Source organism: Pogona vitticeps, chromosome 1 (assembly GCF_051106095.1).
Source record: "Pogona vitticeps strain Pit_001003342236 chromosome 1, PviZW2.1, whole genome shotgun sequence".
NCBI lineage: Eukaryota > Metazoa > Chordata > Lepidosauria > Squamata > Agamidae > Pogona > Pogona vitticeps.
The window spans coordinates 106780800-106924978 of NC_135783.1; the positions used below are offsets into that span (position 1 = coordinate 106780800).

Genomic DNA, 144179 nt, shown 5'->3' on the forward strand with positions numbered 1-144179 from the left:
AGTGAATAATTTGCCAACATCCTAAAGTGAGTTGCTTATTAAAACACTTCACGATGCTGGCAAATTGCAAGAGGAAAGATTGCTTTGGATCGGCTCCAGCAATCACGTCTGCTGGAACCGATCCAAATCAGAGTGATCCTACCCACACCCAAAAAAGTGGAAGCCCCTTGATAGGGTCCAGAAAGGTGTGGGTGTGAATATTCTGGCTGGTGTGCAAAGGTTTCTGATTGCCATCTTTAAGAGTTCACCAGCTTGTCCCTCAGTGCTCCAAACACTCCAAACGCTAAAAAACCCATGTAGCCAGGCTCTCGGGTACTGCTGTATGCTACTAAAAGGCCCTCCTTCCTCCTGTAGCAAAGGAAATGCCACCCTTCTCCCTTGATTGTTATTTACCTATGTAGAATATTGTTTATTCCCCCTGTATAGAGGGGGAGAAATGAGGCATGAGTGCAGCTTTTGTGCACAGTAAAAGTTGCCTTCTCATTTATTACACTCTTATTTTGATAGATTTTTGCACACATGCTTGGACAATTTTTAGAAGCGTCATCAATCTAAGATTGCATCGCAGTTGCTCCCTCACCCCCTGTTCAGCCTATAACTGAAGATCTGCTGGTAATAAATGAGCGATACGGCTGAGTGTCACCAACCTGCTGTAACATTTAATAGATATTCATAACATGTATTAATCATACAGCATTCTGAAGGGCGGCCGTCCGGCAAGGTACTCGGTGCCTTCAGCTGCCCACTCTTGTCAGTGGGATTTGAGGTTTGAAGGACTAGTTGATTTGGGTTCCAGGTGTGGTACAATGGATAGAGTAATGGACTAGGACTCTGGAAAACAGTCAAAATCCCCAGTTGGTCATGGAAACTCACTGGAGGAGTGGAACTGGTGAAAACACTCCTTAAATATCCCACTTACCTTAAAAACCCTAATAGGGTCACTATAAGTTGGTTCCAACTTGACAGCATAGGACAGATACACACCCCAATGGATTCACACAGGAGTATTTTTGTTAAAGTTTTCTTAGCAACTTCATGTGCCTGAGCAGGATTTCTGCCAAGAGAAACTCCGTACTGTATTCACCTCAGTTCCACACAAGCTTTGGGGAAAGTTTGATGGAGTAACAGCACCTGCTTCAAACCTATATTAACTCTGTGTACTCTTTGCCCTTTCTAAAACATGAAGAGTACGAATTGGGGACAGTTTTAGACTATTGTACTCGGCTAAGACCTCAATGTAACCCTGAACAAGGCTACTTGGAGCTAAAAGTGCCTGAACATCTAAACCAACTCATAAAATTGCTGTCATTGTTTTCTGCATTCATCATATCGGTCCTCCACTGTGTCTGGTACCTTAAGGGGCTTTCTGGTGGTATAGTACATTGTTGCCCTCTTAGGAACAGTATTGCACATTTCAGTTCAGTACAGCATCCAACATGAATGTAATAACAATGCAGGCTAAAGCTGCAGAAAGTCACCAGCAAGAAGCCCGAAGGATGGAAATGGAAAACACAGGTGCCACAGGACACAAAGTCCTACTAATAGAAAAACTAGTAGCCAAATGAGTTTTATTATGAGAGAAGGTAGTATGTAAATTTAATAAGAGAACAATATGAAACTTATTTATTATATTAAAATAGTATTTAAGATTGATGGGGAAAGGCAAGAGTGAACTGCCAACATTCCATGTTGCAGATAAAATGGGCACTTGTCACTATTAAGATAAATTATAAGTTCTGATGTAATTAATACAATTTTTATTCCCCCATATCTGCTTGAAAACAAAGCATAAATACTAAGCCAAAGATTTTAAGGCAGTAGTCAATTGTGAGTGAGTTCAGCTTGTAGAAATGACTTTTGAAGCAGCTGGTTAGAACAGGCCATGCTGTTTCCCCACCCCAAACTTTCGCATCAGACTCCAGCCCTTGAGCTATGAGACACAACCTATTATCTCCCGGTTCCTGCTCCTGTCTCTCACACTCTGTGCTTCAGGAAACCTGCCTATCTGTTTCCAGCTAAAGAACACCAATTTCAATGTATATATAATATATATTACAAATATATGTTATAGACACTATATACACTATATATTATATATACTGTTATGGTTGCTGTTGTTGCTGCTGCCGCCACCGCCATTGCTAGTATTGTGGTTGTTGTGTGCCAACATGTCACTTCCAACTTACAGTAAACCTGGTAGCGTTTTCAAGAATGTTAGTGGATTGAACTGTCAGCTGATTGGTTGGTATGATTCCTGGCTGGATAGATTATGTTTGTATTAGAGATGGGGGTATTTGTATTCATATAAAAATATGAATATCCCCGCACAGGTGCCGTTAATGAGGATCCAGCCCCATGGGGCCAGACGGTCCACTCACCAATCCAATGTGGATGTGGACAGTGCGATTCTGCCAATGACTCCATAGTGCGCAATCTGCTCACCACTCTTCAACCTTGCAGCGAGACTTATCCTCCCACCTCCTGTGAGGAGTGGCGAGTGGATCGTGCACAGCGGAGCCATTGGTAGAATCCTGCCATCCAAGTCTGCATTGGATCAGTGAGTGGACCGTCTGGCCCCATGGGGCTGGACCCTCATTAACGACACCTGTGCAGAGATATTCATATATGAATACTCCCATCTCTAGTTTGTACAGTATATAAGGGGAGGTGCTGTAAGTGTAGGAGGTTGGCTGGATGACTCCATTACCTGGGTGCCTAGATATAAAGCCAAGGGTGAGGAATCTGATTCCCCATTATGCATCTTGAGAGAAAACCCAACATGTGTAACCTTAGGCAAACTGCACAGTCCCAGAGCACTCCCAGAAGAAGGAATGGTAAGGCACTTTGAAGCACAATGTACCTAGGAAACCTTTGAGGACATTACCATATGTTGTAATTGTAATATCAATTACTGCTAGTCTCAGCTCAGTGTGGACTGTTTTTGTGAAGAAGATACGAATAATAGTGTGCTCTTGTTGGAAGCTATGTCATCATAAGTATCCATCTATATATGTTTATATATAATGAAATGGATGGATTTTAATTTTTTTTTAAAAAAAGGAAAGTAAAAAAGCTTATGGCCGTATGTTAGAACTTAGATGTTCTTAAAATGTACTTTTAGCTGTTAACTGAACCTTTTAATTGTGTCTTTTAATAAACTTATTTTTGGTTTAGGAATCCTGTTTATTATTTTTAGAGACAGCAGTCAAGTGACATTACAGCCATGCATACCACTGATCAAGACAGAACATAGTTTATATAGGGTCACCAAGTAACTATGGCTGTGTCTTTCACTGGAAGCATTATTACTCTCTTTAAAAGGCAGTGTGAACTCAGCCATTAGTTGTGAAATGTAACACTGGCTGTTTGCCTGGATTACTCATAAACATTCTTCAGGAGGAGGAATCACTATTTGCAGTTTCAGTCCCAAGCTTAGCCATCGGGGTTTGGAGTGGTTATCATCTGAATGGCGACAACGTGGGTAGGGAAGCCATCTCAGCCAGTGAGTTTCTGTGGCTGAATGGGGATTTGAATGCAGGCCTCCTGAGTCCCAGTCTGATACCCTATCCCATATATCACACCGACTCTCAATATAGACTGTAGGTTAAATAAATAATGAAGATGAAAATAACAAGCATACATTTTCCTCCAACTCCCAAATCTGAAGTCTTCTCCTCTAGGATCTGGCCTGGTATATGAAATTCTGGTAGGCTTTCTGGGCCGATGCACACATTCAGTGCAAACTGTTTCTAGAAGTGAAAGAAGGAAAGATGCGTTTCTCCAGATGCGAGTTTTAACAGGACTTGCTTTAGCAGAAGGAGTTGTTTTTTATATTTACAAAGCAGTTAATACAGAATTAGATCTGGGGCAATTCCATTTAGATAGCAAATGTTCCTCCTGTGTTATTTCTGGCCCTTGGGCTCTTCAAATGTTTTCTGACTGGTACCTTATAACATGAGAATCAGCAGATAAAGCAGCTGGGATGACATGTGTGTAATTCATTCCTGTAGGCCAAATAGGCCAATTTGGACTGAATGGCATTCATGGAGACTGAGCAAAACCTATTTGGTACAGTAGTCAGTACCAAGAAACAAGCATAGAGAAACTTCTGGGGCAGAGATTTAGTAGTGGTGTTAATATGGACAAGACAGGATAAAAGAAAAACAATAGCAAGTGTAGCCTGTACAAGGGACTTCTGGCATATGTACATTGTGAGAGTACACACTGACCTCCCATAAACCTAAGGGGGTTTGCATTGTCTTCAGCTTCACATCTGCATTTCCATTGAAAGGCAGGGGGCGTGCCATAGTGTTTTGGTTCTGAAACGTTGGCGTGAATCTTTATGTTTGTTAAGTGGTCAGTAAATTCCTTTTAGTTACTGTAAATTCACCAATGAGCAAAATATTCAATGCACCTTAAATGAAATTTAAAAACCTGATTAAGCTTGTATCATTATTGTAGTCAAAGTTATCAATGAGATCAGCTTTAAGTCAGATTTTTAAATATTCCTGATGATTTCTCAGCTTCAGCTGTATTCTGAACTACATATATTATTAATAGCCAATGCATACTGATACTTTTGCTCTCTATCGTTAGTCCATGATAAAAAGTCTTATCTGATTTCACCATGAGCTCCACATCAGCTAAGCCTTGGATTCTAAGCAACCAAAAGGAAATGATTTCATCTCTGCAACTTTTTAATATAGGTAAATATCTTTTTCCACATAATGAGAGATACCTTGATGTTTTCTCTCCTTTTTTTTTAACTTTTAGAACTGCTTTACAATTTCATTATGCAAATTCTCAGTATGACTCATTGGTAAAAAGCGCATAACAATATTAGAAAATGAGAGATCCAAACTGCTTATAGCAAAAAAGAAGAAGAGAGGTGGTGGGGGGGGAAGCTATAGTAACAAGAGAAAGAAGGGGAAAGATTTATATGGATGAGCTGGCTCTGATGTTCAAATTGTATGATTTTCCACACAGAAGAAAAATATTTCCAATTACCAGTCATTTTCCCCCTGAATTCCCATATGCTTATAAGTGCCTGCTATCTTCATAAGGCAATAGAACTAATTCCATTCCTTAAAACAAAAAAAGAGGAGAAATGGACTTTGCATGCATATTTAAAATATGTGAAGCTGTTCTTCAGCTACATGGATGTCACATGCATGAACTTTTCCATGGAATACACAGGCTCAACATGGGGAAACCATCTAAAGAAAACATGTAGCTGGGAGTGAGAATCATGGAATTGGGATTGTTCCTCATGTGTGAAGCCTACATGACAACAGGAAGTAGTGACAGAGGGGAGTCCATGGTAGGTGGAGGAAGGTGACCTTACCTGCAGAAGGACAGAGGGGATGCAGCCAATAAAGGTGAAGAGTGCATTGAGGCACCAGATTGCCTGAATCTGGAACTAGTGAAGGGAGAACTCTATGTGGTTGTCAATCAGTCCTGGGACACTTTGACTCAACAGGGACATCTTTTCCACTCATCTGCCAACCCGACCTACCCCATTCCCACTCAATGATGACACTGGGGCAAAAGAAGCTGCTTAATGTGCTTCTCAGGTTGGCCAATGAAACCCACTGATCTTGAGCCCTGAAACTCCCCCCCCCTCCCTGAACTACCAAGGATCCTACCCCACGATCATTCTGGTGAGCCAAGGCACTTGAGCGTTATTTGGAGAGGATGACATAAACCATTCCCCGCTGGAACAAAAGGACCGTGGGAAGAGACAGGGAAGTCTTCTTTTGTTAGCTGTTCACCAGTTGTTAGACAAAAGATTGTTTTGTTCTGAACCCTACTCAATCCAACCTCAGTCTAGTCCCTTGGGTCCCCTCGGCGCTCCTTTACTAATGGAGGATTTGGGGACATGCACCCATATTCATAAGTAAATGTGCAAAAGTGTGTGGTCCCCAATTATTATTAACAGCAATGATAGAAAAAGGTAACCTATGATTCAGGATGCTTACAATCTTTTTCTCTCTGTTTTCCCTTTCTTGGAATGTCTCATCTACTTCCCAGCAAAAGTTTAGGCATGGTGACTTGATGGCAGTTGTTAAAAGAGTTCTGAGCACAGAAGAAAACGTCCCCGTGTCATATGCCAAAGATAGGTCTCAGAAGGGAGCAGAAGTCTCTTTCTATTCATCATGTCAGAAAATACCAGAAAGGTCAAGAACAAAACCAAAAGGCATTAGTAAATTCCTCACTCAGTGATGAGATTGTGCCTTGTGAAATTACCCATTCAGTTATGCCTACATGATATATGATCAAATGGCACATGTAGGCTGCTCTGCAAGGTCCTTTGGCTGAACATAATCACTGTGAGCTCTATTAATTTATTCAGCTTCCAGCAGGTTGGGAAGGACTGGTGGGCTCCTCTCTCTTCCCCCCCTCCTGCTCCTCCACCACCACCTTTTCTTTTTCTTCTTCTGCCTCCTTGAACTGGTCTTTCCTCATATCTTTTTCCTTCACTTTGCCCTTTCTCTGAACAAGGGCATTTCATGTGAGCTCAAAGACAAACAAAGACGTTGTTGTTTGTTCAGGCATGCATATAATGGAAAGAAAAGATACAAAAGTTTTAACATAGCATTCTCCGTTTAATACCTTCTCTGCTTTCAGCTGTCAGATAGATGTCTTCGGTGTGGTGAAATTAACTCATTATATCGCAAATCTTATTATGAATGAGAGATTTAAAACCTTGAAGAGTTTGAAGGGGTGGGGCGTTCCTTCACAGTTCAGGGCATAACATTCGGAACTGAGGAATCGACTCTTGTTTCATCTCAATATTTGTAGGGGGCCTCCTATCAAATTCCACTCACCTTTGGATGACCCCTTTCTCTTGTGCCAAGTTCCAGCAAATCCCAATGACTTATCCTTTTGCTCTTACAGCAACATTTAGGGTCAGTTATAACTGCAATTAAAACTATTTTAATTGTATTTTAATTGTTTTATCTTTTTTTACTGTATTTTGATGGTTGGAAGCCGCCCAGAGACCTTTGGGTAGTGTGGGCGGCATATAAGTTAAATAAATAAATAAATAAATACGGCAGCATCTAAGATGCCCTGTTTCTTGGAGGCAATTTTAAGCAATCAGAAGAATTAAATGGCTTTTAAAGCTGGCTCTTTCATACTAATTATTCCAAAGAAAATCTTCCATGTTTATGTTATTAGCAGTAGCCAGCATTATTAGAAGTGATTTAAAAAAAGGAAAGAAAAAGTCTTGACAAATTCACTGAGAGATTGAAAACCCATTAAGCAGTGGTGCCCTCATCCACTGGGGAAATGAAACATCTCAGACGGGGTCTATATCCAACCATCCCACTCCTATCTGTTTTCTTATCAGCAGTGTAAGGATCCTGCCTCTGTTCTCTGCTTGTTGTGCACATGTGTGAATCCTTGCCTGCTTTCATATGGTGTTTCTAGGGCGTTCAATATTCACTTGTGTCCCTGTTTTGTCACTCCTACCTCTGCCTACTAGCACTGTACCAAGACAATAGGCACTAGGCACCACTGCCATTCATGGGACAACGGATAATTGAAATAAGGACCAACATTTTGTTGCACAGCTCTCCACCCATAACCCAAGGTTCTGCCTGCTGTAGTTCCACTAGTATCAAAGTGGCAATTGCATAATCAGTTGTGCAATTGGTTGTGCTGGGAACCATGACCAATTGCACAATTGCATAGCATACATCCTTTACAGCAGTGGTCCCCAACCTTGGCCCTCCAGATGTTCTTGCACTTCAACTCCCAGAAATCCTGGCCAGCAGAGGTGGTGGTGAAAGCTTCTGGGAGCTGTAGTCTAAGAACATCTGGAGGCCCAAGGTTGGAGACCACTGCTTTACAGTACATTGGCATGAACAGGATTTAGCCCAATGTATGAGTGCATCGGCTTATGGATGCATTTGTTGTACTAGAGAGTAACACAGTTAGGTATTATGCTTGAAAGTGCAGAGGGCTCTAAATTAGGTGAGGCAATCCACCATTCCAGTATTGGCCCTAGTAAAATTTCCATACTCTCAGTCCTAAAATTTTGTAGCACCAATAATTTTTTTTGGACTACAACTGCCAAGTGGTATCTTCTAATCCTCATGGCTACGGGCTGTGCTAAATGGGGAAATCTGTGAATCGTAGTCCAAAGAGTCATTTGTCGGAGCTCTGCTCAATCTGAATTGGCTCTTGTGTGTTTTATTCCCAGACGTCCGCAGAGTATGAAGGGAATGCTTCCGTTTTGTTTGCATCCAGATCTAGATGAACTATTTCTGTACCAAGACCACTGCTAAGAAAAAGACCCTTCTCCTTCATGAGCAAAACATTCCGCAATTTGAATATAAGAACTTAGGGAAAGAGAGGGAAACCCTAAATAATTAATTGAAAAAGGAGCTACGTAATTTCTCTGATCATAGTTTTTAAGTATTAAATGGCACCATATTGTGTATTATAATATTGATTGCTTTTATAACTTTGTTTTGCACAATAAAATGTATTTTAAAACAACAATAGAGCATTCTATGAAGACTAGCTTTTTAAAAAGTCATGACACATAAGATTGTGGCTACCACTTTATAGTTTAAAGTCTGTAATTTATTTTTAACTTGTTCATAAACAAATACATTATAATCTTAGAACTGCAGAGCTGGAAGGGATGCTCTAGATCATCAAGTACAACCCTGGCCAAGGAGACACAGTGGGGAATCTAATTCCCAACCTCTGGATCTGCAACCAGAGCCACTGAGCTAGCCAGCAGTTCTTAAGATACAAATACCAGGAAACAATGATAAATGGTACAAAGCAATACAACTGCCTTTGAAGGGAAAGTGTATGTAAAAAAATGGAACATACATAGAGTTATTTCTTTATTTATTTATTTATTTACTTATTTGTTTTGTACCCCTGTTTCTCCTTAAAAAGGGCCCAAGATGGTTTATGTCATTAAAAGATAATATTTGAAGCTTAAAACAGTAAGCTTAAACATACTAAAAAGAATCAAATACAAGTACTGTACTATATTAAAAAAACAATAAACAAAAGCAACACCAAAATATATTCAAAGTAGTAAAGTACAACAATCCATTTCAAAACCCCACTCAGACAACTAAGGGAAAGCTTGTTTGAAGAGAAAAAGTTTTGCCTTCGTGTGGAAGGACAGCAAAGATGGGGCCAGTCTGGCCTCCTTGTTGAAGGGAGTTCCAAAGTTTGGGAACAACAATAGAGAAGGACCTTTCCTGTGTCCCCATCAGACAGACTGATGAAGATAGTGGGACCAAGAGAAAGGCCTCTCCTGATGATCTTAACACCCGAGCCAGCTCATACTGGGAGGCACGGTCCTTGAGATAGCTTGGATCCAAGTTGTTTATGTTGATATACTGTAGGCAAGTCATTCTGTAAAGTACACATTACAGACATTATTTGGGGATCCACTTGCAATGAGAAGTCCTGTAGATGAAACTGAAGATTCTTTTGTTGTCAAAAAAGACATTTCTGAGCAGATTAGCTATTTTATTCAGGATTATATGGTGTGGGAAACTTCTGCATTCTTTTCCAGTGACGTGCATACACTCCTGGCAGGAAGCGGCAGCTGCCAGCAGGCGGAGCAGCCCTTTATTCTGCCCTTTCGCTTAGAGATAGAGCATAAGATCAAAGGGTTATTTCAGCCAATCCTGGTTATGATTAGGTAACTAGTATCCTATCAGAATTCTAACAACATAATATGTAATCATGCTAAGTAAAGAAAAGAGCTCTCGGGGTGTTGCCTGTAGGCTCTGCTGGCTCGGACATCTGCTGTTCACTCCTTTGTTGTCTCTCTAAGGCAATTAGCCTTCCTTTGTTCCATGATCACCCACAATATGGGGCATATAAGTGCCTACTAAACAGTAAACAAAAAGGGAATAGATAAACAGACACACATTACATTGAACTGTGCAGGTTTCATAATGTTGTCCACAGTGGGGACAAAACTCTTCATCTGCTTGTTTTCTTTTATCATCAGGACTGACATCTAGCATTGGCTGTCATGACAATCTGCCGAAACCAAAAATTACTATGATCAAATCAGACTGCAGGACACATTGTCCACATCAATATTTGGAACATTTTTAAAAACGAAGAAGAAGAAGGCTGAAGGAATAGTATAGCAATAATTTAATTTTAAAATATATGGTCACAGGCAATCTAACAAGGCATGTCTGTTTTGCAATGTCATTACATTTAGCTATCTCAACCATCAGCCCTTTTTCTGCAACTATTCTTTTTTCAGATACTGTTTTCACTCAAAAATATTTTTTATAATTTCATAGTTTAGGACTCTGGCTTTGTAAGGATCAAATGGAATTCATTGCTCATTGTGGAGATGGCCACTAGTTTTTTTTTAAATCATATCATTATTTTTCTATAGCTCCTGTTTGCATATATTTTCTATGTTTTTCTTTCTGTTCAAATAAACCAGACTGATAACATTGGGATAATACTTTTTTTAAAAGCTCGGTTCTGCATAATCAAGGCGTAAGGTTCATACTTCTGGGACTGAAGCATTGTGTTGTCAGCTAAATAAAGCTATGGCAACCTCAAAAAGCAAACAAAGCTGTGTGGCCTTTATGCAATATAAAAGCAAAGGCAAGTGATACTTTTATTAGACCACTAAAAATGTAAAATAAAATAAATTGCTAGCTTTCAACCTATACCAGTGTTCTTCAGGTGGGAGGCAGCAAAAAAGGCCAGTGTGGCTTTGTTCTAATCACACCTAGGCATTCGTTCTCTCAGTGGAGTTGGAGCAGAACAACGAAACAGAGAGTGAGATAGACGAAGCTACTTATTCCACATGGACATGCACTTGGTACAAAGACCAAGATGCACAATAACGGGGGGGGGGGGGGGGTTTCATGCAGGTTTTATAGTATCTTTGGACAGGAGGGAGGAGGGTAGAAATGAATCCCACCAATCAGTAAGCTACAGGCATTTATCTCTTCGCCAATAAGCAAGATGCATTTAAACACTCATTTTGTAAGGCAAGTAAGTCCTGTTATTTTTTTTTTATTATTATTTTATTTATATCCCGCCTATCTGGTCGGGTGAGGACCACTCTAGGCGGCTAACAGTCATAAAAATACAACAATAAAAGATATAAACAATTCTAACTAACAAAACAGTGGAAACACAAAACATTACATTGCATTAAGTGTTAGACAGGAGAGAAACAATTAGAGGGGAAGAAAGGACGTCAGGAGTTATCTGATGGGAAGGCCTGCCGAAACATCCATGTCTTTAGTAGGTTCTTAAAAATACCCAGCGAGGGAGCTCCGCGAATCTCAGGAAGAAGCATAAGCATTGAATATTAAATTTCCCCCAACATGAATAAAAAGTTTCCTCTGGCCCTGGGGCAGAGGTCTACAGTGAAGGGCCAGAACATGACTTCCATTTGAAGCAGAACAGCCCTGTGATGAGGCAAATGTAGGCAACCACTTTTGGGGCCAAAGCTGCTGTTTAGGAGGAAACTACTCAAGTAGTGAAAAAAATATAACTGTGAAAGGCCGTTAAAATAGGGAAGCATGTATGTTGTTTGAATGATCTCTGGAATGGAAACAGCTCCCGTTGCCTGTCTAGTTCCAATGCCACGCCTAACAAAAGAGGTCACTTCACTAGGGAGGAAATGTGTTTACTTGGACATGTGTCTCAGTTCTCAGACAATAAAAGCTAAGGTGGGGTGACAACAAGGTTTTGGATAGCAGAAGTATTCCATTATCAGTGAGGACGCAACTATCTTTCTTCTTCATGCCCACATGTGGAAAGCAGCAACAAAATGACTTGGGAGGATCTTGATTTTCAATTGCTCAGGTTAATGTATGTAGGTTCAGCAGTTCAACAATTACAACAGTACAGTACTCCTACATTCAAACATATTATAGTATTATTACATCAAGTACCAAGATACATACCTGAGAAACCCCTCTGTTAAAGACGGAATATATCAGGTTTTTTTAAATTGTCCTTCTTATATATGTCACAGTGCTTTTACACCTCCCAGTTATTTCACGCAATAGCCAAGATGTATACAAGACAAAGAAGACATTGTGGCTATTTCTTATGCAGTACCCAAGATTCCCACAGTGCATGCTAATTATGAGCAAATATTTGAATACAACAAAGAAAGATTACTTTACAACAATTCCAAATGGAAATTATAATAGTAGAACATTAAAGCTCCACTGAAAGTCAGAAGCTGCATACTTAAAAGTTGCAACAAGAAACTGATAAGACGTCTTAGTCAAGGAGATGCCGTGGGTGGACCTAGTCATGGTGAAAATATTTCTTATTCAGGCCAGAGGCCATAACAAAATGAAATAAACAGGAGGCCTTCTAGGCAACCAGGTCTTAATTTTTCATAACAATCTACCATAGTGCTAAGAATGTACAACTAATGAGAGAAATACGCTGTCAACATGTGTACTGTTAATTTGCTAACAGATTTGTTTCTCAGGTTGGCTGGATGAACAGCCCTTTTGATGTGTGGTTTTTAAAATGTAATGATGCAATCCTGTACATGTCTATTCAGAAATAATCCCTACTGAATTCTTTGGTAACTATGCACAGAATCTTCTATATCTTTACACAAGGCATTATGACAAATATAGGGACAGGTCATTGATGGATCCTTGATTAAATATGCAACACCTATGATGAGACAGTGTTTTCCTTTAATGGTGATTCCAGATTATGGAGTACATAAATGGAAATAAGAAAACTCTCTTGACTTTTAATATGTAAGGACACTGAAACCATGAGTGAATGTGGTCACAGAATTTCAAGAAAACTAATTTACCTTTGCTGCAACTGAAAGCATGCAAATGTATTTCAATCTGCTACATATGATTTAAGAGACCTCAGTTCTCACAAGCATGAAAGATGAAGGTTAATGGCTTAATCCCAACTCCTCTGTGTTACAGCATCTAGGCATCATGCACAACATATTTCTTGCCTCCACCACCACCCCCAAAGTTAATTCAAATGAACTCAATTCAAAGTGCAGGCTATTATTTATAAAGCCCTGTATGGCTTGCATCCAGACTTTGAAGGTCACCTCATATGAGCTGACTTGGCTTTAAAGATCATCTGGGGAGGCCCTTCTCTCAGCTCCACCACCTTCCCAAGCTCATTTGGTGAGGACACGAGAGAAGAGAGGGCCTTCTCAGTGGCTGCTCAAGCTTTGGAATGCACTGCCTCAAGAAGCCAGACTGGCCCCCTCCCTCTTGTCCTTCCATTATAAAGCAAAAACCATTTTTTCCAGGAAAGCTTTTAAGCAGTATGTGGGGGGTCTACACAACACTTCATTTATGAAATTTAGATATTTTTAAATCTTTTACAAATTATTTTAAATCTTGATCAATGTTTTAAATAGTCTTGTAACCTGTTATTATTGTAGAGTTTTAATTAATTGTTAGCCAATTTGGGTCCCTTATGGGGAGAAAGGTAGCATATGGTATAATATAATATAATATAATATAATATAATATAATATAATATAATATAATATAATATAATATAATATAATATAATATAACCTCACAGAAGAAACATGGAAGGGTTCTGAACATCTATTCTCCCATGCAAAATGTACCCCTTTCCACATTATTCCTCCCCTCCCATCACTACTTACCAAAAGGATTTGGAAATTTTTCACAATGGGATATATGTGTGGAAAAGACGTGTGTGTGTGTGTGTGTGTGTGTGTGTGTGTGTGTGTGTGTGTGTGTGTGTGTGTGTGTGTGTGTGTGTGTGTGTGTGTGTGTGTGTGTGTTGCCAAGATATCCCAGCCAATACTTCTACCATGACATACATTGACTTATGCTTTCAGCTGCACATTCAGATTCATATCCTATTCATTTTCATCATTTAACTAGTCATTCTTAGTTATGGTTAAAAACCTGAGATTGGGGCTGGATGCAGCCCAAAGTGTGACCACAATGGGTGGGCCCATTGATAATACTTTGTGGCAAGACATGGAATAGGCAATGGGAATGGACTCCTGCTTTAACACACACACCCAACATTGTCACTGCACTGGCAGTTGTCCTCAGTGCAGTTGTCATATGTGCAAACTCTGACCATCCACATAGTGTCACTGATTCGCTAGGATGACCTGATCGTATTGGATGACCATGGCAGCAGAAAGAGCAGACTGATTTACGATGAGTGGAAGCAGTATCTGACAAATCTGCAAAAGAATAGATGGAGGTTCTTTACCCTATTTACTATCCAAAATGGAAACAGATTTAACCTACAGAAAGCTGTTTATGTCAAACTATAGTAAAAGCTTAATAACTACTAACTATGAAAGCAGTTGTGCATTGGAGAAGGCTGCCTGGAAGCTTACAGTATTTTATCACAATCCTAACTATTTATGTGCTATTATGTATTCTTTTACCATATTAAATACCATCCAATGACCAAGGTTATCTGTGCTGGTTCTTGTAAATATACCATTAATATTAATATAGCACTGTCAGTGCTATATAAATAATACCTTCTTTTTACATTATTAGAGTTTTTAATTTAACTTGGTGAATAAAGTATCCTGGATATTTTCAGGAAAAGAGCAGAAAGCAACTTGCCAGGGATTCAAATGTGCAACATCCTGTATCACAACAAATCTGTTGTACACAATTTGAATAAGAGGTGGTGATTTTAAAAAAAAAAAATTCTTTTTTACATTGTGTTTTGCAACATATGGCATTTTGAATGTCAAGTTTTTATGTCAATAATTGATCATGAAAAACTTCATTCAAACTTTATTTATTTATTTATTTATTTATTTATTTATTTATTTATTTATTTATTTGATTTGTATCCCACCCATCTGATCTAATAGACCACTCTGAACTTTGCTAAATTTGAAAAGCACCCATTTTGTGTGGTTAAAATTACCAATACTTTAAAAGCTATTTAATTCTGTTGCCACGACTATGGACAGCTACTGAAATAGTGATTGTTAAACAGTATATTTAACGCTGGCTAGTGTCAACACTTGTCAGATACTGACCACCGTTACAGTTAATCGTTGGTAATACTGGTCCAATAAACACTGAAGAGAGCTGAAAAGTCACATACTAACCTCACTTTCTCCAATTTTTCAACTGGTATATCATTGGTTTCATGTACGTTTTGTCAAAAACTACAGATGTACATTATTCAGCCTTATGCAAGGAAGGTGACTTTGACTGGTTACTTTACAATTTCTTCCACTAGGTTCTAAAAGTCTTGGGAAATTACCTTACTTTTACCCTTTAACATCAAACTCTGTAACTAGTGGAGTAGACTATGACAGTGGAGATGGTGCAGTGTATGCCCTTGGGAAGAGCTCATGTGCAGCTCTAACATGAGAGGTTTATGAAATCTTCGATCCAGGCAATAAAAGCACATTGTGGCAATGATTCATCAACCTGAAAACAAAACAGAAACAAGAGGAAGGAAAAATTCAGTACAATGTCACTATACCAAATACATTGCTGAAAGCAACAGCCCTCTGCCAATATCCATGCCATAGTTTCATGTGAGCACTGCACGAATGATGATTGCCAATATAGATAATGGAGCTCCGATGTTTATATTCAGTTGGCCTTTGCATACTTCTGAGTCTACAGAACTACACAGCTAGTTCAGTTCATCCAAGTGGGTGTTAAGACTTATGCTCATCAGAATGTAGAGATTTTTTTAAATCCCATACTGCATATCTCATCTGAATCTAAAAGGAATTCACTCGCACACATGGACTATTTTGTTTTTAAAAGAAATATTTAAAAATCATGCTGCACATGCAGAATCATTGTGGTGTTCCTAATATGTCATTCAGAATCTTTGGAGTCTTGACCACAATCTTTATTTATTTATTTATTCATATCAGAGCATTGCAAGATGTAAACATTGCTCTTCTTTTTAATTTCCTACTATTATGTACTTCCTCATCTAAATCATTCTGACCAAACTGAAGGTTATGTGGCGTGGGGTTTTTAAAGAGCTATCAATGTATTGATCATTTCCCCTATGCAGTGTGTTCTTCTTACCTATTCCTTGAACATTAATTTAGTTGAATTGATAGCAAGAACACACTGACATTGTTAAAGTTAATGAGCCAGTGGTTTACAAGACAAGACACACATCAAGTCAAATTGATTGTATTAACTGTTTTATTGAGTAACATCAACAAGAGTTGCTAGTTCACAATGTCCTCAAGCAAAGCCTGCATGATTATATTAATGGTGAAAAGTGTGTCCAAATTCATTAGGTAAGTGGCACTTTTTGTTTATGAAATCTGCAGCTCTAGGTAGCTACAAATTCAAGCTTCAGGACAATAAATATATCATTTTACTCATCTTGTACCTCACCTAGCACTGAAAGGCTCATATAAATTCTGCATGCAAATTTACTTGTTGTGAAGAATGTGTTCAGTCTTCTACAACAGAAAAATAAAAACAAGTAAACAATAACTTCTTCAAATAGACCAAATATTATACATATTCCTCAAAGTTTATATGGAAAATTAGGGTTGCAGTTATAACACAAGAGTACTTCGTTAACACAAAAATAAGAGAAAATGCATATCTAAAAACAAAAGATGGAAAAGCCTTTCCCCATTGAGTCCTGTATCATATAGGCATTGTTCACCGCGTCACCATTTTCATTGTGAAATCCAGCAGATTTCCTTCCCTGGTCAGTCATAATGAGCTGAAACCATCAGCATAAGTATGAAAACAGGACTTTAAAAATCACCATTTTTAAAGTCCTGGGGGATGTGGTTGCGCTGCGGGTTAAACCGCAGAAGCCTCTGTGCTGTAAGGTCTGTAGATCTTCAGCTGTAAGATCAAATCCATGTGACGGAGTGATCTCCTGTAGCTTGTCCCAGCTCCTTCCAACCTAGCGGTTCGAAAGCATGCAAATGTGAGTAGATAAATAGGGACCACCTTGGTGGGAAGGTAACAGTGTTCTGTGTCTAAGTCACACTGGCCATGTAACCACGGAAGATTGTCTTCGGACAAAAACGCTGGCTCTATGGCTTGGAAATGGGTATGAGCACCGCATGGAAAAGAGTCGAACACGACTAGACAAAAATTGTCAAGGGGAACCTTTACTTTTACCTTTACCAAATTTATATTGGATACATGTTCTGTTTGCATGCACCTATGAAATAGTCCTAACTAATCTTATGTACAGTTTCGTAGTCATAGGCCAACAGCAGACTTGTGGAGATGAAGGCATGAAGCCAGAATTGTAATAGCAGTCAACTGCATTGAAGTATAATGCAAGAAGGGAAAGACAGGATAGAAATAACATACACTAAAATATCTGCAAAAGATTATTACAAGGCAAACAGGAAAATCAGTAGCTCCAAGCACACAACAACCACCACCACAACAGTGTGTCATCAAGTCAGTTCTGAATTATGGTGACCCTTTCAGTCTTTCCTAGGTAGAAAATACTCAGAAGTGATTTACCATTCCCTTCTTCTGAGGGTTTTTCGGGTCTGTACAACTTGCCCAATACTGCACAGACTGGCTCATCTCCCAGGAGGCACAATGGGTGATTGAACTCCCAACCTCTGCCAGATACCACTGAGCTATCCAGCCAGCCCCCGGTATAATGACGACCAAGCAAAGCCCCTAAGAGAGCTTTCCCATTCCTTTCAATGTTCAGCACACTTAATTCTTTTCACATATGGAGTTTCCATTCCTTCTAAGAAAGTGGAGAAAGCCATAGATATAAAATCTCTATTAACTGGGCAGCAGAACTTTGAAACGGGTTGAAAATGGCAGCCCACCAACCATAAATTATGCCCTGCCATGTAGTTGACAGCCTTCCTGTTTGTAGCCAATCCCAGACAGACCAGGTTTATTAACTCCCTTGTGGGCTATCAGGCATTATTGCCAATCTTATAGCCTGTTGTAAGTTGTATCAGTCCTATATAAATACTAAAGAGTCAATAAAGGCACATGCATAATGATACATGCTGCCATTTCCCCTGTGAACGCTATGGTGCCATGCCCCCTGTGGTGGCCAACCCCTCTCCCACATGGATATCCATGGGCTCCACACTGGAAGGTTGAGACAGCTCTAATTTTATTGGGAGACAGTCAGGAGTTACAGCCAAAGTTCTTTCAATAGCAACCTCCTTCCCCTGCATCCCATCTCTGAGGGACCAATTTCTTCACTGGTTCATTAAGTGTTGGCCTGGGGTCCAACAGCTTCCCTGTCCAGCAGGCCTTCTAGAAGGCACCAGGCAAAATTTGATAGCCCACTCAGTGTGTCAGCAGCAGCAGCCCCCTCACTCACCCTCGTGGCTTCCTGTTTCTCCTTCTTACTCAAGCAGAAATGCATTCCTACACCTGTAATTTTAAGGACAGAGACAAAGAAAGCCTAGCCAGCTTTTGATGATGCAACAGACATCAGAAAAATTCCAAAACAACGGATCCCTCAAAAAAGACAGAGCATTTCCAAAAGGACCACATACAGGAAGGTGCTGGCTGAATAGCAAGCTTCAGTCTGTGAACTAAAAATCTATCTCAGATAATTGACATTTATTTGATTGAAACAGCAGGGTGCCTGCCATCACCATGGGAGGGGACCATATGGAAGAACAGTATGAGTGGAGATAATGTCTGTCTGCTGAGTGTGACAATGTGTTTAGAGATTATTCACAGGGCTCTAGGGACCCCTGTATGGTAATGTTTCAGCTAAATTAGAATCAGATTAATTGCTCTAATCTAATTGAAAGACAATGTTTATCAAATTATTGCTCATTCACCACATGATATTGCAGAGTCATTATTCTCTAAATTGAAATTAAAAAATAATAATAATGAAAAGAAACTCTTGTAACACATCTGCTCAAGAGCTGAGCCCTACGCATGAGCATTAATGAAGTTTATGGCTCTACGAGGTAACAAATAAATTAGAGCCAAAAGGTTTGTGGATGATAAATCTGCTGCCTTTCTGTGAAAGTACTTCTTATTGCATAATCCAACCCTAAGTTGATTAAAATGTTTTTGCAGAGCTCTGTTTCATCTCATTTAAAGCAAAGAATATTTCTTCTCTTAAAACGAAATCTTATTTTGCAGGAAGTAGCATTTTTTTAAAAAAACTAAATTAAAAAGGCACGTTTTAGTTCTGCTACATTTAGTTTTATCCTGGTTTAATTTTCCCCCACCAAATGATACTTTGAATTTATTCTGTAGATTACATTTGCAATTTTGCAACAGATAAATAGCTTGCCTGGAATCCTTCATCCAAGCCCTCTGTCAGGTAGCTTAGAAGGAAACAATGTATTTGGCTACTGTCAGTTCAGAGCAAAGCACCAAGAACCTTAACATCTGGGCTTATGCAAAACTGATTTGGAAAAGAGACAAAAAGCACCTTTGTAAAACAACAGAAAGAGCTTTCCTAGAATGCAAAGAGCAGCTTGAGAGAGGAACTCTTGGGCTAGAAGCCAACCGTAATTCATAACTAAAGTAGGACCATTCAACCAGTGGATATAGTTACAGTTACAGTTACAGTTACAGTTACAGTTACAGTTACAGTTACAGTTACAGTTACAGTTATATATAGTTATAGTTATAGTTATAGTTATATATATATATATAGTTATATATAGTTATTTATTTATTTATTTATTTTATATCCTGCCTATCTGGTCGGTTAAGACCACTCTAGGCGGCTAACAGCATAAAATAGTATAAAATTTTTTAAATAGAAGAAACCTTAGGAGAGGGAGGAAACAATAGGAGAAGGAGAGGAGAGGGCATCAGGAATTGTCTGGAGGGAAGGTCTGCCGAAACATCCATGTTTTTAGTTGATTTTTAAAGATACCCAGCGAGGGTGCCATGCGAATCTCAGGAGGTAGGTTGTTCCAAAGGCGAGGAGCCACCGCCGAGAAGGCCCGATTTCTTGTCTTTACCTTCCGGGCCTCCCTTGGCGTTAGGCTCCTCAGCCTCACCTCCTGGCTCGCACGAGTGACACGGGTAGATCTTGGTGGGAGTAGGTGTTCCCTATATAATAAAAATATAGAATTTGCCTTACTGTCCCCACTCCTTGACCCTGAAGTTGCTCGGGCATCACCATGGCTGCTATATTATGAATAACAAAAAAGTGCACATTAATGGCATTCATAGAACTAACACCGTCCCTACCTAGCTATCCAAACTGTGACAGTGAGATAGCAAAAATCAGGGCAGTAATCATCCCAACCTTTGCATAGGTGGAATGTGCAGGCTTTTCTTAGATTATGGACAACAGGAAAACAATTGTTTGCTTGGTTTTAAAATATATATATATATTAATAATTGTGTTTCACACTTTTCTACTGAAAAGCTGCTCACAAGATTAAAAATGGATACAGATAAAAACACAAAAAGCTATATAAAAATTTAAATATAATAAAACTAATCAGAATATTAAAATTACAAAGCAACATAAGCACACACTAATGAAAAGTATAGCGCCCAGTCATTAAAAGTGGGTTTCTTTCTTAATAGCTGGCAAGCTACCAATTGCTCACCTGAATACAAAAGTTCTTTGCCTGGCAAACAGCAATAGAAAAGGAGCCAGCCCTTGGAAAGAGGTTTCACAACCTTATTTTTTATTATCTTTTTTCCCCTGATATCTCCTGATCTCTCAACTTCAAGGAGGTGTGCCTTCTGCTATCATTTTTAGGCAAGCCTCGCTTCCGGATGGGGTGTTTTCTTGCAGGAAGATGCAATGATGGGAGAATAGAAGAAGAATTCAGGACAGGAAAATGTCTTCTGCATCCACACCAGAAACTAGCTTCTCAGGGGTGTGGCCAGCATTCAACAGCACAGCTCTGAAACTGCCAAAGGCAGCTGGACCCTCTGAACTGTAGCAGAACTCACATTCTTAGAAACGCAAACAGCCTGTACAATAGAGCAATTTGGGCAAAGCTGCATAAATAAAGCTGTTAAATGTAAGGAATTCAGTTAATAAATAATGGGTGGCTGGTGCAAAAATAAGCGGTAGCAGAATAAATGATTGTCTACCCATAAAATTTCATTTAAATCTTATTTCTAATATTTAAATCAACTTCAGGAACAAACACATTCTCTGGAAAGAGGAGCAACTCTTAAGATGTTAAAATCTGATGTCCTCATTCTTCTGATGTATCGCAGTGTTTCATGGCTTCTGAAACTTTCAACATTTTTCTCCTGGTTCTGGGGAGGGGCGGGGGAGAGTTTCTTTCTTTGAGCTGTAGCTTACAACAATAGCAAAAGACACACTGGATGCATTCTGGATAGGTTGCGCTTCCCAAGAGGAAACAGGGACTAGGTGGAAACTGCACCTACTGCTTCAATCCTAGGAGATAAAGACCACACTCAAAGAGAGCTCTGTTTAAATAAATGTATTTTTTAAAAAAAAAAACAGAACTTGCATGATTCTTCAAGGGGTGGTGGTGTGACATGAGCAGGTGCCCCACCCCAGGCATGAACCAGAAACCAAACAGCAAACCAGTCTGGTTTACCAGTTGGTTCATGGTTCATAGTGTGTGGTTAACCACAAACCATCACTAACCACAATTTTTCAGCTTCATGCCCATTTCTAACTAGAAACCATCCTTTCTCAGTTATGGCCCTCAGCCTCTGGAATAAGCTTCCTACACAGCTTTGCCAGCACCATCCTTCTCATTTGATTAAAACTGAAATATATAAAGCTGCCGTTTATCATTATTTTAACTCATTTACCTGGGATGTTCACATTTGTTTTAAATCTGTTTAATTCATTTAAATGGAGGTTTTATCGTTTTAGCTAGAGACAGGGTTTTTATTAAGTTTGGTGGGTTTTTTTATTATTTTATTTTGTTTTCTTTGTATTTTGTATTGGATGGCTTGTAACTATGTTTTGATTCATTGTGAACTGTCCAGAGGGTGTTCACATTGATGGGATGGTATAGAAGTAAAGTAAAGTAAAGTAAAGTAAAGTAAAGTAAAGTAAAGTAAAGTAAAGTAAAGTAAAGTACATACATACATACATACATACATACATACATACATACATACATACATACATACATACATACATACATACATACATACATACATACATTCAGCCTCTGGACTCAGAACGATGGACACTTTGAACCCCTGTTGAATCTGAGCCTACAGGCTCCACCTCCAATGAAGTGTGTTCCAATTGGTTTGTTCAGTATCAGCTGACATCAGTTCCGTAAGACTCGTGATTGGAGGAAGCTAAGCTTCATGACCGAAGGAAGCCTGTTTACAGAGGCAAGGTATGGACAGTTTTGTTCTCTCCTCAGCTATCTCAGCTTACTTCTGTGTATAAGATGCACCTCAATTTTTAATGTAATGATTTTAGGAAAAAGCAGCATCATATACATGGAAAAATACAGTACACACAGAGAGAGAGAGAGAGAGAGAGATTTTTTTTTACCTACAACCAAGCAGTAGGGAATGGCATCAAAATACTGTAGCCATTTGGAGATTTTAGCTTGTTACATGTTATCAAGTCAGAACTGACTTATAGTGACCCTAAGTGAGGTATTTAAAGAGTGGTTTTACTAGCTCCATATCCACAGTGAGTTTCCATGGCTTAGCAGGGATTTGAACCCAGGCCTCCGGAGTCTTAGTCCATCATCCTATCCACTATTACCACACTGTGTATCTTCAAAGATGTTAGCAGGCAGCTGCCGTTTTAGACAGACCACAGACTCATTGATAAGGGATTAGACAGTGTGTGGAATCTAGGACACCCATGTAAGAGAGAGATGGTTAAGCAAAGCAAACCACTCTCTGGGTGGTTTACAATTTAATTATGCAGGCTACACATTGCCAGCCCAGGGAGCTGGATATTCATTTCATGAGCCTTGGAAGGATGGAAGGCTGAGTTAACTCGAGCCAGCTGTCAGATAATGAACGCTAACTGTGAGCAGAGTTTGGGCTGCAATGCTACAGTTTAACCATTGCACCACGAAGCTCCAAGGGAAACTGAGTTTAATTTAGAGAGAAGCCAGGAGATTTGCAGGGCATCTGAATTCTTCAAAAGTAGCATTAGAGGCCAGGAAAAACCAAAAAAGAGGGAGCCCCAATCCATCCTATAAAGAAGACAAGGAGAAACTAGACACAACTGTGAACACCATCCATCCGTTCAAGCGCTATGAGAAAGAATAGGCAAGACAAGGAGCAGGTGCCCAGCCTAATAGGAGAAACATGATCAATTTAGTCAATTTCCATCCCAAGTGCCAATCAAAACAAAACACGCTTCTAACTAGAGTGTGCCTTTCAAATCTGGGAAGTGACTGTCAATGTGAACATAGGTTGTGGGTAATGACTGAAATAGTAAATATGTTGCAGAAAAAGTCTATAGTGCATCAGAAACAACTGTATTTAACCATGTGGCTGAGGGATAAAGCGTGCCATTCCAATTAGACAGTGGTGCCCTTTGCAACATTTTCTCCACTTGAAAATTATTCCACTTGAAAGGAACTAATCAGGTTTGAAGACTGTATCACCACACCAGCTAAATTTTTGTTGTTTAATTACACATGCAGAAGTCATACAGCATACTATTCAGTCACTTCAAGCTGGCAATTAACAAGACACCCATAGGATTCTTGGGGCATGCCGTGCACCCTCTCTGACTTAGTGACTGCTCAGGAATGCTCATGAGCAAAGATGATTTCACTGGTCATTTTTCAGATCCAAGGAGTCTGCAGGTATGTATATCACGCAGTGATTCAAACACGAACAAGCGTACACCAAGAGACTACGGAGAAAAGCCTTAAGAAATGGCTCCTGCCGTTAAAGCAGAAGGTACAGTGGCAGGATTTGTACAGGAAGGATTCATAGTGGAGTTTAATTTGCATTTATCAGTTTTATGATGCACTCTGCTAACTTAAATATCTCATTTAAAAACATTTTATTATTCACATTCTTTACCGTCTTTGCTGCAGTTATTTGGAAATGATTCAGAGCAGCTGTGGCAATATCTAGAGAATCATAACTGATGGCAGCATAGGGAAAACACATAGGAAGCCCATTTGTAGGCGGAATATATAACTTAATCTATTGTCAACACAGAGACAGAAAGCATTCTGCTGTGTAGGTGACTTTGTCAGGCATCAAATTAAAAGATTTGCAAACTAACATCAGAAGTGGCCTTTCTGACGGAAGGGATTACTTGAATCTTATTACTTATTTTAAATTACTTTTACTGTTAGAAATGCACAGCGAGCTTTTCAGACCTGTGAAGTTGTAAAGGGTAGTCCCTGATGCAAGAAGCATTAAGCTGCATTCTGATCTCAGATAATGTAAGCCCCTCGCCACATGGGAGAGGGCAACCACCTTTGGGAAGAACCCTTGAAATGCCAGCAGTGGGGCTGAACGCTGCTCTTATCCTGCTCTTGGAGAAAGGTCAGTTGTCATTGCTAACTCCTGTCAGTGTTTCTGAATTTAGCCTTTGAGAAAGACTGTGGTTGTCCCGTTCACCTTGGGCGGTTTTATGTTGTGGGCCTTGCCAAATCATGTTGCCCAGAGGAGCAGACATAGAATGACGGAACTTAGAGGAGGGAAGGAATGTGATGCAGTCATCCTACCACATGGTTTCCTGAGAGAAAGAGCTGCCAATCACAGTGGGTCTGACTTCTGAAGAAATACATAATAGATTGCACTGTTAGTTCATCAGCTATCTTTCTACAGAGATAGAAGCCACTCCAGTATCTTTACCAAGAAAACCCCATGAACAGAAACAAAAGGCTAAAAGATATGACGCTGGAAGATGAGCCCCTCAGGTCGGAAGGCATCCAACATTCTACTGAGGAAGAGCAGAGGACAAACACAAGGAACTTCAGACCTAATGAAGTGATTGGGCCAAAGCCAAAAGGACACTCAGCTGCGGACGCGCCTGGAAGTGAAAGGAAAGTCCGATGCCGCAAATATAAATACTGCATAGGAACCTGGAATGTAAGATCTATGAACCTTGGGAAGCTGGAGGTGGTCAAACAGGAGATGGCAAGAATAAACATTGACATCCTGGGCATCAGTGAACTTAAATGGAAGGGAATAGGCGAATTCAGACAATTATCATAACTACTATTGTGGGCAAGAATCCCGTAGAAGAAATGGACTGGACCTGATAGTCATCAAAAGAGTGGGAAAAGCTGTACTGGGATACAGTCTCAAAAATTATAGAATGATTTCACTACAAATCCAAGGCAGATATCACATTAATACAAGTTTGGGCACCAAACACCATGCTGAAGAAGCTGAAATTGACCAATTCTATGAAGACTTACAACACCTTCTAGAACTGGCACCAAGGGGATTGGAATGCTAAAGCAGGGAGTCAAGAGATAAAAGGAACAACAGATAAGTTTGGCCTTTGAGTTCAAGATGAAGCAGGGCAAAGGCTAATAGAGTTTTGTCAAGAGAACAAGCTGGTCATCACAAACAATCTTTTCCAACAACACAAGAGGTGACTCTACACATGGACATCACCAGATGGACAATACCGAAATCAGGTTGATTATATTCCCTGCAGCCAAAGATGGAGAAGATCTATACGGTCAGCAAAAACAAGACCTGGAGCTGATTGTGGCTCTGATCATCAGCTTCTTTTAGCAAAACTCAAGCTTGAACTGAAAAAAGTAGGAAAAACCACTGGGCTAGTCAGGTATAATCTAAACCAAATCCCTTATGAATACACAGTGTGTTCAAGAAAATTGGAGATATTAAAGGAACATTTTGTGCAAAGATGGACATGATAAAGGGCAATAATGGTAAGGACCTTACAGAAGCAGAAGACATCAAGAAGAGGTGGCAAGAATACACAAAGGAATTATACCAGAAAGATCTGGATGTTCCGGACAACCCAGACAATGTAGTTGCTGACCTTGAGCCAGACATCCTGGAGAGAGAAATCAAGTGGGCCTTAGAAAGCCTGGCTAACAACAAGGCCAGTGGAGGTGATGGCATTCCAGTTGAACTATGTAAAATATTAAAAGATGACGCTGTTAAGGTGCTACACTCAACATGCCAGCGAGTCTGGAAAACTCAGCAGTGGCCAGAGGACTGGAAAAGATCAATCTACATCCCTATCCCAAAGAAGAGTAGTACCAAATAATGCTCCAACTATTTACAATTGCACTCATTTCACACACTAGCAAGGTTATGCTCAAAATCCTACAAGGAGGTTTCAGCAGTATGTGGACCGAGAACTCCCAGAAGTACAAGCTGGATTTCGAAGGGGCCGAGGAACTAGAGACCAAATTGCTAACATGCGCTGGATTATGGAGAAAGTCAGAGAGTACCAGAAAAACATCTACTTCTGCTTCATTGACTACACAAAAGCCTTTGACTGTGTGGACCACAGCAAACTATGGCAAGTCTTAAAGAAATGAGAATGCCTGACCTCCTTATCTATCTCCTGAGAAATCTCTATGTGGGACAGGAAGCAGCAGTTAAAACTGGATATGGAACAACTGATTGGTTCAAAATTGGGAGATGAGTACCACAAGGCTGTATATTGTCTTTGTGCTTATTTAACTTATATGCAGAATGCATCATGCGAAAGGCTGGACTGGATGAATCCCAACCCAGAATTAAGATTGCCGGAAGAAATATCAACAACCTCAGATATGCAGATGATACCGCTCTGATGGCAGAAAGTGAGGAGGACTTAAAGAACCTTTTAATGAGGGTGAAAGAGGAGAGTGCAAAACATGGTCTGAAGCTCAACATCAAAAAAACTAAGATCATGGCCACCGGTCCCATCACCTCCTGGGAAATAGAAGGGGAAGATATGGAGGCAGTGACAGATTTTGCTTTCTTGGGCTCCGTGATCACTGCAGATGTTGACAGCAGCCACAAAATTAAAAGACTCATGCTTCTTGGGAGAAAAGCGATGACAAACACGACAGCATCGTAAAAAGCAGAGATATCACCTTGCCGACAAAGGTCCGCCTAGTTAAAGCTATGTTTTTTCCACTAGTGATGTATGGAAGTGAGAGCTGGACCATAAAGAAGGCTGACTGCCAAAGAATTGATGCTTTTAAATTGTGGTGCTGGAGGAGACTCTTGAGAGTCCCCTGGACTGCAAGGAGAACAAACCTATCCATTCTGAAGGAAATCAACTCTGAGTGCACACTGGAAGGACAGCTCCAATATTTTGGCCATCTCATGAGAAGAGAAGACTCCCTGGAAAAGACCTTGATGTTGGGAAAGTGCGAAGGCAAGAGGAGAAGGGGACGACAGAGGACGAGATGGTTGGACAGTGTCATCGAAGCTACCAACATGAATTTGACCAAACTCCAGGAGGTAGTAGAAGACGGGGGGCCTGGCATGCTCTGGTCCATGGGGTCATGAAGAGTCGGACACAACTTAACAACTGAACAACAATGTATTGAGTGAAATCCTCTTGTGCAGCTCCATATGCTGACATCATCAGAAAATCCATTAAAGGCTTCCTTTGGGGATTTTGTGGTGTGCATTACTTTGTTGCATTATGTACAGTCAACCCTCGACTTACAAACTTAATCCGTTCTGGAAGGAAGTTTGTAAGTTGAAAAGTTTGTAAGTCAAATCAGCATTTCCCATAGGAATGTATTGAAAACCAATTAATCCATTCCAGCTGGCTTTGGTTCTTAGGTCCAGAGGCAGTTTGTAACTCGAATCATTAGTTTCCATAGGAACTAATGCAAAGCCGATTAATCCGTTCCTACCATTAGGGCAGAATTTTTTTCTTTTTTTCCTTTTAACCTAAGGGGACTTACGTTTAAAAAAAAGGAAAGAAAAGAGGGAGGGAAGGAGGGAACAGACACCTTTTCAATAGAACATCTTGAAAGAGCACCTTTTCAGCCAAGACAAGCACCTTCTGGGAAAAAACAAGCACCTTTCAGATAAAAGATTGCCTTGAAAGGCACCTTTTCAATCAAGACAAGCCAATACAAGCACCTTTTGGGGGGAAAGGGGGCAGCAAAGGAAGGAGGGAACACTTTTAAAAAATCCAAAAATAAAAAATAAAAAAAGCTAAAAAAATAAAAATACAGTCCGTACAGCACTGTACCAGGCAATACCAGGCAGTCTGAAGACTGTCTCCAAATCCACTCTCAAAACACTGGGAAGAGTGAGGAAGCAGACAGGCACCCTCTTCACTGGCCAATGGTTAACTGAAAGTTCAAATTTCGCGCTTTCCCCGCCTCCCGCATGTTTTTTTTCGGTTCATAACTCGAATCTAAGTTTGCAAGTTGAGTCAATATTTTTCTATCAGAGTGGTTTGTAAGTCGAAATGTTTGTAACTAGGGCCATTTGTAAGTCGAGGGTTGACTGTATGAGTCATGTGCACCTCAATTTCACCTTAAATCAGCAGTGGTTTGCTTTTAATCATCAGGAATTTGTCACTGATGACGACACCGTCACTAATTCTTGGTTAGTTAATTCTCAGTTTAAGCTTGATTTTTATAGCTGCATTAACTTCCTCCCCCAAAAATAGTTTTTTGGTGGAGCATGCAGAACATGAACCAAGAATTCATGGTTCAGTCCTAATAATAATAATTCTGACTTATGGCAGCCGTTTCCAGAGTTTTCAAGGTAGAGAATACTCAGAAGTGGTTTACCATTCCCTTCTGGGAGCACGCTCAGACTATACAGCTTGCCCAAGGCTACACAGGCTGGCTTCTCTCAGGAGGCAGTGGGGAACCCAAGCTCCCAACCTCTGACTCCACAGCCAGATACCTAAACCACTGAGCTATCCAGCCAGCTGCTTTCATCCTGGCAGAAGAAAATTGTATAATTAACATCCGCTGAACTATCCTATTTGGAAAAAAATCAGTTTGGACCCTCTGAGAGTTTGTTAAATATATCATTAAACGTGAGGGACTCAGGCTAAAGAAAACACCTGGGTATTCTGCATCTGAGTCTCTTGTGTGGAATAAAAGAAAAACAACAACAACAAAACTGTTCTTGAATTGATTTGCCCTTTGCCACTGCCACAGATATGTTTTCCCTGTTATGACAGGTAGTTGTAATTCTATTAGTAGCTCATCAACTTTCCCTGTGAAATCGATCCAGGTTGGACTAGCTGGGTCCTCTTAAAGGGACTGATTTATAGCTGCTGGTGGTGTTTTTAAAAAGAAATGTGGAGAAACAAGTGCTTTGCCTCGCCTATGATCAAAGCACCCAAACAATGTCTGAAAATTAGTAACTTTTAGCCTGACTGCTGATTGCCTTAGTGGCAGATGAGCTGTGACCTTTGGCTGTCAGTTCTGCTGAGAGGCCTGCTGATGCTGGCATCTATAAATGATTGTCAATTTCCTTTATTAATTTACTTTGCCATCTCATGTATAAACTAGAAGATTTCATTCTCCCCCACACCTCCCGTCTTAAATGTCTCCGGCATGAATCTACCATGTTTGCCTGATTTGCAATTTTGCACCATGCTGCACAAGCAGTCAGATATGGAGAAGTGCAGAAAATGTATTTCGAGGCCTGTCCTTTCATGCATATTATAAATGGGGGCGCACAGGTGAATTTTCAGTTGACAGCATTTTAGCTAAGGTCACGGAAAGAGGTTATCATAATACTTCTATTTATTGAGTGACATCAAGAAGAGGGTAATGAATCACTGTGGTGCCAAAGCTGTCCCTGAATTTTAAAAGGTAACAGTTTGTGTTGCATTCATTAATTATCTTTCAGCCAAATCAACACCAAGCAAATTATTTAGTGGTTTCTTTTGGAACATCTTGTTTATAAATATGTCTTTATTGGTAATACCGGCACAGCATTGGACATAGCCTTGGTAGCAAAGTTATAAAAGCACAGTTAACATAAAAATACTCTCCTAACCACAATTTGGTCTTAATAACTCCTTGTTCAAAAATAATGTTACTATTTATGTAGTTATTTGTTCCATTTACTGTATATCCCATGTTTTATCCAGTGAAGTCAGTGTGGTGTATGCAGTCTTACATATTTTTCATTTATTACTATCATTTACTATTCAAAAATACAAGACAGAGTCAATTAAAATTATAAAAACAATGATTGGCATTATATAATGGATACAAATTTTAACCAAAAACCTAAGTATCTGTTAAATATCAGCATAGTATCTATGCTGTTCCTAATATTGCTGGTTTTTATAGCTCTGATGGTATTATTCCTGAGAACTGCAACTGCTTATAATGCTGCGTGAAATTTCCTGATATTGTTCCCAAAGCCCCAATGAACACTCAAGTATGTTTCATGCACAAGCAAGATGTTTCAATTGCCAGGTCTCTGTATTTTGTAAGTTTTTCAAATTCCCTGAAATTGTAGAGTTGAAAAATAAAGTGTTGTTATTATAATTTCATATCAACCCTGTGAGAGAAGTCTGGGTGACAGATAGTCATAGTCCCAAGGTTACCAAGCAAGATTTCTGAATCTGAATGCCCCCCCAAACCCCAAAACACAGCACCACACTGAGTCGTAAGAATGTAACAAAGGGGGAAATTTGCACTTTGCAAAATGATGGCCAAAATTCTGTTGCATAGCTCCACCAGTGAAACAGGAGTGTCATCACCATTAGCAGTAGATTGCTGCTAATTAGAATTCCTGCTTCAATACTGAGCTGCACAGAATTTTGTGTCATTATGTAGTTGTTGGGCCCAAAGTGAAATCAAAGCAAGAACACTTTAAGTAGTTGCACTCTGACATCGCCACTAACATGCACGGACAAAGCTATGGAGCAGGATACTGGCCTGTGTATTCACAAATAATATCATGGGCCATTTCTAATTTTTAGTTTACATCCCACTAACTTAAATATTGTCATACTGGGTCAAAATATTTTCAACAATTCTTCAGATACAAACCATGGATGTGAGAAGTGCTGAGAATGAGAAAGTCAGAGTTGGGGAAGCAGTGACAGGTCTTGTGGGGAAGTATTATATGGGTGTTTATTCAAAACCACAACCCCATGAATTTAGAAATGATGTCAGTATTGTATGCCTTACCAAATCAGCAAAATGTGATATATTTATACTCAGATGTGATTTTGGAAAAAAAATCTTTTTGGACAGCAGAATTTGACATGGGTACTTATGGACATGGACAATTTTTTCAACATCTGGATCAAGCTCAGCATCCTATTTCCAAAGATATGCCACCCAGATATGTGCAAGAAGGACATAAAGCCTCAGTTTGCCTCTGCTTTGTCTCTCTGCCAGTGGAATTCAGAAGCATAACACCTTCAGAAGCATAACACCTTTTTTTTTTATGGAAGCTGCTCAGAGTGGTCAATCTGACCAGATGAGCGGGATATAAATCAAATTAATAATAATAATAATAATAATAATAATAATAATAATAATAATAATAATAATAATAATAATAATAATAATAATAATAATAATAATAATAATAATAATAATAATAATAATAATTCGAACATCAAGGGTCTAGGTATCTATCATGATACCTAACAGCTACAAGACTGGATCCAGTTTTGGGCACATGCAACAGAACTAATGGAAACAGAGTTCCCCACTTCCTTCCCTATATGGTCTCCTTCAGCCCCTTGCATGCACTGCAGGGCTGGCGAGATACATTGTGTTTTGGAAGGGAAGGGGGTACCCAAAATCAGACAACAGTATCTTCATTGTGGAATAACTGTCAATTGGTAGAAGAGGAATATGGAATCCAGGCCAAAAACTAGACCTGGGTATAAAAGATCACATGCCACATCATTTCTATACCATGTATCAGTCATATAGTAATTATACCTTGTTGATCTGTTCTGAACATGGTATATGGCCATGTTCTTGCTCAGTAGGTGCAACAGACTCCATATGATCCAGCTACTTTGATCGTATGAAAAGAGAGTGAATTCTGCTTTCATATTTGAATCTTTTCCCATTCGTAAAGACTTTATGCTGGTAATGTTTCCTGGATTGGAATAGAAAGGTCAGAAACCCAGAAATATCACCCATGGGAGGAAAGAAGTTGATAGGCTACTCTTAGTCTGCTGCACTTTTTTCACTAGATAGCCCTGCTGGCTCGAGACAAGGAGAATTTTACTTTAAATTTTGCTGCAGAACCTCAGTTTGGGAAGGCTGACAAGAAATGGCCATATGCAGATCCTCTCTGCCCCCTCACACACACAAATACACCAGCACCACCCACTGGCTGCTATGCCAGAGTTTGGGAGTCTGTGACTCTCCAGATGGTGCTGAACCATACATCCCATAATACCTCAACATTAGACATGCTGATCTGGGTGAATAAACATTAGAGGACTGCAATATCTAATGAGTTGCAGGTTCCCTATTCATTAGCTAGGCACAAGGAGCTATTCCCAGGCTACAGAGCCTAGAGTACTGTACTGTATATCTTTAGTTGGTAAGCAGAAGGAAAAAGGGATCAACAATATGGAAAAAGAAACAAAGAAGGGAAAATACCTTTCTATTCTAATTTAGGGGTGATGACAGCTTTACAGAGTTGGTAGTAAAGCCTAAAATGGCTGCCAAGCTAAGAGCTCATGTTAATCACACATTTGCAGTTAATATGACACATCATAAGCTTTCCCAATATGGTGGCCTCCAGATGACCTAGACTGGCCATATCAGCCAGGGAAGCAATTCATCATATCTGGAGAGCACCAAGTGGTGGAGCCATTGCAAGCAAAGTCCTCTGGACCAATACCACTTTTGGAAGTACACCTTTGAGACTAGCATCTTTGGATTCAACCAATGGAAAAATGGGCTCTGAAGTGATCTTGGCTAATGGATCTCACACACACACACACACACACACACACACACACACACACACACACACACACACACACACACACACACACACACACACACACACACACACGAGAGCACACGAGAGCACAGTATATGCTTGTCTCTGCATTATTAGCCCCATCATGGCTTGATGAAAAGCCTCTCAAGTCTGTCTGGTGGTCCCTGCCTAGTTTAAGGAGAACATGTGTCAGCATTAAGCACACAAATGGTGCACTTTAGCAATAACCCCTTTGTATATTGCAGTGGAACAAATAGGCCATTATACCAGCTTAATCAGCCAACAGACAATTTACCCAGCCTGGGGAAATCCCCAAATTACATTAGGGCAATGTGGGATTTGACTATTTAACCCAAATTTGTGGTCCATTTTCACTGACTTAAACAAGGGCACACATTCTGACCATTTGTGCTATGGTAGCGTAAAAGTACTGTATATCATATTCATGCCCATAAAAATTACAGAATAATCATCTTCTAAATAGCACGTAGACCAGAAAAGATTTATAGAGGTTATTAAGGTGAAATGAAATGTCCTCTAACATGAAGAAGAACAGGAAAGTCTTTAAACAGCTACCCATAGGAAATCAGTTCAAACTCCTAATTAAAAGAACTACTAATCCTCTTTCCTAATAGAGCTTTTATCACAGGAGCAATGCTTTTTCCCTCTTGTTTGAGCAAAAGGGACAAGATCAAAAATGAAAGGAGGTAGTATCATAATGCCATTATATAAACATACAGTTCAGACAAATCTGTGGAGTTCTCAGTGTTGAGTTAGGCAGTATCAAATTCTAGACGTAAGGATCCAGGAGAGAGGATGCTTTTAAGAAAGTTATGTGTGTTACTGTGCATGCCAGCTCTGTTGCATCTGTAGCCCATCCTGGTCATTCTGCTGAGCCAGGGGGTCCTGGGGAACTTCCCCCAAATTAGGGTTGTTGTTACCTTACATCTGGAAAATACTGCATATAGTTCTGGTTGCACATCTCAAAAAGAACAACAACAAATACATTGTAGAGCAGGAAAAATCATTCAAAATGGTCAAGGAGCTGATCATAAGGAAAGATTATAAGTGTTAAATAGTTTTCAGAATTTAGAGAAAATGTGAGAGTATGGTGGTGGGTGTGGGTGTGTCCATGTGTATTCCTATAGGTATGTATTGGTGTCCTGGTGAGTGACTGGATTTTGACTGATAATGGTAATTCGGATGTGTGCCAAGAGAGTCAGTTGTAACAGTTGGGAGAGGGGACAGAATGTGTGTGAATGGAACTCTATTGGCCCTGACAAGAGGGTTTTAAAGAAGCCAATCAGAGGGAATCCAGTTGTTAATAAATCCCTGATTCCTTCTGACATGTTATTGGCTCTTTGAGCCAAATTCTCATATTTAGAAGCCAATGGCAATATATCACTGGGACCGAATTAAACTATCAGTTGTTATTAATTTTGTAACTGCAAGATGTATCTGCAAGATGCACCTACACAAATATCATGCTGTGCCATTAGCTTGTGAGCAAAACAATGTAATTAAGGTGTATAAAATTGAAAGTAAATATTTTCTTTTAAATTATATTATTACCTGGTTTTATGGTGCAAATTACTGGAATTTTTCATATAATTGACTCAGCAAGAGACACAAATTACTGTACGAATCCAGCCAGTAATGCTTCAAAGCAGCGTGTGCATGGTAATAGATTCTGGTAAGGTTAATCTAACCACCAGTGGGTCTGTGTACAATTCAGTATACTTACAAGTTTAGTTTTATATCGCATTCAAATTAAATATTAAATTGACATAACTTTTTTGGGCGACTTCTACTGGAAAAAAATAAAATAGGTCTCAGTAGATTCTGAGAGACTACCCAAACATATCATCAGTGATCTACATTCTGCCCTAAACAATAATGTTTTCATCTCCCAGGCTATGGGTAGCCAGCATTTACTGGCTGAAATCCTGGTGTGCAGTTACACCAGTGGTGCACATTTTGGAAATGCATTGTCATAAGTTAAGAAATGTCTATACACATTATATATTGCATACTGAGTTATGAGATTCAACATGCAGCAAATAAAGCCTACATATATTTCTCTGTTATTATAGTATCTGCCTTCAAGTTGGAACTGATTTATAGCTATCCTAATGGAGGTCTTAACACGGGATATTTAAGGACTGGCTTTACCAGTCCCACACCCCTGTGAGTTTCCATGGCTTAGCAGGAATTTGAACCCAGATCTTGATTTTTTTTCCCCTGTTTGTTCTTCTCAGCTAGACAGTCTGGATTAAGAAATGTGGCATATGGGCCAAGAAGAAATAATCCAGGTTGCAGTGAGCAAGCTGTCCAAATTTAAGCAGTCATATCACAGAAGGAGTGCTATTGGTAATATTTGCATTGCCATTTGCTACTGCTTTCGAATCAGAAAAGTCCCCCAGGTTAGGGAATAAAGTGGTAGAGCCACATGGGACAGAAGACAACAACATATGTTCAATCTGGGACCAAGGGAAGTAGAATTCTTTCCACAAAGCACAACCACAGGAGAACTTTTACAAGAGCCGCAGCACCAACAGCGCCATCCCACCAAGGAAGATAAGGTATGAGCCCAATGGAGTCTTCCTGTATTGGAAGTGGAGTTCTGCAACCTTTGGACAACAGACAATCTGTCCATATCTTAAGAAGACATAAATACATAAACAATGTGACGGCCCCCTGTGAGCCTACTCTGTGATCAGGTCTTTGTCTTTATCAGGACTGAGAAGCACTTTACCAGTTTCAAGCAGATACGTAGAAAAACTGTCTGGTAAGAGAAGTCACCTCTTGAGCTTCCATGGAAGAATAGCATCCAGGCTAGTAGGATCCTGCCCACTGCCTATTGCTTACAGTGAACCCTCGACTTACGGAATTAATCCATATTGGAACGGTAGCTGCAGGTCGAAAAGTCTGTAGGTCGAGTATGCATTGACTTACAATGCATTGAAAACCAATTAATCCTGTAACCGTCCGTTTTTGTTCCGTTTTTGTTCCATTTTGTTTTTGTTTGTTTTTTTGGTCTGTAGGTCAATTCTCAGGCTGCAAGTCGAACCTAAATTTTGCGGCCAGAGAAGTCAGTAACTCGAAAAGTCTGTAAGTCGAGCCGCCTGTAAGTCGAGGGTCCACTGTATATGCTTCTAGCTTCACATATTAATGCATTGAGTTCGCAGTGCACTAAAGGATGGGAACAGTCCTTGTCTTATGTTCAGCCCCGATATTCCTGCAGTAGTTTGCTGTAGATCCATCCAAATGCTCAGTTTTCCATTAATATCTAAGGAAGTGGTTCCCATTGCTTGGGTGACCCAGGTTTTTCTGGACTGCAGTTCCCAGAAGCTTTCAACACCAACTGTACTGGCCAAGGTTTCTAGGAGTTGCAGTCTAAGAGCACCTGGAATACCTAAGGTTGGGAACTACTGATGTCAGGGATACAGTATAACGACTAGGGTTCATGTGCCTTGTCAACATAGAGATTGGTTGCTGCCATCACTTCATTGTTGTTGTTGTTGTTTAGTTGTTATGTCCAACTCTTTGTGACCCCATGAACCAGACCACACCAGGCCCTCCTGTCTTCCACTGCCCCCCGGAATTGGGGCAAATTCATGTTGGTAGCTTCAATTACACTGTCCAACCATCTCGTCCTCTGTCATCTCCTTCTCCTCTTGCCTTCACACTTTCCCAATATCAGGGGCTTCTCCAGAGAGTCTTCTCTTCTCATGAGATGGCCCAAGTATTGGAGCCTCAGCTTCAGGATCTGTCCATCCAGTGAGCACTCAGGGTTGATTTCCTTTAGAATGGATAGGTTTGCTCTCCTTGAAGTCCACAGTTCAAAAGCATCAATTCTTTGGTGGTCAGCCTTCTTTATGGTCCAGCTCTCACTTCCATACATCACTACAGGAAAAACCATAGCTTTGACTATGCGAACCTTTGTCAGCAAGGTGATATCTCTGCTTTTTAAGATGCTATCTAGGTTTGTCATTGCTTTCCTCCCCAGAAGCAGGTGTCTTTTAATTTCATGGCTGCTGTCACCATCTGCAGTGATCATGGAGCCCAAGAAAGTAAAATCTGTCACTGCCTCCATATCTTCCCCTTCTATTTGCCAGAAGATGATGGCCATGATCTTAGTTTTTTGATGTTTAATCACTTCATTAGTTTTTTATAATTAAAACAAAGTGATTACCCTGCTGTATAGAATGCTATCTACTTGGATCTTGAACTATTTGTTAATTTAGAAACTAAGTCAGTCCTAGAATTAAATGATCACCAGTTGTTTTCTAGTACAATATTTAGGCCAAGTTTTGTTTTTAACCAAGGTGGGACATTTCAAACCTCCAGAGTATGGTTTGTTGGAGAACCCAAACAGAACTACAAGCAAAGCAAAAGCTCAAAGCACTCTCTGGGTGGTTTACAATTGAATCATGTGAGCTACACATTGCCCCACCCCCACCTCCAGTGAGCTACATACTCAATGTAGTGATTTCAGGAGGATGGAAGGCTGAGTGAATCTCAAGCCGGCTACATGGGGACTTAATGCAAGTTGTGAGCAGAGTTTTGGCTGTAGTACTGCAGTTTAACCACTGCACCACAAGGCTTAAATTAAATGTACAATGCAGGCATTTTATGATGCTGTTGCTTTGAACAATGTCAGGGTTCAGACGCTTGCTGTGTATAGTTTCCTCTCTCTTTTTTTTAAGAGAAAAGGGAGCTTAAAATGGTGTTTTAACCTGTCAGTCGCCACATTCTACAGTCAAAAACTTCCTGAACAAAAGTTCCCTTTGTCATTTCAAGACAAAATTGGATTGTGTCCTCCCTATCCTCTTTTTCTTGAGATATGACATGGCGTGGTCACTGTGTGAGACATAAATCATTTTTCAAGTTGTCATATTTCATATTTGCCTTGCATGATTACACCTAAGCTCTCAAACTAATTGATCCTCGGGGAGGGGAAAGCAATACTCCACAAATGCAGTTAGAGGCATATTCCTTGTAGCTAACTAAAAAGTGTGCTAATATATTACAGCTTACAGAAAGAAGCAAAAGCCCATTCATACTTAATACAAGCAGTCCTGATTATTGTGGAAAATCTCCCTGTTCACATGGGCAAAACGACTACCTGAGCCAGTCACAAACCTAGTCAGAAAGAACTCCCGTAATATTGGTGGTCAAGAAAAAGAGTTCCTTTGTGACCACTGCGATCAAGGAGACAAAGAGGAGAGTCTCCTTGTTGGTGTGCCATTCCCCCTCTCATCTGAGAAGGCAGAAAGAGGAAAGCCCAACTCCCAAGCAGAAGAAAGGGAAAGAAGGTTGAGCCTCCTTGGAGAGGAACAACAACAACAAAACCAGGAAGAGAGCAGTGGTCAAAGGGGGAGAGCTTTGTAGATATCCTAGACTGCCAAAAAGACAAACAAATGGGTTCTAGATTAAATCAAGCCTGAACTATCTCTGGGTGGGGAAAAATGAGTATGAGCCCATACCACTTTGGGCACACCATGAGAAGGCAGGTTTTTCTGGAAAAGATAATAATGCTGGGAAAGGTTGAAGGCAGTAGGAAAAGAAGAAGACCAAAACAGGAGATGGATTGGCTCCCTAAAGGAAGCCACAGGCTTAAATGTTCATGTAGGGCTGTTGAGTACAGGACATTTTGCAGATTACCTATTCATAGGGTTGTCATAAGTCGGAGGCAACTTGATAACAACACAAGACTAACTGCTGTATTTTAATGTGAGGTTTTGTGGCTCAAGTGCACTTCCTCAGACATACTGTAAGAGTTTTTATTTGATGATTGATCATTGGGAGATTAACACAAGCAATCTTGACTATGCAGAAATCTCAGCTTTGAAGGATCCCATCAGTGACAAAAAGGAAACTTTTTCCTACAACCATTTCTTTACTGTTTGAGCTTTGTGAAGAACAATAAGCCACTGATACTCTTCAATTAATTGATAACAATCACATAACTATCTCGGGATAGGCACACGTACACAGCAAGGGGTGCACATAACTAAGATTTGGTATCAAGCATATGGCGTAAGACAAAGAAACAGCAGAGTTGGCATGACATTAAACTTACCTGCAGATTTACCTCTGGGGAGTAATAATGAGCACATACAGGACTTCTGTCATTAATATAAAAGCATGTGAATTGTTAAACAGAGTGTGCCTCATCTATGGACATTTAGGAACCTGAACAATTCAAAGCTGCTGAAGCATATTATTTCAAATAATATACGGTGCACAAAATGTATATGAGCAAAACAGTTGACCTAAGAACATAAACAAATCAAATAGTTTCTGAGAGTGACCTGCATTCAGAAATTATACACATGAAGTTAATTTGATCGATAGTAGTTCACTGAGCCTATTCAATGAACTCTAACTGCAGATTTATATTGGAACCTTACCTTGTTTTTCACATAATTAATGTGATGTTATAAAGGTCATGTTTCTGCAAATATCTCATTGCTGCTGTTGAAAGTATCTTCAAGTAAAGCCATTCAAATGAGTGCAGCTATTCACTAAATATAAAGAAGAATAAGATGGCTTTTAAATGCATAACCATGACCTTGCCTCTCATGACACATATGTGTTTCTATTCACACTGAGCCCATGCTTGTATCCTATTAGGTTGCTGGATGTTTTTAGACTATCTTTTCATTCTTTTTCTGATCATGGAATCATAGAATAATTGAGTTGGAAAGGGCCTAACCACCTGCTCAATGCAGGAACCCAAATCAAAGCAAATCAGACAGATGGCTGTCCATCAATGAGATGACACAGCCTTATTGGCCATTCCTTTCCATTATGTATAGCCGTCGCTGCAAGATATAATGTAGTTGACCATGTTTCAGAAGTTCTCTTTTGAAGCAAATCATGCAAATGTAAAACTTTTAAATTATGTGGGATTATTTGTTTACTTAAATATCTATTGATGAATCTTGCAAACACAATTTCACAAAATGAGTCTCTTCTTATATAACAAGAGACAACAATTATAACAACAAAATCCTACAATTTATGCACCCAAGTCCTTGCCAATAGTAGCAATACAAAAAAAATTGCTTGTAAAATTGCATTCATATTCAAGACATCTTCCTCAACTGGGTTGGGTATCCATAACATAGAAAAATCAGCTCCATGTTCAGAGTTTTCAGAAGCCTTGAATAAAATATCAATTCAATTGCATATACATGAATTCTGGTGAATCCAATTCTAGTGTGGATTCACCCCTTGAACACTAACATATAGGAATTATACCTAGACAAGTTGGCAAGGACCTTAGCAGAACCTCTCCCACTCTCTCTCTCATTCAAATCTCTACTCTTCAAAAATCAATTGAAGACATGGATGTTTCGGCAGGCCTTCCCATCAGACAACTCCTGATGTTCTTTTCCTCTCCTTTCTACTGATTTTCTATCTTTCCTAAGTTTTTGTTATTTTATTGCTTTGTATATGTATATTTTTATTATTCTTTGTCTGTTAGCCACCTAGAGTGGTCCTTAGTTGACCAGATAGGCAGGATATAAATAAAATATATTAAATAGATAGATAGATAGATAGATAGATAGATAGATAGATAGATAGATAGATAGATAGATAGATAGATAGATAGATAGATAGATAGATAGATAGATAGATAGATAGATAGATAGATAGATAGATACTCACAGCCCTGCTCTTCTTTAGTCCCATTCCCCTCCATAGTGACCACCTGTAGCTCAGAAGACTCAATAACAGGCACACAGGTCACCTGCTCACCGGGTTTCCTGCTTCAGTGCAGTACTGTATAATTCTGTTCAAATTATAAAAATAATTTCTCCTTCTGCATATTCAAAAATTGTGACCTGTGCCCCCTTTTTGGGGGGGGGTATGTGTAAGTAGCTACCATTGCAATCAAGCACCCACAAACTACCTTCCCCCCACCCCAATCCTTTCAAAAGGCAGAAACTGGCACACAGCAACCCACAAGATCACTGTCTTTTGTTGACATATTGCCCCTTTTCTCTAAAATGATCAAAAACAGCACAGAGAAGAGTCTTAGGGATTGTGTTAACAGCAAATGGCACACACAAATGCCTCTGCTGCAAAATGCCTTTGCTGCAAAAGCAGCACGCTTTGCTTTGCTTTGCTTTTGCAGCATTCTTTGCTGCCAGAGTAAGTTTTCAGATTTTTAGGATGCCTAGGCATCTTTCCTTTTAAACTCTGTATATGTGTGTGTGTGTGTGTGTGTGTGTGTGTGTGTGAGAGAGAGAGAGAGAGAGAGAGAGAGAGATGGGGGGGGGTGGGATCCTTTAAGTCCTTGTAGGTCAAAGCACAATATTTATAACTAGCACCTATCCCCCAAATACCAGGTTCTGTGGAACAACTGCTCTAAATATACTGATTATTCCCAACTGGAATAAGCCCATTAAATCGTTCGGACTTCTTTTAGCATTAATTTAACAGGTCCTATCCATTCACTGTAGTTAGAGAGTGAAATTGAATTTAGTTCTACGATTCCCAAAAACATTGCAATATCAAGTTGCTCTTCTCTCACAAAAGCTAGACTTCCTTTCAAAGAATTCCAGGAAATCACACAACATGTTCAATACTCATGCCAGGAATTCACATACAGACTTTACTCCTTCTGTAAGAATGCATATTCAATATGTTAATTCTCCACAGGAACCCAATGCACATGGTGTTGCTTGCTATGAAGGAAGAGAAGAAACACCCTTCTGAAATACACAAATACTATGGTAGGCAAATGCATTATATTAGTCAATAGTTCGCCCTCTTTTAAAAGACAGATTGATCCCTTTACTCTTAGTGGCAATGAAGACTTTAAAAAATCTTCATTTACAGGAGCTAAAAGAAGTTTTAAAAAACTCTAGGTGAATATCTTCTATGTTTTATGACAAGGCTTATTTAGCTGACAGATTTTAGGTCTAAACAGCAGATGTTCATGTGTGTGTGTGCGTGCGCACATGCCATTATGTTTATGATTCCTTTAGCTGTGGATCTTGGAGACTTATTTATTGTCGGCCTCTTCGTTAACAAGAAAATATAATAAGTTTCATTTGAAAAGGGCTTTTTAATAAACGTGACTCTTGGCAAATATGATATCAATTTAATTGGATGTATTTGAAGATAAGTGGGTTTTGTATTTTGCGAACTATGATTCATAGCTATAGTAATGGAAAACCCTATGTGTTTGTGGCGGTTAATGGTGTTTTTATTTCGAACTTCAGCAGACCTGAAAGAAAAGCATCTGGCAGAGATTTTCTTTTATACATGATTCCCACTGGAAAGGGGAAAGCCTTCTGAGATTTATGAAAGGGAAACAAGTTACATTATGCAGTACCAGTAAATTCAGCTTGCTTCCCCATGTTCCTGGATGCTACTGAAAATTGATTCTTCCCTGCCCTCCAAGTTGATTCAGAGGGAAATGGAGTTTCCGCATCCAATTCTATCCTGGGTTTTTCAGGGTTGCCATCCATTAGAGGAGGTGGGGAATATTGTTCCTGTTAAAGATTGTGTTACTTTGATCAAAAAACCTGTTTGAGTTCAGGTTCCAGTAACATGCATGGCCAGAGTCAAACCTGGGCAAAGTTGTACAGTAGGTGTGACTCTTACCTTCATTCAGGATACCAAGAGTGAGCAACTGTGGCCTTCCAGATATTTTGGCCTGTACCTTCCATCAACCCAGGCTAGCACAACCTTTATCATTCCGATATTTCCGATATTTATGGAATTTACAAATAATTATAACTACTGTACTTTTGAGAAGTGAGAATTGGAAAATGTTCTTTTTAAGCTCTGTAACTGTGATGGTAACTACATTTTAAGGGTTTTACTAGTTTTGCTAATTAAGAAAGATAGAAAAAAATGTTACTTTTAACAATAAATCATGGTAACTAATTACTTTGGTGGTTTGGAACTATGACAGTAACCTAATATTTTATAAAAGTAGCTTTGCACACCCTGAGTACTGCAAAGGGCTTTCTTAAAGTAATAGTGGTAATGCTCGAAAAAGAACATTTATTTCTACATAGAGATGGGTACACAACAGATTATTTGTGGTTCGTGGCAATCCACAATCCACAAAACACCCCTGAACTCCGAGAAAAATGAACTGGTTCATGGTTCATTTTTCCATTCATGCCTGGGGGGAAGGGAATCTACCACCTCCCAAAGAGCATAAGTTCACATTTAAAAGATATGGCCTTGTTAAGGGCTGGGGTCCACAACACAGGCTTTAAAATAACTAAATAAACAAGCCGCTCCACTCCTGCAAAAACAGGAAAGGCTCCGGTAGAAAAGGGATGCCATTGAAAAGACTGTGCTGCAAGTGCTGCTAGAAATAAAACCAAATAAATACTTCATGTTGGGGGGAAATTCTTCAGAGAACCATTTTGTGGACCATTTGAATCTGCCGGCAGTTTTTTAAAAATAGCCTGCACAAAGCCTTTTTTTGCTCTGCTGTGAAAATTTCTGTTATGATTTATTTAGTGCATTCCTAGCCCATTTGTCCTCCCAGGGCCTCCTCTCTCTCTCTCTCTCTCTCTTTATTTATTTATTTATTTTTTAAAAAATCACAATGAGGAGAAAAAGAGAGATGAAGCCTTTGCAGGAAAGGGGAGAAGGTAGGAGGAGAGAACACCGGCAGAGTAAACTAGGGCGTAGGAAGCATGAGGGAGAAAGCAGAGATAGAGAGGGCTGGGTGATGAGCAGAGAAGAGACTATGCTAGGAGTGCAACAACAGGAGAAGAATTTGGGGCTGGAGAAATGGGAGAGTCTCTGGAGCACCTAGGCATGTAAGGGTGGAGAGCATCATTTTCATCAGGGCCACGTACTATACTACTTTAGATTTTGGGAAAAGAAAGAACCTAATGCAGTAAGGTAGTCATTAGAAGCTTTTCTTTGGGTGTCCACCAGTGAAGGGCACCTGGTGTCAACCACGACACAGCCTTCTGACTTACATATGGAATGCTCCGTCCCAATGGGTTTATCTGTCATCCTTCTGTTTATCATCTCGGTGCCAGGAACAGACCTCGGAATTTTATCAGGACTGGTATCCAAAGTTTCCTCCTCTTCTTTTGAAGAAATCTGCTTTCTCATTAAAAAAAAAAATCTTTGAGAAATGTTTAAGAAATCTACTTCCCTGCAGGATTTTTCCTGCACGTTTTTTTTCTCCCCAGTTTTTTTAGCGTGCTGACCAAAAGCTTCCAATCATAGACATCCATTGCAAATGAACAGCCAATAAATGTACAGTCACAGAAATTGAGTGGAAATAAATAAGCATCAAATTCTGATCCGGTACAAAACATTTTATTTTTTTTAAAAAAATGGTGCTCGCAGGAGAAACAAAAAGGAGTGGAACGTTATGAGCAAATGTATTGTGCAAAGCAAGAAATAAAATGAAAGGTGTTCTATGCTCTTACTGCAACTGAATTATGTAGGCTGCCCTGCCAAAAATATATGAAGGACAGGAGATACCTGTGGGGGAAAAAATATAAGATCAAGTGATTACATCCAACCTTTTATTTTGGTTGCTCATGAATGATGAACTAGACAGAGATATTGTTATCAAGACAGTGGTGTAAAATGTTCAAGGCATGAAAGTTAAGGTTCCCAGGACAACAGTAACTTTGCCAGATGGAACAACATTTCTAACAGATGTTTCACTTTGGATTACCCTCTCTGGTTGTGATAATAAGCACATTTATTACGCGATCCCAGTGGTCTCAGTGGAATGCGTTCATGAGTAATGGTGTTTAGGTCTGTGGCTGCACTTATAACACAGTCATCCTTTGAAAAAGAGGCATGTTACAATGCAGAAGCACCTGCACACATCAGAGAAGAGTTAGCATATCAGAGCACTGAAATACTACTTCATCTCCACTGCAAGGATGAGAGCGTGCCAAATCTGTTCCTGCTTCCACTTCTAATTGCTTCAATGCTCAACCACTAAAAAGCAAAACGTATGCCACTAGCCAGTCCGAGAAAAGGCTAAGTGAAAGCCCTTCTCAAGAAGACCATTGTTTTCTATTCACAGGGACTTTCTACAGTAGGGGAAGATGGCAGGCCTGTGGAGGCAGGGAGCCATTTGCCCAAGGATTTCCGCAAATCCAGTTCTGAAGGAGGAACCACACTTGGTGTGTGGGTGGGTGTGCGCACAACCGTTTATTTCCATTTAAAATGCCCAACATGTTGCGGCCTAAATGTTATCACCTTTCTCAGGGGTGTGGATTTCAATTCAGATATTTTGTTCAGTCTGTAAACAGCTCCATCATGACACCCAGGTGATTAAAAAAAAATCTACCATAAAATCCACGCCCTGGAAAAAGGCCATAAATTTTAGTCTGAAACATGTCGGTCATTTTAAATTAAAATAAAGGGTAAGATATATATAAAATCCTGAGACTGTGGTTTCTCCTTCAGAATCCGATTCACTGGATGTACCACTTCCTTTTGTTCCTTTCCAGAAATCCAGTCTGAAAGGCCACTGGTTAGCCTCAACCTCCTTTTCATCCTTGGCTGTCCATCTGCTTGGAAAGCTTTAAACCTTAGTGACAAGCACCCCTCTTTCCAGCTCATTCCTGGGAACTAATAAAAACAAAGTGTTTTGAGTTTACTTTTCCAGAGTCCAGATGATGCGAAATTTTAAAAAAATCTTATGAACAGTGCAGTTGTGACACATGGAGAATATTTCACCTAAAAATTTCTGAAAAAATAACTTTTAGAAACAAGGAAGCTGGAGTTTTTGTGTGTGTGTTTGTGTGTGTGTGTGTGTGTGCACATGCGTGCGTGCCTGTATGCATGTGTCTGCATGCAAATTCATCTGAGAAAATAGGGGAAGGGAGGGCAAAAGTGAAGACAACAATGACAAACACAGGCTAGCAAATAAAACCAATAAAGTTAATCTAACTGAACTACTATAGTTGCATGTCACTCCTACAGCAGAGTCTTGAGTTTCAACATTTACAAAGTGTTATTTGAGAGCATCTTTTGTCACCTTCCTAGATGGTTCCTAGAAACAAAATACTGACATGATCCATTACCTATATATGGGAATCCAAAAATAGTAAAAGCCAGCACCTTAACAGAAATGGAAGGTTGTTTGGACCAACTATGAGAGAAACCCAATTTCTAAAACAAATGATCTCATTATGAAATCAGAAATTTAGAGGATGGGTCCATTACTTTAGTGGTTCCTAACCTTTTCTCACTTGTGTGCCCCTCGGCAGTCAATTTCCATAAATTGTACCCTTCGTATTAATGAGGTAGGGCTAGTCTTCAGGTGGCTTCCTTGTCGCCTCTGGTAGCATACACAAGCCCACCAGCAAAGTGGTTAATATCTATAAGGAATTTTGTCCCATTCAAACTGCCATCAATAGGAAAGGAGCAGGTTAGTGACAGAGAAACAAGCACTACCTTGGAGTGAAAGTCAATTGGCTGGGCTCGCACATGGTGGGTGGGGAGAGAAAAAAGAAGCAGAGGGGTTTCTCACTGCTCAAGGTATAAATAAGTGACTTAAATTGTTGTTGACCCTTTTCTCATCATTATTCAGTTTTTTTCCAAGTACCCCTAAATGTCCTGGTTTGTACCCATGAGGGTACAGGTACCCTAGGCTGGGAATCACGGCACTACTTTAATTATTTTAATTTACATTACAAAAGAAATGGTCCAAATCAATGAGCTGAGGTATTGTTTACACACAAGAGAAAGAGAGAGACAAAGAGAAAGAGATTAACATCACAAATGTTTATAAGGGATTAAAATACAGGATATTAACTTCTAGAGGAGTCGTCTGCACATGGACACTCCAAGAGCCACTGCTGGTCTGTTCAGAATATAGTGTTCCTCACAGTAGCATTACTTCATGTGCTTCCCAATCTGTGGACATGTCTGGGTGTGTGCTTTGGGAATATTTTGTCACTGCTCAAGCAGGTGACAAAATACCTTGGAAATGTACCAACCCAGCTGTTTGTTGTCCCAAATATTCTGCAGACTTAGTAGAATGTGTTTTTGTTGCTGTTGCTGTTAGTAGACCAAAAAAAAAACCCTTACTGTTAGTAGACAATAACAGTCTTGGAAGTTACACTTCGTGGAGGAGTCCATATTTATGTGACCAAAAGTATTAGTATTTCCTTGATAAAGATTTTTGTTCAAAAATCTTGGAAACTCAGTTCTATCTGAGCAACTGTCTATTATAGCTGTTGTTGTTCTTTATCCCTGCAACTGTTTTTGGTTGTCCATACTATGTGGGAGGAGTCCACTCCTAACTCTAGCCCATTTTGTAACAGTACTACAGAATTGTGCACCATGCCCTAAACGAGGGATGGACAATTAATTTCTATAGGGGGGCCACATGAAAAATCTGAACTGTGTTCGGGGGCTGAACCATCTTTACTTAAAAATAATATGAAACAGTGATGTTATGATTATTTTTATTTTAAACTTGTTAATCTTCACGAATACTAAAGAGGTTTTTTGAGGTATGTTAAAGATGAGCAACTTATCAACTCTAGACAAAAAGCTATACATGGTTTTGTTGTTCAAAACTGTCTGCGGGCCGGACAGGAGCGGCTCGTGGGCCGTATGTGGCTCTCTCGGGCCGCACTTTGCCCAGGTCTGCCCTAAACCCTGACCATGGAATTGTCCTTACTAGTAGAAGTTTACAAAGCATATTTTCAACAAATGATTGTTAGTACAGCTGTTTATTTATAAATGAGTGCTGCACAGTGATAGGCAAGATCTGTGGCCTCCAAAGATTTTATATTCAAATAACCTGAGAGATGTAAGATTAAACACAAAGCACTGCTGTAGCAGAGGGAAACTGAAGGATTATCACTGGTGAAAAACAAAGGAAAGTATTGAAGGTGACTGGTAGAGAACAAGAACAGGATTAATCCAAGCATAGTAATGTGAGAAACAAGACACAGGTCAAAACACAGAAAAATAGAACAGTGGAAGCGTAATGAAGCATAGTCTTGAAAGAGGCTTGAATGGACTTTAGAAAAGTGATAGGATCTCATGTTCAATCAAGGAAACATTGTTCTCATTAGAAGCCCCACAGAAATATTAATAAATATATCACATAATTTTCACCCAATAACGGACAACACCAAGAGCATTTGGGGCAGCTAGCCTCAGACCTTTCGAGTGCATAGCTGAGGGTTACAGAATACAATAACACAAGTGTGATGTTGCCTATTCTTCATTGCACTCAGAAAGAGCTGTGGAAGATAAAGCAAGGTGATGGAGAAGGAGGCCATTAACCATAGAAAAGAAGACTTAGTATGGCTTCATATTAGGCTGCAAATTTTAGTTATCTAAATTGGTAGAGCCATCCATAGTTCACAAATCAGCATTGAGCAATATTAGATGGCAAAGGTGCATTTGCAATGAACTGGGCCACGTTAATAGCCTGTTTGATTTTTATTTCTTATCCAATTTTGCTCCAGGTGAAAAAAATGAAATATTAAGCATGCTCTTTCCCTTTAACAATGAATTTTCTTACACTTCTATCAATATCTCGAAGAGCACACATATGCCATGGGTTAGTAATACATTGATTTGAACAACTGATTAACTTATTAAAAGAACAGATTCGCAACCAACTACACATTCATTGACTGGCAACCTTGTTTTAGGTAGTAGGACAGGATTTTATACAATAAAGGCTAGAGAAAGCTGAAGAATATATCTGTGAGATATAAGGTACACAGATCTTAAGCTTTAGTACTGATCATTCATTCTTCATTCATCTTTGAAAGGCCTCTGCTTCCCACTGGTAAATATAAAAAACAGAAGTTCAAGGCAAAAAAATAGCAGTCAATCTGTCTAACTGACCCTGCTCAGCTAGCCACTGGAAGGGACATTCTCAGCTAGATTGTGACTTAAGGACTGGAACTATGAATTATAGATAACCCACAGTAAACTTTTTTACTGCAGGTTGTCTGCAATCAAGAGCAAAACCACTCCTTTCACATGCATGTTTTAAGGTGGCAGGAAAGAACAAAGCCAGATGCCCAGCATCGCCCATCAAGCAACATTGCTTTTGCTCAGGGAGGCAGATAGTACCGAAGTGCAGTCCAAGAACACCTAGATCGCCCAAGGTTGAGAAACGCTGAACTAAACGAATCTATCACTTCTGTTGCTTCTGTGTTAATCCAGAACAGGCCCCTCTGCTTCAAAATCGCAAACATGTGAACTTCAGAAGCCACTGAAATATTTTAAAATAATTTATTTAAAAGACTGAAAAGAAATGTATTTTAAAACATCTGTATCTGTTATCTGTACAATTATTATGAAATAATTGTAATCAAACAAACACTGGAAAGGCAAGAAAATGTTCTACTTTCCCAAGGGGCATAAAATATGGCATTTACTTCTAAAACACTGCTTTTTGTTTAAAATTTACATTTTCTCAGACACATGAATATTTTAATTTGTGGTCCTCCAAACAAAGAGAAATGTGTGCCCTGACTAAAGCCATACACAATATCCAAACAATGATTTCTGCTCCAAAGTGGTATTTGTATACTTGCTGTAAATAGTGCTTCTGAACCTTGGAAAGAGAGGAAATTTACTTTTCTTCTAGAGTGCACATGTGAAGAAATGGTGATAAAGTAGGACAGCTTTCCTCCACTGTAAAAATAATGTTCTATGCATGTGACATTTGTAAGCCAAGTTTTTTTAAATGAAGATTTGTCAAATGTGCAATATTTTGCTAGCTATAAACTATCAGTGTCCTAAAATACCTGAACAAGTCATGACTACAGGGACCAGATGCTTAAAAAGCAACAGAATAATGGGTCCTGAACTTCTGGAAGTAAATATAATAATAATCTTAGAAGTGCAAACTGGAAGGGACCCTATGGATCTTCCAGTACCTGTCAAGGAGGCACAGTGGGGAGTTGAGCGCCCGACATCTGGCTCAAACCACTGAGCTATCCACTTTGCTATCTAGCAGATCATGCATGATCTTGAGCTTTCAGGACTTAAACCTAGAAATCATAAAAGCATCTTCACATATACATAAGCATTCATAATCCATCTGGATTCAAGATTCAGAGTGCTACACTAGGCACCAAGTCATAATACAGCCAATTGTCAATGTCAGTATCCTGATAGGAGACTTTTCCCAGAAGAATAGCTGCCCCAATAGATTATGGACCAAGCAGGTTCATTACCAGGTTCTTACAGAAGCTGTATATAAATATCGGCACATCCCAGCCCACCACAATTACAAAATTATAATCAGATTAATTTTCAGAAAAGTATAGTCATGTGGAAAAAAAATACACTCTCTTTGAATTTTATGGTTTTACATATCAGGACATAATAAAAATCATATGTTCCATAGCAGGTCTGGATATTCTGTAAATACAGTAGACAAACAAGAAGATTATTCATGAATGGAAAACATTCAAGGCAGTTGCCAATCTTCCCCGGAGTGGAAACAAGCAAATTCATCCCAAGGTCAGACTGCAAAGCTCAGAGAAATTGCAAAAACCCCAAGAGCTACATCTCAGATTCTACAGGCCTCAGTTGGCATGTTAAATGTTAACGTTCCTGACAGTACAATTAGAAAAACAATGAACAAGTATGGTTGGTTTGGAAGGGTTGCCAGGAAAGATTCTTCTCTCTAAAAAGAACATAGCAGCATAGCTTAGATATGCAAAGCTGTATGTGGACAAACCATGATATTTCTGGAACAATATCCTTTGGACAGATGAGACTAAAGTGGAGATATTTGGCCATAATGCACAGTGCCATGTTTGGTAAAAACCAAACACAACATATCAGCACAAACACCTCATACCAATTCTCAAGCAGGGTGGTGGAGGGGTGATTATTTGGGCTTGTTCTGAAGCCAAGGAACCTGGGCACCTTTCATTCACTGAGTTGACCATGAACTCCTCTGTAAACCAAAGTATTCTAGAGTCCAATGTGAGAGCTAAAGCTTGGCCAAAATTGGGTCATGCTACAGGACAATGATGCCGAATACACCATCAAATCTATAACAGAATGGCTGAAAAACAAAAAAAGTTAAAAGATTTATTTATTTATTTATTTATTTATTTATTTATTTATTTATTTATTTATTTATTTATTTATTTCCCGCCCATCTGGTATATTCTACCACTCTGGGCAGCTTCCAACATAACTTATATACATTAGGTTAACACAAAAACATTGTGACATAATCAATAACAGATACAGTGCCAAAAATATAGAAAATAATAAATAGCGAGAAAGAAAAGAGAATCAAGTGCTGATAGGAGGGAAGGCCTGGATGTACATCCATGTTTTCAGTTGGTTTTTTAAAGTACCCAGCGTAGGGGCCTTACGAATCTCCGGTGGGAGGTTATTCCAGAGGCGAGGAGCCACCGGCGAGAAGGCCCGGTTTCATGTCTTTTCCCTCCAGGCCTCCCTCGGCATCAGGCTCCTCAATCTCACCTCCTGGCTTGCATGAGTGACACGGGTAGATCTTGGTGGGAGCAGGCATTCTGCCAGGTATCGAGATCCTAAACCGTTTAGGGCCTTATAATTAAGCATTAAAACTTTGAAGTCAAAGTCAATAAAAATAATTACTTCAAGTTATTACTGTTAACGGTGGTTCTACAAGTTATTGAATCATGTTGCACTTTTTCACACATGGCTTCTCCATTTTGACTTTATTTTTGTAAAATAAATCATGATGCGGTGTAATATGCCATGTGTTGTTCATCTGAGGTTGTATATACGTAATTTTCAGAACTGTTCAGGACCAGATGATTTTTACTATGTCCTGATACGTGAAACTACAGAATTCAAAGAAGGTGTACTTTCTTTTTCACATGACTGTAACTGTGCTAGTCTGTTTCCACAAAAACAAAAGTATTGTGGCAACTTGAAGACTAACATATTTCAGAATTAGCTTTCATTATGATCCTGTTTCAGACACACTTCTTCACACACGTCTGAAGAAATGGATTGTAATGCACAAAAGTTCACAAGGACTTACATTTACAGCATTTGTAAAGTTTATTAGTATCACAATATTTTTGTTTCTGTTTTTAATCAAAGTAAACTGCTCAAGCAACTGAAAAAATATAGTATAGTCAATGAAGCAAGGTTGGATTCAGAATATGAGGGGTACTGGCTAACTTTGCCCATACATAATTACACTTGGGAAATCTAACTTAACTCAAGGAAACCTCTCTCACTCTTTCTCCCCCTTGTATTGCTACCTTACAACAGGCATAGAACGCAACAGTTATGTCCCTTCCCTGCTTGGTCCTAGAGTAGCACAAAAACGATTACAACAAGGATTAATTATATAAGATTAGGAAATTCTGAGTAGGATTGGGATCAATTTATGGACGAGATCCATGAATGCATGTTGATAGAGACACCAGGCATATTTCCCTGGAATGGTGCTCCCATTCCATTGCACCAGTGGCATCGGCAGCAATGAAGCCACAGCCACAAGTCCTGAGACGGGACTTGAAGACAGACGTGCATCCTACAGACAAAAGTTGTATTCCCTTTTTGTGACTGTTCTGAGGCGTCACCCAAGGAAAGGAAGAAGAGCTAAGGCAACAGAACATCCACAGAGCTTCTTGGAGTTGCAGAGAATGTGTGTGGCTGTCTCTAGGACAGAAACTTAGGGCCCACCAAATAACAGAAAGATTCTTTTGCCAAGCAACCAAAGGAAGGACAGGCAATAAATGGCAAAGTTGGGAGAAGCATACATACATCAAAGAGTGGGGAGGGGGGGAGAGATGGGATAAAAAGGTAGCTAGCTGATCAGTGGCCTGGAGCAACTCCCACATGAAGACTAGTGGCAGTGTCTGAGCTATTTGAGTTTGGAAGGGAAAAAAAGAGGGAGATCATGGTAGAGATGTACACAATTGTATAAAACTAGGGGTTATCATTGAACTTGAATAGTGGGACATCCAAGACAGAAAAAGAAAACTCTTCTTCATACAACACTTTGTTAAACCATTCACTTTCACAAGATATAATGATGGTCTTGGCCACTAACTTGTAGAACTTATAAAATGGATTGAACAAACTCATGGATGATGGGGCTAGCAATGAGCATAAGTCATGATGGCTATGTTCTATCCCCGATAGCAAAGCAATACACCTTGAAAAGCAGTGGCGGAAAACCTCGGCAGTTTCTAGCATGGGCTTCCTGGACATATCTAGTTGGCCACTATGAGAAGAGAGTTCTGGATTAAAGACGTTTTTGGCCTGATCCTGTATACCTCTTCTGAAGTTGCTGCAAGAGACCTGATGTATCAATTATACTGTGTATATCCATGATTCTTACATGGGTTTTCATATAGTTTTGGACTGACGCTCTCACCTGACCACTGCCTCCGCTGCCTGGGGATTCTCAGACTTTTAGTCCTTGGTGGACCCATATTTGCGAACCACTGATGAAACTGCAATGAGATCTAGATAGAGAAGTGTACTCAACATACTTAAATTCCTATGATTTTTGTGAAGACAAGCTGTTCTGGGCTAAAGTGCCCTTTCTCCCTGTTTCACCATTGTGAGCTCACTCTTGTTGAGCAGGCTGAATATAGAACTTCTTGCCACATGTCTAGCAAGAGTGTCTATAGGAATTTATCAGGTGGCATGGTCCAAAGCTTCAAGGTAGTATATTCACCTAACTTGTGCACACAGTATGTGCCACTACAGCACAGTGTGTCTGTCCGTATCAATTAAAATAAGAATTTTAAGATTCAGAGGACCCCTCCCTTGCCTCCTTACATTCATCCATGATGCCCATTCAATTGAGTCATGATGCCTCTGTGTGGAAACTGGTGGTAGTATATAATGATTGGTGGATGCAATACGAGCAAGGCAATCATTGCGGCCATGCTACTTTATTATTCTCCCCACCATTGGACTCACTGAGGAAAGGATTTCCTCGAACCAGTTCAAGGTCTAGCATAAAAATGCACTGCTAGAGGGTTATGGTCTGAGTATAAGCTATGACATAAGTGTGCTCCTCACCTATGTTGCACCTCTTCCACCAAGGAGTCTGACCTGCTCCAGCCATTCTACTGGCATATTTGCAGCAGCAGCAGCAAATTGTTCCAATGAGATATCTGAGCTATTACCCTAGAATGCCTGTTGTGTATATCAGGTATTGTGCTGGTACAGAGGCTCTTCCACCATATCCTAGAGTCTCTCTATCAAGTACAAGTACAGGACTGATCCCTGCATGGCCCTAGGTACCCAGTAGTGAATGCTCATATTGATAACCTTTTGTGACAGGTAATTGTTGAGAGATAAAAGAGATATTATCCCAAGTTTGGATCTTGCGGACACGGAAATTGGCCTTTGAAATTTATTTATTTATTTTATTTGTACCCTGCCCATCTGGTCTTAAGACCACTCTAGGCAGCTTCCAATACAACATTACAGCAAATAAAAAAAAAACACAAAGATCTGAAAGAGTACCTATAGCCTTGGGTTAGCTGACCCTATGCAACGTCTAATTCAAGAGTTCCACAGAACAGAATAAATTGGACCACTGCCCAGGTCACAGTTTGAACATTTTCAGCCTATTTCCAAGAAAAGATTTTTACACTTAAAAAACAAGATGCATTTTTTTCTCAAATTGTCTGGCTGAAGACACTTCACCAAATAAAACTTTTCAAAATGAGAAATAAGTAAGAAAATTGTTGCAAGGAGTTAACCTTGTAATAAAATCTCTGAATAACTATAAAAACTAAGGAAAAACTGAGAGATTACATGTGACTGTATGCAACTTGCAAACTTAATGAGCCATTTTTAAAATCCTGTAATTTGAAGATCTGGAAGTCAATTTTAGAAATAAGTGCCACTTAAAGCCAGATTTTGTGCAGCAGTGGTACCACAGTACCACCTTGTGGGACTAAATATAATTGTTATTTCCTGTTTAGTAAGCTTTAGAAAGGAGTTTAGCTGATCACTCTTTTATGTTTTATCACTCTTTTCCATGTTTTATTTATATACTGATGTTATGGAGTATCTGGAAAACTTTCAATAAAATCCAAGTTCAAGAGAAAGAAGAAAAGAAAGAGTACCCTGTTTTCCCTAAAATAGACTTAACCTGAAAATAAGCCCTACTGCGTTCTTTGGAGCAAAAATTAATATAAGACCCTGTCTTATTTTTTGGGTATTAAATCTACCACATAAACATGTCTTTTAGTAAACACGTAATGCAGTTGCATATCTCTATCTACAGTACATCTAATATCTTTTTAAGAAGTCCATATTTTTAGGATGTAATGTCCAAGTTTAATTCAAGCATTGCAGTTTATTTCTTACAGACTTACAAATGATTGTTCTGGCAATTTGGAAACCAGAAATGTATCTTGTGATAGCTTAGATAGAGTGCAACAGTGTACTGAAGATGTGGAAACTGAGAAGGGTTCATGCAGACTGACAAAGTCCACAATGCCAGCTGAATCCCAGATAAACAGGCAGAAGGCTTTGGCTGCATTAGCAGAATGGTTGAAATGGAGTGGAGTCTTAGATGGGATGCACACCTGGGGTGTGACTAGACAAGGAGGTTGTCCCAGGCTGATTCTATTTCCTATGGCAATTAAATTGCTGTTGTTATTCACACAAAATGTTACATTGTCCCAGGCAATTTTCAAGGCAAGAATCTAGACTGCACTTCAAACTGCTACAATTCTAACCAGGATCACAAGTTGTACACCCTCCTCTGTTATTAACACCATGCTCTTCCCTGCCTCCATAAAAAGTAAGAATTTGGCAAGTGACATAGTACTGAATCAATACATCAGTTTGAGGAACTGCAGTGTGCTTAGCTGACTTAGCAGCAAAGTGGAAAAGCATAAATAAACTTTTTTTTTCCAAAGAGAAAAAAGGCACTCACTTGATGGAGATGTCCCCACTTTATTGGAATACTCTTTAGTGTGGCAAAGTATGCCAGTACAGCAGGAACATCCCCCTCAAGTGAGTGCCTCTTGTCTCGCCTTTGAAGAAAATATTTTAATTATGTTTTTCCTCTTTACTGCTATGTCAGTCAAGCACTACAGTTTCACAAGTTGTTGTCTCAATTAAGAGCTATGTTACTTGCAAAAAAAACTTTTTAAAAAACAGACACACACCCCTCCACTATCAATATTATCCTAGAAAAGAGCAATGCAAGCAAAATTCATACAACAACAACACTAATACCTGCTGGCTGAACAAAACACAACCAATGCCCATGGGGGGAAAAATGGGCTTATTCATGATTAGCTGTATTTTGCGTTGTTGACCAAAAAGACATCTAATTTAACTGTGCCAACTTCAACACAAACAGCATGGTAAACTGCAGTATAGGCACACTCTTACACATGCACATTTGGTGAACCTAAAATAAACAACAAGCAAAAAGAATTGATAATCTGACACACACACCCAGACTTGTACAAATCTAGCAGTCATTGCTGCTTTTTTTTTTCTGTCAGTTTCTACCCATTTAGAGAGCAGTAATAATTTAGAGTTGCTATCTACTAGCAGAATGCTGTATTTCCCTAAGGCAGGGAATGGCTATACAAGACCGAAGGATCTACAGAGAAAGCTGTAGCAGCTATGGAGCATGCAAAAGAGGACGACGACAAGGTGATGATTGCCCCAATCAGTACCCCAGTTCAAGTAGCATGGATAAGTTTGGCATCAGGCCCCTTGAATTGAAAATTCTGCTACTCATCCCCAGGTCAGTCAATGGGAAAAACAATAATCATCCTAGACTTTTGTTGATCTGTCCTCTACGAGGGGGTGCTGATAAGTATTGAGCCTTTCCCAGAAAAAAATTGAGCTGGGAAGCTGTAACTGCCACACTATTCTACATATTCCCCCAGGAAGTCAATGCACTTGTGGCATCTGTCCTGCAGCTTCTTACGTCCCTGCAAATAAAATTCTTCCAACTGCTGGTGTAACCACTCATTTGCATTAGTTGCCTCCAGAACACTCCCAAACTGTTGTTCCTTTAGGTGTTTTTTGAGTTTGGGGAACAGATAATAGTCAGAAGGAGCCAGGTCGGGAGAATAGCGTGGATGGGGCATCACTTGAAAGTCTAAGGATGTCAGTTTTGCCATTGTTTCACCTGCAGTGTGTGACGAGGCGTTGTCATGCAACAGGATGACACCTTTGGAGAGCTTTCCTCAATGTTTTTCCTTGATGTTTTGCCTCAACTTCATCAATAAAGCACAGTAATATTTTGCATTGATGGTTGAACCCTGTTGGAGGTAGTCCACCAGCAGAAATCCCTTCTTATCCCCAAAAAACTGTTACCATTTGCTTCTGCACCGACCTTTGCACTTGGAACTTCTTTGACCTGGGGGAACCACTGTGCCTCCATTCCTTAGACTGTTCCTTTGTCTCAGGATCATAACTGTAGATCCATGTCTCATCACCAGTCACCAGTTTGCCCAGGAAATCTGACTCATTTCTTGCAAAATGTTCCAAAACAGCCACCGATGACCACACGTTTCCTCTTTTGTTCTGTTGTCAAAAGTTTGGGGATCCAATGGTTGTTGTGGGTTTTTCGGGCTCTTTGGCTGTGTTCTGAAGGTTGTTCTTCCTAACGTTCCACCAGTCTCTGTGGCCGGCATCTTCAGAGGACAGGAATAGCACTCTGTGCTCTGCTGGAATTTGTTTGGGAGCACAGCGTGCTACTCCTGTCCTCTGAAGATGCCGGCCACAGAGACTGGTGGAACGTTAGGAAGAACAACCTTCAGAATGCAGCCAAAGAGCCCATAAAACCCACAACAACCATTAGATCCCGACCATGAAAGCCTTTGTGAATACATTTTGCTGCCAGCTTTCTCATTTCCAAGCCGTTGTGGATAATGGCACCAACTCTCTCATGTGATATTCTCAGATATATAGCAATACTTTTGGCTGATATTCGGCAGTCCTCCATGATCATGTAATCAATGGCTTTCACATTTGCAGGCACAAAGACAGAAACAGGCCTTCCACTGGGTTTTTCACTTTCAACACCGAAATGGCCAGTTGTAAAATTGGCAACCCAACGTTTAACTGTTGCATATGAAGGGCCATTGCCACCTATGGTTTGTGACATTTCATCATGGATCTGCAATGTATAGCTTCCTAGCTCAATTTTTTCTGGGAAAGGCTCAATACTTACCATCACCCCCTCGTATTACAGAGACCTGTCTGGATGCTGGATGAAACGGGGGGTGGGGGAGCTTATCTAACCTATAAAGCCCTAAATGGTTATGGTCCAAGTTATTTCAAGAATGGTGTCTCCCTTGCTGAGCCTGCCTAGGTATTAAGATCATCAGGAGAGGCCTTTCTCTCTCAATCATAACCTTCACAGTTACGCTTGATGGGGACACAGGAGAGGTCTGCTGCTGCTACCAAACTTTGGAAATCCCTCCCACAAGGAGGCCAGACTGGTCCCATCTTTGATGTCCTTTCATAGGCAGGCAAAGACCGTTCTCTTCAAGCAAGCTTTCCCTTAGTGTCTGAGTGGTTTTTTTTAATGGATTGTGGTACTTTACTGCTTTAAATGTATTTTGGTGTTGCTTTTGATTACCATTTATTTAGTGTAGTATTTGTTTGATACTTTTAGTACTATATTTAATACTTACTGTTGTTAGTTTTATACACAGTCTTTTAATGTTGTAAGCCACCTTGAGTCCCTTTTAAGGAGAAAGGCAGGGTTAATTTTTTAAAAATAAATAAATAAATGCTTAAATTATCTCTTTCAGATTTGCCTACCAGCGTTCTCTGTGTAGCTCTAGGCAAGACATCAGGGAAGGGAGGGGAAGGTGCAATGGTTTGTCTTCATTCCATCTCTCTTCATCAGATGCCACATCCCAAATTTGTGGGATTTCAATGTTTTTCTGAAGGGAGTGCCAGAATGTAATAGGGATTCTGTTGGGTGTACCACTTACCCTGTTGCACAGCAATCTCCCTGCCTTGGCTAACCTTTTAAGGAGAAAGGTGGGATAAAAATAAGTAAATAAGTAAATAATAATACATTTAAAATTCTTGGTGTACTTGTTTTCACTGGGTGGCATGTTGCTAATGCCAAGGTAGACAAATTCTCTGTAATTCTGCTGTCATGGACAGATCATTACTTAGTAAGATTCAGACTCAATGGAATTCTGCAAGGTTGGCAGCTGATTAAGATGGTCTGTTAGAGATTAAACAAACTGAGTTTATGGGGTGCAAAAGTTCTGCCCTAAAAATGAAAACAGCCTTTTAAAAGATGCCTCAGAGAGGTGCATTAAAAGCAAAAGTACAAGCGGAAAAGGCTCTGTAATGATTGTTCACATTATAAAACAAAAACAACTTGCCTGTTTTGGTACAAATGGAACTGACAAGATAAGATGGCAGAAGGAGTTCATTGAGTTTCGTGCCAGTTTTCGCGATGAAAAAAGTAAACAATATAATGCTTACATTATGTGAACAGAAACAACAGAAAAAAATGGGAATGCATTTTGCATTGCTGCTTTAGTTATATTTACCTAAAATGTCAATTAACAAAGAAATATCACAAAATAGATGTGGAAACTTGTGTTGAACAAATGAGAACGGTTTCCTAATGGCGCTTAAATAATTTCAGCTGATTCTGTTAAAGCCCTTGTTGACTTCTTGAATGGGGAAATGGCCAGGCCATGGGTACAATTACTCCTGACTTTCCCCTGCCATAGAGTGGTGTCAACTACCTCCCTGGGAACTGGTAGTAGTGAAAGAGGCAGGATGAGGACTAGAGTGATAATAGAGGAAAAATTGGAGTGAGTATGGCTGAACACAGGTTACGGTCCACGGCAATTTTGGCTTGGGAGAAATCATTTTCTGCTACCATTGCCTCTCATCAGAGTTGTCTAGTGGTGCTGTCTTGAGTGGTCAAGAGGCTATCATGCTCTGGCCCACAAGAAGAGAATACAGAAGATAGCCTTCCGTGAAGAATCCACATGAAGTTTTGCATGCAAAATTGTATGTATCATCTCTGACTTGAGTGCTCCAGTTGACACATATCTTGTGGTTGTAGCTTTGGCCTTGGTTTATCCTGTGATGATTAATACATTTCAGTTTCTGCAGTTTGTATAATTGAACAAAAGTCGTAGAACAGCTGGGGGGGTTACATGGGTACAGGGTGTGTCAAATGTGTCTTTTCAGCAAAGCAGCATTTCAGCGTGCTAAAAGCAGTAAGTAGTAAGACCACTATAGAAAAAGTTCTCATGTATCTAGAGTTGCAAGGAGGGCATAGAAAGACCAAAAAAAGGACAGAGGAGGACGTATTGAATGTTTCATTTGAATCATTCCAGATTAAACCCGCAATCAATACAATTTTATTATAATAGCTGCTGACAGAGTTGCAGTATTACCAGGAGGCACTAGGTGGCACTAACCAGTAGAATTCCCCAGAGAGATTTATTTATTTATTTATTTATTTATTTTATTTCTATCCCGCCTATCTGGACATATTAGCCCACTCTAGGCGGCATACAATAAAAGAAACAATATAATTTTAAAACATTGCATCTAAACTAAGATAGAAATCAAAGAAAGATATAAGAAAAGAAAAATCGTCAGGAGATGACGACACCAAGCAATAAGACAGGGTTGATAGCAGAAAAGTTGTATTAACTCAATTTATTTGTAGAATATATACATACACATACAGCTTTGTCCTTGTTTCCAGTCCCATAGTCATACACAGCAGTTCCAACAGAGTTCATGCATAAATCAGAGCCAAAGTCCTTGTAAATCAATTCAGCAGTCATATACCATATATTCAGTTCAGCAGTCAGAGTCCTTCTCCAGTATTCTCCATGACGACATAGTACCTTCCACAACCATTCCATCACAGCACCACAAAGTATGTGTGCTGGGTCTGCTTGCTTTATCCCAGGGTTAGCCAATCCTGGGATTTCTCTCTCAGCTGATAAGAGTCTTTCTATTAGCCCAGCTGCATAAATTCTTGTTTTACTTATTTTCTTAGCAATTATCCTTACAATTACTTAGTCTTTGACTGCTTTATACAAAACTGGATTTAACCATTTCTCCAGGTTTATCTCAGACTTGTCAGCTGCCAATAAATGTTTCTTAGTGAACCGACCAAGAAACAGTCATATTAAAAAATAAAAATAAATTCAATTGAGGCTTTTTTTCAAAATACAAAAAACATTATTTAAACAGCCAATTGTACGCAAACCCACCCCAGCCCAGCTGCGGGATCCCCCGGCCACTCTCACTCTGCACAGGCTCAGAGGTGACCCTGCTAATCTGGATGCCCAAACAAGGCTCTGGCGCAGGCATGGGGAAAGCAGCTCAGGCAAAACCAAATGAGGCAGCCTCCCCTTCCCTGAGGGTCATAAGTTCAAGGCTGAGGAGTGTGGGAGTTGGAATCCCTGAAAGGGACTTTGAACACACACAGTCTGGGTGTTCACCTTTCCATCAATGCGCTCGGGCACTGCTTGCTCCTGCCTGGCTCGGCAGGCGGCGCTCCACTTGAGCTGCCTTTCTGGGCTCCACATGGGCTGAGTGGGAATGGCGAATCACTGAGCAGCTGCTGCCATGGTGGGAGGGGTGAGGGCTGCACTCGAGAGACGGCGGCAGGTAATGGGGGGCAGGCAGCCAGGAGGAGCCAGGGAAAGACAGGGGGAGGGGGTCTCCCCCTCCCATCCAAAATTATAACATAAAATATACAAAAGCCTGTCATTTTAAAGGTTTTTATCTTTGCATGCCGGACAGAGGACACTAGACTAAAACGTCTGGCAACACTACATGTAGCCACTGCACTATACAACGTCTGGATAATCTCAAGTGTTCCATTCCTGTGGGGTGGGTTCTTAGCTGCAAGATTAAAGATAGAATAATAAAGTTGAAAGTGGCCTATAAGGCCATCAAGTCCAACCCCCTGCTCAATGCAGGATTACAGATCAAAGGATATAAGCCAGTCGATTGTCTAAATTTCTCTTGAATGCCTCCAGTGTTGGAGCACTCACCACCTCTCAAAGTAATTGATTCAATTGCCATATTGCTCTAACAGATAAGAAGTTTTTCCTGGTATTCAGCCTAAATCTGGCTTCCTGTAACTTGAGCCCATTGTTGCGTGTCCTGCACCTGGGGATGATCGAGAACAGATCCTGCCCCTCCTCTGAATTGCAGTGTTTCAAGTATCTGAAAAGTGCTATAATTTCTCCCCTCAGTCTTCTTTCCTCAAGGCTAAACATGCCCAGTTCTTTCAGTTTTTCCTCATAGGGCTTGGTTGCCAGCCCTCTGAACATCCTTGTTGCCCTCCTCTGAACTTGTTCCAATTTGTCAGCATCCTTCTTGAAGTGCAGTGTCCACAACTGGACACAGCACTCAAGTTGAGGCCTAATCAGTGCTGAATAGAGGGGAACTAGTCCCTCACTGTTTTTGGAGACTATACTTATGTTAATGCAGCCTTGGTGGCTTTCAGTATCATCAATCATAGTATCTTTCTGGGTCATTTAGAGGATAGGTCTTAGAGGGTCTCCAGTCCTTTCAGAGAGGTAAATTCAGAATGTGGTGCTGGGGAATTTCTGTCTGATATCCTGACCATTAGACTATGGGGCCCCTCTAGGTTCCATTCCCCCCCCCCCGTTATTTAATGTAAACATGACACTGCTATGAGTTTTTGTCTAGACTATGGTGTGAGGGTTCAACTTTAGGCTCCTTCCTTCGGTCAAATAAACCAGGGGATTTTTGTAATTTTGAAACAGAGGTGAGGCTTATTGGAATATTCAACAAACAACTGGTATCAACAAAGTCGTGGCTTCTCTTCTGCCAACAACAGGCCAGTCAGGGGTTTACATTTCTCAACTAGGAACAGGTTCCCGTCACCCGCATTCCACGGACCTGGCCAGTCCATGGATGTGTTCAGGGCACTGCCTGTCCTGCTTTTCCATCCAGTAGGGGAACAGTGTCATCATCCCGGTCATCCATCCAGCTGAAGTGTTCGACCGGTGTTGGGGTCACCCAGGGTCCTCCCTGTATCCCTTCCTCCTCATTTCACTCACCCTCCATTCCATTCTCTCTCTTATTTCTCTTTCAACTTTCTCCTTTTCCTCTCTTGGTTCCCTCCGCCACTCCCTGGCTTCAGCCTCTCCCCAATAAGAGGGTCTTGGGGGGATTTCTCTTCTCCGCCTGTAACCTGCTTCTTCCTTCAGGACTCTCAATCTTTCCCACTCGCCAGTCCAGCGGTCCTCCATCCAGACCCACTCCCAGCCTGGTGGTAAACCTTCCTCCTTTCTTTTTATATCTGCTGTCCCCGCCTCTATCTCCACCCTCTTCTTCTGCTCTATTCCCGCCGTTTTCTCCCGAGCCCCCTCAACCATTAGCTTTCATAATTCTCCCTCTAATTCTCAGGTATCTGTCCCCCGCTGTTCAGTTTTCTTGGGAGCTGAGACAGGCAGAATCTGAGTCTCTCTCTCTCTCTCTCTCTCTCTCTCTCTCTCTCTCTCTCTCTCTCTCTCTCTCTCTCTCTCTCAGTTGTCATGGGGAGTGATGGCACTCCAGCGAGAGGGCTACTACTCTCACCCCTCATCTCACATATGCCAACTGTATGCTGATAACCCCAACCTTATCTTTTTCTTTGCCATCTAACTTTAAAGAAGTTATTTTGGTCCTGGACCAGTATCTGATGTTTGTAATGGACTGGATCAGAATCAACTAATTGAAACCTAGCCCAGTCAAGAAGGAAATGCTCCTGATATAGGCAGATTGGGTATATGGATTCATTCTGGGCTGGACGGGGTTTCACTCCCCCTGCCTGAACTGGATTCTTCTTCAAACTTGAATGTTCAGGTCCCAAAAGCTATCAGAGTTGTACCAGCGATGCCCATTCCAGGAAATATCTGATCTGACCACAGTGACACATGCCTTAATTGCAAACCACTGCAAAATGACCTACATGCTACTGCCTTTGGGAAGTGTTTGGAAACTTCAACTCATCCAAGAAGATGTGGCCAAACACAAGGGAAGGTATTTTGAGTAGTTGCCAGGCTGTCAATCTCTCTCCCTAGGGAAGTCAGGCTGGCCACCTTTTTCCCCTTCTTTGCTATCCTTCTACCAGCAGGAAAAAAAATTTCTGTTCAGGTAGACTTTTGGCAAATAAATGCTTGCCAAAGTAGGGGGATGGTGTATTTATAACCTTTTTAATGCTGAAATTATTTTAAACGGATTTATTGGCTTTTTAAAAACATATACTGTATAGTATGTTGTACTTCTTTTTGTTGTGATTTTAAAGGGTTTTTCATTGTGTTAAGTCAGTGTTGATTCAATGTAATGTCATTTAATAGTATTTTGCTACCATTTATTATGTGGTTTTGGCTGCTTTTTTTAGCAAAATTATGTCTATATTGTTGCTGCTTTTTAATTCATGTTGTGATCCTCTTTGCATCCTGCAAAAGACAAAAGCGAGAGGGAGAGAATAACATCTCTTGCATGCAGGAGAATGAACCCCTGAGGATGTGCGATCTAGGCCCCCATACGCACCAAGATTTCAGGACTAGAACCTGAGACCCAGAAAATGGACTTTAAAACCAAAGTCTTAGACATGGCAACTCTCTGCTCAGTGGCTTGGGGTAGAGGTTCTCCAGAAAGTCAGATTCGGTCTGTCCTTCCATTCCTTGATGATATCCTGCTCCAGCTACAGAGCAGCAGGTCCCAAAAGAGCTAGCCCCCTTTCCAGGGTGTTTGGGAGGGGGGCTTCACGGCTCACACAGAGAAGGCTGGCAAGCCAAACCTAGCTTGTAGGCCAGAGGTTCTCCATTCCTTGCTTTGATTAGGTTGCTGTCCTCTGAAGATACCAGCCACAGAGACTGGCAAAACGTCAGGAAGAACCTTCAGAACACGGCCAAAGAGCCCAAAAAACCCAGAACAACCATTAGATCCCGGCCGTGAAAGCCTTCGTGAATATTCTGAATTCTCAGCTGTAATACTAAGTTCAATATTAAAATGGGAATAGAAAAGGTACAATTCTATTTTAGCATACACACTAGATGATTCCAACTTATCCATTCAAACATAACAACTAGAAACACACCATTATTCGACTTCTCTTGAGAATTACACAGAGTTAATGTGACAAGGCTGCTAGTTTCTATGGCTTTATTATGGAGTCCCGCAGTGTTAGAACATAAAATGCCATCCAGCTGATGAATTCAGAATACGTATCCAACTTCAGAAACAAAACTGGAACAAAATGCAGTATTGCAGAGGAGACTTGGTAACATACAAGTATGTATACATGAATTGCTTGGGCCTAAATTACAACTCATGGCACGGCAATTGTTTTGGTTCAATGCAATTATCTGTTTCCCAGCATGAAGCAAATTGTTGAAACTTCTGTGCAATCTCCAAAGCAGATTTTCTACTCACAAACTCTACAAAGAACACATTTCTAAGTAGTTGGTAATCCCACCAGAGGCTATTTTTAAAGGACTCAGCACCTTGTAGTTTTTACTGACAGGTTGCCCTCTCACCCATTTGAACATAAATTTTTATTTGAAATCCCTCTGCTGCTGCATTATAGCCCTGGCACTGTGGTTCGCAATATTTAAAAATAAGTTGGTGATAACATGTAGAACTAATTGAGAACCAGGCATAAAGCAATGAGTTTGAATCAACCTGACAAATTATTCCACAAAAACTACTATTCGACACAAAAGTTGCCCAATTTGTCCTTTTTTTTTCTCTAGTTGCTATATAATTATGGTTGACATAGTTTCTATCTTGTCTCTCCCACAAAAAATGAATAGTGGTTTTCAGCAGCTTTTCTGTCATGTCTACTCTTCAGTGATGCTGAAATTCTAACCTCTCAATCCTGATGAAAGCTCAGACTCTCTGCCTTTTATGCAAGGGGATGCTGTAAACCAGCAATCATGGGGTGAAAATGTAATTCTCTATCTCTCTCCTTTGATATGACTAGATTTTACTCAAAGACTCTGGAATCTCTGGATGGAGGGAGATTTTAGCATCACACCTATTCTGTATGGGGGCAGATTTATAAATAACTCCTAGTAATATATAGGACCTGACTCTTCAAGAGAAAGGTTTGAATGGCAATTCCCTCACCTTTGGGGGGTGAGGTTTCCCTAGAGATCCATTTAAAACTCCTAGAGAAAACTGGTTTCTTGGTGATCAGCTAGAATTCGTTGAGACATTGCTTTGCTTTGTAAAGTTACACTGCCACTTGTTTTATGTATTTTAAAATGTTTCATCCATTCCGTAAAGACAGACTTTCTTTTGCAGACATTACTGTTTATATAGTCTTGCTTTTCAAAACACAGGGAAATTATCAAAGAAGGGGAAACCCACTCAATTTTAAAGCAAAAAGTTACAGTATGTCTGAAGTTATAAGCATAACCCACACTCAAACAAGAAAATTCAGACGACCCTGTTCTCACTCACAGTCATATATCCTTTTTGCACCTTAAAACCCTGTTATTGTTAGGCATCCTTCAGTCTCGAAAGACTATGGTAGCGTGCTCTGTATGGAGGGCTTGGAACAGCACCTAGTGTGGCTGAGAAGGCCAATTCGAGAGTGACAGTCCCTTCCACACTGAAGACAAACCCAGTCTGTCCCCTGTCCGGCTCCCTGGTTTTGCTGCTTATGTGACTTCCTCTTTGCCTCGGCCTGCTGGGCAAGAGTCTCTTCAAATTGGGAGAGGCCGTGATGCACTGCCTGCCTCCAGGCTGAACGGTCAGATGTCAAGGTTTCCCATCTGTTGAGGTCTATTCCTAAGGCCTTCAGATCTCGCTTGCAGATGTCCTTGTATCGCAGTTGTGGTCTCCCTCTGGGGCGCTTTCCCTGCACTAATTCTCCATAGAGGAGATCCTTTGGAATCCGACCATCAGCCATTCTCACGATGTGCCCAAGCCAACGTAGGCGTCGCTGTTTCAGTAATGTATTCATGCTGAAAATTCCAGCTTGTTCTAGGACTGCTCTGTTTGAAACTTTGTCCTGCCAGGTGATGCCAAAAATCCGTCGGAGGCAACGCATATGGAAGGTGTTCAGCTTCCTCTCCTGCCGTGCGCAAAGGGTCCAGGACTCACTGCAGTACAAGAGTGTGCTTAGAACACAGGCTCTATAAACCTGAATCTTCCTATGTGTCGTCAGCTTCTTATTGAGCCATACTCTCTTTGTGAGTCTAGAGAACATGGTGGCTGCTTTGCCAATGCGTTTATCCAGCTCGACATCTAGAGAGAGGGTGTCAGAGATGGTTGAGCCGAGGTACACAAAGTCATGAACAACCTCCAATTCTTGTGTGGAGATGGTAATAGAGGGAGGTGAGTCCACGCCCTGGCCCATGACTTGTGTTTTCTTCAGGCTGATTGTTAGTCCAAAGTCTTGGCAGGCCTTGCTGAAATGATTCATGAGTTGTTGGAGGTCTTCAGCAGAGTGGGCAACAATGGCTGCATCATCTGCGAAGAGGAAGTCCCGCATGCATTTCAGTTGGACTTTGGTCTTCGCTCTCAATCTAGAGAGATTAAAGAGCTTTCCATCTGATCTAGTCCGGAGATAGACGCCCTCGGTTGCAGCTCCAAAGGCATGCTTCAGCATGACAGCAAAAAAGATCCCAAAAAGTGTTGGTGCGAGGACACAGCCCTGTTTCACTCCGCTTTGGATGTCAAAGGGGTCTGATGTTGAGCCGTCAAAAACTACAGTGCCTTTCATTCCCTCATGGAAAGATCTGATGATGTTAAGGAGACGCGGTGGACATCCAATCTTGGGAAGTATTTTAAAAAGGCCATCCCTGCTAACCAGATCAAATGCTTTTGCAAGGTCTATGAAGGCCACTAAGAGTGGCTGTTGTTGTTCCCTACATTTCTCCTGCAGCTGTCGGAGGGAGAATACCATGTCAGTGGTGGATCTATTAGCTCGAAATCCGCACTGTGATTCTGGATAGACTCTATCTGCAAGCACCTGGAGCCTCTTCAGCACAGCACGGGCAAGCAGCTTCCCTACCACACTAAGAAGAGAGATGCCACGGTAGTTATTGCAGTCACCCCTGTCTCCTTTGTTCTTGTACAATGTGACGATGTTTGCATCCTTCATGTCCTGTGGTACTCCTTAAAACCCATATACAGTACATATGAGGTGAGTTCTATTCATTGTTCCCCTAAAGATGGGGAGGGACTTTTCTTACTGAGGACTCAGGCCATTAAAAACAGCAAGATCAATCAGGCTGTATTACAATATATGATGGAACTATAAATGAGGCTGCATTACAAAACTACTACTGTATTTGCAGATGTTGACACTATGAAAGTATGTGTTACATTACACCTTTTCTATACTGTTCATTTATTTAAAACATTTTAATCCCCACCTTTCCCATTAAAATGACAACTGACATCATTGAAAGACAAAAGAGAAAAACTGAAAACAGTATACAAATATTAAAAAGAATCAAATATCACACTAAAAATGGTAAACAAAATCGACACCAAAAGCAGATTCAAAGTAACAAGGCATAACACTCCATTTAAAACCTATGTTTTTAGAGGCAATAGTACTACCTTGTTTTCCCAAAGATAAGCTCTAACCTGAAAATAAGCCCTAGTATGATTTTTTCAGGATGCTCATAATATAAGCCCTACCCCAACAATAAGCCCCAGTTAAATGGAACCCTGCCCTCCACCATTGTGCAGCAACCAGAAGATGACATGACTGTATTTGAATAAATGCAGATTGTTGTACATGAAAAAAATAAAACATCCCCTGAAAATAAGCCGTAGTGCATTTTTTGAAGCAAAAATTAATGTAAGACCCTGTCTTATTTTCGGGGAAACACGGTAGTAGCATTGCACTATACATAAATTTGGTGACTAGAAGAGTGCCTGTATTTTGAGTGAAGACAGAGAATGACTAATCCACAGTCTGAAATTCATTGATTTCAGGACTATAAGTTTCAACTATAACTTTTTGCTTTAAATTGAAGAGTTTTTCCCCCTCTTTCTGATTGGGGAATATTATATCATTTGTGGACAGGAAGGTAGTCTGTGAAGTTTGCCATACTTGTCTGGTGGCTTGATTGTGACTAGGTTATGCCACCAATGTAGGAATCTTGTTTTCTGTAACTACAATGAATGTTTAAGCTGGTAGTGTAAAGCTTAATCGTGTGTGCAGCTAGAGTGAATAACACTAATCAATGAGTTGCTGCTCACATTGCTAGCCATGCATCAGTCATGTGACTTGCTGCATGACTAGGGATGTAAGTATTTATTTATTTATTTATTTATTTGCTTGTTTGTTTGTTTGTTTGTTTGATTTATACCCCGCCTATCTGGACCACCGGACCACTCTAGGCGGCTATTTCTCTAGGTGACCACTCTAAGTAGCAATTTATTAATTACAAACAGTTCTTCGGTATAGTTCAGGCAATTACATATATGGCGATATGAATTTCTAATAGGATTCTGGCAATTACAGACTAATAGCACTGATAGAACCTACAATCTTATTCAGCCATTTCAACTATATGCTGGATAAACCTGTGGAAAAAGTGTGCACTAAATAAATATCTCATACGTTCAATCACGCTCCACACAGAAAGGTGGCTTTCTGAAAAGGGGGGGGGGGATGAACACCAACAGAAATGGGGAAGATAATGGACAAAGCTACCATGCCCTCTCCCCACACATTTATTCAGTGTGGAATTGGAAAGCACAAATAGGGGATGTTAAAAATCAAGACACTTGCAGGGCTATTGCTTTGTCCTGTGAATTGCTAGTATCACTCAAGTCTGCCAAGGGCTGGAGCTAGAACTTGTTCTGGGATCGCACTTCCTCTGATGGACCCGATGTGAGAGACGATTTACCAAAGTCCCATTAATCCAGTGGATCTACTGGAACAATCGGATTTAGGCTCCTGTTGGAAAGTAAGCGCACAGCACCACAGGTGCAATATGGCCTTGCAGCTTGGGTTGCAGATGTGTGTGTAGTAACCCTTCTGTTCAGTAATCAGGAGGCTGTTTTTCCTCTCCCCAAATCTTGCAGACTCCTTTGGCGCCAAGTCGAGGGCAGAAGCTTTTCTCTGAGTCTTTGGCCAAAGGTCCCCGCCACCAATTCCTATACGGGACGAACGTTTAAAACGGACCTGAGCGGGACGTTTTTCCCCAAGGCAAAAATCTACGTCGCTGGCCGGGGCTGCACCGCCACCTGGCCTTCCCACCTCTCCTGACTGAAAGGGCAGAAGATGCGGGGCCGGAGAGGGGGGAGAGAAAGCCAGGCGGGCGGCTCTTTCGCTTTCGCCTCCTCTCCGCTGCCTCCTTCGCAGGCCCGTTAAAAGGCGGGCCGGCGGGCGGGCTCTCCCCTGAGGACGGACGCCTAGGCGGCTTCGGCGAGGAGGTGAATTGCTCCTCAGCCCGGCGGTTTCCCGTGGGCAGGGGCGAAACGGGCCACACCGCTCCGCCCTTAGCGGCCTCGGAAGAAGGCGGAGCAGCTCCGGGAAGGAGGAGGTGATGAAGGGAGGAAGAGGTGGGTCGCTGCCGCTGCCTCTCCTGCCAGGCCATGGCCCTGGTTGGGCCTTTCAGTAGCCGCCTTTGAAGCGGGGGGTCGGGGGGGCAAGGGAGGGAGAAAGAGGGGGAGACTGTCCGGAGTGGTGAGGAGAGCGCCCCTGCTTGAGCACCGGCCTCCGTGCCGGGGAGGAGCGAACGCGGGCCTCTGACCAGCCGGGGGGGGGGAGGCAGCCGCGGGGACTCCTCGCCCTGCTCATTCAGCGCCCCGCTCTCTTTTACTTTCGCTGCCGGGGTCGCGCCGCCGACGCGAGTCCCAGGCTCCGTCTGAGGAGAGGCCGCGGCCTGCAAGCGCCGAGAGAGAGAGAAGGAAGGAAGGAAGGAAGGAGCGGGCCAGGCCTACGGGGGCAGGTGGGTTGGTGGGCGGCGGCAAGCACAGGATGTGGAGCCAGACGCCCACGGCCCGGGCATCCCGGCGGCCCCAGTAAATAAAGCCCGGGTGGAGAAGCCTCGCATGAGGCCTTTCGGTGGCTCCGGAGGTGCCTCTGCCCGGCCCTCCTTGCCCCGCTGAGCAGAAGGGAAAGGGAGCGGGGTCCGGAGAAGAAGTCCGGCCAGAGGAGCCGGGCTTAGCCTCTCCCCCCACCACCACCCCCGCCCGCTTCCAGACCGGCCCCATCGGCCCGGATCCCTTCGGCGCCCTTTCCCCGCCCGCACCCTCGAGCCCACGCCTTTGGAAGTGAAGGGATGTCTTCTGCCAGCTCCGTGGACATGATTGAAACCCCCCCAGTGCTCAATTTCGAAGAGATCGACTACAAAGAGATCGAGGTGGAAGAGGTGAGTCTCCAAAGGCGTGGCTGGGGTTTAGAGGGGAGGGGGATTTGGCCTCAGGGCCCCAGATGTCTCTCTCATCAGGAGTAAGCACCACGTAAGCCTTGAGGTTTGAAGATGTCCGGGATTTAACCGATAGGCAGTGCTGCCTGCCACCACTGATGCTGGGCTTAAAAAGGCTGCAGTCTTGTACCTGTATGTGCTTGAAAGTCAGGACCATTGAAGTCTGGTGTCTCTGCTTGGAAGAAAGAGCTGCTGCTACTTACAGTGATTCATTCTTATGCAGGAACCTGGATTGTACTGCATATTTCTAAGCAAAATTAGATGTCAAGGCAACTAGGAAGTTGTTTCTCGCCCTCTCCCTCCATGGCACTCTGAGATATAAACAGACTCATTGTACTCTTAACAAAGAAAGGGGAGTTCCTCTACTATAATGGCAAAAATGAGAATTTTATAGAAAGTTGGCCCAAGTTCAAATTCCCACTTAGCTGTGCAAACCCCTGGCAAAGTGTAGCCAGTCAATACTTCTTAACCTAAGACATTTCATTGTCTTGAAGATTAAATAAGGAGTATCCATGCACACTGCCCTTAGTTCTGCTGGAGAAAAGTGGACTAAAAATGATAGCAATATTGATATGTCCAAGGGCTGAGTCTGAATGCTTATTAAGGGTTAAATGAACCAAAAAGACACATGCTTGATTAGAGGGTCTCAAGTCAAACAAGAATTGTTATAGAGTTTCCTCCCTCCCCTCAAAAAAGGTTGTCATCTCATAAGAATATTGGACAACTGTCAGATCTGCTTTGTTTTGGTGGATTTCTGCACTGAGTGGGAGTTGGACTTGATGGTCTTAGAGGCCCCTTCCAGCTTATTTATTCTGTGATTCTCTCATATACAGTAGATTTTTGAGGAATAGTGCTTGAAGTCCTTACGTGCCATTTTGTGTTCTCAAATGTTTAGAATAGGAAGATTGGCATTTAATGATTGGGGTAGTATTGAATTGCATCCTCTTTTGTGTTGTATATTACATTTATATACATAATATGCATTATGTATATTACATTTTCCCTAGACAGAAATTTTCTTCAAAGAGGCTGTGGAGGAGAATAAATTTATTTGGCCATTTTAATGTGTAATTATTCTCTGTGTGGCTTCACTCATGTATGCGCATTAGGAAGCTATGATAAGCCACTACTTGCCTGTACTGTATACATATTTACATAGTGAAATACACATATGCTTCATGAGACATCACCTCAGACATTGCTTTCATCTAATGCAGAGCTGGAATGTGATGCTCCAGGTGTTTTTGGATTGCAGTTCCCATTCCCATAACTAATAGAAGAGGATGATAACAAGTTCTGCTTTAACAACTCTGGAAGGCCACATATTTTCCTTCTCTTCTGTTCTGCTTTGTCACATCATCTTCCCTTCCCTGTTCTGTTCACACAATGCTCTTTTTAAAACTGCATATTGGTTTGCTCTGTATCTTGTTTGTCCGTATCTGTAGAGCCCTTCTGGCCTTGTGCCCTCCTATAAATCTCTGATCTTATATGCTGATATAGGCCTGTCTACCTACATACAGTCCTCAGCTATCTGAAGGTATCTTGTTCCTTAAAATACATACTTTTGGTGAACAATTGCATAGAGAAAAGAGGATTTGTGACAGTACTGGGAGTAGTGCTTGGCAGAAAGGGGGGGCGGGGAGACCAAGTGTTAGGAGTAAGTAAATCAAATGAAATATTGGTTAAATTACATCTTCACTTGAATACTAGTATGATATGGACTAGCCACCATGACAGCACACCTATAGTACCTGCCACCTGTATAGCTTGGAGGATACAGCATGGCTATTCGGTTGGGACAGCAGCATACTTAAGCTCATTATTGGATCTGCTGTGAAGAGCCAGGGGTTTGGGTTAGGGGACTCAAGCATCTGACCTTTGCAAGAAGTGAGCTGTTGCCTCTCTAGCCCATGAGGAACCCTTTCAAAGAACAGGTATCTGCATCTGCCCTCACTTGTCCTCAGTTACGATCATCAGCCAGTGCACTGCTGGCACATGGGCTGGTTGTGTCTGAAGTAACAACTGGAATATCAACAGAAATAAACAACAACAACAAAAACTTTAAGAAAGGAAAAACTCCAGAGTTAAATAGCTAGTCAGAAATTGCAAAATGTACATTGCCATTGGAAATGGTATGCATATTGAAATCAGTAAATCATGCAGGAGATACTTTCTCAACCTCAATGGAGCAGATAAGCCCTACCAAAGGTACTGAAATGATTTAAAATGTATTTGCATACACTTGTTATGGTGAAAGACCTATGACACATTTTGCTGCTTAGGCTGGTCTTATCCATGCACTGATGGCATTATTTTCACAGGCATTGCATACTTGATCAAGCTTTATCCTCACAAAGACCTGAGGTAAATGTAAGTAGCTGTTCCTTCAGACAGTTTGGTTGATCTATCTTCTGTTAAGAAGGAATACTACAAAAAGAGTTAATTATCAATTATCGCTAATAGTATGGATCTGACCATAGGTTCATATGCAGTAGTGCTTGAAGATAAGTTGTGAAATATCACTGACATTGTTATACGGAATTCATGACAGAAGAGAAGTCGAAGGATGAAGAAGTCACAGTCAAGGATGAAGAACCATTCTTCTCAAACTACATACAGTATAATTCATTTGTCTTAACATATTGGGCAGTTACAGTTCCTGCCTTCAGATTATCACCTTATCTATCATGAATTGATGGATGCTGCTGTTGACTGAACTCATCCAAAAGAACAGCTTCCTAGATTCATTGTAGAAATGTTGTGAGGATAACATTGATAAAGTTGGTCATGTTATGTTTGAAGAGATGTTTTCAGTGCCATATCTGACAGATGTGAACTAATGCCATGGTGAGGACTCTTAACTTGTGTAGCAAAGATTATTTAGGAAGGTGTACACAATTATACTCTTTCAAGTCTGAGAGGTCTCCCATCATCAAGAAATGTATGCAAGTTTACTTTTTGTAAGTCCCATGTTTGCATTCAATTCCACCATTAATAAGAAGGGGAGGCAAGGGACAGTATATGCAGTTCCATGTCTCCTGCTGTTTTCAGCATGGACAGAACTGAACACTGAATCAGTGGGGTGAGATCCCATGTGTGCTTGAATGCCACATTTGCCGGGCTCTACAACTTAGTTTGATCCAGATTATGGTCTCCTTTTTATTTGATCACTTATTGCTCGGACAAGGAAATGGTGAGGAAACAACAAAATTCAGAGTTAAGTTTCTAATTTTCCTCTTCTTCGCTTTTCCTGCTCCCAGTACACTCCAGGGACAGATGATAATGTGATCAATGCCCACATGGGTTTTTTTCCCCATGAAAGAGAATAATGTTCAGAGAATTGTTCTAGACAAATTGGCACAACAGGATCCCTCGAATGAAAGTAAACCCACTATCCATGTGGGATTATTTCCAGGACCTTGATTAAACTGTGTAGTTTTGTTGCCCATGTGAAATGCAAGAACAGGGAGTTGATAAAGGCTTTGTAGGATACTGTGAATGGCTTCTGGATTGTATGCATCTTAACACATCATAGGATGTGCAAGTCTTTTCAGAATATATAATCTGGCCATGGTGACACATGCCCTTTTTACATCTCAGTTGGATTACTGCAATATGTTCTACGTGGCGCTGCCTTTGAAAAGTGTTTGGAAACTTCAGAGGGTCCAAAATGCCACAGCCAGATTGTTAACTGGGGCTGGTTTAGAGATGTAAAATATTTAGAAGTTCAATTTTTTTTCCTGGGGAAAAGGGAGAGGGAAGCGTTTTTTTTCTGGAAAAAAAATGGAAATTTTCAGAAATTTTACATCTCTAGGCTGGTTACAGAGAACACATAAACCCCTTTTACAGAAGCTTCACTGGCTGTTAATCCACTTCCAGGCACAATTCAAAGTGCTGGTTTTAATCTACAAAGCCCTAAATGGCTTGGGCCCAAGCAGTCTAAAAGACGGCATCTCCCTCCATGATCCTGCTTAAGCATTATGACCATCAGAGGAGGCCTTTGTCTCAGTCCCACCACCCTCTCAGGTGTGTTTAGTGGGGACATGAACAGGCTTTCTCTGTTGCTGCTCCCAGACTTTGGAACTTCCCTCCCACGGGAAGCTAGATTGGCTCCGTCTTTGCTGTCCTTCCTCAGGCAGGCAAAAACCTTTCTCTTCAGGCAGACTTTTCCTTAATGACTGGTGGTCTGAGAAGGGTTTTAAACAGACTGTTGTGCTCTGTTGTTTTAAATGTGTTTTAATATTGATCTTAGTTACCATCTAAATATAATACTTGTTTAATTCTTTTTTTAAAAGTATTTGTATACTTACTGTTTTTAGCTTTTAAATACTATTTTAATGATGTAAGCTTCCTTGAGTCCTTTTGGGGAGAAAGGCGGGATAGTAATATTTTAAATAAATAAATAATATAATATAAAACTGTATTCTTCATGTCATTCTATATTAAGATTTATTTGAAGAGTGCTATGCTGATTGTGTTTTTGAAATATTCCTCTGAATGTTTCCATTTTTTTTTAAATTTAGGTTGTTGGAAGAGGTGCCTTTGGAGTGGTTTGCAAAGCAAAATGGCGAGGGAAGGACGTGGCCATTAAGCAAATAGAAAGTGAATCTGAACGAAAAGCCTTCATAGTAGAGGTATAATTTTATGTTAATATTTTTTGATACAATCTGTCAGATAGCTTGTTGGTTCCAGAGTATCTTAAGGTTGTATTAAAGCAGAAGGTACCCAACAGCACCAGAAAATGTATCTAAAGGCTGTGCTGAGTATAAAGCACAATTAACAGTTCCTCTTTTACTAGTTGATGGACTGGTATTGAAGTGTTCACAGTTTGACTGGTCATAAAGCATTCTCTTTGTTGTGCTTTGGAGGCCTTTTACATTCAGGGCTCAGTTGTATGATGAAGCAAGCTGTAGTGGAGTCCAAGACTTCTATGGACTGCACTTATAGCATCTGTGTACTTCTTTATAAGAACACTAGAAGCTTCTTAGTCTCATTCAAGATTGAAGCCTCCCTCATTTATACAGATATTCTATAAACAAAATAGGTTTGGAATTTTAAAAATATGCAACTGCTCCAGCTGGAAAAACAGGAAAGAGTCCTGTGGCACCTTGAAGACTAACAAGTTATATATGGCACATACATTATGTGAACAACAGCAACCATTCTGATGTATCTGAAAAAGTGGACTGCAGTCTACAAAAGCTTACACCAAATAAAGCATGTTAGTCTTAGAGGTGTCTGAGGGTTAAACTTTCGGCTCCTTGTTCAGTTCAAAGAAATCAGTAGATTTTTGTTGCTTCAAAACAGATGAAAGATTTATTTATAAACAGGTGTCTACAACATGATTGTGAGTCTTTTCTCCTTCTGCCAACGGGTCCAGAAGGGGTTTCCAATCTTCAAACAGGAACAGGTTTCCATAACTATTGTTCCATGGTCCCAGTAGATCTGAAGGCACCCAGTTGCCTTCCAACAAGGGCACAGTCTCGTCATCCCAGTCATCATCCCACAGGATCCGTCTCTCAGGGTCTCGGTTCTCCCGGGATCCTTCCTGTAACTCCTTCTCCTCATCTCCCTTACTCTCCATTCCAGTCTTTATCTCCTTTCTCTCTCAACTCTCTCTTTCTCCTCTCCCAGTCTCCTCCTCCACTCTCTCACCTCGGCTTCTCCCCAATAAGAGGGTCTGGGTGGAATCTCCGCTCTCCTATAAACTGCTTCTTCCTTAGGCACTCTTAGCCTCTCCCATAATCCCATCCAGGGAAACTCCATCCACACCCATTCCCAACTGGGCGGCAACTGCTCTTCCCTCCTTTTTACCTCCCCTGTTCCTGCCTCAAACTCCACCCTCTTCTTTCTCTCCTTTCCTGCCTTTTCCTCCTGAACCTCTCCCATCATTACTTTCTGCACCTCTTCTGTCAGTTCCTCTATTACTGGCTCTTGCTGAGGTCTCACTGTAGACTCTGGTGCGGGCTTGGGTCTTGCTTCCTTATCCTTGCTGTTGAGGAGGGACAGCTCTCCGGCGAGTGGGGTATCGTTCTCGCCTTCTGTCTCATAGTGTCAAAGGACATTTCATTTTTTTAACATAGCTATCTCCTTGATTTTTTTTATTAGTCAATACTCAGTCAATTTGTAATTTAATGATAAATCCCATATTTATGGGATGTCCCTCCGAGCAAACGCAGGCACAATTTTGCTTTTGAAAGATTTCTCAATACATTGGCAAGTCATATAATGTGTAATGTTACTTATTTTTCTGTATACCAGAGTCCCTTGGTTTTATTTACAGTGCTATATTGTCCATATAAGTGTTTGCCATCCTGGGAGTCATGACCCCCGAGAGAATCATGAAGTATTTTCTAGGGGGTCACAGATCACTTTATATGTGTTGTAGTCCTTGTTTAATAATTTCTTCCTTGACCTTTCAAGACAAGATGTTAAAGTTAACATGTATCTGTACATATGACAAGCAGGCCTTTTGTGTGGAGGAAGAAGCCCCTACTTTCTGAGAAGGAGTGACTTTACTCCTTAAAAATCCCTTTTTATTTTTTTTATTTATTGTATTTATATGCCACCCATCTAGACATGGTCTACTTTTTATGTGAATATGATAGGAGTCAAAGATTATTCGGCTATTATAAAAGAGGGTTACAACTAAAAAAAGTTTGGGAAGCAGTGGCCTATATGATTTGATAATGTGACAAGATGCTGTATAAAGGCAACAAAGATTCTTGTGACACAGTAAACACTAATAAGTTTTGTTTAGCATAAGCATTTGCGGAATACAGCCCATTTCTTAAGGTGTATCTGAAAACCTTGTATTGTTTCTAGTGCAACAACCTAACAAGGTTCAGTGATTGTCTCTTTACTTTTAGCTGCTGTCATTTTCAGTTGTTTGAAATATCGTCCCATTCACATTACTCACAATCCTATGCATGCTTTCTTAAGAGTAAGTTGTCCATGAAGTCAGTGAGGCTTCCTTTTGAGTAGACATGCATAGTGATGTGCTAACTAATGCTCTAAGACTAAGTTATCCTAAGAACATGGAGGCAACATTGCTAGATCACACCAAAAACCTGCTACCTCATGCAACCAAATGTCTATGAAAAGCTCACAATCGCAAATAGGAAATGAGGGCCATAGCACTTACCCATAGAAGTTCCCAGCAGTTGGCACTGACAACTACACTGTGCCAGTACAAGAACTGATATTACAGTCCTTATGCCTAGTAGCAATTGATATCCTTCTCTTCTGTGAATTTGCCTAATTCCCTTTAATATTGCTTAAGTTCATGGCCATCTCTGCATCTCATGATACCAAATTCCATAGTGTAACAGCTCCTTAAATGGTGAAATGTTGCATTGACAGGAATTCAGAGCCAACTAAATCATATGTAGACTGTTGAATTATTGTGAGGTTATTGAAAGGTGTTTGATTTGAGAAACAAGTGAGGCCTAATATTCCAACATTTTCCTCAAAAATTTCTTATACTAAACTTCTGAGAGTTCATCTGTAGGTCTCTAGGTTTGCAAGTTCTCTTTTTTAAAATCCTCCTACCTGCCAGTTACTTTAGTCCCATTGGCTTTTCAGAGCCAGATGAAATTTAAGAGTAAACTGCATTCTTGCAGTCTCACAGACATGGAATTCTGGATTCTGTTCCAACAAATGTGGGTTTTAGGTGGTCTTGAAAGTGTGTCCAGTGTGCTTGTCAGCTGAAGGTGAGTTCATTTCATCACACATAAGAGAGATCAGTGGAAAGCATTCTCTAATCCAAGCCATTCTACATGACAACAAGTTTGTCACTGATGTAAAACCACCCTTCCACATCCTATTTCTCTACAGGATCAGTGATTCTTCTGGGAAATGCATGCACTGATTTTCCATAGCAACTTGCAATGATGTTGCTGAAGGGTGGAGTTACAGCATAAATTACTGTGAAAGGCCATGTATAGATCATGTGTGAATTCACTCAATCAGGTGGCATTCAAAAGCAGCCAAAGTGGATTATTCCTGCTCTGAATGTCTCTAAAGGATAGCAAAATGCTGCTTGCCCCAGAGCCTCCAGGAGTGGGGGAAGTGGCCGGTATCGTCACTTTTGTAGAACTGGAGTGTGGCAAAGCTCAAGTCAACTATGAATCTTATCTGAAAAAAAAAACTTGTGAAGAAAGGGACAGATTTTGTCTAGGTAGTAAATATATTTCCTTTTTTAAAAAATTCCAGCTTCGACAGTTGTCACGTGTGAACCATCCTAATATTGTCAAGTTATATGGTGCTTGTTTGAATCCAGTAAGTAGAACCTCTTTGAAGTTTTACATCATAGTTTTGCTCAGGACTCCCCCCCCCCCCGACAATTACAATATGTTTTATTAAATGAAAATGTGTTTAAGGGAAAATGTTGCTTTGTTCAGTTTATTTGCACATTTTGCATGGATAATTTTTAAAAATTTATTAAAATATGCTTATATGTTTGGAATAACATGGTTTCTTGGGGTTTGTTCCACTTCTGTACCATGGGTTCGCTTTCTCCCAGCATTCTGATGCTATTCTGCTTTAAAAATGAACATCTTAAATTAGTAAGAACCAGTCTAAAACTGGTGCTTACAAGTTGCTACTGCTTTCATTTTATTCCATTTGTACATCTTCTCTCTTCTATATTTTTGATTGGCAAAAAAGATAATTGTTGGAAGGCAGTGCAGATGGATCCAGCAGGATTTCTTTTTATTCTGCTTTTTATAGCAGAATAAAGGGGGGGAGATGGTGGTGAAGATGAAGTATAGAAGGAAATTAACGTTGTAACAAGCTCTTGTGTGCAGCTCTTTCTGCAAAATCTGGAAAGGAGAATAGAAGAATTACATGAATTAAATTGTTCCTGATGCACAAATAAGATCAAATAACTATTTAAAAAAAACAAATCCAGAAAGAAATTAACCTGGGCAAAATTAAACACTCCTGGTTTAAATACTTTCCTTCACACATAAAAATAATTTGTAGAGAGAGAGAAATGTGTTATTCAATCAATCAATCAATCATTCTTTATTTTGCGGTCTCTGACCCATTAAAGTACATACATATAATATTTAAAATAAGTGGAAGCAATTAAAACATTTCAAGACAGTTAAAACAGTATAAAGTAATAAGATAGATTACCCATGCATTGTTTTTATATTAATATTATATACAATCAATCTTAATTTTGCTGTCTCTGACCCATTAAAATACATGCATGTAATATGTAAAATAAATGGAAGCAATTAAAACATTTCAAGACAGCTAAAACAGTGAAAATTGATAAAATAGATTACCCATACATTGGTTTTTTTGTTTTTGTTTTTATGACGGGGTTAGGTAGAGGTCAAGGTTGTTTTTCGTATTCTTTGAGCAGAGAGAAGGAATTTGGCCACTGATTCGGCGGTTATCTTGTTTGTGTCGCTTAATAAATATTTTGTATGCCAAATCAGACTCCTACCTGCGAAGACATTCGTTATCAGCTTGAGGAATTTGATACGCTCATTTCTGTAAAAATTACATTTCAAAATTACACTTCAAAAGCTTCAAAGTTTCAATTTCTCTATCCTTACAAGGGCACAATCTTTTTTCATAAGGGGTGCCAGAATATTGCCCGTCTAAAATTGTGGATTGCAGACAGTTAAATCGGGCTCTTGAGAAGACGTGCCTGTATTATGGGATAATCAAATTCTCTAAATACCTAGCACTTTGGGAGAAATTATAGTTTAGGCCAAGGTGCAAGATGGAGCATGTTTTGTGAGCCATTGAAATAGAATACTGGAAGTCAATGTCCCTGATGCTCTTTTCTAAGATAGAGTTGGCTGCCTTGGGTTCCTGGGCATAAAGAAAGCCCAAAGAGAGCCCTAATAGATGCAGTTTGCCCGGAAAAGCTTTAAGCCATGAGCTGTTATGAACACCTTTCTGTAGAAGGTTAAGATAGCCCATAGAGGGAATAGCATGTATTGCCTTGTTCCAGTATCTAAAAGCAGAGAGCCAAGCGCTGCATTCTAGTGATGTTAGACCGGTCTCTAATCGTAAGGCAGCTGCAGAGATGCATCTTGGCATTCCCAGAATGGATCTTAGAAAATTTGAAAGAACACTCTCTATACTTGTGTGAAATCCTAGGATCCACGTTGGTATACCATATAACAGTTGGGGCAGAATCTTGAGCTTAAAAACTTGAATAACAGCTGGTATAAATTGTCCCCCCCCCCTTAGTAAAGAAAAAACGCAATATAGCTTTCTGTAATTATGGTGGTATCTGTATTATTGTATTCTCGAAGGCTTTCACGGCCAGGATCCGATGGTTGTTGTAGGTTTTTTGGGGCTGTTTGGCTGTGTTCCAGAACACAGCAAAACAGCCCAAAAAACCTACAACAACCATCAAATGTATTAGCTGCCAAAACAGATCTGTAGCATCTTAAAGCTATCTATGTATTTGTTACAATATAAGTTATCATGAGCTCTAATCCACCTTGTTAGATACATGAAGTGCTACCTAAAATTTCAGATATAAATTGCAGATTATGAATTTAAGAAGAAATTAAGTGCAGAAAATTCTAAGTGTGACAATTACATTGTAATTACTTTTAACACTGATAAGTCATAAAGCCATTGCTGAGAACACAAATTTAACACATGCTTTTTCCTCCCACTAAGGTGTGTCTTGTTATGGAATATGCTGAAGGAGGCTCGCTCTATAATGGTGAGCATATTTCTTGAATTCTGTTACACAAAACTGTGCATAAAATAATATGGTTGCTTTTGCACATTTGTTGTATTAAATCAGAGCTACAGAACTGACAGTTACTTTTAAATCACCTTTTTTTAAAAATCACTTGATTTTTACTGGAAATTCTTTTGGTTTAGTTTTGTCTATCTTTTTTAAAAAAATATTCTAATCAGGCATTATTTATCAGTTCCAACTAAATAATATAGTGGAAATTCATAACTGAATTAGTTGAGGAGGGAGGAAATTTAGTTAGCTACATTCTAGAAATGTAGCTTGGAATCTTTTTAAAAGAGACTTATTAAGTCAGATGACCATTATTATTACAGTAATTCTCTCTTAAAGAGTCATCGTGTTCTGTTTTGTCAGTTACCAGCCCCACTGAAAAATGCAAGAAAATATTTCCTGGTGATCTCTTGACCAATTCTGACATTTTACATTGATTTTAAAAAAATAAGCTGCAAAAGTCAAAGTAACCACTTACTTGTCACGTAGGATTAATAATGGCATAAAAATTGAAAACTCCCTGCAACGTTTACTCTATTTTCCAAAGCGTTTGTCCACAGAGTTCTGGCTATGACTGAAAGAAAATGGAGGAAACACTGGGTGAACTGTATGTGCCCCATGCAGCGCAATGCACCCACATGGCTTAGAGGGAATGTTGACTGCCTGTTAAAATGCTTGTAAAATGCCTAAAATGCCCTTTCCCATTTAAAAGTAATCAAAAATATTATAACAAAAGTAACTTTGTAAATAGTGATAATGTTGCTTTTAAAGTATGCTTCAAAATGTTACTTATTTTTGTAATATTTTTAAAGGCCTGTATTGCTGCAAATAAGATAATTCATGCTAATTTGGATTAGTGTGTTCAGTCTAACATGAGCATAGATGGCTTCCTGGACAAGAATCTTAAAGTTACAAGAATCTTAAAAATTTTAAAATTGAGAAGCAGTGAGAAATTGCATGCTAATAGTTTTATTGTTTCATGGTTTACTCAAAGAAATAGGGTACCTGTCTTGTGTCTACTGCAATGTGCAATAAAACTTTCTTTAGTTTGTACCTTTATTTTCCAGTCCTTCATGGTGCTGAGCCGCTGCCTTACTACACTGCTGCACATGCAATGAGTTGGTGTTTACAGTGTTCCCAAGGAGTAGCATATCTTCACAGCATGAAACCAAAGGCTCTCATTCACAGGGATCTAAAACCACCAAAGTAGGTTTTCAGGAATCATAACAGCCTGTGTAATTCAACGTATTTTATAGTCACAATATAGTATTACGATATATAGTGCCTAGTTTTATATGTAATGTAAGGTCCTTAAATTGTATGATGATAATATGGTGCTTTGCATTGATAATGAAGAGTATATTGAACGCATCTACTTACTGTGTGAACATGTGACTGAACAATGTTATAGGCATCAATTCTGAGAATATCTTAGTTATTTAGAACTTATAAATGTAATGATAAGCATTTAAATGAAGCATATATTACTAATTTTAGAGGAAATCCCATTGTACTGCTCAGTTCTTTAAGCCAATGGTTCCCAACCTTGGGTAACCCAAGTATTCTTGGACTGCAACTCCCAGATACCCCAGCCAGCGCACCTGGAGGTGATAGCTTCTCAGAATTGCAGTCCAAAAATATGTGAGTTACCCAAGGTTGGGAACCACTGCTTTACATTGTCATCTGATTGGCAGTAGGAATGATGTATTGTTGCTTTTCTAATGAGATTATTACCAGTCTGTGGCTGGGGTATCTGGGAGCTGCAGTCCAAGAATACTTGGGTTACCCAATTTTTTCATTATTTTATAGATCGTCCCCATAGCACAGATTCTCTGAGTTGCTCACAGAATAACTGCAACAGTAAAATACAATATAGTGCAATGACATTTTTTTTAAAGAAAAGTTAAAATCCCGTTGAAAAACATAGGTTGAAAACAACGAATTGGCTTTTAAATGAATATTGGTCTGTATGTGCTGTGTCCCCTTAATGGATTGCTGCCTTGTCATGGTGAAGGGGCTTGAGTAATTCAGAGAAGCTATGGGCTGTGTCATGCAGGGACACCCAAAACAGACGGAGAGTTCTCACTAAATGCGATCCACCTTGAGCAGGAACTGGCCACTACAGTATCTTTGCCAAGAAAACTCAATGGGTAGAAACAAAAGGCTTAAAGATATGACGCTGGAAGATGAGCCCCTCAGGTTAGAAGATGTCCAACATACTACAGAGGAAGAGTGGAGGACAAGTACAAGTAGCTACAGAACTAATGAAGTGGTTGGGCCAAAGTTGAAGGGACGCTCAGCTGCGGATGCGCCTTGAAGTGAAAGGAAAATCCGATGCTGCAAAGAAAAATACTGCATAGGAACGTGGAATGTAAGATCTATGAACCTTGGTAAGCTAGATGTGGTCAAACAGGAGATGGCAAGAATAAACATTGACATTATGGGCGTCCGTGAACTAAAAAGGACAGGAAAGGGTGAATTCCATTCAGAGGATTATTATATCTGCTATTGTAGGCAATAATCCCATAGAAGGAATGGAGTAGCCCTGAGAGTCAACAAAAGAGTGGGAAAAGCTGTACTGAGATACAATCTCGAAAATGATAGAATGATTTCAATACAAATCCAAGGCAGACCTTTCAACATCACAATAATCCAAGTGTATGCGCCAACCACTGATGCTGAAATTGACCAATTCTATGAAGACTTGCAACACCTTCTAGAACTGACACCAAACAAAGATGTTCTTATTATAGGGGACTACAATGCTAATGTAGGGAGTCAAAAGATAAAAGGAACAACGGGAAAGTTTGGCCTTGGAATTCAAAACGAAGCAGGGCAAAGGCTAATAGAGTTTTGTCAAGAGAACAAGCTGGTCATCACAAACACTTTTCCAGCAACAAAAGAGGCGACTCTACACATGGACATAACCAGATGGGCAATACCGTAATCAGATTGATTATATTATCTGCAGCTAAAGATGGAGGAACTATATAGTCAGCAAAAGCAAGACCTGGAGCTGATTGTGGCTCTGATCATCAGCTTCTTATAGGAAAATTCAAGCTTAAACTGAAGAAAGTAGGAAAATACCACTGGGCCAGTCAGGTGCAATCTAAACCAAATCCCTTATGAATACACAGTGGAAGTGAAGAACAGATTTAAGGAACTAGATTTGGTGGACAGAGTGCCTGAAGAACTATGGATGGAGTCTCGTAACATTGTACAGGAGGCAGCAACAAAAACCATTCCAAAGAAAAGGAAATGCAAGAAAGCAAAATGGCTGTCCAACGAGGCCTTAGAAATAGCAGAGAGGAGAAGGGAAGCAAAATGCAAGGGAGATAGGGAAAGTTACAGAAAATTGAATGCAGACTTCCAAAGAATAGCAAGAGGGCTTTCTTAAATGAACAGTGCAAAGAAATAAAGGGAAATAATAGAAAGGGGGAAATCAGAGATCTGTTCAAGAAAATTGGAGATGTTCAAGGAACATTTTGTGCAAAGATGGACATGATAAAGGACAACAATGGTAGGGACCTAACACAAGCAGAAGACATCAAGAAGAGGTGGCAAGAATACACAAAGGAATTATACCAGAATGCTCTGAATGTCCCAGACAATCCAGATAGTATGGTTGCTGACCTTGAGCCAGACATCCTGGAGAGTGAAGTTAAGTGGGCCGTAGAAAGCATGGCTAACAACAAGGCCAATGGAGGTGATGGCATTCCAGTTGAACTATTTAAAATCTTAAAAGATGATGCTGTTAAGGTGCTACACTCAAAATGCCAGCGAGTTAGGAAAGCTCAGCAGTGGCCAGAGGACTGGAAAAGATCAGTCTACATCCCAATCCCAAAGAAGGGCAGTGCCAAAGAATGCTCCAACTACCATACAGTTGCACTCATTTCGCACACGCTAGCAAAGTTATCCTCAAAATCCTCCAAGGTAGGCTTCAGCAGTATGTGGACCGAAAATTCCCAGAACTACAAGCTGGACTTCGAAGGGGAAGAGGAATGCGAGACCAAGTTGCTAACATGTGCTGGATTATGGAGAAAGCCAGAGAGTTCCAGAAAAACATCTACATCTCCTTTATTAACTATGCAAAAGCCTTTGACTGTGTGGACCACAGCAAACTATGGCAAGTTCTTAAAGAAATGGGAGTGCCAAACCACCTTATCTGTCTCCTGAGAAATCTATATGTGGGACAGGAGGCAATGGTTAGAACTTGATATGGAACAACTGATTGATTCAAAATTGGGAAAGGAGTACGACAAGGCTGTATATTGTCTCCTTGCTTATTTAACATATATGCAGAATACATCAGGCGAAAGGCTGGACTGAATGAATCCCACTCTGATGGCAGAAAGTGAGGAGGAATTAAAGAACGTCGTAATAAGGCTGAAAGAGGAGAGTGCCAAAAATGGTCTGAAGCTAAGATCATGGCCACTGGTCCCATCACCTCCTGGTAAATAGAAGGGGAAGATATGGAGGTAGTGACAGATTTTACTTTCTTGGGCTCCATGATCACTGCAGATGGTGACAGCAGCCATGAAGTTAAAAGACACCTGCTTCTTGGGAGGAAAGCAATGACGAACCTAGACAACATCTTAAAAAGCAGAAACATCACCTTGCCGATGAAGGTCCGCATAGTCAAAGTTATAGTTTTTCCAGTAGCGATGTCTGGAAGTGAGAGCTGGACCATAAAGAAGGCTGACCGCCGAAGAATTAATGCTTTTGAATTGTGGTGCTTGAGGAGGCTCTTGAGAGTCCCCTGGATCGCAAGGAGAACAAACCTATCCGTTTTGAAGGAAATCAACCCTGAGTGCTCACTGGAAGGACAGATCCTGAAGCTGAGGCTCCAATACTTTGGCCATGTCATGAGAAGAGAAGACTCCCTGGAAAAGACCCTGATGTTGGGAAAGTGTGAAGGCAAGAGGAGAAGGGGACAACAGAGGACGAGATGGCTTGATAGTGTCATTGAAGCTACCAACATGAATTTGACGCAACTCCGGGAGGCAGTGGAAGACAGGAAGGCCTGGCATGCTCTGGTCTATGGGGTCATGAAGAGTCGGACATAACCTAACAACTAAAAAAAAAAACAAATGTGCTGTGCATCACTCATTTCTTCATTTCTATTAATATTAATAACAGATATGTCCACGCCTGAATTCTGTCAATTTTTCAAGTTTGAACAGAAGGAAGAAATGCAATCCATGGTGAAACAATGCACATAGTTCAGGTTGTGCTCTCAGTGGAGCCTTATGAGTTGTATAAAAATAGTTTGATTGGATATTATCTGCAAAACGTGGAGCTCTCCACTCCCAGCACTGAAGTTGACAGGGACAGGGTTTTAACCTTGCTGAAGGCTGCCCCCTGTTGCATTTATTTGTTGTCTCCCTTTATAGGCTAATGTCTTCACTTCTTACGGGATGGGTGGAATATTATACTTACTGGTCAGATCATGTTTGCCCTCTTCTGATCCTGTAACCTCTCCTCCACTGGTTTAGATGCAATAGAGTCTTCGGATTTTTTCTTTGGTCTTCGAGCCCGTGGTATCCCATGCTTTTTAATATTTACAACTAAGCACAGCTATATTTGAATGAAATAATTTGCTGATACTGTATATTTGCTTTATTGATTTTTGTTTGTGTTTTGAAATCTACAAATATTAAACTTAAATCTTGAAATTGCAGATGTCTTCCAGTGTAATACTGCTTTTTGGAGTCTCAAAACTAGTGAATTGTTCTGTTTGTTTGACAGCTTGCTTTTGGTGGCAGGGGGAACAGTTTTAAAGATCTGTGATTTTGGTACAGCCTGTGATATTCAGACACATATGACCAACAATAAGGGAAGTGCTGCTTGGATGGCACCAGAAGTTTTTGAAGGTAATAAAATGGTTTGAAACTTGAAGCATATTTTTGTTTTATGTTATAAGCATTTTTGTTTGTTCCTTTTTGTAGTAAATTCTGTCATGGCACTTTAAGTTTTCTAGTTCCATGTAAGCATTCAATATTTGGGAGAATCATGAAACAAAGCAGGAAACTTCATTTAAAAAAAAATTAACAAAGCTGGATTTTGGAACATTAGCTTCATAGAATTTATCTCTTTACTATACTAATCTATACTATGAAATAAAAAACAGAAATTATACTACGATAATTACTAATGGTAATAGTTTATTTCTTGACATTAAGGAATAAACGTCTGAATAATTAAAGACTAATAATCTATGAAGGTTAATGAACCCAGTACAAGCTAAAAGAGAGAAATTATCTGTCTGCAATGCATTACATCTCATTCAATCATGATATATCGAAATGACTAGATAGGCGGGGTATAAATACAATAAATAAATAAATAAATAAATAAATAAATAAATAAATAAATAAATAAATGCCTGGGCACAGCTTGTGATGACTCAGCAAGTTCACACTAAAATAAAGTGACGGAATATTTTGCATTTTATTCCTTTTCTTTTCCCATTTTACTTATTGCCAACATGATTAGTATGTTGCACTTTCTAAAATTTTGAGTAGTATCTTTTTTGTGGCACTGAAATTTATGTACATGAGATCATAGATGTTCGAGACAACCATTTGAAGCTTTCTTGTGTGCAGTATAATCCTGGCATGGCCACATTTCAGTCCACACACTTAACAACCTCCTGAAAAGGGTGAGAAACTAATAATCAAAGAAGGCTTTCTTGATTATGTTGTCAGTATGGATATATGTAATATTTAGCTTTGGCATGCTTTGCCTGTCTTCCTCTCACCATCACACAAATGATGCTTTCTAACATACCTAGGATGGTATGGTTTTTATGGAGAAAAGGAATAATTTGTTTCTTGTAGGCAAATAATTTCTCATTTGGAAAACATTCAGCTGTTGAGGTAAGATAATTTAAGAGAAAATATATTTCCTAAGAGTAGGACTTTCAGTGGAGGTAGTTCCATGCATTCTGTTGTAACTATACATGGGACTAATAGTGGCTTCAGTCAGCATATGAACAGACATTTGTAGTAGATAATGGGAGATGTGTTCCAACATTATGGTCAGCTGGAATTTTTCTTATTGGGCAATTCTGGCTTTAAACTTAAATAGTAAAACAAACTGCTAACCTTCTATCTGTGGTACTCTTCCTCAAAAGCCAAAATAAGCCACAGTTTATTGATTTTTTTAATTTTTATTTTATTTTATTTTTTATTTTTTGGCTTAGAGGGGAAGAGACAGACAAGCTAGTATACTGGATTTAGACATCACAGTAACCAAACTGTATTGAACTTTTTTTTTTCTGAGCCTCAGCTTCTCCAGGCATGCTGCCTCGTCGCCAGTACATCAGTGTTCTAGAGCAGAGGTCACCAACCTGCGGTCCATGGCCTATCCAGGACCAGGCCATGGACACAAATTTCCTAATCCCCCCGCGAGCACCGTAGCTTGCATGCGTGCAAGCGCATTCCACCCCCTGCAAGAGTGCCATAAAGTCAGTTGAGCCACGTTCATGTACATGAAAAGGGAACCAGTGTAGAGAAGCATCACATACAGTGGTGCTTCACTTAACGGGCGCTACATTTAGTGACGAAACCGCATAGCGACAAAGATTTTGAGATCACAAAAGCGATCACATTGCGATGTTTTAAATGTTTTTTTTTTCGCTTTACGATGATCGGTTCCCTGTTTCGCTTACCAATCATCACAAAGCGATGATTTTTTAACAGCTGATCAGCAGTTCCAAAATGGCTACCGGGTAAAAAAATGGCCGCCTGCTGTGTTTAGGGACAGATTCCTCGCTTAAGAGGCAGCGAAAATGGCCGCCGTATGGAGGTTTTAAGGCGTTTCTATGGGCTTTTTAAAATCACATAGTGATGAAATCGCTTAGCAGCTATTTTTGCTGCACAGATTAACGTCGCTATGCGAGGCACCACTGTATAGTAGGAGTTAGCAGACCCAGTTTTCCACCCTCACCACTGAATGCCTCCACAGGTGGCTTTTTTTCAGAACCAACAGTTTTGGAAAAATGCAGATTTTCAACCTCAGAAAGATGAGGGAGGGGAAATTTCCTTAAATGGGGGGGTGTAAAAATACTCTGGAGATTTAAAAGTATGTGTTTTTTGCATGTTTTGTCTACCTCTGTATTGCAGAAGTATATGTAAGCACACTTTGTTCAGTTTTAATGCTAATAATCAGGTGACATTTTTAGTTTTTTAAACCAAATTTCAGAGGCTTTTTTTTAAAGGATGCAAATCATATAAATGGATTTTTTTTCAGGTAGCAATTATAGTGAAAAATGTGATGTATTCAGCTGGGGTATTATTCTTTGGGAAGTGATTACCCGTAGAAAACCTTTTGATGAAATTGGTGGTCCTGCTTTTCGAATCATGTGGGCAGTTCACAATGGTAAGTTGAAATCTTACAGGGGTGACATGTTGAGCTGAAAAACAGTGGCCTGAATTCTCTTGGCTATTTATACTGCATCGGAGCAGTGGCTTTAATCACAGTGTCAAATTGCTGCTAATAAACGAGTTGCCACTTGTATTCCTCATTGCACATCAACCATATCATGTGACTTGATGAGCAAAGGGAATAAATGTGTTGACTCATTACGAGTGGCAATTAACACCATTGCACTTTTTCCCGTATAAATAACCAAGAGGATTCAGACCAGCATTTCCTAAATAGATATTATATATTTGCCAACAATTTGTAGTTTAGTGCAAATACTGTACTTTGAAACCAGATGTGTTAAGAAAATCTTAGGGTTAAATTAGGTGAGCTGGCAGCAATTTTGTTTCTTTAAAAATTAATCGCAAGACCAGATAGGCGGGGTATAAATAAAATTAAATAAATAAATAATCAAAACGTAGATGAGAAGGCAAAGTGCAAGATCTGATAAAAAGGAAAAGAAGCCTACAAGTGAATATGTACCCTGCAACCCTCTTTTCCTACATATTTAGACATGTAAATCTGTCATCGTGTCTCCTTTGGCCATCATTTTACTTACAATAAGTGATGATAATATATCTGTTAGTTTTAGTATTACTACTTGTTTTAGAAAGTTGCCTTGCATGTAATTTTTATTATATTTACTCAGGAATGTTTTTATACAAAAATATTTTGCAATGCAGCAGACATCTTTGTAGCATACTGTATTATCTTGAAGATTATTTGTTTAAAACACTCAAAAACATATTTTAGACTGTGAACACAGTCCGACATGAAAAAGTAATACTTTGCCTAGTGCCTGTTTCCTGGCCCTGTCTAATAGTTACGTTGTTCCCTCTCAGTTGCACACAGTTGCTCACAAGCAGTCGGCTTATTTACTTCCCCTTTCGAATGAAGCCCCACCTACCCTCATGCAGATGGAGAGAGGCTCCCAAACAGCAGGAGAGAAACTTATAGGGAACATTAAGAGTAAAGCCTAAGTAGTATCCCAGAATGCTTGAGTAACTTGCTAGCCTAGGAGCATAGACAGTGTTCCACTGAATGTTTAGAGGATACCTAATATTTACCTGTAATCACTGTGGTTTAGTGGATAGAGTAGGATTCAGAAAACCTGAATTTGATTCTCTGGCTCTGCAATGGAAACTTTTGGGGGATGGAGCTGAAACTACTCTCCTTAAGTACCTCATTTACCTTGAAAACCCTGTTAGGATCACTACAAGTAAGCTATACGTTGGTGGCACATAACAACACTTACTTCATTTAAAATCTTTTTACTGTTTTAATATTACTGTTCCTAACTAAAATATGAGCAGTTCTGAGAACTTTTTCAGCTGTAGACTGGGATAAAAGTGTTGTAAATAAATAAGCTGACTTTGCTGTGTTGAATTCATTTTCTAATTCAATGTGTGCCAATTTTCTGCAACGAAAACTCAATCGAAGGGTAAAGTAATTCCTGTACTTCCTGCTTGTAATCATCACATCTTTCAATATGCAAAAGGGATGGGGGAAACTATAGCTATTTTGTGGAAGAGTAGCAATATTAGTTTATTTTCCTAGGTCATTAGGGATGTTCATTTCAGTACAGTCAAAACAGTAATATTCTGTAACGTGTATCATTCTTGGCAATTTCATTTTATGGGTACATTATGTATTTATATAGAAATAATTTTAATGATCTACTTCTAGGTACTCGGCCGCCATTGATAAAAAATTTGCCTAAACCTATTGAGAGTTTAATGACACGCTGTTGGTCTAAAGACCCCTCCCAGCGACCTTCCATGGAGGAAATTGTGAAAATAATGACACATCTGATGCAGGTATAGCATTCACATTGTAGGCATTGCTATAATATACTGTGCTGAAAAGACTGGCTTGGGGAACATATGGAAGGCAGAAGGCATGGAAGTGGTGGGTGAAGAGAAATGCAGATAGGAATGCAAACAGCTACCATGGCAGGCACTTGGGAGACAAAGACAGTAGCACATCTGATAACCAGAAATTCCACTTATGTGCTATTGCATCAAGGCATCCAGCCGTAAGAAAGCATTGGATAGGTTTATACTCACTTTTGATGGTATTTGTAATAGTATTTTTCAAAAGCGTTCTTTTCTTTCACTTTTAAGCCATGAATACGTTTTTTTTAAATCCAATAGTCTTCATTTTTCTTTACTCTAATCCTATTTTCTTGCCTTCCCCCCCCCCCAATTACACAGATTTGTAAACTGCAGTTGGAGGCTTCTGTACTTCACTTTCCCCCACTTGCTGCATCTCCCTGTGAGGAGAAGGGAGATTGTGTGTGTGTGTTTATGCATGCATGTGCATGCACATATGTTTAGGGTAATTATTGATTTAATTCAACAAGCTGCAGAAAAGAAAGTAGTTTTCACTGTCTTACTCTGCCCAGTAGCCATTTCTTGCATTCTCAAATTGTCTCATTTTTTAAAAAACATTGTTTTCATCAAGAAGATCCTTCTCTTTTCTTGCTTGCAGTATTTTCCAGGGGCTGATGAACCTCTACAATATCCTTGTCAATATTCTGATGAAGGCCAAAGCAACTCTGCCACTAGTACTGGTAAGTAAAACATAGGCATTAAGGAGTTGGTCATGATATGGTATTTATGTAGTATTAGAAATGCACAACTTTAGGCCCTACTAGTCATTGGGCTGCATTCAGCAAAATGTCTCCTGTGGATATAAGGGAAGGGATGATCTTTACCGGCTCCCTCCCCCCTGCTGTCCTTCCAAAATCTGCTCCTGAGGATTTTGCTATCAGCAAAAAAAAACTGGGACGTTGGAAGGATTTGTGACAGCCCAGCATCACTAAAATTTTCTGTGGTTTTGTCTAAACAAAATGTCTTTAGAAGTGATTTAATATATTGAGTGGTAACATTTGCTCTTGGAATGCTGAAAAATACCTTTTGTCCTAGATAACGTATTGCACTTGCTTCATCACAATACACTTTTTTTCAATATTTCAAAAAACAAGAATTAACAAGATGCAAAAATGGGATGAGTATTTTAAAAGTCTATAAACCAGAACTTGAAAAGTTTTTTTAAGGAGTATAACTAAAATAACATGCTAAAATGATATGTCACTAAATGGTGGTTGAATAGTGCCCTAAAACTGAGGACATCATCCTTCAGCTCAATTACAGATTTCATTGGCATGTAATTTTATTCATTTTATTCTTAAAATAATTGCCAAGCTCTGCTTTACACTCTGAAGTGACTTCTTTGTTAAAACAATGTGTCTAACATTTATAGGCTCATTTATGGATATGACTTCCACAAATACGAGTAACAAGAGTGATGCCAACATGGAACCAAATGATTTTCAAGGAACTACTACCAATGACACGATTAAACGTTTAGAGTCAAAACTGGCCCAGCAGATGAAAAATTCAGGAAAACAGCCGGTAAGAATGTGAAAATCATCTTGTTAGGGAACTCAGGGTAGAGATTCTTCAGAATCAGAAACAATATTGTATACTTTCTAATTTTTACATTGTTTTTTCACGTAAATTTTCAAATGCCCATAGTAAACTGTTGAAAGTTTTTGACAAAAATGTTCAGAATTAATAAGCATTATTATGTACCTTAACAGAAGCATTTAGTTACTATTATTTTCCTCCTGTGAAGCAGCAGTAGTCCTATACGTCTATGTCATATAAAACCCCTTAAATATTAAAAGTCACTATTGAGAATGTATCGTTTCTACACATTTCTGTTTGTTCACTTATTTCAGGAATAAGTTTTTGAATGCTCTTAAAGCAGTGACTTTTCTGCAGGGAGAACCTGGCCGTTTGAGTTTACCTCCGTCTCGTGGTAGCAGTGTGGAGAGCTTGTCGGATGTTCGTGGACGACCACAGTCAACCCTTGTTTCAGGAGAAAGCAAGCGAATGAGTGCTGATATGTCTGAAATTGAAGCCAGAATTGCTGCTACTGCAGGTAAGAATACTATTTGATGGCTAGACAGTATGGCCAAAATGGAATCAAGACAAGAGTAAAGCGTGGAGAAAACTGTATATACTTCCATGAAAATTCCATATTTACTGTTCCTGTTAAGAAAATCTCAGCAATTGGGGTCTTCTGTTTGCATGAATGGAAGGTTATGAATAGCTGAACTTTCTGCAGCCTTGTATATTCTCTCTGTACAGAAAGACTGCTAGAGGCCTAGAAACTGTCCTGAGGTTGCAATGGATAGAAGTAATCCCCTACATTCAAGTGTGGGTGCCTTTTATCAGTGGAGTTTTACTAGCACAGGCTACCCTCAGCCATCTTGGTACAATTTTCCCCACCTAACATTGTCTCCTGCAGTATAGTATCTAATATTCAGGGGGATCCATCCCTATCTGAAGATCTAGAACAGTGGTTCTTAACCTTTGTTACTCGGATGTTTTTGAACTGCAACTCCCAGAAACCCCAGCCAGCACAGTTGGTGGTGAAGGCTTCTGGGAGTTGCAGTCCAAAACTCCTGAGTAACCCAAGGTTAAGAACCAGTGATCTAGAATCCACTTACTTACTTGTCTTTCTGGTAGACCATGATGTGAGTAAAGCTCTGCTTTATTTTATTTTTTTATCATGCCCATTTAGTGACACAGCACTACTCTGGGCAGCTAACCACAGTAGGAAGAAATAAAAAAAACTACCCTCCAAACACACACACCCAATGAATTTTTAAAAAATGAAAAAGAAGTTCCAGAGGCAGTGGCAGAGAAAACTCTTAATTAAAGATGCATGGGGCCATAGGAATATCATGGGGAGAATGTTGCCAAAGGCCTCTTTGAAATGCCCAGCTTTCACCTTCTCTCTGAAGGGAGGGAGCCAGATGAACATTAACAGTCAACGCATTCCATAGCATGGCCACCTCAGAGAAAGCCCGGTGGTAGTTCTCCAGGCCATTCTAGGGGTGGCTACCCAAAACAACGCAGCCCAGATATAAGGGGTTGCCTGGGTAGATGATCTTAAGGAGAGACACTTTCACCTCTACAGTTTGAAATAAATGATCTTTTTTCTGTCAGCTTTTCCCATTCTTAGAAGCCTCGTGGCGCAGTGGTTAAATCACTGTACTGCACCTAAAACTGTGCTCACGACCTGGGGTTCAAATCCCAGGTAGCCGGCTCAAGGTTGACTCAGCCTTCTATTCTTCCGAGGTCGGTAAAATGAGTACCCAGCTCGCTGGGGGGGGGCAATGTGTAGCCTGCATAATTAAATTGTAAACCGCCCAGAGAGTGCTTGAAGCGCTATGGGGCGGTATATAAGCACCATGCTTTTTTGCTTTAAATATTTTTTTCCAGCTTTCCCATCTCTTGCATTGTAATCAGGAGTGCCAGGATATGGATGATCTCGACCTTGGCATCCTGTGACATATCTTTAGATTTCAATCTTTTCTGGGCAATTAAAATATAGTATGTTAAGAACAAAAACAGTATAAAACCACATGTTTCTCCCACGAGTAATGAATCATAGGAATAATGGGGATTATTAATTATAGCAATAATTCATTGCTGATATCTTGAAATTTTAAAATTGGCAAATTACATCCCATTGCTTCTGAGTACAGATGGTTGATATTGGAACTTAGTGGGCCTGGTCGGGAAGAACATCCCATAGACTAGCCTGTTGTGCACTAGTGGGAAAAGGTACCTAGATTGGATCAGAACACTCACATTTTCATACTGCACACCCTCTTCCAAAGAAATATGCTGCTTCTATTACTGTTGTTCTGTATTTCTGAAATTAGACATTTATTATTATTACTATTATTATTACTATTGCTGTTACTATCATTATCATTATTATAACCATCATTAAATTGAGAGAGGACGTGGGTATATTGACATGGAGAGTCAGCAAGAAACACTAACACCTCAAGTATTCCAGCAACATTTGTCCATTAAATCAAAAGCCTTCTTTTTATCTCTCAGAGGAAGATTCAGAATAAAAAGCAGTTGCAGGAATCAAACTTTTAGTATTATCAACTACTACTATTTTATCATTTTGTACATTGTAGGTGATGCCTTTCATAAAATGGGAAATTATTAGTATTTTCATCCTGTTAATGTGACTTGAGTAAAGCAGTCATGTTATTTATAAAGTAGCCTTTCTGATATATATTTATGGTGATCTATTGGTCAAAAGCCTATTGGACTAAGCTTTCAGTATGCATATGGGATGAGTGAAAATCTACCTTTGAGATCTTATTTTTTTAATCTAAATGTAATAGTCCTACATTTCATGTCTTCATAGCTGTTGTTAAATAACTGAAATTTTTCTTCCAGTCATCAGTCCCTTTTATGCATATTTTTAAAGTGTGTGTATGTGCAAGGTCCTTCATAAAGGGAAATGCAGCAAATAATACACACAGGAACCGATGCTGGTTTCTCATCTTTTTTTTCTTGAACCAGGTTAACTTCTTGACATCAGTGGAGTGTAGAGAGAGAGAGAGAGAAATGAGAAGTGCTAGATTATTTTTAGGATTTTCATCTGGGTTTCCTTTCCTTGTTCTGGTTTGAGAAAGGCTAATTTGAAAATGTCAAGTACACAAACCAATAGCATAATTCCAACAGAATTTTTAAGATGGATAATCTTACTAATGTTGCTTGTGTAAATGTAGTAGGAAACTTATTTTTTTATACCACAGTCGAGGGAGTAGTATGGTCAGATTCTGCTACTAAGTAATCCAAAGCTCTTATACCTAAAATACAAGAAATATTTTAAGAACAGCTTTGTTCCTTATATTAGAAAACCAGTGGGAGGATCACATCTTGCTCGTATATTCATATATAAGTAACTGAATAGCTTTTGAAGGAAAGTTGCTAAAGCAGCAGATCTTAAACTACAGAGAATGTTGCCTTGTTCAGTTCCACTTGTCAGTCTCATACACATCCCCAGAAATAGCTGTCTCTTAGCAGCTTCCATTAGGATTGCGTCAGGCAAAAAGCGGTGGATCCTCAACCAGTACTGATATAATTCTTCCATCTAAAACAGTTCAGTGTACTAGGTATCTTCACAATCATGTTCCGCATAAGGAGCTTTTAACTTGAGCCATTTTACTACTGCCATCACCACTTTCATCTTCATGATCTTTAAGTTAACTGATAACATTAATCCCTGTACTTATTTCTAAAACTTTACATTACAGATTTCTTTTCCATTGTTCTCTTTTGTTAATATGTGTAACTGAGCCTAACATTGTGGAAGTAGGCTAAATTTGTCAAAACAATAAAAACAGATTGCAGTTGAAAAGCAGAGAAATGCTTGAAAACTGGCTGTGTTAAAATGAATAAACCAAAAGCATTAACATATTTCTGAAATATATATATATTTGAAATTAGTGCATTTAGTGAGTGTTTTGACTGCAGCATAGAGCATTCATTTTAAAGTATGAGTAAAATGGAGTTGGTGGACACTTTAGTCTACATTGTTTGGTTTTATCTAGGCTTTGGTTTTTTCCTCCTTCATCACCATTGCCCTTTGTTCATTTGCAGTTCATGTTTCTAATAACTAATAACACTGTGTTGTGTTATGTTGTTGACTCTAATTATGTCTGTTGCTTTTAACAATTGCTTTACAATTTTAAGCATGAATGGAAAGCTGTGCAGTTCATTCTGCATGTCCAGTTTGCATGAAATCTGGTTTAACCAATTTAAGTAGAAAGTGCAGTTTTCAGTCTGGATGATTTGTGTTACTATTGTAGCTGTTTGCATGTGTATTGTGTATATATGTTTTTTCAGCCTTTTCCAAACCTAAACGAGGCCATCGTAAAACTGCTTCATTTGGCAACATTCTGGATGTCCCAGAGATCATCAAACCAGGTATCGCATACCAGCTATGTGCGTCTGCTGAGACTGATACTGGGAGAATGATCAAATCTTTAAATACTTCTTGCTCCTGTTTATAAATTATTACTCTCTAGCACCAGCTTATCCGAGATGATCGCGCATCCATATCTTTTGCTCTTATCCCAATTTAACCATTGTTTTTGCTAACGTGTAGAAAAGTGAAGGTATTCATGGTTTTGATCTGGAAAAAAAATCCTAGCTCTGGTAGGATACAGATAGTTCTTTTAGCAGGAAGATGAGAACATAAAGCGAGTCTGCAGTTGCAGTCCTTAAATAATGTTTGTATCATTAAAAATTGATGTGATACATAATTTTCATATAGACATGATAATATAAACACTTATACATACATATGGTTTATATCAGCAGAACTGAAATGCTTTACACAAGTAATTTTAACTTATCTCTCGAACATCTGTTAAGAGTTGACGAAAGATTTTTTTTGGATACAAATGAACTGTTTACCAGTGGATGATCTGTTTTAATCGTTCATAATAAAACAAATGATTAATATAGTGGGCTGTACCAAATATAAATGACAAATACAAATAAAACATTGCACATATATTGAGATAACAGTACTGGAAAATACAACATAGCATAAATACACATTAAAGCCGTTCAGATTTCCACAAAATTTGACAAAAAGATTTTCATTATACAAAATTTAACAGGCTTGCTTAGTTTGTTCAGAAGATTAAATTAATTTACTTGCCATTGAATCTTTTCTTTTTATTCTAGAGAAAGGTTTCTCCTGTTTCTTAGCTATAATAGTTAACTTTTCAGCAAACAGTGCATCGGGAATAAATTGGAATACAGTGATCTGGATCATAAGAAGTGCTTCCAGAAAAGAGCTGGTGGAAGGGGATTTTCACATCCCTTCCTTTCCTTATGCAAAAGTATTTCTGGGAGCTTAGCAGATCTTCCTGAACTGGGTGGACTGTGAAACTTAGAGATGAAGGAGGGAAGGGAAAATCACTAAAATTTGGATGCAACCCCACTTAAAGAATTTACCTGTGACACATTTTTCATTGCTTCTCCTCTCGCTCTTCAGCCTCCTGGCATGCAGTACTTATTTGTTCAGAAGCCTTTGCCATCACTTAGTAGAACTGGAAGGTTACAATGAATAGAGGAAGTCTCTTTCTACCAGCCCCTTTATAAGCACTTTCTAGAATCCAATTTTCATTTTATATACTAGTAGTGTAATTTTTTTGGTCTTAAATATAGACTGTGATAAACTGTTCTCATGATAACTCTTTTTTTACCTGACACCAGGTGTTCTCTGTTATAATAGATATGTAGTGAATAACACAAAACAAATCTGAGAGTGTCCTGTTGTGGTCATGCCATATCTCCAGATATATGTGTTGATTTAAAATACCTTAATCCAGTGTCCAAGGCATTAAATACCAGGAATACAGGAGAGAAACAAGCTCTTATAGAATAGTATAGCCTTTCTCCTTTTCAGATCTCTGCAAATAGATTCACTTTTTGATTTAAAAAATGTTTTCTATTCAGTTATCAGATAATCTTAACTTTTCTCATTTCCTTGTTGAGTTTTAAAATTAATTCCATTATGTAAATAATTCATTACTAGTATTTTGAAGATAATAAATAGTTCATTCGTGTTTTTACTAGGGAAAATAGTTTATGGTTTTGAATAAAATCTATAGGCGAAAAACCACAATTTCACTGGTGCTGAATTATCAATATAACAAAAACAGTCCTCAGCAGAGCCCAGAAACCCAGAGCAAGTGTTAAAGGTGCAAGGTGGCAGCAGAGTAATCTTTGCTTCTTGATTTGCTGGTAGTAGCAGTTAGGGCCGTAATTGTGAAGTAGGTGAGTAATGCTGAATACTTCATAAATGAAACTAAGATTTGAGATACTTCAGTACTTCATCTCATGATTTCCCAGCCATAGCCAGTGTAGAAGGTATGTATTGCATCCAGCTATTTCTGGTCTAACCTGGCCACATATTTGATTGAATTAAGAGAGTGAAATGTCTGGAATAACCCACAGTTGAGTAATTACCCCTTCTTGCCACAAAATTATTTATTGGAGGGGTGTCAAACCTATGGGGTGTGGAGATGCAAGGATTTGCATCTGTGAACTTCTTGATTTAACTTAGGATCAAAGCCTGTGGATAAAGGATAAAGATTGCAACGTTATTTCTTTAGATTTGCCATTTGAAACACTCTGAATGAATAACCTTTATAAAATAGTATTTTCTAGCTAAATAGCTGAGCACATTTCCTGTGCCATTCACTTCATAGAAATTCTCCACATCCTGAGTAAAAAATGAAGACAATGTCACGCAGTCTGTCAGGATGTGGCAAGGGAAGCTTTGAAAGGAATTCTAAATAGGCAAGATGTAATGCCTAGGCTAGAACTTGGCCAGGATACAAGAGCCAACACCCTTGCTCTTGCCTCAGTGATAAGGAATTTCAGGCAACAAGTGGTTTAGAGCTTCTTCGTATATCCTCAGTTTCTGGAACAGTGGTGATTTGAAGCATTGGAGCCTGAGGGCATCTTAAGTAGCAATAAAATGGTTTTATTAAAAAACATTTGCAGGTAAATGCCAACAATAAATTCACATGAAATTGGTGTTTTCCAGTGGATCCAAAATACTTTGCACACATAACTTTAAAAATACATTCAGGCCATGATCAGTGTAGCTACTGCAGATGCTCATTAAATGTGGTTATGGTGAGCATGTAAGAGGACAGGGAAGTATTTCTCACAGAACCTCCATAGGCTGCATTGAAGGCAAATCTTGGAATTCCCCCAAGTTTCAGAAACAGCCCAAAACAGATCTGTTTTTAGAAATGGGGCTCTTGTTTAGGAGTATGGAGCCAAAACAGCAATACACTGCTGCTGTGCTTCCTGACAAAACAATTGAAATGACCCTGATAGTCTTCAGAATCTTGAATTGACTTTCAAGGTCGGTTCCATGTAAGTTTCTAGTCCTTTCTTTTGTAAGGGAAAGGTTCTTTGGAGGATGGGCCTCATTATGCTTAATTTAAAAATATTTATGCAGCAGGGCACTAGCATTATTTTCTATTGTGTTTCAGCTTTGGGATTCAGTGTCTGCTAAGAGAAAAGTGTTTTCTTTAAAATTAGAAAGATTTGTTAGAAAGGGGTTTTATGGTAGGAATTTAAAGCACTGGTTCTTAACCTTGGGTTACTCAGGAGTTTTGGACTGCAACTCCCAGAAGCCTTCATCACCAACTGTGCTGGCTGAGGTTTCTGGGAGTTGCAGTTCAAAAACATCTGAGTAACAAAGGTTAAGAACCACTGATTTAAAGCATTACTTTTGTCCCTACTCAGTAGCATAAATGGCCTTTGAAATATGCCACATTTCTTGAGAACATTGGATACAGTCCTGTAAGTGTTAGGTGCATCCATGTTCTGTCAGTGAAGTTTTAACTGCATGCCTAAGTGGAGTTGAAATCAGTGGGATATTGTTGCTCTTTGTATTGCCCAGATGGAATTCTGATCTCAGTCCATCGCTATAATACAGGGCTTTCCCCCCATCATCTACTGTGAGGTGCTTAGGTCTTATTTGTAGGAAAAAATTAAATTGTCAATGTAGTAGTCTTCCTGGCAAATATCTCTGAATTGTGTAATCATTTGAACTGAAACTGAAGTGTCTAAGTTTTGCAGAACAACATTCTGTTGTATATTAGTAGCATTTCTAGAACTTAAACTGGTGAAAATCACTTCCAAATGTATTGTAAACTAGGCTTACTTATTATAATACAGAAAGTTTGGATTTCTATGGTTGGATTCCTAAGCTAATGATTCAGGAGCAACAAGTATATATCAATATTCTGCTTGTTTGGCTGTGCTTGAGCTGCTTGTTATATACTGCTAATAGCTCATGGCAAAGAAAATGCTTAGCCTAATAGCTGCTTTAAACTTTTCCTGCTAATCGGGTGGTTTCTCATTTAAAACAGTGCTGCTGAGCACAATCATCTGGCATGTGTGTGTAGACGTGTGCATGCACACATTCACATATGTAATAGTCATATTAATTCTACCACACTATGATTATTTTATCTTTTTGATTATCATGATATAGTGTTTCAGCAACACATGTGCTGGGTTCTTTAGATTCACAGATGTTGCTAATCTGAAAGGAGGATGAGTATTCCAGATATTTTTTCAAGTTTATTTCAGCTGAGCTAATTTTAGAATTGAGCTCTTGAATGAAATGTGCACATAATTGTTGTATCAGTCATGGGTGGATCAGCTAGAGGTCCTTATTGAATTGCTAGCACAGGAAGGGCAACTGCATCAATGTATTAGTGAACACTTGGTTTTACTAAGATTCAAACTGGGTGTATTTTTTGCCAATGTAAGCTCTAAATTTTCATTTAATATATTTTATTGAAGCTGAGTTCTCCAGGTACCTAAAGTAGCTTAAATGGTTAATTGGACTACTTGGGTAATCTTTTTGAGTTTATGCAGTCAATATAGCAGTAAAGCATCCGTGTTTTGCAGCATGTCGTAACTGCTGTTTTTCAGAACTTGTCCAGAAATTCGGAACTACTTTGAAAGTTATAGTATCAGTAATACCAGATATCACCTGCTGAAAGAAACAGTGAAATAGAGGATAAAGGCTTAACAAACAAAACTGAAAAGCATAGTCTCACTTCAACTTCTGATTTCATTCTAGAACTGTAGAAGACATAATTCCCTTTTTCTAGTTGAAGAACTGGTTTAATCAAAAACCTTTGTGAAAAATAGATTTAAAAGCTATCAGAGTGCACATTGCTTCTGAGAAAGCACATGGATTTGAAACTAGTACCGCATAAGCAAAAGGCAGAAGTGTTTCTGTGCTTCTGAAAATCCTCTCCAGAGTGCTGAACAGTGAGGCTTGCTTGTGTAGGATGGTAGTACAAGATCTGCCAGTCTCAAAGAACTTCCTCCTTGCAATGCAGTCCCTTATCATATAGCCTTCACTGTTCAGGAAGTGGCCATGATCCTAAAGATGTTTTTCAGGAGCACACAAGAAAAGGGAGGTAGAAGGAGGACAAAGATCAATTTATACTAGTTACTTTCCCTCATGTGGAATAAGGGGGTTGTATAACCCACAACATTAAGGAGAGCTATATTCGGAAAAAGAAATCCTAGGTTTTAATGCTGCTTATATTGCTTGAGTTTCCATTCTCTTCCTTTTGTCCTCCTTAATTTAATCTGGCATTGAAATGTTCCCAGGTGACTTTTATTCAACCTTGAGAAAGGCAAAATAGGGTTTGAGATCTCTTACAACAGGCAGGCTGCCCGTTGGAAAAGCCCACATGATGAATTGAGAGACACTGGTTACGTTTATGCATGTGCTTGTCATTGTTGGAGAGCTTGCTCTGTAAGTGTTACCATTAGGGTGTAGTTTTTTTAAAAAGTTATGTCATGCAACCTTCAAAGACTAAGAATCCTGAATATTGTGTCAGCTGTTAATTGCGACATGTTAGTGTTTCCTTTTGGACAGCTGACCTCTTATCTCAGGGGTAATATAAACAGTGACCGCTGTGCTTCCAAAGTGTTTGCAGAAAATTCTACAGACCAAAAATGAGGTCTTCTGTAAATAGTTCCTTGATTAATTTGCAGACTTTAACAACATGTTCTATTTTTATATAGCCATCAATGGCATATAATTTTAAAAAAACAGTCTAGTAGCATTTGGTGGTGAGGCCAGAGGGAAATCAAATAATTAGGAGTTCCAGTCACTCTTTTAGTGCTACTGCCACTTGATATAGCTGATTATCAAACAAAACAAACAATTAAGAGCAATGTGATTGATTTAAAAATGAGAATTGGCATTTCCTGAGAGATGGGGCACACAGACCCTATTGAAGCCAGTACTGTTGATTAATCATTTTGCTGACTAACCCAAAGAAGTAAGATAGCTTGGCAACACGTTATCTTAGCAGCCCTGCTCTAGAAATCCCCATAACGTAACCTCCTTGAAATAGATGTCGTCATCAGTGCCAGTCCTCACCCCCACCCTCACTGCTCAGCCCGTTCAAGCACATGTGACAGAAGATGGTGAGGGAAAGTGCAGAAGCTATTCATGGGATAGGAGTGGTTATTGTGTTAGGATATGCTTTCTGTTGACACACCAGTGTGCAGGATGCTTCTTCCTCCTCTCCCCCTTTTTTCCTCTTAAAACTTTGCAGCTGTCTCTCAGCCATTCCCTCCCTCCCCATGTGCAAACACACTCTTTCTCTCCCTCTCACTGGATCTGTACAAATTCCAAGCTCTTTCTGCAACAGTCGCACCCTTCTTATTTTGTTGAAGTGCATTTCAGCTTTTCTTTTCTTCTTCTCAGCAGGCAACGGACAACAGAGGCGCAGATCCATTCAAGATCTTAGTATTGCTGGAACAGAAACCAACCAGGTAAAAAAGAAAATCACCTACTTTTTGACACTCAAATGGTTTATTAGATTATGGTCTGAGTTTTGAAAAGAATAGACTTTCATCTCATTCAAGTAAGGTATGAAAAAAATTAAATTATAACGAAAGTGGTTTTGGTCCATATTCTTGAAAAATACTAGCACTAGGAAAGTATAGTAGGCAGCTGTCAAGAAACTCATTCCCAGCTCTGTACTATATTATGGTCACTAAACTTAGCAAGAAAGTCTTAGTATTTTGTACCATTGTTTGCTGCAGTTGTTTCTTTGCTCTGTGTTTCTTCAAAACTTAACAATGGCTTCCAAGCCTGTAATCCTGGTGAACCCTAAATAGAAACAGACTGCAGGCACATGTAATGCTGTGAGTTAATTTTTTAAAAATTAATCATTTCCATTCCGCTGTATGATACTTTGATTTGGTTAAGTGCAGAGGAGTCATCTTGACAAATCTCTACACATACCTAGAATGCAGTCTTCGTATACTTTAATGCAAACCCCAGTGTGTTTAGTGAGAATTCCACCAAATAAATGTAAATAGGATTTCAACCTTGGTTAATTTACCAGCTTCATTCTTGCTAAAATTTTCAACATTGATGTGAATTTGAAAACCTCTGATATATTGTTTGGGAAAACAGGACTGCTGAGATATATGTAGATGCTCAGATGTACCCATCATATTACTTGGTTTTACAAAGTGTTCTTCAGAACAAGTATGTGTGTGCATACCAGACTCAATACTTTGTCAATGTAGTTAGTGGTTCATAGTGAAAAAATAAGAGGTAATACTAGAATGAAGCTATCATGTGCTGTGTTATTTGCATAGTAGCAGTTTTGACACTGCGGTATATTTGTTTCTAACTATTTTTCAGTGCACGTGTTTAGTGTAGGATTAATGTTTAAGAGGACTATATCTTAATGCCACTTTGCATAGTTCCTGAGATTTTGTGAAACTTTGGAGTGTGCTCTTCAAAATTTATAATTATATTCTAGCACACATTTCTGATTGGTGCAGAGTTGAGATTAGATTGAGCTGTGTTATAGACAACCCCTTCTGAGGCAAGAGAAGTAACCTGCAACACACATACGGAATCATAGTGCAAAGGGTGAAATAGTTTTTGTCCTTCAAGCAACTGCCCATGTAAGATAGTTCAAGAAAGGCAAGAGTCAACTCACCTTAAATGCAGTTATCCCTCTATGTCATATCTGCATTCACATAATATAATTGCAACCCTGTGCACTTCCAACAGCAAAGTAGGACGTACAGTTTTATAGCAACACTGACAACCAGTCTCATAGAGAACTTGGCAACTATAATTCTCCTTAATCATGGTGTTTGCTTTCCATTGCCCACTTGCTATCCAAGCTGGAAAGACAACAATCAATATGAGAATGGCAGAAATACCTTCATAAGGAGCCAGTCTATACATATGTTCAAACACAGTGTGTAGTTTGGGTTTATTGCAGCCCAGAGTGGCTGCCATTGGTTACTCAGTGGAAAGGAGAAGAGCTACTGAAGCTGCAACCCAGTGCTCCATGCCTCCTTTCGGATCATGATACAAATCCCCTGATGGCTGCATTGGTGCTGAAGGCAGCATCAGCCTGCAAGCAGTGCATTTTTTTTAGGAACAAAGGAACAATTAGGAATAAAGAAGTGCCAGTGAGAATGGCTAACACATGGACTGATGGCCTTGCTTAATCAGCCTGTCATTTCCTTTCATTTTGTGCAGCATGTCATTCTAGGTTTATTAGGGGTGTTAAGGCTTGTTGTGGTCTCATCTAGTCTTCTTATTTACGAAATGATATAATGCCATCAAGGTTCAAGTCAAACGAAGTGCTCATGAAAATGTGCCAGTATTTATGTGTCTTTTTAAAAACATAAATGGGATGTTAAATGAGCCAAGTGTGGAACATGGAGCTGGGAAAGGGGACATTAATCATTTGTTCCTCCAAGTGTGAATTGGGGAGGAGGACATGTTTGCAGTAGGAGATCATCAGTATGTTGTCCCTTTTACCATAACTTCTATTGACGTTAAGATGCTGAAAGAAAAATATGCAGAATGTATGAATTGTCTGTGAAGAGAGGCAAACATCCCAATTGTACATTAGAGACAAATTGATAGGCAAGTTAACTTCTATAGCTTACATGGGTTTGATTTAAATCAATTGGATTTAAATCATGATTTCAGTCAGTATTCCGAAAGACTCGGTTTTATCACTGATTTTTCTTCCAAAGCGTGCTCTTGCTTCCTGTAACCTCAATACATATTTTCCAAACTCTCCTTGCTCAGATTGTCTCTGTCTCCAAAGTCCTCTATTCATTTGGCATGTCTAGTGAATAGAGGTAAGTCTTGACTTTGTAGACAGAATGTTGCAGAGGGACAGTAGATCATACCGCCACCCTAAAAGAACAAGCATTACTCAAGAAAAGTATGGAAGATACTGGATATTTTAACAGAGCTTCCAAAATTTTCCAACGTTATACTGTATCTTGTTAGAAGGAAGAACTTCAGTCAGAACTGGACTCTTGGGCTGATTAGGACTATTATTTCTTATCACCATATATTACTGTGTCTCCATATGTTGCTCATAAATCTCTGGAAAGTCCAGTTTGAGAACTGCACCTTTTCAGATACCATCAGAAAAAGAGAACTGGTTGAGAATGAGTACTTTGCAAGATAGAATAACCTAAATAACCACTACCGAATGCCTATAGAACTTCATGGACCTGTGGACCCTACTTATTAGATTATTGTCTCAGAACATTGAATTAGAATGTATACCCCCTATTTTGTAATGAGATATTTAGTCTATAACTATCCTCATGCAGGGCCTTTGAAAAAGCCATTTTAAAATAAGAATTTAAAAAGTCCAATTTAAATTATACAAATCTTTTGTTGTTGATTTAAATTGTTGGTATTTATCCAGTCTGTTTAGAGCAGGGATGGGAAACTGCTATTTGAAATGTTCGTAGTCTGCAACTCCTGTCAGCCCTACTAAGGATAATCTAATAGCAAGGAGTGCTGAGAGCTTTAATTTAGTAACAGCTGGAGCACTGCAATGTACCCTCCCCATTCTAATGATTTCTGGGGTGAAATAGTGTTGCTGTGTTGCATATGTGGAAGACAAACAGTGTCATGTTCAGATTTTCTGGCTTGCAATTATTGAGTCACTGCCAGGATTCTTGGAGATGTGCACAGCTGCTAGCTTGTCACATGCTCAAGAATCCCAATGGATTACCAGGTAGAAGTGATTGAATACTGTGCCATTTGCTTTCTACCTGCGTAACAAAGCAACAGAATTCCGGCCATTGTGATTCTAGTAATTTTGCACTTTGAACAATGTCATTTGATAACTATGTTTTTAGTGATAATAGCATGATTTCTTAAAACTGTTTGTACAGGAAAGCAGAAACAGTAGTAGGTCATCTAGTCCTAGTGTGAGAATGATCACTACCTCGGGACCAACCTCTGAAAAACCAGCTCGCAGTCTTCCATGGACACCTGATGATTCTACAGGTAAAATTCCCTTTGGGAATTTAACATTTAACATTTTGAGTTTTTGAGTTGGCTTAATGATTGACATTTACAAGACTTATATGTATGTGTCTGAAATTAGACCTTAAGATACTGCATGGCATCAGTGGTGAGCATTGCTGAGCACTTGCCTTGGGACAAAACATTAGCCCTATTCAATGTGTGGAGATCCAGAGGTGATAGTTATTTGGGGATGAAGGTATGTCCTGCCCGAGCCCAATAAGTCCTGCAGACTTTTCTGCATTCTGCATAAAGTCTACATCAGAGGTCGTCAACCCCCAGTCCGCGGCCCGGTGCCAGTCCGCGGCCTGAGATGTACTGGGCCACGAAGACAGACCTCCTGCCCCCCCGCACACACTCCCCTTCCCACAGCTGTTTTACACATGTGTGCCAGCACCGGCGTGAGTGCTCCCCCACCCCTTCACGCATGCGCCAGTGCCCAAGCGCCTGCACGAAGGCGTGGGTGGGCAGTAAGGAAGGTGCCCCTGTGCATGCACGAAGGGGTGGATGAGGCAGGCGCTCCCCCACCGCGCCTGAGAGAGAGTGCGCACCTGTGGGGGGTGCCTTCGTCAGAGGCCCAGCCGGTCCGTGGTCCCAAAAAAGTTGGGGACCGCTGGTTTACATAGACATTGTTGGCACATTCAGCAGAACACGCAGCATGTCCGTGATTGGCTATCAATGTCAGAAGGGCTGCCAATTGTCAGCTCAACATGCTTATAGTGTCTATGGAGACCTTTGCACTCAACAACCAAAAGTCTTCTGGAATTCTGGGTGGAGTGAAGACACAGACGGCAGGCTGAAGTCCATGCCCCTACCTCCATTTGTAGTCTCATGCCTGTTCAGGCTGAGTAGGGCATCTGCATAGCTGTGGGTGGTCCTGTTCCTCATTGACTCTTGTTTGCTGCCTAGCATAGAACACAAAAGAGCAGCCACAGCAGTCACAAGGAGGAATAGTAGAAGCAGCCCTCACTCTCACAGAAGACAAGCAAACAGTTGCCATCACATGCTTGCCTGTGTGCCTCTTTTTCTTCGGAGATGCTAGACTGTATGAGCAATGGATTGTGGGTGGGCCTTTAGACAGTACATATACAGGGTCAGTTTTTCTCACAAACCAGATATGGAAGAACATATTTTGTAAATTATTCCAGTGTGAAACAAATCATTGATTTATAATTTATTGCCTGAAATCCTGTTGCTTTACAAAAGTGTAACAGTGAATTGACGTAGGTTAAGAAATCTCTCTATGCAGTATTTGTTGCATACTGAGTTGCGCAACTCTGCATGCACAAATAATGCCTATGGAGATATCTTAATTTATGGCTATTTGTTGCAAAAACTTACAACTTTTCCATAACCGCACAACAGGATTTCAGCTATTTAATGTATTGCACATGTACATGTCTCTGCTAAAGTTGAGATAAGTAATGGTGAGTTCTGGAGTTTTTTAAGTTGAAGAGCTCATAATAATGATCATAAATACTTCTCTACCTCAGTGACTCAGTTTGTGAAGCAGCAAATAGTTATGAAAATTATGAAATTATGACATAGCTATCTGCACACTCTTTCTATTATGTACTGACCTCGGTGGCAAAAGTTATTACCAGTTTTACTTGAGACATCTATGTTTCTGTCTAACTGTGATTTTCATATTTACACACAATACAGTACACAGTAATCAGTAGAGTGAAGATTTCTGACATGTCATATTTTTTCTGCAACCTATAAGTACTTATAAGTAAGTTTAAGCAAGTTTATGAGTAATCTGGTATTACATAGTTTTTGTTTTGCCTGAAAAGTTATATTTTGACCTTTTAAAAGTGTTACATCATATTTCCTCTTAATTTTGAAAAAAAAAACATATTTTGATCACATTTTGGTCATTGGCAACCCTCCTGATAAAACAGCAAACTATGCAAGGGAGATGGATAGTCACAAGGCTTTCTGACTCACCTAATTGCTGCAGTGACTGAGAGAAAGATGTGCAGTTTCAGTAGATGAAACAAGTTATGTAAATGGAAGATATGTAACTAATAATATTATTGGCACTCTGAAGTGTGGTAGGCCTTTTTGTGAAACTGTACATAAAGTAAGTAAGTACACTATTGCTATGCTCTTTGACGATTCTATGAAACTACTCTTGCCGGGTGCTGTAAAAATGGGAAACATCCTCCTCTTTATAACAAATGCTACTCCATATATGATTAAGGCAGACAAGGGACTTAAACTTCTTTCCAAAAATAATCCATATCACATTTTGCATATGGTTTACACAAAGCAACCAAAGGGATTCAAAGCAAGCTCCTACTTTGGCTCTCCCTCCCCAACCTGTTGTGATGTGTTAGGGGACTTTCTGAAACTTTGGCTGGAAACTTGATACAGTCAACCCTTGACTTATGAACTTAATCCGTTCCAGAAAGACGTTCATATGTCGAAAAGTTTGTAAGTCAAAGTACCATTTCCCATTAAAATGCATGGGAATGGAATTAATCCATTCCAGCATTTCAAAAAAAACACAACAAAATAAATAAATAAATAAAAAGAGCAAGTTCCATGCTAAAAAAACCACACACATACCAAAAAAAACCCACACACAGAAACACAACCCCCCCCCGTCCAAACACACCCTCCAAAACATACACAAAAGTTTTTTTTAAAAAAGGACTTATCAGTCCGAAGCCTGCCAGTGCTACGGTGCCTCCGCCGCAGCCAGGGAGAGCAGTCAAGCGCCCGGCCAGCTCTAGCCTCCCGGCTTCCCCCGGTAGGCCTGGTCTATTCCCCGGGAAAGCCTGCAGGCGCCAATTGCGGTGGCGGGAGACTCCTGGGAGGTCTCCAATGGCAGCAGAGAAGCCCTGGGAGCTTCCCCGCTGCCATCAGAGACCTCCCTGGGGGACCCCGCTGTCGCGATCGGTGCCTCCGGAGGTCTCAAAGGGCTTTCCTCCCGACATCAGAGGAAGCTGTTTGAAATTCAAATTTCAAGCCCTTTCGCCCTGCCTTTTTGCCTTCGGAGCTCTCAAACAGCTTCAATGTTGGGGGGAAAGCCCTTTGAGAGCTCCAAAGGCGCCAATCGCAGCAGCGAGGACCCCCCAGGGAGGTCTCCCAGAGCTTCTCCGCCACCATGGGAGACCTCCCTGGGAGTCCCTGCCACCGCGATCAGCGCCTTCGGAGCTCTCAAGGGGCTTCCTCCGATGTCAGGCAGAAAGCCCTTTGAGAGCTCTGAAGGCAAAAAGGCAGGGAGAAAGGGCATGACAATAAATTGATTTGTCTGGAATTACATCATGCCACATGGCTCCAGAGTACCCTCAGGGCACCTTTCAACATTACATAAAGTAACCACCAAAACAGCACAATAAAACGTCAAACACTAATAGTTAAACACTAATAGTTAAACACTAATAGTTAAACACCAGAAGCCACTGGCAATGGTGCGGCTAAAAAATATTGTAAGTAAGTAAGTAAGTAAGTAAGTAAGTAAGTAAGTAAATAAATAAATAAATAAATAAATAAATAAATAAATAAATAAATAAATAAATAAATAAATAAATAAAGAGAGCACCAAACAAAGTGTTAAAACATCCAGTGATTTGCATTCAGTATTTTCTCTCTAGACAATTTCTGAAATAAAAATGTGTTACGGTAGCTTGGAAGCCACCTGTCCGTCATTGCTGTAGCGGCATGTCATCTGCCAATAGCGTGACGGAAGCTGGGACATAAGGGGTGGAACCAGGGTATATAAGGAGAGTGAATGGGTGTGAGTGCTTGAGATAGGGACGAGATAGGGACTGGTTAGGGACCAGTTAGGGTGTTAGGGTTTGTTCCTATTGTGAAGAACTGTGCTATATGGTGAGGGTCTGTGAGAGAGTGTGTGAGTGAGTGATACTTTATTACATTGATTGCCTTATTATTTGTGTTATTAAAGTGATTTACCATTCCTTTTGTTGTAATCAATAAACACAAGTTTTTATTTTGAAAATCATACATTTGCCTGAAGATTCATTTGAGGGAATGGTTGGTGGCAGCTTGAATAAAGTGTGTGTGAGAGTGTGACGTGGCAGCTCCTTTGTGACGTGTGAGGAGGCTGTCACAAGATGTTTTGCCATTTTTCTATAAATCAACTGAATTCTGATTCATAGATCTTTGTGGAGAGAGTTCATCATGGGAATGCTGAAAAATCTTGGCTGCTGCTTCTGGTTGCTTTAACTTCAGATAGGGCCTTGTGCCAATCCCTCTTTTTCATTCTGAAGCTGCTTGCGCAGTGACCATTTGTGGAAGGAAGCATCCTGAGCAGTTCTGGTGCAGTGATGTGTGCAAGTGCCATACACAGGCATGGGATGCTTTGTCCTCATTGCACATACAAAACGCACCTTGACTGAAGAAAGCAAGGAGGCTTCGGCAGATAGTTCTGTGCATACTTCAGAATCTAGTGAAGGTCTCAGTTATGCCGGTCAACAGAATATATGTTCAACATGCGTGCATTTCAGAGTTTTGATGCTTGTGTTAAAAATGATCTGATAAAAAATGTCCCCTTTTTAAAAATGTTTTATGTAATTTCCTTCTCTGTTCTTTTCAGTCACTTTTAAGATGGTTACTGCCTTTATTGCTGGGCAGATTTGGACTATTTCTGTCATTATACAGTATTTTCTCCACTGGATGGTCTCAGACAACCAAGCACAGCGCAGCAGCTCTTTATAGTGAGCATGGTAGAGGGAAGAAGCCTTTGATTGACACATAAAATTTCTGTCAGTCTGTCCTTGCTGATAACCAGGTGGAGGAAGAGTCTATTTTAAGGATTACGTCTTTATAGACTTCCTTAAAGAAGAACATGAGGGAATGTAAGAAATGCTATTTTGAAAAGCTCTTTGCCTACGAAACCTGTTTTCATACTTTGGGCATCCCCAATAGCACATAGCAACCGGAAAGGGTAAAATAAAAAGTAAATAAAATCATGAACATTTGTGTTGTGAATCTGAGGCTGCGATGTTTCAGCTACTATGGATTTCTAAATGCATTGGTGCTGAAAATGCATTAATTTGTGGTTGGTTAGGATAATCTAATGAAATCATAATACAGTCAGATGTAATGTAATCTGATGCCATTTGGTGCTTAACTGTACTACATGCTCTCCCATCATTTCATGGTAAAATCAGTGTTTCACTGAAATGTTAATTTGCAGTATGTTTTGTGATCACATTGAACACTTAGTACTCAGAATATCTATTTTTTTCCAACAGACACCAATGGATCTGATAATTCCATCCCAATGGCATACCTTACTTTAGATCACCAATTGCAAGTAAGTCATTGTTGGCATGTATTATGTTAAAGCAACATTTGTACTCTCACTTAACTTGTTTGACACAGAAGGGGCATCTAGAGGAGGGCGTCTGAAGATGACCTTAAGCAACATGTGTGAAGAGATTTTTTATATCCCAATTTGGTCTTATCTTAAAGCCAAATTTGAATGAATTTAGAAACTCGGGGTTCATAGAGTCCCCAGAGCTTATCAGGAACCACATGCTCAAGTATCTTACCCCAGAAAGTTACCAGCCAGTCTAAAGTTGTCCTTCTTGTCAGAGTCCAGATTAGATTTCCTTCATGTGGTTCAAATAGAGCCACTTTCAAAATGGGTGGTAGTACTCCCTCACTCAAGGAAAGGGTAACTTTCTGGACCCATTTGGCTATATTACTAGCCATACTACACAGAAAAAGGTAGAGTGCGGTTGGTCACTCTTGCTCAATCATCCCATCTGCATCTTTGGGTCTCAGAAGTTGAAACTTAACTGGATCTGAGACTGCTATGGATTCCTCCTTCAGTGGGACTGTGACATTTGAATCAGGCTAGACATGGGTGATTTTACGCTGGAAGTGTCTTGCAAATTGATATGAACAGGGCATTGAGGCTGTGCCCCGTTGCTTTTCAGGTTCTGATAACCATAGTGGGTGGCACTATGAGATTGTGATGGATCAAAAGATGCTTTCAGGAGAGAATATACATCTCAGGTCTGATGAATAAACTTGCTGAGATGTTTTCAGGAGATTGTATGCAGAAAGGTTTTAACATACGTACATAAAGGTTGGGTTAAGAGAATTAATTTTTAACATGTTTGATTTTATTTTCAGCCTCTAGCCCCATGTCCAAACTCAAAAGAATCCATGGCTGTATTTGAACAGCACTGTAAAATGGCACAAGAATATATGAAAGTTCAAACAGAAATAGCATTGCTATTGCAGAGAAAGTAAGTTTATGAAATGTGTTCTATTAATCATTGATACTTTTACTCCAGTATCTTATAAAATAATAATTGCATGACTATCAATACTGATTGAAGAACAGCATTTTCCTGTTCTGTCATAGTTCTGTCTGCAATTACCTTGAATTACAAAAGAAAAATTGTGTATTCCAATAGGAGATAAAGAGAGGTAAAATAAGTGTGTAAATACATGTCTTTATTCTGCACCATGTACCAGGCTTGAACTCTCCTTCTTAAAAATTGCTTGGAATAGTAGATTGTGCTTCTATATGAAGCACATCATCTATTGTAGCCTGCAGAGTGAGCAAGATACTATATATCAGGCCCAGTGCTCTGTTAATCGGACACTCTGGAAAGTGTCCACGGCTCCAGAGTATTGGCACTGTGATTAGAATCAGTTCAGTGTTCTGTGTGATGCAGTAGCAAGCAGGTCCTCTTCATCTCCCAGGCAGGCTTCACGATTCTTGGATCAGTCTCTGTCAAGACCTGATAAACATATGCTGTCCTTTTCTCAGCAGCCTCACCAGTGCCTGGCCGACTGGGTCTGGAGCACTTCCTGCTTCTGACGGCATTCTGTTGTGAGTGGTCAGGCAGCATGGGCTTCCTCTCCTGAGTCAGTGAGCACATCTTTGTTTGCTGCCTGTGTCATGCCACAGAGCACCCTTCTCTTGTCAGTCCATTGCTACTTTTTCAAGGGATAGCTGTGTTAGACTGTTACAGCATGTATCAGAAAACCAAAATATTCATAATAAAATAAATCTGTTGCTTTTAAAAGGTGCAGTCAATACTATCCACTCATGAGTCCCAGTATGTTGCCCTGTGAGAGTAAATGTGCTTTCATGTGTTGAAATAAGGGATACAAAAAGTAAATAGTTCTTACTGATTCTTTCCAAGTAACTCCCCAAGGATCACATGGAGAAGTTGGTCTCCATAAAATGAGTAGTGCTCATGCTGTGGTGCACTTAAAGTCTCTCCAGTTTGTACGTATGAATGACCTCCATATGTCCACCACTGCAAAGGTCTGAGCTGTCCTTCCACATGTGGCATGCCAAAAAAACACCATAAGAAATACCATTCAGCTGGCAGGAAAAAGTGTGTTCTGCATAGTTACTAGCAAGAAGGTGTGGTCCCTTAGGGCTGGACAGGCCATGTGGGGCAGTAGAAAGTTGCTCAACCCCTCTGTTAAAAAAAAAGGGGGGAATGCACACTGCCCAGTAGGAAACTTCAGAGCCCCGAAGAAAACTTTGAAAAATAATTCCTTTCAAATCTGCATGGAATATTTGGGCATCTAAAATTAGAGACAGAAAGTGTTTTGAATGCATACCTCATCCGTTAATTGAAATGACAGTTGTGAAAAAAATAGTCTACATGACTTTTCCTCCTTCTATTTTAGTGAGAGTTCATCTTAACATAGAACAGGAGCTATTTTAAGAACAGGGTAAAATGACAAAATTTAAACTGTCTTTGAACATAGAACATTACGGTATATATTTAGCTAGGGCTCTCCCCCCTCCCTTTTTTGAAAGATGTAAAAGAACTTTGCAGGCCAGTAGTGGCATAGCAAAAGCACCAGAGACTGAATTAATGGGGGGGGGGACCTAAACTTTATGGAGAAGAAAGCAATAAACTTTATTTATTGGTGTTCAGTACAATTTTATAGTTTATTGATTGTTGCTTCATAAACTTGGTGTATCTAGTTAAACTCAGACACAGCTTTGGCACCAGTAATACGTGTCACCATTCTGTGATTTCCTTTCCTTGTTAACACATGGTTTCATTCACTCATCATATAGCATCATATAGTTTTCCCATTTCTGCCAGGAAATGCATGATGTTTTTTTGTTGCAAGTTGGATTTGCCATCACAGTTAAGTTGGCACTAATGAAATAACAGTTGAACTGGTTACTTATTATTTACCTTTCAGGCTTGTATATACATAGTAGCAATGAAAGTATTTCAAAGATCAGTAACTTAAGCTTATGATGACCCTGTGATTGGGGTGAGCTAGTGAAAAAATATCAGTAGTCCTGAGAATCCACAGATGTTGCTCCAACATTAATGGCTGGGAAAAGTCTGGGGTTACCTCACTGGCAATTTTCTAGATAGTATGATTCTCCTGGCTACAGTTTCATATGGGAGCCTTCAGTGTCCCCTTATAGTTTCCTTAATTATTAAACTGGTAAAAGCACCATGCTTGTGAAAAGCAGCCTTCTTGCAATATGTCTGTCCAGGAACTACAGACCACTAGTAAATGGAAAACTACTTCTCTTAATGATTTTAGAAGAGGTAGCCATGTTATTCTGTGCTAGCATGACAGGTGAAAACAAGAGAGAGAGAGATGACAAAAATCTTCTGCCACCTAAAAGACTAACAGCTATATGTTAATGTGAGCTTTTGTGGACAGGCCCTCTTCCTCAGACTTCTTCAGCTTCAGTAATCTGCACACAAGTCTCCCAAATCTTACTGACTAAATAATTCTCTTACCGTTATTAATTCATTTAGGACTGGTTCACAAGGCCTCCAGCCAGCCACCAGTTTCTCATTGTTGTATGGGTTGGGATAGGCACATCACTGGAACAATTGTAAATGCATAATATATGTACATGCATACCACATTTACATGTGACACACCACAACAGGAAGGAGGGCTTCCCCCTGCACCTTACTGTGGCTCTGTCACACATCAAGTAGTTTTTTGAGATTCAAACAGTCAGTGCTAGCTCTGCCTAAAGATACTCTTTAGGCACCTAAATATGTTATTTCTCTTTAGATTCTCATTTTATCTTCCTTTGTTTAAATTTAATTCAGGCAAGAACTAATAGCAGAACTGGACCAGGATGAAAAAGACCAGCAAAATACTTCACGTCTGGTACAAGAGCATAAAAAGCTTTTAGATGAAAATAAAAGCCTTTCCACATACTACCAGCAATGCAAAAAACAATTGGAGGTCATCCGAAATCAGCAACAAAAACGTCAAGGGACATCATGATTCAAAGAGACTTCAAATTGACAGTGATGCACAGAAAAACTTTCTTTTTTAAATTATCACATAATAGGACAACTTCTGAGTGTTTCCTTATTGATGTGTGCTGAATATGTAGACATACCTGCTGCTCTTCCAGCATCAGTTCAGTATCTTTATTTGGGTGAAGGTTGAGTTTTTTCCGAAAGGTAAGAACAGCTACATGTGTAATCAGCAGCACTAAACATAAAGCAACATGCAATGAACTCTGGCTGTTTGCATGCCCCTTGTGTGATGGCTGCCCTACCAAAAGCGGCTAAGTGGCTGCTAAATTGTAAGATCTTTTGGTGTTAATGCAATAGAAGCAATATAGAATTTTTCCATTTTTAGACTTTTTGTTTTTCTCTCATCTTGGACTGTTTGCAAGAACTGCCCATTTCCCCAGAACTCAGCCTTCTTCAAGCTCACAACATGATGTAGGCTGAACAATGAATTCTTTTAAATAGTTCCATCCTCAGTATTAAAGATAAGAAGTCTAAACTGATGTCACCATTGTTAGTTGAGTGTTTGGTTACCCTGCGTCTTATAATCATACCATCTTGTATTTTCTTTGATTTGGGGTCAAGGGATGAGAAGGGTATGGTGTCAAGGCCATATATGCAATGTGAGGATAAAGATTCATTAAGCCAAACGGTTCTGGTTATGTTATTTAATTATGTTTAGAACTGGCTCCTGTCCACCTAGAGTTTGTCACCTTGTAACCAAAGTGCTGGGCGCATTCTCATATATCTCCTGAAGCAGTGGGAGAAAAAGTAACTGTTGCTTCTCCCAGCACTGCTCAGGAGCATACAACATTCTCTGATCTGCCATCTCAAGCAAGATTCCTGGTACATTTTGCCCTGAAGGGGCAGGCAAATGACATGATTGGGACAAAAAGAAAGAAGACCTGCTGCCTTCTCTCGTGCATTGAGAGATTTTGATCAGAAGTGGGAAACGTGTCCCTCCAGATTTTGAGGAACTCCAATTCCCAGTAGCCTGATCAATGGAGAGAGAAGATGGCAATCATTCATCAATGTCTGGAAGGGCCAGAAGGTTCCCCAGTATGCTATCTTTTTAAAAAAAAAAAGAAAAAGAGAGAGGTATTCCAATTGTAAGGTGGCAACCCTGCTCCATTTTCTGGAAGGTGTAAATAGATCATTGTAGCTTACATCACAGACAGAATTCAACTTTGAATACAGTACAGTGGTACCTCGCTAAATGACGACCCCGCTAAATGATGGGATGGATTATCGTCGTCATGCGGGGCACCACTATATATGGAAAAATGAGGATGGATTCTAGAGATTAAGAAAAAAAAGACTCAGTTAGCTCCCTCCCGTGGGGTATATAAGCCCCGCCTCCTCCATCTTCCTTTCAGTTCCTCTTTTTCCGCCGTTCCTGTAGGACGTAGGAAGAGCAGAGCTATCGACCGTTAAGTACTTAGCTAGCTAGCTATCTCTTTTTCTTGCTTAATTATTCTTTCATTTTACTTTAGCAGTTACTTGACAGAACCTGCTATTCAAGTGCTTATTTTTCTCTGTTCTGTTGCATTCCCCCCGATCAATGGATCCCCTTTTTCTTTTGTTTATGGCCCCTCGGGGCTTCAAGCAGTGTGTCGTCTGCTCCCAAAAAATCCCCTTATCAGACGGACGTGATAAATGCTTGTTTTGTCTTGGAGAATTACATCAATATCAATCTTGCACTGCTTGCAAGGGTTTTTCAAAGTAAGCAATTAAGCTGAGGCGCCAAAGACTTCGAGCTTTCCTTTACAAAAAGACTCTGTCTCCAAACATGGAACCCTCACAGCACTGTCCCTGCCACATGCTGAGGCTTCTAAACAAGACTCTTCGGCTGATCAACTGCTGCTTACCATCTCTGTGCTGGTTAAGGCTAAGGACACTTCCAAACCACCAAAAGCCAAACCGCCTTCTCGCCCTGCAAAAAAGAAGGCCACCGATAAGCCTAAGACAGCAAAGAAACCGGCTAAGTTGCCTGTTGTGCCTCCTCCCACTCCTTTGATATTGCTCGAGGAGTCTTCGAGGGAAGCAATTGGACACTCTGATGGAAAGGAGCACATTCCTTTAGCTCAGACAGCTCAGGAAGATATGTGCATGATACCAAACTTGGGCCGATTTGAGGCTGAACCAGACGCGAGCCGGGCCGTTGCCCATCCAAGCCCTCGATACTCAGGGCGGGCTGATACCGAGTCTCCATCTGAACAGGAGTCTGATCATGAAACTCCTAGGAAGCGTACCGCGAAGCGCAAAAATATTGCTCCGTACCAGCCTTGGGTACCAGCAAGGACTAATACAGTTTGGCCACTCCTGTTACGCTCCATTTCAACTGTATCCGTACCCAGGCTACGCCTATCAGTTGGAGCCTCAGGCACAAGTACCGTAGCCCCCTCTATCCCGTGTCAGCCACATACTCAACAGGATTTTTCTACGCCTCAAGCACCATCTCGCAAGAGGCCATTTTCTCCGGTACCTACAGCACTTCCCAAGCGTGCTAAGTACAGTAATGGACACTCTTTGGTTCGAGCCACGACACCGTACTCTGGTCCTGATGCCCACAATACCATACCTTTCTCCCAGTCCACCCAATCGGATGTGGAGATGGCTCCAGAAGACACAGTACCGAGGCGTTCTCCTTTGATCGCCTCACAGTCATCTAATCCATCTACGGTGTCCACCGACTCCGACGCCCCTGATACTGCCGCCCAAGGCTCATCATCTCAGCCCTCATCAGAGGACTTCTCATCCTATGCACAGCTTATTATGCGGATGGTGAAAACTCTGCAGCTCGATGCACAAATCCCTCAACAAGAACGGGACCTTGTCTTCCATGATATGGAGCAGGACAAAACCTCCTAGCCTCAGTCTCATTCCTGCTCTGTTTGAGCTGGTAAAGTCTTTTTGGGATAAACCTCCTACACTGGTACAGGTGCCACGCAAGCTTGAGCACCACTATAAGACTCGTGGTTCGGACTCTGACTTTCTGGCCAAGCATCCTTCACCCAATTCCGTTGTGGTTGAATCTACTCAGTACAAATCCCATACCAGATCATCAGTTACACCTGTTGACAAAGACGAAAAGAAATCAGACACCTTTGGGAAAAAGCTGTATTTGTTTGCCGCAATGTTGATTAAAATTGCTAACTACCAGGCCGCCATGGGTGCCTATCAGAAGCACTTGTGGGACAAGATAGTTCCAGTACTGCAATCACTGCCTAACCCCGCAAAAGCAGAAGCCCTTAACGTTTATGAAGAGGCTAACATTTACCAGGCAACAGCGATTTGCTGCAAAATGCACAGCTGGCATCGCTTCTAAATCCATGCTGACTGCCATTGCTGTTAGACGCCACGCCTGGCTTAGAACAGCCAACATCCTTGAAGACACTAAGACCAAGATCGAGGAACTTCCCTTCACTGCTGCGGGACTGTTCAACTCCAAAACTGATGAGACAATGGACAATATCCATAAGATGAGAAAGACAGCGAAATCTTACGTACCATACCAGCCGTATAGGTACCACAAGTCTACCTACAAAAAGCCACAGTACCAATCGTCTACTCAGTACCAGCCCTCTCAGTACAGTAAGCAACAGCAGGACCGCTGTTACCAAGTTCAGCCTCCTATGCCGCTGTTCAAGCAACAATGCTTTCGTAGCCCTAAGCAGTCCTTTCGCAAGATTCAGCATAGGGGTAAGCAATTCTCATGAATTTATTTATTTATTTATTTATTTATTTATTTATCTCCCTCCTATACAAGATTATCCCCATGCCTACGAGAATGGAAAAACATCACTACTGATAAGTGGGTCCTTAGTATCATTCAACATGGATATAGGATAGCATTTTTCCGCCTTCCTCCACCAAATTCAATCAGACCTACTCCCTTTTCCATGCCGCTGCATTTGGAAATCTCATCTCTGTTATCCAAAGAGGCCATAATCCAAATTCCATCTGACAGTACCAATGGGTTTTTCCTCACACTATTTTGCAGTCCCCAAGAACGATGGGGGCATAAGGCCCATCATGGACTTAAGAGACCTCAAACAGTACATACTTCACAAGAAATTCCGTATGCTCACCCTTGACTCCATTCTTCCCCTCTTGTCTCAGGGAAACTGGTTTGTCACCATCGATCTGCAGGATGCATATTTCCATATCTCCATCCACCCATCTCATCAAAAATTCCTCCGGTTCCGGTTCCATCACAATACTTTCCAATTTACTGCCTTACTGTTCGGGCTCTCAACAGCCCCCAGGACATTCACAAAATGCATGGCACCAGTCAGCGCATACCTACGAACCCAAAAGATACAAATCTTTCCTTACATCGACGACTGGCTTCTGGTGGTCCGATCCTATCACAAAGCGCTCTCCACGAGATTCACCCTGTCCACCCTAAAAAAATTAGGACTAAAAATCATGCAAAAAAGTCCAATCTCATACCTTCTCAAGCAGTCTCCTACATAGGAGCAACCTTGGACTCTGTTCACACAAAGGCTTTTCTCCCATCACAACCAATTCGAAAGATCAAAACGGCCGTGAGCAAGCTCAAACTGTGTGCCATACTTACAGCGCACTACATCCAACATGTTCTAGGGTTGATGACAACCACTACCACGGTGGTACCGTATGCCAGACTCAAACTCAGACCCCTACAGTCATGGTTCATCACTCAGTTCGATCACGTGACAGACCCGCAGTTAAAGAGGTTGAGAATTCCCCCTCAGGTCGCGTGGTATCTCGCCTGGTGGTCCAGATCCAGCAACTTGTCACAGGGAAGACCGTTCCACTCCCCTCATCTGTCCATACAGGTTGTCACCAACGCCAGCCCCTCAGGTTGGAGCGTGCACTGCCAGAACCTATGTGCTTACGGTCTTTGGACCCCAACCCAAAGGACCTTGCACATCAATCACTAGAACTGCTAGCCGTCATGAAGGCTTTTCAATCCTTCCTCCCTTGCATCCAAGGCCATGCACTGCAACTGGTAACAGACAATACCACAGTGATGCACTACATCAACAGGCAAGGTGGAACACAATCAGCGCGTCTTCTCCAGCTGACCATCAAGTTTTGGAAATGGTGTCGCTCCTACAACGTTTTCCCACAGGCGATCCACATCGCTTCCAAGGACAATTCTCTGGCGGACCACCTGAGCAGGCTCCCTACCAGGATGCACGAGTGGGAGGTCTTTCGTGACATCTGCACACGATGGGGACAGCCCACCCTGGACCTTTTTGCGTCCCATCACAACACCAAGTGTGCCTGATACTGTTCCAGGGCGGGCATGGACACCACCTCCCTGGGAGACACCTACATCATACCATGGTCAGGGGGACTAACGTACCTGTTCCCTCCAATACCGCTGCTTCTCAGGATAATGCTGTACGGTACAGATGCAATCCTCATTGCCCACTGGTGGCCGAGGCAAACGTGGTTCGCTCACCCATCAGAAATAGCACAAGAAGTTTACCACCTTCCTCAGATACCGTCCCTCCTGTCACAGAACAACGGGGCTCTCCTCCATCCCGATGTTCAGTCCCTTCGCATGACGGCATGGAGGATAACCCCTGCTTCCGCGAGGTGCTAAACCATGCATGAAAGCCCTCTAACTCACGCTTATATGAAGGCAAATGGAAAGCATTTACCAAGTTTGCCCAATCTAAGGGCATGACCACGATACCAGCTTCTCTATGCACGGTACTTACCTTTTTGCTGCATCTCTTCAATATGGGACTTGCTCACTCCATGCTAAAAGTTTACATTTCAGCGATTGTAGCACACCAACCTCCTCGTTCATACTCTGTGAGGCTTTTTTCCAACCTTACACTTAAAAGATTTTTAAAAGGTCTCCAAAACATGCGACCACCCTCCCAAACCATTGCACCCCAATGGTCCCTTCCGCTGGTCTTAGAGGCCATTACTAAACCTCCATTTGAACCAATGGCTACGTGCTCTGAAAAACTTCTTTCCTTGAAGACAGCATTCCTAGTAGCCATTACTTCAGCCAGACGAGCAAGCGAGATTGCTGCCCTAAGGTCGGACCTGCCGTACCTACAGATGCAACCAGATAAAGTTACCTTATACATGGACATTTCCTTCCTCCCAAAAGTGGTGTCAGAATTCCATGTCAATCAGCCCATTGTACTTCCAACCTTTTTCCCCTCTCCAACCACACTGCTGGAGCACAAACCTCATTCTCTCTACGTTAGAAGGGCCTTTGTCTTCTACCTACACTGCACCAAGTCCATCCGACGCTCTCTGCATCTCTTCTTATGTTACCACGGACCACGCAAAGGTGCTCCTGCTTCTTCTCAATCAGTATCATGGTGGATTGTTCAGCTCATTCACCTGGCTTACCAGCTGGCCAAGAAACCTCTTCCAGAGGGCTTAAAGGCACATTCCACCAGAGCAGTTTCCACCTCGACAGCCCTATTCAAAGGTGTCCAACTGCAGAACATTTGCAAAGCAGCCACCTGGGCTACCCCTCTGACGTTTGCCAGACACTACCGACTGGACGTCAGAGCCAAAAATGATGCGGCGTTTGGACGGGCGATACTGTCATTTATGATACCGTGACACTCCTCCTGCCGGTGAGTACAGCTTGCTATTCACCCATTTGTGTGCATTCACAGAGACCACTACAAAGAAAGTTAGGTTACTTACCTGTAACTTTGGTTCTTCTAGTGGTACTCTGTGAATTCACACATCCCTCCCTTCCTCCCCTCTATCCATCACGGTACCGTTCTATGATACTATGCTTATCTAGCTTATGGTAACGGCGGATTAGGGAACTGAAAGGAAGATGGAGGAGGCGGGGCTTATATACCCCACAGGGGGGAGCTAATTGACTTTTTTCTTAAGCTCTAGAATCTTCCGGACGTTCCTGCGCAGGCGCAAGATAACCCATATGTGTGAATTCACAGAGTACCACTAGAAGAATCAAAGTTACAGGTAAGTAACCTAACTATTTCCCACTACTCACTCCTCTTATTTTAACTGAATAATCTCCACAGTTCAAACAGTAACTTCAAGCACAAGGAGGAACTTGGTATTAAGTAGCATTTTTTCACACATCCAGAATAGCATATCATATCGCTATGAATGTGGTTTTCATGTAGCTCAGAAAGGTATTGTTTAGAAGTTTAAAAAAAAAAAGAAATAGCAGGTCTGTTTTTAAAAGTAACTCGTAGAGTTTAAAAAGCAAGCTTTTTCTACAATAAAAGCTTGCTTTTTTCCTGAAGCTGACACAGGCTGAATTTTGGCAGTGGGCATTTTATCAGTATTTGGAAGCACAAAAACCAGAAATTGCTAATACAGGGCGGTGGGGTGTTGCACACACACATGCATATATATGTATGTGTGTGTGTGCGCACATAGCTATATTTAGCCCTCTATATGGAAGGGGTGATGAATTCCAGCCACATAATTTGTAAGTAAAAAAAATGTGTGTTTCCTGGATATATCATTTATACAAATATCAAGCAAACAAAAAGGGTTAGAACTTCGTTTAGAATTGTTCAAAAAAAGCATATAACAATTTCGTAACACTGGGAGGTAACTGGGGAACTTTTTGTTCAATCGGACATAGGAATCCCAATTCTGTGTGTTTCCCATCATAATGAGTAAGACCTGCTAGGCAAACATAGCTAGGATTGCCCCTAGTACAGCCATGCCCCTTTCTTAAGCATGTTTGAACAGCTTTGGTTTTTAAAAACTTGAAGTCTCCTACAAAAATAACAAATAAAAATAGTTTCATCAAAACACCCACAAGTTCATCATAACATTTGAACTTATAAATTTCGTATTGAATCACAGAAAAGAGTCCCATGAAAACATTTAGAAATAACAACTTGTGCTGTGGCACAGATTTGCTACCATGCAGTTTGTCAGATTGCTCCAAAATTTTAGTTGTCGTTTGTGAAAGCATGAAGAAAAATGTATAGCCCCATTATAAGCCATAGCAAGCAGATGCTATTTTCGTATGAAACAGACCCCAGAAAAGCAGTTCAGGTGCCATTCTAAAGTGTTGAGACCTCCTTGGAGTTACAGTGCAGTTATATACTTGTCTGCTTGTAAATAAGCCTAGTTGCATTTCTTCACAAGTCCCTGTGTGTACACACTTACACCGGGAAGTAAGTCCAGTCACTCTTGACAGGATTTGTGAAGAAAGATTTTGCATGCTAAACATCTGTGTTCCAAATGCAGGTCACTTTAACTTGAAAAGTAGCTGATTCTTGCCAGGTTCTTAAGAGTAAAAACCAATCTCATTTCGTTTAAATAAAAGAGAGTTATAATTCCTGAAACCTTAGCAGATAATTTGATTAGCTGGCTGAAACTGATATTGGGATCAACTTAAGGGCACACATATTTATAGTGAAGTGTAATTGGCTGGAAAAATGACTATAGTATTAGGAACAGCGCAAGCTAGCCAAAGCATTACTCTTTGCATACATCTGTCAAGTTAGCAAAGCAGGACCAGATGTGGGGCATGTATTTTTCTCAATTACAGCATGTTTAAACAGCTGTAGGATGGGTAAACATCAACAGTTCTGACTTTTACATCATAGGCTGCAGTCACAAATGGTATTGCTAGAGAATCTTGTTCCAGTTTGCTGTGAAAGTGGTTTTGGCCAATCATCACTGTATACTTAACTATTGACACCTAATTTTCTATTTACCAGTTCTATGAAAACCAGAGATGTAAGTAATGTTATTTAATATAAGCTAAGTCCAATAGAAGTGTTGAAATTATTTGTATGATTTATTTCCCCAGAGCAATTCTCTAGCTTAAGATGTGTTTTGAAGGATGTGGAATTGATCACTATAAAAACAGCTGCTGCTTACTGTTGTAGAGTCCAGTTGATTCTTGGGCTACATCTGCAACAGTAATGCAAAACTGGACCTTAAATTTGTGGGAGCTTTGCTTTGGGTTGACAGAACTGGGGGAAGTTGCTGCAAGAAATAACCAGTAGAACCAACTACTTTTGAACCGAATGCAGGTCTATTCTATAATAATAAAGCATAGTGTCATTTTAAATAGCACAAAGGTTAAGTTAGTGAGGTATCCTCTCCAACCAACCTTGTTACCCTTTCAGTAACTGATAATCTGTGGTTGATAGTTTTTATAACAGAAAAATGCATTTTCTGCCAAAATCAGAATTTTTATATATAAAATAGTAGAATCTTAGGGATGTCTGTTCATTGAACTTCATGCAATTCAGAGAGTCTTATCTTCAGAAAGGTAGGCATAGGATCGCAGCCTTATTCTCCTAGGAATTTAATTCCTTCAATTCCTTAGTTCTGTAAAATTATTTTCTCAAACAGTATGTGCCTACATATGCTCATTCTCTGACATCAAGATCAAGCAATGAGTTGCACATAGCAGGTGAACATCATAGGTCAAATTACAGTGGTGCCCCGCATAGCGACATTAATCCGTTCCAGGAAAAATGTCGCTATCTGGAAAGTCGCTATGCGGGGGAGGGGGGAACCCCATAGGAACGCATTAAACTCCATTTAATGCGTTCCTATGGGGACAAAACTCACCGCTAAGCGGGAATCCTCAATCTAGCCACTATTTTCGCCGCCTCAGTAAGTGAGGAATCGGCGCGAAAACGCTGCAGGCGGCCATTTTCTTCTTCCGGCGGCCATTTTGGAACCGCCGATCAGCTGTTCCAAAACATCGCAATGCGATGTTTGCCCTATTCAGAACATCGCAATACGATCGCATTAGCGATCGCAAAAAACGCATCGCTATGCGGATTCGTCATTAAACTGTACGCTTGTTAAGCGAGGCACCACTATATAATAAATTAACGGACTTCCAATACGGTCTCAAAACAAACGCTTTAGATAAGAGATTTACATATTCAGTTGTGAATTATTATAGCATACTGCATCTCAGAGTTGCATGAATCAGCTGGGGGTCTTTCTGCAGTCTACGGCTGGGTTTTTTAGTCAATGGAATCTAACATTTAGACCTGTGATCAAAGTGCTGGCTTATACGGTTGTCCTTCACTGGGTGACCAGATACACTCTTTCAGCCTGATTTGCCTAACAGGATTACTGTGAGTATGATGTGTGGAGAGGAGAAATGTATGATGCTGTGAACACAAGATGGAATCTACAGAGAAGAAATAAACACAACAAATTAATGTCAAATTGGAGGAACATTTGGTAGAAAACAAGGAAGCAAACTGAGAAAAATCATAGTAGCTCTATCATTGTTTTTATTTTCCAAAGTATATTCTGTTGCTGTTAACTTGTTATGGTCAACGTAGTCCAAAACTCTTGTTTGTGACATGACGTACCTGCATGTGTGTTTGAAAACCAGAGGGCCCTTGTTACAGGAGAGGACTGATCAGAAGTGCCACTACTGAAATGTTTGAAGACAACTTATTTGGAGAATAATGCTTGTCAAATGTCGCAGCTGAAGCTTATGCATTAGAAATGTGTAGAAATAACACTTTGCAGGAAGAAAGCAGTGCTTTGTTAACCAAAAGCCAGCCAGGCAAACCTGCATCTGACCCTACTGCTCCAGTTTTGTGGGTCAATGTCAGCCACTGGGTGTTTAGGAGAGTGTTTGGCATCACCTGCAGGTGACACAATGTGCTAAAGTGAGAAATCTCCCTAGGAATGGTATTGCTGTTTAGCAAAAATGATACTAAGAGCTTATTTTTGCAAATTATGCAAATATGAGGAGTGCAAACATAAAGGAAGATGCCACTTGTGTATGTTTTTCTGTTGGCACTTTTGGCTCAAATGACAGTGCAGTACAAAGAAACAGACTTGGTGGGAAAATCGCACCATCTGTGGAACCAGGCTTTTTTCTGAGTGTATGTGTGCATGTGCGCACCCACGTGTGTGTGTGCATGCATGCGTGCATGTACATGTATTATGCACACTACTCAGGCAAGAGCTCTATATGCATTTACCCATTAAGAATTCAGTAGGGTTTCTTTTAGAAAGTAGCTTGTACTGTAAGTGACTCAGATGATTGTAACCTGCTCTCTTTGTGGTGCAATGCCACTTGCTGTTAACTATGATCCAAATGCATGTAAATTTGCCTTCAAAGAGGTATTAATAACAGAAGAGAAAGGAAGAGATTCATTTGCAGCGCTGGAAAAAGTCTGAACAAAGAGCCACATGCCTTAAACAACGAAATGGATCAGAAATCTCTCCCGGAAATCTGAAATGGTCTTTATTTAATCATTTGAAAGTAAAGTTTAAATAATAATGAAGCACATGGCAAAGGGGGGCTGACAGCTGAAAGAGATCCAAGAAAACTGACAACCCAGGAAAACAACCCATTTGTAGCTCAAAATTATTACTGAAGTCAGTCCAAGGCTAAAGTAGTGAAGATGACTGTCTGGCACCACTTCAAGCTCAGTGATCTTGAGAAGTGCCTCCACAGAGATGGTTGGATGTTTTTCTGATACGCACATTAACAACCATTTCCAATCACTGGACATTAGCGGGGTGGAAAATGAGAAGCCTTTAAGTCAAAAGCCCTGAATCCAAGCCAAGAGAATCTCAGCGCTCCATCACAGAACAATCTGCAATTGGCACGAAGGGCAATGGCAGCAGAGACAATGTCCAGCTTTATTGCATTCGGCAACAAAGGGAAGAAAAAGAGGATCTGCCATTGTGTCAAAAGCCCAGCATTAACGCTCCAGCCCTTAGCACCAGAGAAGTTGTCCTTCCACACAGCCAGCCATAAAGGTACATTAATGGCAGAGTACAGATATCTGTTAATGTGATATTAAATGCTTTATTTTCACTATATCGAGATGGGCAAATCATCGTGCCGCATGTCATTTGACCTGCATCAGCAAATATGGGCAGCAGTCAAGGAGGAGGGGAGCGGCAATCTGGAGGAATGTTGGAGGTACAGTGGACCCTCGACTTACAGAATTAATCCACATTGGAACAGTGGCCGCAGGTCGAAAAGTCTGTTAGGTCGAAGGTCCATTTCCCATAGGAATGCATTGAAAACCATTTAATCCATTCCTGTCAAAGAAGAAAAATCCCGGGCTTCCAAAGCTGCCCCGACTGCCCTTTTTTCTCCTGTCCCTGGTGCCCTCTGCCGCCTGTCCTCGCGGCAACAGGAGGCAGAGGGCAGTGGGGGCAGCTTTGGAAGCCTGACAAGCCAAAAGCCGCCCCGACCTCTGTGCCCGCTGCCAGCTTTCGGCTTGCCGGGCTTCTAAAGCTGCACCCGCTACCCTCTTTTTTTCCTGTCCCCGCTGCCCTCTGCCTCCTGTCCCTATGGGGCAAGAACAAGGCTTTCAGCAACTTAAAAGAGGAAAAGATTAATTCACATGAGCTTCCAAGGATTACAAGCCATTTCCTCAGACACAACTACGGGAAATGTGCAGTAATTCATTAAAACTCACACTGAAATAAATCTGTTTGTCTTTAAGATCCCAAAATATTCTGCCCTGTCCGGCCTGGATTTTACTGCTGTGAGCTCTCTCTCTCTCTCTCTCTCACTCTCACTCTCTCTCACTCTCACTCTCACTCTCTCTCTCTCTCTCACACACACACACACACACACACACAGAGAGAGAGAGAGAGAGAGAGAGAGAGGGTGGCAGCACCAGGCAGGCCCTCATCAGTGAAGGTCTCCATTAATTCCAGGCTGTCACCATCGCTCGGTAGATGATTACAATAGAAGAGAGTGGTGCAAAGTATTGATGGTGCCAGCTGCACCCACTTCCCAGAGTTCACCTAAGGGCTGAGTTTTCCACCACTAGCCCCTTAGTCAATCCAGTCTTTTCTCTACCGTGAATTTCCATCACTGGGTTTTTGTGGCTGACAGCCTTTGCATGGCACTAGGTTTTCAATACAGCCCCAAGCCACCCTACACCTTTTAGGGAGGGCTTGTTGTGCTAGCTTCTCAGAAACGAGAAGCTGACATGTCTGGTGCTTCTTTTGGTGCTTGCACCTCCAGCACCACCTCTGTGTCAGTGTGGGAGGCAAGGTACCCCACTGGACATGGAGGCCTCCATATTAACAGTGTTGGGCTGGGTGATGCCGGTGGGTTGAAGATGGGGGCTCCCCCCCACATCCTCTCCCTTTGACCACTGGGACCTCCACCCAACCCCCTGTCCAGGGGTTTTGCTCATAACATATAGTTGACATCCCCAGTGGCATACAGGACAAGATCCAGCTCCTCCTTAGCCTTGCCCCATTCCTCATCCCCCTCATCCCTCATCTTCCATGGAGTCCTCCCTCTCTTCTTCTCCTCCTCCTCCTCCTTTATCCCCAACTGCCCTTTCTGAGTCCCAGCCTCCAGCACCTCGCCCAGGTGGACTGCTTTGCCTCTCTCCTCCTTGCCTCCACCAGCTGTCCTCCTGTGTCCATACCCCACTAAGCCCCAGCAGCCGTGGTCTCCTCTGGGCCTTCCCAGGGGTGCAGGGCAAGGGCAGATAGCGCATGAGGGACACTTGTAGTGACCCCCTCACAACTACACTTGCTGTTCTTGCCCTACACCCCTGGGAAGGCCCAGAGGAAATGGCAGAGCTCCCTTGTGTGAAACCTTTGAAGTGGAGGTGCACATCAGGACAGTCCGCGTTGACACATTTATGCAGACAATCTGTGGATGCAGGCAGCAGTATTGATCCATAGCAGCTAATTAGCTGAGGAGTTTCTAGCCTCCATCAGGAGCAGATCCTTTGTAAAAGGAATGATTCTGAATTGACCTTTTAAGACCAAGCACCTTCAATCTGCATTATGACAAGCATCCCTCATAAGAATATCTTGCTTCTGTGGGCCCCATCACCTGCCCAGGTACTGTGGGGACAGCAGCTGAAGTGAGATGGAACAAGGTGGCCTGTCCCGGGTAATCAAAACTTCTCTGATGCTTTGACCAATGTGAATCCTGGCTCCACTCCCACCCCAGATGGGAGTTATAGTCAAACAAGCTCTGGCCTCCAACCCCTGAGAGTGAATAAACACATCCTGTTGACTTTTCTCACTGAACAATAGTTCATAGGTTGGTTGCACATTATCTCACACTTGTATACTGTCCAACTTCCGGAAGTCTCAGAGTAGCACACATACAGTGTAGCTTTGAGAACATGACTGGCCTGTGATTGTGTTTTGATCTGAATCCTTCTGCTCTCAGTCCACCGTCCTGCCCACCTCCGTGTGCTGCCTAGACAGGGACAGTGAGCCATCACATAGACATAACTTTCTGTTCTTGTGTACTAGTGCCATTTAAGGAAGTCTGTTTGTATAAACTGCACAGTCCCAAGATGCCCACAGAAGCAGGGAACGATAAACCACTTCAGTGTATTCTCTACCTAGAAAACCCTACAGTGGGTTGCCATAAGTCAGAATTTACTTGGCAGCAAACCATTATTATTATTTTCAGTAATTCTTGTATCTGGGATAAATATGTGACCCTCTTATTGGCAAAATTAAATTGGGGGAAAGTGAGGGGAAACTTTATTGTGACACTTTAAAGATTTATTTCAGTATGATCTTTCATGGACCAAACACAAGGAGTACAAATACATGTGGATGTTGATCCATGAAAGTTCACACTTAAGTAAAACTGTTAAGTCTTTAAAATATGCCACAATATTTGCTTTTCTCTCTCCCTCCCCCCGCAGCCCTTAATTTTACTAACATGTTGAGAAAGATTAACACAGCTATTTCTTTGCATATAATTAACTGCAATATGGGCTGTGAATGATAACAAGAAGGTTTTCTCAAGCAGCCACTAAATTTAAGGGAGCGTTCATCCTCCAAAGCTCCTGATGATACAAATAACTTCCAGGATTCAAGGAACTCTCCCTTATGTATTCTCGAAGGCTTTCACGGCCAGGATCTGATGGTTGTTGTGGGTTTTCGGATTCGGCCATCAAACCAAGAAAACAACACCAAACTGAAGAGGAAAAACAGCCACTCACAAATAAAGTATTTCTGCCATATATCAGAGGGGTCACAGACCGAATTGGGAAACTTTTGAAAAAACATAACCTACAAACAGTATTCAGACCCACCACAAAAATACAACAAATGTTACGGTCACCAAAGGACAAAAGGGACCCCCTCACCACTGCAGGAGTACACCGGATATGAAGCATCCACACCAGAATCAAAGAACATGAGAGACACTGCAGACTAAAACAACTGGAAAAATCAACAGTAGCTGAACATGCCCTAAAACAAGCTGGACATGAAATTCTATTTCAAAATACTGAAGTACTGGACAACACCAGCAATCTGTATGTTAGACTGCACAGGGAAGCCATTGAAATCCATAAACATAAACAGAACTTCAACAAAAAGGAAGAAGGCGTAAAACTAAACACGGCCTGGCTCCCTATTCTGAAAAATACAGCCTGCAAAAGGTCAACAAACTCTACCCAGTCACAAGGGCCAGGGATCATTGCACAAAAAAGACCAGCTAACAACACCCATCAGTCACAGTGACAGATAATCTCTCCCTCCCCTTATCACAACAAAAAACATGCTGATCACCCTATCTCCTGAAAAAAAGACAAAAGCTGTTCCCACAGCTATAAATACTCAACTATCCTACAAACAGCATGAACAGAGTTTCTACTCCAGTCCTCTGAAGATACTGGCCACAGAGACTGGCGAAACATCAGGAAGAACAACCTTCAGAACACGGCCAAAGAACCCGAAAAATCCACAACAACCAACTCCCCCTTATGTTACTCACATTCATCATCATCCATATCTTAGAACTGAAGAGCTAGAAGGGATCCTATGGGTCTTGGAGTCCAGCCCCTGTTAAGAGGCACAAGTGACAAAACGTGAATGATTTTGCTATATTGGGGTCAGTGGGTGGGTGCATTTTAAATTATTCTGTATACTTTTTATCTTGTTGTTTTATTTGTTTATGGAATCCCTATTATCTGTGTATACATCCAGTGCTCAGACACAAATGTTGTTGCTTATCTAGCCAAAGTATCAACCACTTACAAGGTGTTGTTAAACACGGGCCCAGGAAAACCCAAGGAACAGCTTGTAAACCAACATGGCCATGGGCTCCTGGAAAATATAGTCCAAAAAATTAACTTTTCCAGGCAGCACTGCGGGGTTTATGAGCCCAAAAGGATCTTTTTAAAAAAATCTTTGTGTTACAGGTCGTCAAGTTGAAACTGAATTAAAATAACCTTAGTAGGTAGGGCTTTTTAAGGTAAGTGAAATATTTAGTGATTCCTTCCCCTGCAGTAAGTTTCCATGGTTGGCACTCTATTAATTACATTATACTGAGTATTCTTGGGGGGGGGGGGGGCCTCCAAAACAGCCTAATGAGAGGAGCAAGCATGATTAGTGGTCACAAAATGCTGACTGATTAGCTGAGGATGGGGAAGGCAGAAAAAAAAACAGGAGAGGAAGGGAAGGAAGGGGGAGGGATCTGAACATACACACTCAACGCTATAAATATTTCTTGTTGGTCCCATTCACCATTTATATTTTAGAAAAATGTGGACTGGTCTACAATAGCAATGCAAACACATTGCTTTTAAAAATCTACAGAACCAGCCTTGATGGTTTTTGAAAGGAAAGGCAGGATTTAAGCATTTTAAACAAATGTATCAACTAGTCATGTCAAGCCTCAGGACACCAACAAAAATCTCAGAGAACTGCTCTACGTCTCCAGGTCACCAGGTAGCACCACAAATTTCATGAGGAGTCATCCTGGAAGAAGAAAAATCTTGGATTTTTATTTATTTATTTATTTATTTATTTATTTATTTATTTATTTATTTATTTATTTATTTATTTATTTATTTATTTATTTATTTATTTATTTATTACTACTGTTGTTGTTGTTGTTGTTGTTGTTCAAAAATACCAGGCAGTGTCAACATTATAAAAACATTGACTGGTATTATATAACAGATAGAAGTTTTGACCAAAAACCTAAGTATCCATTAAATATCAACATAGTATATATGCTGTTCCTAATACTGCTGTTTTGTTTTTGTTTGTTTTTGGAGCTCTTTTTGTAGTTTCTGAAATCTGCAACTGTTTATAATAGTAATAAATAGTAATAGTAATAAATTTCTTACTATTGCTCCGAAAGCCCCGATGGCTTTGGGGACCACTGAGATATATTTCATCCACAAGCAAGATATTTCAATTGCCAGGTATCTGTATTTTGTTAGTTTTAGCAATTCTTTATCTTCAGCTCTGGCATCTTATTATTATTTTGTCAGGAAGTCTTGAAAACCTAGGCAGTCCTATGTCCTCATTGCCAGCAGGCACTAAGGCTCAACCACTCTGCAGAAGAGTATTTTCATCTCCCAGCCCTTGCCTGCCTCACTTCTGTGACATCACAAGGACTTGATTGGCCCCCTGCTGTCAGGTTTGACTCTGAAATCTCACAGGGAGTAGAATATAATTAATTTATTTCCAGCACTGAGCTGCCAACTCTAATATAAACAGTTTGGTCTTCACTGTATGACAACATTGGCTTTAGGACAGCGGATAAATGAGGTTCACGTCTTTGCTGAATCATTGCAACTGATGGTTGAAGTTGATGGTAATTCTGCAATAGTGCAGTGGTTTTGATACCTGGCTGTGGAGCCAGTGGTTAGGAGTTTGATTCGCCACGGTGCTTCCTTGAGAGCTGGACTTGATGCTCTAGGGTCTCTTCCAGCTCAGCAGTTCTAAGATGCTTGTTAAATGGCTCAGAAGACCAAGAAAACCTCATTTGTGTAATGAACATATGCCTGCCTTACCTCTCAGACTTCAGATACAACTTTAAGTGCCTCCTTGCAGAAAGAGTGCGCAATATGTCACTGTAACAGAGCAATTACACTTAGAGCACAGAAATCTATTATGCCTGGAAAGGTCTTGGGGAGTGACTCATTCTGATAAAGCTCTATAATATCCTGTAATAGGGTGGTCGCATATCTGCCGTTTTTCTCTTGCCATTTTTCTATTTTGTACTTGACACACTTGGCTGTAAGGTCTTTCCCAAATGTAAAAACCTAGCTTTTAATGCAACATATGGAACCTCTGAGCTCAAGCAGAGATTGTGGCTTTTTCCTACTGTAATTTGTCTGAGAGCCAATACTCATGCCAAGCACTAATAGCTAGTATTTAGCTGATGAATGGCTTAGATGCTTGCTGTTTTATAGAGAATGCCTCACAACGGAGACATTTACGTGAAGCACAGATTATTTGAGGTTATGATTTCAGTGGTTTTGATGTATGTTAAAAAGAAATAGATTTTTCCCCTTATGGATACCAGTTTAGGGCCACACTGGTTGTTTTCTTTAGTGGCAATAGATGCCTCTGACAGGTCAGCATTAGAACATGTCTGTTTGTTGAAAAATAAATGTATTTAAAAACCCATCTGTACCAAGCCACTAACATTTCATAAATGTTACATAGATAACAAAGACAATACTAAAGGAACATATGTCTTTGTCTTTCCTTCAGTGACTCAAAGTTACAAGGACTCAATGGATTTCCACCCACCCCCCTGCCTGCCACCCCATATTAACCTAACAAGCCTGTGAAGTAGGTAAGGCTGAATGAGCCTGAGTAGCCCCAGGTAATTCTCTGAGTTGCACAGCCCAAATGGGGATTTGAACCCAGGCCTTCTGAGACCAAGGCAATACTCGGATCATTGTTTCACACTAGCACTAGCCCACCCTTGGCAAAATGTAAAGTAGTGTTATGGGCAGAAAGGGTAAAGCTAAAAGGGGCAATAGTCAAAGATTATAGGGCACACAACCCAAAACATCAGTCAGTCCAGAGCCTCTCCCAAATGGGTGGGGAGCTGTACATACACTCAGGTGTTGCACACAATCAATGCGCTTAGTCCAATAGGCAGGGGAGGGGGGCTCATATGCAGCTTAATCAAAACAGAAATCATTTGTCAATTGTTGATTGGCAGGATCTTGGTTCTGGGGAAAAAAAAGTCAAACAATGCACAGAAAGGGTTGCCCTGCATGTTCTCCATTGGACCAGAGCCATTTCCCCTATGGTGGTATTGCCCTAAAGATCTCATTAACATAAGGAAATGGCTTACTGGGTAATGAGGGAATCCAATCAAATCTGTCATTCTGTGTCATGTTTGTTGCCCCCTGTTGACCAGGTTATTAAAAAAAATCAATCATATTGGCAGTAAACCAAATTTCAAAAGCTGTATTGTGGCAACACCTTTCTTAGGCCAACCCAAAAAAGGAGAAAAAAATGCAAGCTTTTGAAATTACCACATCTCCTCATCAAAGAAGATGGGACACAAACTGCTGCCTCTTCCACCCCAAATTATCTGGGCACTCTTTCCATTCCTGTCAACACCCTGCTGTTACTACTGCCGCAGACACTACTCTCACCTTTTAGGACCTGTAGCAGGACGAAGCTCTTGAGTGGGTCACCCTATGCTAGTCGGCTAATTGTTATCTGGAGAAACTGTCTAGACACTATAGCTCATGATTGCCTTTATCATAACAGAATTATCGCATTTGGAATCAATGTAGTGGCTGCTCTTTCAGAGCATAATTCTTCTAAGTGTCTATTAAATATTATTTCATGTCTCTGGTGAGGACACAACAGACAAGGCAGGGGAGGGGGAGGGATGCTGTGCGGCTCATACTTTTAAAAAGCAACTTTTCTATTTATACATAGATACATAGCTCAGAACCTCTGAAAACGCTTTCTGAATAGGGGGGAAAAAGTTGATAATGGGATGGGAGTTCCGTTCTCCACTCTGCCTCCTTGAGAAGGAGCGGGCTCGTTGATCCATAGGGTCCCTTCCAGCTCTGCATTTCTCAGATGATAATTATTCAACTATACCAGACACAGTCAATCAAAATTATAAAAACATTGACTGTTATTATATAACAGATACAATTTTTAACAAAACACCTAAGTATCTGTTAAATCACCATACATCACAAGACACTTCCCAGCACACCGTTGGTATTGTTATTATTACTATGAATAAAGCATGTGTGCTTAAAGTACATGAGAAGCAAAAACGCAGATATGATCAGTCTAACAAAAGCCCGTATCATACAGGCTGAAGTTCTTCTCCAGCGTAGATGTCGCCTTAGCTTTTAACACACCACAGAGTTTTATGCTCTCAACCCTGCTATTTGTGGTTCTTTTTGTGTTTTCACACTGGAAGCAAGTTTTCCATAATTTAAAGGAAACTTTCTCACCTCTTGTTGAGAATTTGTTAATGTATTCTCTGGACATAAGCAGAGTTAGGAGATATCAGGTTGCAAAGACACTGTAATATCGAGACAGTAAAAATTCAATTTAGTCTATTTACAAATATAGAGAGCATAGACATTCAACTGGCAGCGTAACAACATGATACAACACATGGCATAGAAATAAGTGGTCTGACTTACAGCAGATAAGATGGCCCCTTTACACATGCCTTTTATACATTCTTGGTACGAATCACAAAATACATTACTTCATTTCACACATAAGATGACATCATTTCCCCCAGCTGAACAAGTCTATAACCTTGGTACACACCTGAATCTACTTAGTATATGACTCAGGTTAAATCAGCCATTTTACTTTCTACTATACAACATTTATATCTGATACATATTCAGATCAAAATCTCAAAATCTCAACCACACACACACAATTGAGTAATTGTTTGGGATTTTCCTGAGCTTGTTCAAGAAGGCAGCCAGGAGCTGCTTTGTGCAGGGACAAGTTTCATTAGCAGCAATGAAGCAGTCTGTGGTTTACAATCATAATAGCATGCCAGAAATGTCATGGAGCACCAAGCCAGTGGGACTTGATCCTCCACAACTACAAACAGGATACTGGTCATTGGGATCTAGAAAATGGCTATTAGCATCCTATTGATTCCAACTGCTCTACTCCAAGTATGAGGTCCAAACCTCATTGTAGGTCACCCAAACTCTTTACAAAGTAGTATAAACAAAATGTAGGAGGAATATAGCATCTGAATGTCTGTAATGAAGAAGACAACAGGAGTAACATTAGTGAGTAAATAATAACTTGAAATCCTGAGGGTGATCTCCAGTGGAGTGTTTCTAGCAGGGAGGGGGATTCAAGTTGTGGGACTTGCTATCAACTTAAGTTGCCCTGGTGACTCAATTCAAGACTTAACTCAGGGCTTGTTGTTTTTTCAATGACTCACACGCGACGCATGACTTGGAACCCACCCACCCCCTCCCTTTTCGTGGGGAAAAGGTTTGGTTTTAATAGGTACTTGTGAGAAGGGCAGCAAGGATGAGGCTTCCCTCGCTGGCGCGCCGTCCGTCATAGACCCAAGAAGTAGAATGGAAGAGGAAAGCATGTCTAGAACAGCCCAAGGGGGGAGGGCACAGGATAGACATGATGCAGAAAGAGAATCCAATACCCTGGTGTCAGGCTTGAGGGGGATGGGTAATGGAGGAGGAAAAAGAGCAGGGCGACCAGAAAAAGGAGATAAGAGACCTGAGAGGTGGGGCAAGGAGAAGCTATAAAGAGGGATGAGCCTTTGCCACCAGGGTGGGAATATATATGGACGAAAGAGCCCTGGACAGATAGATGGGAGAGGATCGGAGAGGCAGATTACAGGAGAAGAACCTACATTCTGGTTCGTCCTTCTTATTGGGGAGAGAGAGAGAGGCTAAGGAGTGGCGGAGAAAGTTGAAAGGAGAGAGAGAAGGTAGAGGCAGAAAGACAGTCGAGGACGGGATGGAGGATTCCGGAGATGAGAATGGAGGAGAAGAAAAGGGATGGCAAATACTGGATAGGCAGGGGGCTATCCAGTGGGATGAGATTCCCAGAGATGGCACTGTGTCCCTGTTGCTGGGTTCGCCAACCCCCCACTTTGAAGCACTGGAGTCTACTCATTCTTCCGTGCCCTTGGAACACCAGTTATAATAACCCGTTTCTTATAGACAACTGGAAACCCCTGCTGGCCACGTTGGCTGAAGGAGATAAGAACTAAGATTCAGGTAAAGACACTGGTTTATTTGTTAAGAGCACAATAAATGTTCCTTTGTTAGAAAAGCAATCTGCATCTGAAACATTCCTTTTGAACGAGCCAGAGTTGGCCCCCACACGCCCCCGAACCCTCACAGTACTCAGACTTCGGGGCTTCAGACTCAGGCCTTGGTACCAAAGACATGGATTCAGACTTGGGACTCGGACCCAAAGACTTGCCAACCTCCCTGGTTTCTAGCAGTACCATTCAAACGGTTGTGTACACTGGTGCCCCGCTAGACGCTTACCCCGCATGACGCCAGAATCACTTAACGATGACTTTTTTGCAATCGCAATAGTGATCGCAAAACTATGGTTCCAATGGGGGAAATCCGCATTACGTTGATTAGGAGCCTGCTTCGCAAACTGTTTGTTCACTATACAACAATTTTTCCGGTTCCGCAAAATGGCTTCCCTCCCTTTGCAAAATGGCTGCTTTCCGGACCCCTGCTTTGGAAGACAGCGATTTTTAACAGCTGATCGGCGGTTCTCTATGGGCAATCTTGGAACACACTGACCAGTTTTCAATGCATTCCAATGGGTTTTTTTCCCACTTGACGACGATTTCGCTTAACAGCGATTTTCCTGGAATGAATTATCATCGTCAAGCGGGCACCACTGTACAGATATCCCATGCTTTTAACCTGGAGAAGCTTTCGGTGGTAAGAAAAGAGATGAAAGAAGTGGTTAGAAAAACATAAGATTATAAGTGGAAGATACTGTAACATTGTTTATGCCCCCCATATAAAAATCTGTGAACAAAGTAGGGTGTTTGCACAAAGAAAGCTTCATCTGAATGCATCCTTAGGCTGCAATCCCACACCTAGTTATGTAGGAGTAAGTCCCACTAAACTCACTGGATCTAGATATGGATATGACTGCACCATTAGTACCTGGTGGGGCAAAGAGAAAGCTGGAGTTCCATATAGCTCCACTGGTGAAAGTTTGTAGGTGCTTTCAAAAGTGCTATACAAGTGTTTAAGGATGGCCTATGGCAGGTGGGCAATCTTATGGGTGCATTCAGTTTGTCTAAATGGTCTGAGCAGTGGGAAGAAGTGCATTCACTCTACACCACTGGAAATCATTATCCAAAGCTGCATGTTCAGGTCTTTGATACGTAAGCTATATTCAAGTCACGGGATCAGTCCCAATCCATTTTTTCACGTTTCTGTAATTTAAAAGAGACGTAACTGTATTTCAGAAAAAGAGGGGGAAAAAACCCAATGATTATTGCAGACTCAAGCAGAAAATATAAATGCACAATTCAGAATGAGCTTGCAGAGCAAGGCATAGCCTCTATTAATGCATTCCAATTTGTAATTGTTTACACAGTATGAGATTGGAAAGCTGTGATTAAAATTAATTAGGTTAAGTAAAGTTTATCCCCCCCTTTGAGCACTGATGTTTGAAGAAAGAAATGGTAAAACAGCAGCTACATCTGGCCCTGCAGGAAGCAAAGGCATCAGGCATGCAAGCAGTGCTGCTTCACAAGACGTTCCATGCTGCTTATTTGGCACGCCTTTCGCTCCATGTGCTTCCTTCCAAGAGCTAATTGAGCCTGAGCTGCCTGCTGACACCTTTCAAAAATTAGAACTAGTAACCACAATTTCTGGACATTGAGGATATTGATCAAGGAGCAGCAGCACATCCACTGTCACTGAGGGGAAGTTTGGCTTGGATTAGATTGAATCTACTACAGGGAATGCCGGATTCTTGTCCATGTCCATGATCACAGGTGCAACACCTGTTCAAAAGAGTGAAAAAACAAACCAGGAAAACTTTTAGCAAATGGTGAAACATCATCATAAAACATACAGGTTTCAGGCATCACAGTGCATTCTTTGGTCTTTCGAAGGCTGCAAGAATGCTACCGGTGTCACTACTGCAGGACACCAGTCCCTCAAATGGAAGAACTCACGCCTGCCTGTCTTACCACACGTGGACTTCCGTTTTGCACAGCCGGCCACAGGGCCCAACCTGACGGCACCGAAGAAACAGCTCATGGCTGTACTCCTGCAGAGGGCTCAGTTGAGGCTGCTGGCTTTCTATTGTGCCTTGGGAGCAAACTATTTTCTTTTCATTCTTAATGTTAACACAATCTATGCATGTCTGACCAGAAGTAACTCTCTTTAAAATGAGTGTTATTTACTCCAGATACTGTAAGGGGGCATTATGGGTGCAGCCATGATCCTCAGCTTGGTGGTCTTTGAAGACTATTGTCAGCGGCATTTTTCATTTTCACTCATACGTTTTATTATATGCTAGTGTCCTCATGTCCCCAACTGTGCATGGCTTGACAATGTGTTTGGCCAAACCCCACTCCGCTATTCTTGCTTTCCTACTTGCATGCCTACCTATCCTCCCTTTCCCCTCACCCACTTTCAGTACATACCTTTGTGAGTCTTCTCTTCCACTGACCTAAAGGTTCTTTATCTGTCCCCATGCTCCTATTTGCCTCTTCCATCCAGCTGATCTTCCTGTCTCCCCCACTCCCATTCTAGTGCTGTGATCCGTTGCTTTTTCTCCTCTTTCTCCCCCTTTTTTTCCTTTCTTTCTTAATGGTCTTTCTTTCCCTTCCAGCCGCCCCCCCCCCCCCGTGCTCATTCAGCCTTTTCTTCTGGTTGCTCCATTCGCTGGTAGCAGAACCTTCCTCTTTGTCAGACAGAAGATCTTGCCATACAGATGAGAGAGAGAGGGAAAAAACATTTGGGTACCTTCAGAGGGAAGCAACAGTCATTCCTGGCATCTTCTTTTCCCTACCATACCTGTCCTGAGGCCTTCCAAAGAAACACCAGGAGCAACTAAAGCTTCCTCTTGTCTGGCTGAGGAAGGCTACCACCTAATGACTGAAGGTGGTACTGCAGGCTACATAAATTCTTTTTGTTGTTATTGTTTAGTCCTTTAGTCGTCTCCGACTCTTCGTGACCCCATAGACCAGAGCACGCCAGGCCCTCCTATCTTTCACTGCCTCCCAGAGTTGGGTCAAATTCATGTTGGTAGTTTTGGTGACACTGTCCAACCATCTCATCCTCTGTTGTCACCTTCTCCTCTTGTCTTCACACTTTCCTAACATCAGGGTCTTTTCCAGGGAGTCTTCTCATCTCATGAGATGGCCAAAGTACTGCAGCCTCAGCTTCAGGATCTGTCCTTCCAGTGACCAATCAGGGTTGATTTCCTTTAGAATGGATAGGTTTGTTCTCTGCTTTTTAAGATGCTGTCAAGGTTTGTCATGGCTTTCCTCCCAAGCAGCAGGAATCTTTTAATTTTGTGGCTGCTGTCACCATCTGCAGTGATCATGGACCCCAAGAAAGTAAAATCTATCACTGCCTCCATATCTTCCCCATCTATTGACCAGGAGGTGATGGGACCAATGGCCATGATCATAGTTTTTTTGATGTTGAGATTCAGACAGTTTTTTGCACTCTCCTATTTCACTCTCATTAAGAGGTTCTTTAATTCCTCCTCACTTTCTGCCATCAGAGTGGTATCATCTGCATATCTAAGTTTGTTGATATTTCTTCTGGCAATCTTAATTCCAGTTTGGGATTCCTCCAGTCCGGCCTTTCACATAATGTATTCTGCATATAAGTTAAATAAGCCGGGGGACAATATACAGCCTTGTCATACTCCTTTCCCAATTTTGAACTGATCCATTGTTCCATATCCAGTTCTAACTGTTGCTTCCTGTCCCACAAACAGATTTCTCAGGAGATAGATAAAGTGACCAGGCACTCCCATTTCTTTAAGGACTTGCCACAGTTTGCTGTGGTCCACACAGTCAAAGGCTTTTGCGTAGTCAATGAAGCAGAAGTAGATGTTCTTCTGGAACTCTCTGGCTTTCTCCATAATCCAGCACATGTTAGCAATTTGGTCTAGTTCCTCTGCTTCTGTGAGGTCCCTACCATTTTTGTCCTTTATCATGTCCATCTTTGCACAAAATGTTCCTTTAATATCTCCAATTTTCTTGAACATATCTCTGGTATTTCCCTTTCTATTCTTTTTCTCTATTTCTTTGCACTGTTCTTTTAAGAAGGCCCTCTTGTCACTCCTTGCTATTCTTTGGAAGCCTGCATTCAATTTTCTCTGACTTTCCCTATCTCCCTTCCATTTTGTTTCCCTTCTCTTCTCTACTATTTGTAAGGTCTCACTGGACAGCCACTTTACTTGCTTGCATTTCCTTTTCTTTGGGATGGTTTTTGTTGCTGCCTCCTATACAATGTTATGAGCCTCCATCCATAGTTCTTCAGGCACTCTGTCCACCAAATCTAGTTCCTTAAATCTATTCTTCACTCCCACTGTGTATTCATAAGGAATTTGGTTTAGATTGCACCTGACTAGCCCAGTGGTTTTTCCTATTTTCTTCAGTTTAAGCTTGAATTTTGCTATAAGAAGCTGATGATCAGAGCCACAATCAGCTCCAGGTCTTGCTTTTGCTGACTGTATAGTTTCTCCATCTTTGGCTGCAGAGAATATAATCAATCTGATTACTGTACAGTGGTGCCTCGCTTAGCGATCGCTCCGTTGAGCGATGAATTCGCATAGCGAGGGGGTACGGGCCATCGCTGGAGCGTTCGCTCAGCGATGGCCCCTATGGCGTTTTTTCGCTGTGCGACGATCGCTAAGCGATTTGCTTAGCGATTTTCGCACAACGAAGCGGGGGAGAACAGCTGATCGGCGGTTCCAAAATGGCCGCCACAACTTTTCCCGCCACGCCCTCGCTTACCAAGGGCGCGAAAATGGCCGCCCCTATGGAGAAGCTTCGCTCAACGGTTAGTTTAGGGACCATTGGAATGCATTAAACCAAGTTTAATGCGTTTTAATGGGGTTTTTTGTTCCGTTGAGC

At 40.6% G+C, this 144179-nt stretch overlaps 1 protein-coding gene across 11 annotated transcripts; it reads left to right on the forward strand.

Annotated features, from left to right (window-relative positions):
• Positions 1–70860: 70860 nt before the first annotated feature.
• Positions 70861–118008, forward strand: MAP3K7 (mitogen-activated protein kinase kinase kinase 7). 11 transcript variants are annotated; one of them, XM_020785345.3, is made up of 18 exons: positions 70986–71098; positions 73477–73525; positions 75679–75789; positions 79370–79435; positions 81815–81860; positions 82958–83096; positions 87639–87763; positions 90144–90272; positions 92004–92134; positions 92808–92889; positions 93582–93733; positions 94106–94265; positions 98054–98134; positions 104493–104560; positions 107975–108089; positions 113336–113397; positions 114225–114340; positions 117164–118008. In XM_020785345.3, the coding sequence occupies exons 5-18, from the start codon at positions 81827–81829 to the stop codon at positions 117342–117344; spliced, it is 1575 nt and encodes a 524-aa protein (XP_020641004.1). In that variant the 5' UTR covers positions 70986–71098; positions 73477–73525; positions 75679–75789; positions 79370–79435; positions 81815–81826; the 3' UTR covers positions 117345–118008. The 11 variants fall into 11 exon arrangements, with proteins under 11 accessions (XP_078236754.1, XP_020640650.1, XP_072854792.1 ...); XM_020784991.3 differs by lacking the exon at positions 73477–73525 and having other exon boundaries at positions 70862–71098; XM_072998691.2 differs by lacking the exon at positions 73477–73525 and having other exon boundaries at positions 70862–71098; positions 104496–104560.
• The last annotated feature ends 26171 nt before the right edge of the window (positions 118009–144179 follow it).

Bases quoted from the DNA above. Each gene is read 5' to 3' on its own strand.
- MAP3K7 (XM_020784991.3), top strand. From the start codon at position 71,009: ATGTCTTCTGCCAGCTCCGTGGACATGATTGAAACCCCCCCAGTGCTC. The intron at 81,861-82,957 runs GTGAGCATATTT...TTTATTTTCCAG, and splicing joins AGGAGGCTCGCTCTATAATG to TCCTTCATGGTGCTGAGCCG. The intron at 113,398-114,224 runs GTAAGTCATTGT...TTTTATTTTCAG, and splicing joins CTTTAGATCACCAATTGCAA to CCTCTAGCCCCATGTCCAAA.